The sequence below is a fragment of the Haemaphysalis longicornis genome, unplaced genomic scaffold (genome assembly GCF_048455015.1).
Source record: "Haemaphysalis longicornis isolate Haplotype H1 unplaced genomic scaffold, Haemaphysalis longicornis Haplotype H1 scaffold_6, whole genome shotgun sequence".
NCBI lineage: Eukaryota > Metazoa > Arthropoda > Arachnida > Ixodida > Ixodidae > Haemaphysalis > Haemaphysalis longicornis.
In genome coordinates this window covers 1,296,905-1,438,733 of record NW_027526407.1, presented here as the reverse complement: position 1 = coordinate 1,438,733, position 141,829 = coordinate 1,296,905, and the positions used below count along the sequence as shown (strand labels likewise).

Sequence of the window (141,829 nt, the reverse complement as noted above, 5' to 3'; positions counted from 1 at the left end):
TTCTTGTGACTCTGGGTGAAAATATGGGATTGCAGGAGAACATTCTCTCTGGTTTGGGCGCTTTTTTCCTGAGCTGCTCCCCTCAGGCAGGATGCCGTGCGGAGCCACTTTAAAATCATCACTACCTGGAAGTTCAAGGAACTTCCGAACAATAAAAGAAGATGACACCATCTGCTTTTAATTTGGGGCCTTTCCACCGCCATCTAATTTAACTACCTTTCTTTGCGTTGCGTCAAGCTCCGCGAAACGTAGACGGTGTTGCCAGGTTTAATTATCAATTTCCAGATGCGCAGAAACTTGCTAGTCACGCCCTTTATGTCTTGGGGCAATATTTTTTGTATCTCGGCTTCCACATGGAGGTTCTTGTTGGCGTGCAGCAGTAACTGCCATGACTGTTGACACCACGGAACGTGTTCGGTCTGGTGTTTTTTTATGTCTACACAAACCACTTCCGCAAGTGGGAATCTTGCTTGACTGCCTAAATGCGGGAATTTCACCAATGAGATATTGCTTTGAAATTTTGCGATCTGAAGTCTGTGTGCCTAATGCAGAAGCGCTCGTTGCGGTTTCGTGTAACCGTTCCGTATTAGTGCTGGGAGAACACGGCTACTATTGACGCTTTTGTTTGAGTGAGAATACAGCCCAAAAATTGTAGCTTATCATATTTGTTTAGAACACAGTCGGTTATCGATTAACGGCCACTCAATGTTTACTAGCGCCTTCAATGGTTTTACACATCCACCTTTACGGTGTTTTTACAAGATTTTACAGTTGTTATTTCAAGCGAGATATTTATTTGGTGTATCAAAGTGTTGTAACTGGTTCTCGAACTCTATGTATAAAACTACTTCTTTTTTTAAATAAATGTACAGCTCATATGCCTCAGACAATAACCTGCTATGGCGACGACAACGAACGTTCCTGAGGCACCAGCTTTTTCAGAGTTTCAAAAATTTAGCAACAAACATTCTTTTCAACAAAAGGACAGTAATGCACTCGAATAAATAACAGATTTTTCAAAAGATAGGGTAATCTACAGGAAATGACAACACGGGTATTAGGCGCCATGAAAGGCAAATTCAACCGACCAAACTAAGTTTTACGCAGCAAGAATACGAATAACACACCATTGTAATGTTTCAAATTCACCTAATTGGTCTAATAAACTTGGTTGCCACCTAGTGGGTTCATGACCAGTATAGTGATGTATTCAAGGTTTGTAAGCAAGTGCAGCCATTGATAGCACAACAAGGCAGTTAGTGTGCTCATTCGCAAATTTTTTGTTGAATCTCCAACGAGTTCACCTACTCCAGCCTTTCTTTAGGATCTACTGTCATCGAAATTATCTTATCTCCTGCTTTTATATGGACATAATACACTTGGTTACTCCGGCACCTGCTGAATGCGCCGTCTCAGCTGAGTGATGAGAGCACCTACTAATATTTTGTGGTTGAAATACTAAAAATAGAGCTAAGAGCTTTTGTAGGGTGTTTGAGCCACCATATCTTCTATACAGCCACTGGGTATTTGCAACATCAGCTGGATGCGTCGAGCATTATTCGTGACCACTGCTTTGTGATTACATAAAAAATTCTTTGCAGTAGAGTTTTATTTCAGCCAATTCGGGTGATGTCTGCCCCTTTCAGTAAAATCCGAAGTAATGGCACCAGGCAGCAATCAAAAAGTGTCTAGACCTTCATTAAAAACTAACGATTTGCGGTATGTAAGTACAACAGTTTGTTTGTTAGGTTAATTCAGATCATTGCAACAGCATAGCTGTTTTTGCTTAAGGTTTGTCCGGGGCCGTCCCTTAAAAATACCATGGAACAAGGTGCACGGAGAGGCTCTAGCGCGCAATAAAGCGGGCGTCACAAAAGAATGGAGAGAATCCAGTAGCTCCGCGGCATAAGAGTGCTGAACTCCACAACTCAAGAAGGGATATAGCTGGCCTCAACCGACGGGCCGCCGTCTACTCAGAATAATTGTCGCAGATTTCTCTGGTGGTACAAAGCTGGAGAAGCAGCGGAATGGAGGTTTGACCTAGCTTCGGTTCCCTGCAATCCACTGTCGTAACGAGTCGAACTGCCCTGTAATATCCCGGGCGCACAACTCAACACGGCCAAGCATGAGCTCCGCGAAAATGTAAGAAGACCTAGGAAAACATTGCATAACTTATCAAAACATGCAAAAGCCTACCGTAGCTCCCTGCTTCTCCCGCTGTGCAAAACTAGCGATACCTGCGCCATAGTTTGTGGCAAGCTTTATTAAATCCGAGAAAAAGCAGTTTAGTGTAATATTACTTCGACAAAAATATGTAACATTTACAACTTGAGGGCGAAATAAATTATGACGTGCAAATACCACTTTATAATATTATTGCAGCTTTAACACCCAAGTATTTTATAATTGTTTCTAAGTAATTGCGTTAGAGAGCTACAGCCGTTTTTTAATCACAGCCTTCACAAAACATACGTTTTGGAGGACAACGCTCTGCCGCAAAAATGTATTTAAGGACGCAAAAACATCCCGAATCTGTTGACATAACGAGGTGTCCGTATGGCTGCACTTATTGGTGTTCGCCAGCGAGAACGTTTTGGGCTTACTGTGGTATTTAAAGCCGGGGCTCCGTATGTTTCTGTGAAGTGTACTGAAGCCTTAGATATATTGCCGCAACTTTCCCGCACTAAGTTATCATTTTTGATTGCCTTATATGGGCTGCAGGATAGTCATTGTTATAAAGCCGAAGCCTGTGGCGCATGCAGATTTATTTTTAACAAGAATGATCATCGGTAGCGGACTGTCAGCGAGAAACCAAAGAAATAGGGACTTCTCAGGATAAATGCTTCACACTTCTAGCTTTTGTACGGTAAGGGCATTCGCTTTTCCGGAGACATTACTGAGGTCAACACAACATGCTCTGCAAAAGGTTCTCCCTGCCGAACATTTGTATTTAAATTGCAATACGGCACGTTAAAAATAGGAAATAGTTGTGTGCTCGATTTTTTGTCAGTTTATTAAATAATTTTTATCTTTATTCAAGCCATAAATTAGGTTTAAAATATACACGATTGGGCAAGGGGTAAGTGAACTGCGCAGAATGCATAAACAGCTTACTTTAAAATACTACTGTTGTACGGAAAAAATTCAAAGTTAGAGAGTTTATCTCTTTTTTTAATTGATTGCTTAAAAAAAAACCACGGAAACCGAGCCACTTCTTAGTCTTTATTGGGAAGCCTCATCTTCTCTGCAGCCATCATAGTATCCTTCCCATTCGCATGTTCCGTTTTTACATATTCCAATTGCACAGACTCGAAATTTCTCTGTTCCCAAGATGCGTTTTTCAAAGGTGCTGTTCTGAACAGAAAGAAGTACAAAGAAATCACGATGAGTTTTCCGAACTGAATAAAAGCTATGAAGAGAGTTGAAAAAAAGCCAATTCATTATTATCGAAATACAAAATGCAAACTACAAAAATATTTGTTCTACTACAAGAGGTTATCTTTGCCGAAAATACCGAGAAAGCTTTGGTTTTGAAGTATTGCTTTTTCCTACACTACATTATTGATTGCTATTCTATTATATCTAGCATAAAACTCTATTCAATTCGCCCAACAGCGCAGTTAAAATATATCAATTGCCGTCATTTGTAAGACAACATTTTCTATATTTAAAAATGAATAGGTAAAAATTGTGGCTGGAGTATGGGCGACAATAAGGTGAACACGCTGACTTTTACTAAGTTTTGATTTTCAACATATAATTTTTGGTTTACCTGCTCATATCGCTTCTTGTAAATAACGCTGTCGGAGAAATATGCTACTTGAAGTTTTATTTTATGAAGCAGCTTTCAAACTCTCTTTAAGAGTCAAGATATGGAGAAAAATAATATATCATACGGGCGTACAATGACCAAGGTAATGATCAACGCTGTGGTAGTTGGCACTGTCGCAATATCTGAATCAAAGTTAGGTGCTGTCAATATCTGTAGTGTGCATTTTGAATACCTAATTATGCACGTTAAGAAAACGTAATAATACAGCCCCTAGCGCGAAAGAATAAAAAATAGTGGCCTCTAGGAAACAAAAATACAATAAAAAATTTGAAAACAAGAGCTTTACTTCGGCGATTGCAGAATTTTGCTGCGCCAAGCCGAAATAAAATACATAAAATAAAATTTCGGAACTTTGACGATCATGCTGCGTTCCGAAACGGTGCTGCTGTGTTCTTCATACATCTTCTCGAAGCACCATAGTACAGATATTGTCACGAAGACAAGGACGATGCAATTGTGTTGAATGAGAAACACGTTTATTGGAGCGAACTTGTGCTCCCCTAACAACTCAAAAGAATACAGAGGCGGCGAAGCAGCGGTCAACAAAGTGACTTGCACAGGGGAGTGTCGTCGAATCGAATGGCCCGGCGTCCGCACTGCAGGCTTTTTATCTTTTGGCGCGCGTGGTTCTCGAAACGTCGATTCGCATCGAGAACCTAGTAGATCCAAGAAGATTATTCTGGGCTGTTCACGTTACATCGAAATGCTATCCCTATCACAACAGATAACACATGCGGCACAGAAAGAAAGAATGGAACACGCGCTTCCCTTGGCGCAGAGATAACACAGACCGGCGCAGGCGGGCGGTAAAAGCAAAACACAAATAAACAAACCCAATGTAAGGTTCGCGGCATTACCCCCCCCCCTCTAAGAGTGCATCGACCCCATGCTAACATATGCGACTGTCCGAACAAATGAAAATAAAAGTTCGTCATCGTCCGTAGAAAGGTTTTAAGCGAACCACGTGGACGACTTGAAGCCGCGTGCGTCGTCGTGATGTGCCGGAGTCACCATCGGGGATCACTTCGTAGGTAAGTTGGCCAACACGTCTTAGAATCTGGTAGGGTCCGAAATACCGTCGCAGGAGCTTCTCACTGAGTCCGCGTCTTCGTATGGGAGTCCAAACCCACACACGATCCCCTGGTTGGTACTCGGCGTCTCGGCGTCGGAGGTTGTAGCGGCCCGCATCCACCAGCTGCTGGTCCGTTATACGAACTCGAGCGAGCTGGCGGGCCTCCTCCGCACGTTGAAGATATCCGTGGACGTCGGCGTTGAGGTCGTCGTCTTCTACGTGCGGAAGCATGGCGTCGAGCATCGTAGTCGGCCTTCTACCGTAGACAAGCTCGAACGGCGTCAGCTGTGTCGTCTCCTGGATAGCCGTGTTGTACGCAAACGTGACATACGGGAGCACTTCATCCCAAGTCTTATGTTCAACGCCAACGTACATTGACAGCATATCCGCGATTGTCTTGTTCAGACGTTCTGTTAGTCCGTTCGTTTGGGGGTGCTAAGCCGTCGTTCTTCGGTGATCCGTGTTGCTGTAGCGTAATACTCCTTGCATCAGCTCCGCTGTAAATGCCGTTCCGCGGTCTGTGATTAGGACTTCCGGGGCTCCATGTCGCAGCACAACTTGGCTTATAAAGAACTTCGCCACTTCTTGTACAGTCCCCCTCGAAGAGCGGCGGTCTCTGCGTAGCGCGTCATGTAGTCTGTCGCTACGACAATCCACTTGTTCTGTGATCGTGACGTAGGGAACGGGCCTAAAAGGTCCATTCCAATCTGTTGAAATGGTCTCGATGGGACGGCCATCGGTTGCAGAAGTCCGGCGGGTCTTGTCGGTGGCGTTTTTCGTCGCTGGTAGTCACGGCAGCTCCGGACGTAGTGGGTGACGTCAGAGGTAAGGCCGGGCCAGTAGTACCTCGCCTTGATTTTTCCAATAGTGCGGGCTGTGCCCAGATGTCCGGAAGACGGGTTGTCGTGGCACGGTTCCAAAATTTCGTCACGAAGGTCCGCGGGGATGACGAGAAGGTAATTCACTCTTGTTCCGGGGCTGAAATTCTTCTTCACAAGGACGGAGTTTCTCAGGCTGAATGCTGGTAAGCTGCGTTTGAAGGTCCTAGGAACGGCAACGTTGCATCCCTCGAGGTACTCGATTATGACGCGTAAGTCGGGGTCGGCACGCTGCATGGCGGCTAGGTCGCTCTCCGTCACGATCCCGAAGAACGCGCTGTCTTCATCAGAGTCTTGTGGTGGTGGGTCGACGGGGGCGCGGGACAGGCAGTCGGCGTCGGAGTGTTTCCTGCCGGATTTATAAACGACTGTAACGTTGAACTCCTGCAGGCGCAAGCTCCACCGCCCAAGACGGCCAGAGGGGTCCTTCAAATTGGCGAGCCAACACAGCGCATGGTGGTCTGTTACAACCTTGAATGGCCTTCCATACACGTATGGGCGAAATTTTGAAATCGCCCATATAATAGCCAGGCACTCTTTCTCAGAGGCAGAATAGTTTTTCTCCTCCTTCCACAGACCGCGGCTAGCATAGGCAGCCGCTTTGCTTTTGGACAAGGACGGCACCCAAGCCTATATCACTGGCGTTCGTATGCATTTCCGTTTCGGCATTTCCGTCGAAATGAGCGAGCACGGGCGGGCTTTGCAGGCGTTTTTGGAGCTCGCCGATTGCTTTTTCTTTGTCGTTTTCCCAGCTGAAAGGGGTGCTATCTTTCGTCAAGCGCGTGAGTGGCTCTGCAATGCGTGCGAAGTTTGCGACGAAGCGCCGGTAGTATGCGCACAGCCCGAGAAATCTCCGCACGCCCTTCTTGTCCTTCGGCCTTGGGAAGTTCGCAATGGCTGAAGTTTATGCCGGGTCAGGAAGGACTCCCGCGGCGTTGACGACGTGGCCCAAGAACTTGAGTTCCCTGTATGCGAAACGGCACTTTTCAGGCTTCAGCGTCAACCCCGACGTACGAATGGCCTCGAGTACAGACTCCAACCTTGCAAGGTGTTCGTCGAACGTCCGGGCGAATACCACTACGTCGTCGAGGTATACGAGGCAGGTGTGCCACTTAAGGCCAGCTAGCGCAGTGTCCATGACTCTTTGAAACGTCGCTGGTGCTGTGCGCAGCCCAAACGGCATCACATTGAACTCGTATAGGCTGTCTGGGTTTATAAATGCAGTCTTCTCTCGGTCTCTCTCGTCCATTTCAATTTGCCAGTAGCCGGTCTTCAGGTCCATCGATGAGAAGTACTTCGCGTGGCAGAGGTGGTCGAGGGCGTCGTCGATTCGGGGGAGGGGGTACACGTCCTTTTTCGTGATTTTGTTCAGTCGCCGGTAGTCAACCCAAAACCTTAATGTGCCGTCTTTTTTCTTTACGAGTACGACGGGCGCAGCCCAGGGGCTTTTCGATGGCTGTATAATGTCATCGCTCAGCATGTCGTCGACTTGAGTCCAGATGGCATCCCGTTCGTGTGAAGAGACGCGTTACAAGGACTGTCGGGTAGGTCGGGCTCCATCTTCGGTTATTATTCGGTGCTTCGCTAGAGGGGTCTGACGTAGTTTTGCGCTCGACGAAAAACATTCGCTATAGCGACGCAGCAACGCCAATAATTTTTTCCGTTGTTCTTGCGGTAGCGCCGGATTCACGTCGAATGGCTGCGGGAGCTTGAATGTTTCTACGGGTGTACGTTCAAAGTCGGCGACCGCGATCACATCACTTGCTTCTTGCGTTTTTTCGAGGAACGCAATTGCAGCTCCCTTGTTTAAATGCTGGTACTCTTCGGTGAAATTAGTGACCAAAACGTGAGATTGGCGTTGCTTAAAGTGCGCAATGCCTCTTGCGACGGAGACAACGTGGTCGAGAAGCAACCTTCGATCACTCTCTACGATAGCGTCGATGTCAGAAGCAGCATCCTCACAGTAGACTGCGATCATCAAGCTTGCGCGGGGTGGCAGGGTGATGTGATCGTCGGCGATCCTGACAGCAGCACGGTGATCGGGGTTCGGCTGCGGCGTCGTGGAGTGATTGGGGAAAATGTTATCGACTTGGTCTGCAGATCAATTATTGCGCCGTTGTCCGTCAAAAAGTACATTCCGAGAATCACGTCGCCGGAGCAGTTAGGCAGATTGACAAACGCCGCAGGGTACGTTGTGCCGTCTATGGTGACGCGCGATGTACACGTTCCACTTGGCGTCACGAGGTGGCCTCCTGCTGTGCGTATGTGCGGACCGTCCCATTTGGTCATAACTTTCTTCAGTTTAGACACAAATGGTCCGCTCATTCCCGAATAGTCAGCTCCCGTGTCTACGAGGGCGACTACGTCAAAGCCGTCGATGGACACCTTGACGTCAGATGCAGTCGTCCTCGAGTTCTGGGTTCGTCGGGGCGTCGTATCTCTGCTTGTACGTGTTGATGGTCGGGCACTGTGCATCGTCGTTGTCGTCGTCTTCTCAACGGACGTCTCGGTCAGGTCGGGTACGCGTCGCGCCGTGTAGCTGTCGTCGTGTTCGGGAGTCTCGTCTGGGTTAGGTCGGGTCGTCGGGATGAGGGCATGTCGTGAATCACTGTCTTCAGCGCGTCCTTGCGTCGTTGGAGGGTTTCTAGTTTTTCGCCGTAAAGCCACTTCACCTCCAGAAGTTGCCGCCTTTAGTTTCCCCCGCGTGGGCTGGGGGACCTTCCACGGGCGAAGTCAGCGCTGCTACGGTGGTTCGGCGATTGGTAGGGGTAGGGCGACGGCGAACGGTTGAAACGCGCTGGGCCACGGCTGGTTTTAGATAGATACTCGTCAATCTCACGTGGTCGTTGGCCAGGGAGAGGGCGAGGTGCGTCGACGGAGAAACCACGCAGTCCGAGTCTCTTGTATGGGCAGCGACGGTAAATGTGGTCGGCTTCTCCGCAGTGGTAGCACAGAGGACGGTTATCGGGGGTTCGCCATACGTCCGTCTTCCTCGGCGTCTGGTTTCGGGCTACCGGGGGTCGGGCGGGTGACAGTGGGCGGCGGTACGGCGGGGCCTCTTGACGGCGTGTTGGAGCAGGGCGGGGTCGACGAACAGCCGCGGAGTATGTCATAGCTTGTTGCTCTCGGGGTACCTCGGATGGCGTAGAAGTTCCCAACGCTTGTTGCACTTCTTCTCTAATCACGTCGGTGAGGGAAGCGACTTGGGGCTGTGGCGGCGTTGGGAGAAGTTTCCGCAGCTCCTCTCTCACTATTGCGCGGATAGTCTCGCGTAGGCTGTCGGCCGGGATCCACGTGCTGCCAAAGTCATTGGCATTGGCCGCGCCAACAAAGTTGCGGTCATACTGCTTAGCACGCACTTCGAGGGCTTTCTCAATGGTGCTGGCTTCGGTCACGAATTCGGCGACGGTTTTCGGCGGATTTCGGACAAGTCCAGCAAACAGTTCCTTCTTCAATCCGCGCATTAAGAAGCGCAACTTCTTTTCTTCCGTCATTTCGGGGTCCGCACGGCGAAATAGCTGCTTCATCTCCTCAACGAAGATCACGACACCTTCGTTGGGGTGTTGCGTGCGCGTTTCCAACAAAAGGGCGGCTCTTTCTTTCCGCTCGACGGTAGTGAAGGTCTTAGTAAATTCGCTTTTGAACTGAGCCCAGTTTGTCAAGGAGCTCTCGTGGTTCTCGAACCAAGTGCGAGCCGAATCTTTCAAGTAAAAGAAAACGTGCCGGAACGTTTCTGCGTCGTCCCACCTGTTGAATTTCCGGACGCGCTCCAGTTTCTCCAACCATTCTTCTGGGTCTTCTGCGGGGGCTCCTCGGAACGATGGCGGTTCCCTGGGCTGCTGCAGGACGATTGGCGACGTTGTTTCTTGCACCATAGTGTTGGTTGCAGCGTTCCTTTTCTTGGGCCCTTCTGGCATCAAACCGAACTCGGGCGGTAAATCTTGCAGGCGGGGGCTGGCTCTTGTTGGACTGGCTTGGCGGCTTTTCGAGGTTGTAGTGGGCATGAAGGGTGCGTACCCCGCACCTCCACCAGATGTCACGAAGACAAGGACGATGCAGTTCTGTTGAATGAGAAACACGTTTACTGGAGCGAACTTGTGCTCCCCTAACAACTCAAAAGAATACAGAGGCGGCGAAGCAGCGGTCAACAAAGTGACTTGCACAGGCGAGTGTCGTCGAATCGAATGCCCCGGCGTCCGCACTGCAGGCTTTTTATCTTTTGGCGCGCGTGGTTCTCGAAACGTCGATTGGGATCGAGAACATAGTAGATCCAAGAAGATTATTCTGGGCTGTTCACGTTAGATCGGAATGCTATCCCTATCACAACAGATAACACATGCGGCACAGAAAGAAAGAATAGAACACGCGCTTCCCTTGGCGCAGAGATAACACAGACCGGCGCAGCCGGGCGGTAAAAGCAAAACACAAATAAACAAACCCAATGTATGGTTCGCGGCAATATTTAAAATGACTAACTGCAAGAGTTTTAAATAAGAAATCATGAAATGGCACAGGGAGCGAAAAGGATCGAAGAGAAGTCAAAACAAAAATTTGCTTTTGTGACGGTACAAGGTATATTACCCTTTAACCACGGGCCTTAAACCTTTTAATATTTGGAAGTGTTTTATTCATCTCAAAACTCTCCGGATAAGAAATTGTCCACATTCAAGCTATGACTCGGTAGAGGAAATATGGTAGTGAAATCGAAAAGACGATCTGGGAAACTACCGGGCAGCGAATTTTAACAATGCTACAAACACTTCTGAATTGCCGCACAAATCAACAGTTCTGCAACACGTGAGACGTTTGTAGAATACCGTTGCACGCATTATGCCGGAGCTGATTTCGAAAGAAATTGTTTCGGGCGAAACGGGTGCGAAGCCTGTGGTGGTGCGGCGAGAAAGCAAAGTATAGGCACCTTTTGTGTAAATTTTAATATTTTTGCTTTTCAACACTGCAAGTATTGTTTACGCCTTGTTGTACAACAAGCCACACTGCACTCTATAGAGACAGCCGAGAGCGAACCGCATTTCCTGGAAAATGACCCTTCAGTGCATGCTTGTATATTGATACAATACCAGTGATTCATTTACGCTTGTCACACAGTGCCTAGCGTGCCCAGCGGTACTTATGCTGCTATTGCATTTAATTTCGCTGCATATTACAACTTCGTAGTTGAAGGCACAGAATGTACCGGTGCCCTTTTCCCCCGATATTTGCAGCCTAATCACCGTGCTCCAACCTCGGCGACTAACATCGTGTCACTTTGAGCAATGTAAAACCAAATTGATTGCTGTTATAATAGCATGGGTTAACCAAGCTATATCTTTTTGGTGTTGGGATATTACATGTAGGTATGGTGCAAGGGCTATTAGTTGTAGAATATTAAGATACACCGTTTCCTTTTTGGAAAGGTATTTTTTTGGGGGGGAGGGGATGTTACCTGTATTCATGGTACCTAATTACTGTGCACCAGCCTCTGCAACTAACATCTTGTTTCTTTGAGCAAGATAAAAGCGAATTAAACAGCTGTTATCATACCATGGATTAAGAAGCTATCTTTTTTTTCGGAGGGGGGGGGGCGGATCTTACCTGTAGTCATAGTTCAAGGCATGTTAGTGATTGAATCCCAACGTACACTGCTTGGTAGTTTGAAACTTCTAATCCCAAGCGACTTTCTTGCCATGCTTTTTATATTGCACTTAAACCTCAACGAAAAGTGTGCCGTCGCTGTTGCTTTAGGGTTTACGATTCTTCAACCTGCATATAACCCACTGCACTCTCATGTAAATATCCAGTGGCACAACAAGAACCGGCAGAGAAGAAACTTCACACCGCCGTTAGCGCTTCCCGAATTTCTTCATTTTTCGGTAGCTCAATAAATAAGAAATCTTTTGCTACCATTTCAGTCAGTTTCTCACACTCCATTTGAGTCCCCTTGTCATAATAAAAAAACGCTGGTTTGTGTATTTTGTTGCTGAAGTCCTTATTTCGTAATGGTGGTGATGTTATCTTTTGACGAACACTTATTAGCACAGCGATCATGCACCGGTAATGATCGCGGTAGCTTGACACCAAAACACAGTATGAATACTAACAATAACCGGTTAAAGAATCTACTTGCTGCACAACCTTTTTTTGGAGCAACACCATAGATTTGAAGTAAAAAAATTGCTTTCGCACTAAAAGCTTAATATAGGCCATTCAACTGAATATATTTTATAGAATGAAACCATCATTTCGTAGAGCCTAATTTATGGCCTGTGCTAGTCTCAAAAGACGAATATTCGCATAAATGTTTAATAAAAGAAACTACAGCCTCACGGATTCACATTCTGCGTGCACCCACATTGTGCTGCAAATTTCTGACACTGCCACTAAAAAACTCACAAGAATTCTTTTGTCATAGCTGATTCTTCTTTATCTTGTGTTTAGTTACAATATCTCTCGAGGTGTATTCTTCATATCTTGTTTTAAATTTCAAGGCAGTCTTTGGTACACTTGGGTGTCTGTAGCAGCTAATCAGTACACAATTTAAACGGAGCCCTGGATATACATATCGATATTTGTAAGCAGTTCTATCACCGTAGCAGTGGCCTAGTGGTTAGGGCACCCGCCACGGCTGCGGGCGCTGGCTAGTTCGAACCCCAGCGCCGGACACCCACAAGTTGATCAGGGCACAAGCATCCTCCCGGCCTCTGCTGCCTAGCTTTCCTATGGGAGCATGCGCTTGGGAGACGTATTCGAAGTATGCCGTCCACATCACTTGGGGGGCTTAGGTAGGCGCTGTGATATTAATCCTTGTTGTAGTCAGTCCTAACGAAGCACTTTGGGAAAGCAGATGTAAATTTATGAGTTGAAAATCGATGCAAGGGTATATTTATGCTTTTCCTATTGTACTTTCAATAGGAGAGGTGTCATCATAATCACCAGTGTCAGTCTTCTTAGGCCCACTGCAGGGCAAAGGCCTCTCCCTTTGACTTCAAAACGCACCTTTGCTGCCTATTCCGAGTTCACTGTTGGTGTCCAAATTTCCCTATTTTGTCCCGGCGCTATGTTACCGGCCTTCCCCTTCCTCCAAAACCGTGTTCGGGTAGCCTCTCCGTTACCACAACTGTCCACCGGTTGTCGGTTTGTTTCACTACATGGCCAGCAAAAGTCAACTTCTTCTTTACTTACACTATGATACATGCTACTCGAGTTTGCTCCCTGATACAGGAAGGTATTTACTCATCCCTGTGTTACTCCTATAAATAATACTGCCGTCTTTCTTACGGTTGGGAATTAGTTCAATTGTTTTCGTAATAACGTTTCCAGAGCACACGTAGAAAACAACCTGAAGAAGTTACTATCAAAACGTACCAACTAATTGCGAAATTTAAGAACGCGAAACTGTCAAGTACAGTAGATAAGGTTAGGTAGTGGAGGTTTTTGAATTAGGAGAAGTAAAACAAGTGACATTCATGCATGTAACATGGAAGCGATGGATAATCCTACAAAAGGGCGGAAATTTGAAATCAACTAAGAGGAATCTACCTATGTGCCAAAAATAAAAATTCGTACTCACAGATGGCCAGGGTAAGATTACCCACAACATGGACGACATAATAAAAGTCACAGAAGGATTCTAACTATATGCAAGCGACGTTAACCCAGAGCAAGGACAGAGAATTCAGGAGTACCCGGTAAGTCCAAACTAGCCACTAAAGGAGTGACTAGGAAAGGCTCTCAATAGCATAAAAAGAGGACAAGCCGCTGGTGAGGGAGGCATAACTGTCGATCTTTTTAATAGGAAAATGGCTATTGTACTGCACAATCTTGATGCACTATTGTCGAATTCTTATAGACTCAGAAATTGCGCATAATTTGTGAAAACATCACTATTATACTGATTCCTAAAAAAAGGAGATACCAAGGACCGTGAGACTTACAAACCCATCAGCCTACTTTCAGTTGTTTACAAGGTGTTTAACAAAGTCGTCGGTAGCCTCATAGGTCATAGCCTAGACTCCCCATAACCTAGAGAACAGGCCAGGTTTAGAAAAGGTTACTCAGCCTTGGATTAGATCCTCGTTGTCCATCATGGGATTGAAAAATCACAGAATACACGAAACCTTTTTACCTGGCATTTATAGGCTGTGAGAAATTGTTTGACTCAGTACACACAGCTGCCGCGGTACACTAAATACTGCACACACTGCAGCAGTACACAACGAAGTCGCTGGGAATCGGTGATATTTACCCAGACTACCAGAAGACATATATAAGCAATGCAATAGCAGGAGAACACCACAGCAAAGCGTGAAATTTTTGATCCAAAACGAAGCAAGACAGAAAGATACCATCTTGCTGAAACTGTTGACAGCAGGTCTCTTTGGGATATTTAGAAGTCCTTTATAGAAAGACAAGGGTTTAAGGATAAACTGAATCGTTGAGCATGTTTGGTTTGCCGAGGACCAAGTCTTGCTACTTTAGACTGCAGGACACATTTAAAAAGTACTTGAGGAGTACAATCGGAGTACTTGAGGAGTACTTCAGAAGTACTTGAGGAGTACAAGTATTGAGAGATATGCGTGCTAAAAGCGCCCTCTCCAGCTTACAAAACCAGATGCTAGAAGAAAAGAAAACAACTACGTAGGACGAATGGTTAGTGCTGACCTAAATCATGCGGCAGTAATCTGGCGCAGAATAGGCATGGCCTGGAGAGCACTCGGCAAGCACTCGGAAATGACGCAAAATGAGGTAGCCTTATCAATACAAAAAAAAACTTAGAGCTGTAGCATATTGCCCGTGATGACTTAAAAGAAATATAACGAGAGATAAACTGATGGTATATTACCGTGAGGAAATAAAAGTAAGTTTTCTTTTCAGAAAAAACACAAGTTCTTGGGCAATATCTGTACTTAAACATCTGTGTGGCGGTTCAAAACCAGTTGGCACGTATTTATTCAGGCCAATTTGGTACGTCATTTAGTGCAAATGCATTGCTGGATGTTGCAAGGCGAGGAAGAAAACATCGCATACTAGGCAGATACAACCAATAAATATTAGTCAGGTGCTGAAATTACCCCCTGCAGTAATCGTGCTGCGTGAAAAGACCGAAATACCACGTGCGCATTTACGGAGCTCTCGCAAGTGCTAGGAGCAACGCTGCAGCTGCTGACCAACAGAATTGGAAGCGCTGGTGGCTGCGCTAGGTTAACATCGAAGCGATTGTTCGTTCTAACGGAAGCGTTGTGGCGCGACTTATAGGAAAGAGCAAGCCGAAGCTAAGCCACGATCAAAGAAGCGTTTCCTACACCACTGAAGAAACAGCTTCTAAGTCCGGGTTTGTTCCGAGAGGGCCGACGGGAAAACAAGCATCATCATCATCATGGTGAATATCATCGTCCTTATCATCATCACCCTACTCAGGTGCAGTGCAGGACGTCGGCCTCTCGCATTGACGACTAAACAGTCTTGTAGTGTGCTGCTAAAGTCCACACTTTTGTTGGAATTGGTATATTTGATTCTTAAGCCGGGTAATAGGCTATCCCTTCTACACCCGTCTAGCGGTGTCCAATCTGTTACCCTCCTTTCCACCAGTTTGCGGTTAGTCTCACTACATGGCCAGACCAAGTCAATTTCTTTTTCGTTATTTGAGGAATTTTATCTTCTACGCTAGTTTGTTCTCTGAACAAGGCAGCTCGCTTCCTGTCCCTGGGTGTTATTCCTAACAATAGTCGTTCCATGGTCTGATGAGCCAACCTAAGTTTACGTTCTAGTTGTTTAGTAAGGTGCCAAGTTACAACTCCATATGTAATAACCACAGTATGTCCTGGTTGCGGATTTTTCTTTTGAGTTACAAAGATACGTTAGTGTTAAACATTAGGAAGTGCTTGCCCAGTGCTGCACAACCCCTACCTATTATGCGCGGGATTTCGTTCGTGGTGGCGGGGAGCATTGCCAATCTGTCTTCGGTAGTTCTAATTTATTAGTTCCAGCGTTTTTTCCTAACCGGAAGGAGGCGTTATTGCTTCCTTTTTATTTGTTACTTTAGATTTATTCATATTTGTTACTTGCCTCGTCAGGTTCGGTACGCCGCCTGCCTCGAGAGGACTTGTACGCCATATACCTCTGCATGCCTGCTACGCCGCACGATTCCTCAGGTCCGGTACGCCGCATGCCTACCTTTAGGAGCACAAGTTGCGTCGACTTCAGGGGCCCTTTGTTTAGCCTCCGCCGTGGTTGCTTTGGACTGTTGTAACAATACGTGCAACACCAGTGATAAACTCCTAGGGGCTCGGCCTGTCACAGTGTCCTCTCGTTTCGAAGCGCTGAAGCGCTTCCTACTTCAATCAAAGCTGTATATCTGCCCGAGCCCCTAAGAGCTTATGATATAAGAGGATAAACGTGGGGCTCTGCATGATCTCCTGCGCAGTATCAGCAACGTATGCGTCATTAAGAGTTGCCTTAGGAAACTAACGAGCCACCTCAAATGCCGAAGGCTGCTTGAATGCATGGACGTTAAGATTAGAGCTGAATATAGCTGAAGATAGCTTAAATACACAAGCTAAATATCGTTATACATACTGAAATATAGCTGTTATTTCGGATCAAAACAGCTGCAGTTGATTTCATGAAAGGCTACTCAATGAAATCAACTGCCGTAGCACCGGGAAAATTTGAGCGGCTTGTGGAGAGGACAACCCCGCTGCGACCCGCCAATGCACGGCAGCCTCTGCTTTCTCTGTGGGAGTTCGCGCGCTCCTCAGCCGTCGACCACTGAATGTAACCTTTAAATTCTCCCCCCGCCTTCCTTTCTTCTCCTGCTGACCGACGCGTCCACCTTCTTTAAAAAGATTTCGTTATGTTATTATTTGCTACACGGTGGTGCGTTTTGATTGTAGTTATTCAAGCATTCTTTGCGCGCGTTCAGCATTCTCACTCAGTAAGACTATGTCGTCCGCAAACGTCAAAAGGCTCAAAGCTTCCCCCTTTTTCTTAATTATTTGTTTCATCAGTCAAACTTTTAGAGACCCCCTCCAAACACGGAGTTTTTCCAAGATGGTATGTCTCTGTCTGACTCCCTTTCGTATTGAAGACGTGTCATTTTGCTTGTGGAGGGTAAGCCAGCCCGTGCATTTCTAATGTAGGTGTTCAAGAGGTTCTGTAGGTTTTCTCTATTTCCTGGTGTTTTAGCGCTTTTAGCATGGCTTGGGTAAGTACCATCAAATTCTTTTATTAATATATTTTAGCCCTGTAAATGGGTTTTGTTTACTCTGTAGATTCTTCCATCACTTGGCTTACGACATGAATGTGATCTATGGTTGAGTATTCTTTCGTAAAACAAGCCTGCTCTAAAGGTGTAGAAATTTGGTGTGTCAACTTTGAGGTTAAATAAACGCCTTATAATAAGTAAAATACACTTTTGGTTTGTATTTTTGAGTGTTTTGGAGTTTAAGTACTTAAGAAGCAGATATATTTTGGCGTGCGTCTAGCTTATGCTCACTTTTTGATTCTTCAGGAATTCGGAAAATACTGCAGCAAGCTATTCTAGTACCACATTTCCTCCTTCAAAAGATTCACGGTTACCCGGTCGTCAGATGAAACTTTTGCTATTTTTATTGTTTAATAGCCTTTCCAAATTCTTATTTTGTTACGGGACATCGCAAGTAGAGCCTGTTCTCTAAGCAATCTCCCCTACTCTAACGTCGCTAGCATACAGCCTGGTGTAGTTTCGTTCTGCTATCTTTATTATCTTGACAAGTTGTGCGCATTGTTACCCTGGTCATGTCTGACTGCACACATCCTCTTTTTTTGGATGGTTATGTTTCTCTTAGTTGCTGTCAAGGTTGCCCCTATTTGCAGCGTTTCCTCAATCCCTGCCATGTTGTATGCACGAATTTTGTTTGTTTTCAAACGGTTCATCAGTTTTTAAAGCTCGCCTAATTCCATCCGATCGGGCGTACTTGACACATTTATGTTCGTACGTTTGGCGATTAGTGCCTGCTTTTTCTTAGGTTTCCAATTTGTTCCATACATTCTGTTTCTCCCACCGCTTCTTCTCATTCATTGACAGCTGTTAAGTATTTACTTAGCTTGCCTGCACTCACCTCGTTTTCGTCGTTCGGTCGCGCGAATTGATTTTGAAGCGTTACTTTAACTCACATCATGCGCTGTCTCTCAGTTTTCACGTTTTTTTCCTGTTTTTATAGTCTGCTTTTTGATTTTAAGCAACCATCCTATGATCGCGTCTCCTATTGTAGCTATTATCTCTACGACTGGCATGATGCCTGGATTGTTATTTTAAACTGTCAATTTTTTGTTGTACCTTCGTGACTAATTTAAGAGCATTTTTTATTCTTTTTATTTGTATAAAAATGTTTTTTATCAATATCCGGCGCTTATTATGTGCAAATCTGACACGTGAAGCACCTCGGATGTTTCAATTGTCTATTTCGAAGTTTCCCACTGATCTTCCTCACGCTTGTTTCTTACCAACCTCTGTAATTAAGTCTTCCCACGCCTTCGTCTTCATTGCTGGTGGTCGCTACATAATCAGGTACTATTTGTAAACTGTGTGCCTTATTTGGCTTAGTCACAACCACCGCGACTCTCTTGCTAATGCTACAAAATGCCTCCAAGTCCCCTGCTTTATTTCTGCGGATCTAAAACCCGACCCTTTGTTCTCTCTCCACTTGGGGTTCACTCTAGCAAGGAATATGCCGGCTAGTGAGGTCCACGAAGCCTTTTCCTACAATATTCCACTTTAGGACCGAGAGTTCCTCGAGTAGGGCAGCTAAGCTTGCCTCACTATACAATGTGCATACATTTAACGTTAAGTACAAGTTCCGAGGGTAGCCTGTCCGGACACCGAGATACTTAGCAACGACTGCTGTATCGCTGTTCTGATGACCACCGTGTACTTGTGCCCTACAGCTACTAGGGACTGAAGACCGAGAGATGAGTTCGTTAGACATGGGAGGCAGTGGCCAAGTACTACACTGAGATGACAAGATCATTTATGGTGAAGGAGTTTGTGGGAGTGCTAACAGCCTTCCTACATTGTTAATTTTTTATGTTGAGCCTCAGGTATCCGGGATGATGTTTTTTTTTCGGAGTCACAGAACTTCACATCTGCATGGGTTGGGCAGAGAGAGCCTGGAGAGAAAGAGCATTATCACGCTGACGACACTGCCGCGCACACCTGCAGTGATAATGAGCCAGCGTTTGTCGGTTTTGGTTTTTAGACAATACGGTGGCGCACTAGTGAGATATTCAGACTGCCTGCCGTAGGAAAGGTAAGCCACGGCCATACTCAAGTGCATTGCTACGCAAGAACACGTAGTTGAAGATTGGCTGACCAAAAAAGCTGGTGATGTTGTATTGGTGTCGATCGTGTGGTTTTAGTACCATTCGTGGCAGAAAAACGAATTATCCTGCGCTGTACAAATAACGGCAACCTTTTTGAAGTGAAATTGAAAACTTAGCCATCCTGTGCTTTCTTAAGTTCGCAAACATTTAAACCACACTTCTGTGTGAGGAGTACACATTCATATTCTGTATATGAGAACGAAATATAGTTCTGTAACTCTTGCTCTATAGGCCGCGGCAAATGGTTGTAACTCGTAAGGTAATGTCTAATGCTGCCAAAGGCCTTCCTTAGATTTTCAAAAAGCTGTAATCCCTGCCTATTGTTTGTTTTCGTTTTTTTATAGAAAACCGCGCTGGCTGGGCCAGTTAGGCTGGTGCTTACAGCTGGTTGTTTACATTGCGTTTGGACGAGCGCAGTTATTATACGCGTTTCTCGTGTTGCTATGTGCCCTTCCGACATAGCGGACGGGCTTTTGAGCCTTTAAACTCTTTGAAACATCGCTGAGTGATTTACGTGTTTATGCTGCGATTTCACACAGGCAGCTTCTCCGAATTGGGCTGCGCTGACTGTTTGTTTAAATTTCGGCTTTTGGCTGTAACTTTGCAAAAAATTCGCCTAGGGCGTTTGTTTAACCTGTTTATACTATCGGAACAGCCTTGCAACAACGCGAGTATAGCCGTTATGGGCCACCCGGTTGGGTAAGCCAACGGGGTTTTTTTACGTGTTTTTACACCAGTTGTGACAAAATGCAGCCCCCAACGCGCCAAAGAAAAGAGAACGTTTATATGTGTAAAACGTTTGGCGCTAGGAGGTTCACATTTAGCACAAATGTGCTCTAGAACTTTACGAGAAAAAGGCGCGAAAGGATTAGAACTTTCAAGGCACATTTTGTGCCGAAAATATAAAAATTCCCGCAGCCCCGTACAAAACTGTTCGCCATGATGGGAGGTTTCTCGAAGCTGCGTGGATTGTTTACATTTACGACATTGGCTTTACCTTTACCAAAAATTTACCTAGCGAGCTGATTAAACTTTACCAATCACCAGAACAGCACCACAATAACACGTGATGGCCTTTAGAGACCCGCCTGGCCACGCAAATTAGGTACGTTTGTCTTATTGGCTTTCACACCAGTTGCGACTCACCACAGCCACCCTAGAGCTCAAGAAAAGAAAACATTGATATCTGTAAACCCATTGGTTACAGGAGGCTTACACTTCGTAAAGGAGAAGAGAGAAAGTAGTACAGCTTACAAGGCAGATTTCTTGTTTAAAATATCAATATTCGCGCAGCCGCACGTAAGCACGTCCGCAATAACAGGAAGCATCTCGAAGCTCCTGTCATAGTAGAGGTGTTTATTCCCTTCCTTAATAGAATATTAAGAGAGATTAAGGGGCTCTGCTTTAAAAAAAATTCTAGAGGTGCTGGCTGCACCGGTGTTCCCTGTATTCCTGCGCCAGAAATTGAAGTGCGAGCAGCAGCATTTATTTTGTCATGCCTTACTGTGCCCGACATTTAAAAAAAATTAGCTTTCAATCTGCAAACCTTAATTACCACCTCCAGTGACGGCAGCATTTACGGCTACGGGTGCGTGTATCTTCGCCGTCTAAGGCACCACCCTTTTTGAAGGGGATCGCTATATAAGCTCGAAAAAAAAAATTCACTTCGGGAATCTGTAAATTCTGGGTCAGGTTTATGACGTGTCAAAGCGTATTGCTTCTCATCAGTCCCCACAATGCAGAATAGCTCATGTTTTGTTTATTTGAACCTCCAAACATCAAACCCCCAATTAACAGGCTTCTTTCATTAGTGCCAGTTTCCTTGGTTGTTGTAACCTTGTAACCTAAATAAAAGGGTTACAAAGAGCAAGTATAGTGAGAGCAAAAATTCTTTACATTTATAAACTGCTAATATTTTTATATAGAATGGCGTTGTCCTAAATGTTTGGAGCCTTTTTGTCGTGCAATCTGGAAGTGTAAATTGTGACCTTTCCGGTAATTTACGTCATCTTTACTGGTCTATATCTGAAAAAAATGCTTTTCTGGACACTGTACCCCACGGTGGGTTTCGATTATGGGATTGCAATGTCAAACGAATTACAGAGTGGGAATTTTCTTTATACCACTCAAATGTCCGTGTATCGAAGATTGCGCACCAGGCCGTGTATCCTGACAAAACTCACATCCATGTCAAAAAGCCTACTATTTCTATGGCAAGCATGTTTGAAGCTTGTTTATTATCCATCTTACAAATCTTTAATGCAGCTTGAATATAAAATTTACGGCGAGTACCTGCTAAATCTTATTGGCAAAGATACATCCGCTCAATAGTGGACACATACCTCTGTCCTCTCAAACTCTAGTAGATTTGTCATAATTCGTTCCCCGTGCCCAATAAGGCAGCTACTGCCGGTTAACTAAACTAAATTTACGGCCACTGCCATTAGGTAAAACAACCCCAAAAGATGGTTTCCTCCAGAAGAATAAATATCTGCAGCTTTCCACACGTGCCATATAGCTACCGTGTCGAGAACAGTGTGCCAGGGGATTTGCACATATGGATGTCTCTTTCTGTAAAAAGTTTGTAGAATGACCCTCTCTCCTCTACGGAGAATCAAGCGTGGTCCTCCCGCTAAACTGCTCGGGTCCCGGACCCCTCCCTCTTCACCTTATCTCCTGCCTTGTTTTGTTTTGCTCCATTTGCTTGTTTTGGTGCATCCTTTTCTTCTATTTCCAGTTTTATTTGGATGTGTGGTTAATATTTTAGCGCACACTTTATTATATCCTGAATCGACCTCCGCAAACCAACGAACGACTTCTGCATCACCATGGCAAATTTTGTGCGGTGGCTTTGAACCTCTTATAGACTTCTCTCGTTTTACCGCAACCCGAGCGAGATTTCTCCTTTATTTTAGTATAGTTATTTGGCATTTTCATTAGTTTGAAGGTAAAATATCCGTTTTAAAGTTTTCTTCCTTCCGCTTCTTAAGCACAAAACCTTTTACGGCTCGTCGACACTTCAGAACATTGATTTTGTTTGTGTCAGCTAATATTAGTGAAGTGTTTTATAACAAAAACTCAATCACTAGAGGCATTCTATTCGATTATTTTATAAAGACAAATGCTAACCAGTTCAGCGTCGAGCTTTGACGCATTTTAAAGAGAAAAGACGAGGCACTTTTCCCCACGGTGCCACATACCTGCTACGCACCATCGTGTGGCAAAGTGAGCTGCCAAAGAATGACTGCGAGTATTTGATATTTACTTTCCTGCTAGCTTCCTGCTGAGATAGTCGATGCATGGCTCCCGTTAGTCCCAAAATTTAAGTTTCTTGTTTGCACACACTATTGTTTTACTAAAAGTAAAAATTTGTAACACAAAGAGTGTCGGCAATATTTTAGTGTTTTCTTCATACTTCTGCCAACCTTTGGAGAAAAGCAATTATCAGGAGAAAAATTTCAACACAGCCGTGTGTTTAAAATACCTTAACTCTATCATACCTTTGATTGCGTTCGGTGAAAATGCATAGTCTAGATGATTTATATCTGATATGTTTTCACAATAAAGGAATCATATTACGTACTTTATGTTGCAACTGCTCCTTATTGCTTTTTATAATGGTTTGTGTAACGCAAAGAGTTTACCATTCATTTTTTGCTTGCGGAGCCAGCATGCAAAATATAGATATTCAAAGTAATGCAACGTCAATTAAGGTAGTAATTTTCAAAGAGTACTTACGACGCACAATCTACCGTTATGTAATGTTTTGTTGCAATTATCATGGCAGCCATCTGGAACCTGCAAACAGTATTATGGCGTTAATATTGCCAGTTTCAACTACGAAAATGAATATTACTATACATTACATGCAATTGCGATCGCATTTTCAGCAGATAGTATTGAATTGGAAATGATAAAAGTCGACTATGAGAGAGATACTTTGCATTTCGGTAGTACTGCTGAATGTGGTGTTTCCTTAATCTCAATTTCGTTCTCAAAATATTCGTTACAGTGAGCGAAACAGTGGTCTTTATGCAAACTATGTCACGCCTGAACACATTCGTAGGACTTCATTCTGAACGTTGCAGGAATACGTATGGTACATATTTTAGAGGTACTTGTGGTAAATATTCAAATGTAGGATCATGCCCCTGCATGCGTAGGTACATGCAGAAAATTATGTTTATACATATTTAAGTGTATACTCAGAAAGAGGGTGACATAGAAAGAGTTGTAAAACTGAAATTGTGGAAAGCTCAGCAAAGTTAATGAGCATTTCGGAGAAGAAAAGCAATATAGCCAACATGTTGTCCAACCTCTGAGGCTGCTAGCTTTCTACATGTGTGCTTTTGTTATATATATATTGCCGCGAATAATGTATGGGTTTGTTTATTTATTGTTTGATTGTACTGCTGGGCAACGCTCGGCAGTGTTATCTGCGTTCCAAACGAAGCGCGTCTCCCATTCTTTACTTTTATGCCTCACGGGCTTATCACATTCAAATAAGCAGACTGTTTCGCCCTAAAGTCACTAGCAGAGAATATTCTTCTGTGATCTACAATGTTCTGGATGTGAATTGACGGTTGCAGAAACACTTGCGCCGAAAGATAAAAGCCTGCACAGCAGACGCCGCAGCATTCGATCTCCGACGCTCGCTTGAGTACGTCACTTTGCTGACTGCTGCTTCGCCGCCCGTGTATAATATGAGTTGTTAGGGGAGCACAAGTTCGCTCGAATAAACGTGTTTTCCTTCAAGACAACTGCGTCGTCTCTGGTTTCGTGACATCTGGTGAAGGTGCGGGGTAGCACCCTTCATGACGACGTCTGGAAGCCGCCAGCCTAGTCCCACTAGAGCCAGCCTCTGACTGCAAGGTTTGCCGCCCGGGTTCGGCTTCCTGTCAGAAAAACCCATGACAACGACTGCTGCAACCACCACCATGGTGCAAGACCCAACGTCGCCAATCCTGCGGCAGGAGCCCCAGGAACCGCCAACATTCCGAGGAGCCCCCGCCGAAGACCCGGAGGAATGGTTGGAGAAGCTGGAGTGCGGGCGGATTTTCAACAGGTGGGACGATGAAGAAACCTTCCGGCATATTTTCTTTTACTCGGAGGATGCAGCTCAAACTTGGTTCGAGAACAACGAGAACGCCTTGACCGACTGGACGCAATTCAAAAGCGAGTTCCTTAAGACCTTCACGACCGTGGTGAAAAAAAAACGAGCGGCGCTTTTATGGGAAACTCGAACGCAGCACCCAAATGAAGGATTCCTAATCTTCGTTGAGGAAATGAAGCGACTATTTCGTCGCGCTGACGCGGATATGATGGAATAAAGGAAACCGAGGTTTCTGATGGGAGGAGTAAAGCAAGAACTTTTTGCTTGCCTTGTCTGCAACACCCCCAAATCGTATCCGAATTCGCGTCTGAGGCAGCCGCCATGGAGAAGACATTGGAAATTCGCACGCGGCAGTATAACCGTCCCATCAATGCGCTAGTTGCGGACACGATCGCTGCCGGGGCTCTTACCTCTGACACACTACGTGAGACAATCTGCGCTGTCGTCAGAGAAGAACTGCGGAACCTCTTCCCAACAGCGCCACAACCCCAAGTCACCTCTATGAGCGACGTGATCCGGGAAGAAATTCAACACGCTTTCGGGACTTTTCCGCCTTCCTACATCACCCTATAGAGATCGATGAATACGTGTCCAACACCAACCGAGGACCAGACCGCTTCAAAAGATCGCCGTCTCCCTACCCATACCAGTCGCGCAACCGCCGTAGCAATGCTGATTTTGCACGTGAAAGGTCCCCAAGCCCACGCGAGGGAAACTCAAATCAGCAACTTCGGGAGGTAAAGTTGCACAACGGCGGAAAAATGAAAACCCTCCAACGGTGCAGCAACTCGCTGAAGACCATGATTCATGACATGCCCCGACCCCGACGACCCAATCTAACCCTGAAGTGACTGCCGACCACGACGACAGCAAAACGGTGCGACGCACAGCCGACCTGACCGAACATTCCGATGACAATACAACGAAGACCACGACGCACATTGCCCGACCATTGCACGCAGAAGCCGAGATACGACGCCACGACGCACCCGGAACTCGCTGAAGGCAGCGTCCAATGTTCAGCGGTCCATTGACGTTTTTGAAGTAGTCGCCCTCATAGACACGGGAGTCGACTACTCAGTCATGAGTAGACCTTTTGCGTCTAAGCTGAAGAAAGTTATGGCCAGATGGGACGGTCCGCACAATTGCACAGCAGGAGGCCACCTCATGACGCCAAGTCGAACGTGCACATCGCGCGTCCCCATAGACGGCACAACGGACCCGGCGGCTTTCCTCATTTTGCCTTACTGCTCCCGCGACGTAACTCTCGAAATAGGCTTTTTGACTGACTTAGGCGTAATAATTGGTCTACAGACCAAGTCCATACCTTTCTCCTCCGGTCCCTCCGTGACGCCGGAACCTAACCCCGAACACCGTGCTGGTTTAAGGATTGCCGATGATACCGTCACACTGCTACCGCGCACAAGCTTGATGATCACCGTCTACTGTGAAGATGCTGTTTCGGACGTCGACGCTATCGTAGAGAGTGTCCAAAGGTTGCTCCTCGACCGCGGTGCCTCCGTTGCAAGAGGCATAGCGCACTTTACGCAACGCGAATCCCAAGTTTTGGTCACTAATTTCAGCTATGAATACCAGCTTTTAAACAGGGGCGCTGCAATTGCGTTCCTCGAAGAAACGCAAGAAGCAATTGATGTGATCGCCGTTGCCGACTGAACACGCACTGGAAGATACCTTCAAGCTTACGAATTCCTTCCACGTGAATCTGGTGTTACTTGAAAAAGAACGGAACAAATCATTGGATTTGCTGCATCGCTACAGAGAGTGTCGTCGAACTCAAAACTACGTCAGACACCTCTAGCGAAGCACCGAATAATAACCGAAGATGGAGCCCGACCTACCCGACAGTCACCGTACCGCGTCTCTTCACACGAGCGGGAAGACATCAGGACTCAGGTCGACGACATGCTCAGCGACGACATTATAGAGCCATCAAAAAGTCCCTGGGCTGCGCCGGTAGTACTCGCGAAGAAAAAAAACGGCACATTAGGGTTTTGTTTGACTACCGGCGACTGAACAAAATCACCAAAAAGGACATGTACCCCCTGCCCCGAATCGACTACGCCCTCGACCACCTCTGCCACGCGAAGTACTTCTCATCGATGGATCTTAAGACCGGCTACTCGAAAATTGAAGTGGACGAGAGAGACCGAGAGAAGACTGCATTTTTAACTCCAGACGGCCTATACCAGATTACGTTGATGCAGTTTAGACTGTGCACGGCGCCAGCAACGTTTCAACGAGTCATGGACATGGTGCTAGCTGGCCTGAAGTGGCACACTTGCTTCGTATACCTCGACGATGTTGCGGTATTCTCCAGGACTTTCGACAAACACCTTGCAAGGTTGCAGTCTGTACTCGAGGCCATATGTACGTTGGGGTTAACACTGAAGCCTGAAAAGTGCCGCTTCACGTACGAGGAACTCAAGTTTTTCGGCCATGTCATAAACGGCACGGGAGTCCGGCGTGATCCGGCAAAAACGTCCGCCAATACGAACTTCCCAAGACCGAAAGATAAGAAGGACGTGCGGAGATTTCTCTGACTATGTGTATACTACAGGCTCTTCGTCGCAAACTTCGCCCAGATTGCAGAGCCACTCACCCGCTTCACGAAAGATAACACCGCTTTCAGCTGAGAAAATGCCCAAGAAACAGCCTTCTGCGAGCTGCAACAATGCCTGCAATGCCTGACTGTGCTCGCGCATTTCGACGAAAACGCCGAAACGGAAATGCACATGGACGCCAGTGATATAGGCTTTGGTGCCGTCCTCGTACAAAAGCCAAGCGGGTGCTAGAAAGTAATCGCCTATGCCAGCCCTGGTCTGTCCAAGGAAGAAAGAAACTACTCAGCCTCTGATAAAGAGTGCCTCGCGATTATATGGGCCATTTCGAAACTTCGCCCATACGTGAATGGAACACCGTTCAAAGTTGTGACAGACCATCATGCACTCGGTTGGGTCGCCAATTTGAAGGACCCCTCTGGCCGTATTGGTAGGTGGAGCTTGCGCCTCCAAGAATTCGACGTTACAGTACTGTAAAATCCGGGAGGAAACACTCCGATGCCGACTGCCTGTCCCGTGCCCCCATCGACCAACCACCACAAGACTGCGATGGAGACAGCGCGTTCTACGGATTCCTGACTGGGAGCGAATTCCCCACCCACCAGCGTGCCGACCCCGATCTACGCGTCATGATCGACTACCTCCAAGAATGCAACATCGCCGTGCCCAGGGCCTTCAAACGCAGCTTACCTGCATTTAGCCTGAAAATCTCCGTCCTCGTGAAGAATTTCAGGCCCGGAACGAGAGCGAAGTATCTTCTTGTCATCCTGGCAGATCTTCGTTACGAAGTTTAGGAAGCATGCCACGACGACCCGTCTTTCGGACATCTTGGCACAGCTCGCACAATTGCTAAAATCAAGATGAAGTACTACTGCACCCTCCTTGCATCCGACGTCACCCACTACATCCGAAGCTGCCGTGACTGCCAGCGACGAAAAACGCCAGCGACGAGACCTGCAGGACTTCTGCAGCCGATCGGCGGCCCGTCTAGGCCCTTCCAACAGATTAGAACGGACCTTCTGGGCCCGTTACCTACATCCCGATCCGAGAACAAGTGGATTGTTGTAGCGACAGACTACATGCCGTGCTACGCAGAGACCACCGCACTTCCGAGGGCGACTGCACAAGAAGTCGCAAAGTTCTTCATAAGCCAAGTTGTGCTGCGACATGGAGCCCCGGAAGTCCTGATCATGGACCGTGGAAGGGCCTTTCCTGCGGAGCTAATAAAAGGGATATTACGCTACAGCAACACGTATCAACGAAGAATGACGGCGTACCCCCTCTTCCCCCAAACTAGCGAACTAACCGAACGCCTGAACAAGACATTCACGGATATGCTGTCAATTTACGTCGATCTTGAACATCAGACTTGGGACGAAGTGCTCCCGTATGTCACCTTTTCGTACAGCATGGCCATCCAGGAAACTCCGCAGATGACGCCGTTCGAGCTTGTCTACGGAAGACGGCCGACTGCGATTCTCGACGCCATGCGTCCGCACATAGACGACGACGAACTCAACGCCGACGTCCAAGGATACCTTCAGCGTGCGGAGGAAGCCCGCCAGCTGGCTCGAGTTCGTACAACGCACCAGCAGCTCGTGGATGCCGGGCGCTACAACCTCTGACACGGAGACGCCGAGTACCACACTGGGGATTGTGTGTGGGTTTGAACTTCCATCCGTCGAGGCGGACTAAGTGAGAATCTTCTGTGGCGATGTTTGGGACCCTACCAGATTCTACGATGTGTCGGCCAACTTACCTACGAGGTGATCCCCGATGGTGATTCGGGAACATCACGATGACGCACGCGACCCGAAGTCGTCAAAGTGGTTCCCTTGAAACCTTACTATGCAAGATGACAGACTTGTTTTTGTTGCTTGTTCGGGCATTCTTTTATTTTAGCATCGGGTCGATGCAGTCTTAGAGGGGAGGGTCACACCGCGAACCATGTATGGGTTTGTTTCTTTAATGTTTAATTTTACTGCCACGCAACGCCCCCTGTGTTATCTGCGTTCCAAACAAAGCGCGCCTTCCATTCTTTACTTTTATGCCACACGGGATACCACAATATTATAAGCAGACTGTTTCGCCCTAACGTCACTAGCCTAGAATTTTCTTCTGTGATCTACAATGTTCTGGATGTAAATCGACGGCTCCAGAAACACTTGCGCCGGAATATAAAGGCCTGCAGCCCAGATGCCGTAGCATTCGATCTTTGACGCTCACTTGAGTACGTCAATTTGCTGACTGCCGCTTTGCCGCCCGTGTATTGTGTGAGTTTGTTAGGGAGCACAAGTTCGCTCCAATAAACGAGTTTTCCTTTTCAAGTCAACTGCGTCGTCTCTGGCTTCGGGGCAATATATATATATATATATATATATAGTATGGAAATGAGGGGCTCGTTGAGGAATTACGGAAAGATAGGTCAGCAGTCTACAACGCCAAAGGAGGCATAGGGGTGTGGTTAGGCTCTTTTCTTTTTTAACTACGGTTAATGAAGTAAACATTTTTTTAGATATACAGAAGAAAGAAAGAAAAACACGCGCCCAGAGTGGGGACCGAACCCACGCCTTTCGTTTACATGTCGAATGCCTTACCAATTCGGCTATCTGGGCAACAGTGTTCTCCTTCACTTTCTGGGCTATTTATATTTACTAGAAGTGTATCTGACGCTTGAGGGTGGTGGCCAGCGCCACTCTGACTACACGGGGAGAAGGGGACCTTCTTTTCAACCCCCGTGGCGTGACTCGAACGTCTACAGCCTGTCATGACTGGGTTACTGGCGGGAAGCCCTCTTATGCTAGCTAGGCATCAAGGCTACCAGAACCGAGACCCTCGCTAGGCTTTCGCAGAATAATACAGTAAGGAAATGAGGGGCTCGTTGAGGAAATACGGAAAGATAGGTCAGCAGTCTACAACGCCAAAGGAGACATAGGGGTGTGGTTTGGCTGTTTTTTTTTCACTACGGTTAATGAAGTAAACTTTTTTTAAATGTACAGAAGAAAGAAAGAAAAACATGCGTCCAGAGTGGGGACCGAACACACGCCTTTCGATTACATGTCGAATGCCTTACCAATTCGGCTATCTGGGCAACTGTGTTCTTCACTTTCTGGGCTATTTATATTTACTAGAAGTGTATCTGACGCTTGAGGGTGGTGGCCAGCGCCACTCTGGCTGAGAGTTTGCCGTGAGATTGCCTAGGTAGCATAAGAGGGCTTCCCGCCAGTAACCCGCTCATGACAGGCTGTAGACGTTCGAGTCACGCCACGGGGGTTGAAAAGAAGGTCCCTTTCTCCCCGTGTAGTCAGAGTGGCGCTGGCTGAGAGTTTGCCGTGAGATTGCCTAGGTAGCATAAGAGGGCTTCCCGCCAGTAACCCGCTCATGACAGGCTGTAGACGTTCGAGTCACGCCACGGGGGTTGAAAAGAAGGTCCCTTTCTCCCCGTGTAGTCAGAGTGGCGCTGGCCGCCACCCTCAAGCGTCAGATACACTTCTAGTAAATGTAAATAGCCCAGAAAGTGAAGGAGAACACAGTCGCCCAGATAGCAGAATTGGTAAGGCATTCGACATGTAATCGAAAGGCGTGGGTTCGGTCCCCACTCTGGGCGCGTGTTTTTCTTTCTTTCTTCTGTACATTTAAAAAAAATGTTTACTTCATTAACCGTAGTGAAAAAAGAAAAGAGCCTAACCGCACCCCTATGCCTCCTTTGGCGTTGTAGACAGCTGACCTATCTTTCCGTATTTCCTCAATGAGCCCCTCATTTCCTTACTGTATTATTCTGCGAAAGCCTAACGAGGGTCTCGGTTCTGGCAGCCTTGATGCCTAGGTAGCATAAGAGGGCTTCCCGCCAGTAACCCGCTCATGACAGGCTGTAGACGTTGGAGTCACGCCACAGGGGTTTAAAAGAAGGTCCCCTTCTCCCCGTGTAGTCAGAGTGGCGCGGGCCACCACCCTCAAGCGTCAGATACACTTCTAGTAAATATAAATAGCCCAGAAAGTGAAGGAGAACACAGTCGCCCAGATAGCCGATTTCGTAAGGCATTCGACATGTAATCGAAAGGCGTGGGTTTGGTCTTCACTCTGGGCGCGTGTTTTTCTTTCTTTGTTCTGTATATTTAAAAAAATGTTTACTTCATTAACCGTAGTGAAAAAAGAAAAGAGCCTAACCACACCCCTATGCCTCCTTTGGCGTTGTAGACTGCTGACCTATCTTTCCGTATTTCCTAAACGAGCCCCTCATTTCCTTACTGTATTATTCTGCGAAAGCCTAGCGAGGGTCTCGGTTCGGGCAGCCTTGATGCCTAGGTAGCATAAGAGGCCTTCCCGCCAGTAACCCGCTCATTACAGGCTGTAGACGTTCGAGTCACGCTACGGGGGTTGAAGAGAAGGGCCCCTTCTCCCCGTGTAGTCAGAGTGGCGCTGGCCACCACCCTCAAGCGTCAGATACACTTCTAGTAAATATAAATAGCCCAGAAAGTGAAGGAGAACACAGTCGCCCAGATAGCCGAATTGGTAAGGCATTAGACATGTAATCGAAAGGCGTGGGTTCGGTCCCCACTCTGGGCGCGTGTTTTTCTTTCTTCTGTATATATAGAAAAAAATGTTTACTTCAATAACCGTAGTGAAAAAAGAAAAGAGCCTAACCACAACCCTATGCCTCTTTTGGCGTTGTAGACTGTTGACCTATCTTTCCGTATTTCCTCAATGAGCCCCTCATTTCCTTACTGTATTATTCTGCGAAAGCCTAGCGAGGGTCTCGGTTCTGGCAGCCTTGATGCCTAGGTAGCATAAGGGGGCTTCCCGCCAGTAACCCGCTCATGACAGGCTGTTGACGTTCGAGTCACGCCACGGGGGTTGAAAAGAAGGTCCCCTTCTCCCTGTGTAGTCAGAGTGGCGCTGGCCACCACCCTCAAGCGTCAGATACACTTCTAGTTAATATAAATAGCCCAGAAAGTGAAGGAGAACACAGTCGCCCAGATAGCCGAATTGGTAAGGCATTCGACATGTAATCGAAAGGCGTGGGTTTGGTCCCCACTCTGGGCGCGTGTTTTTCTTTCTTTCTTCTGTATATATAGAAAAAAATGTTTACTTCATTAACCGTAGTGAAAAAAGAAAAGAGCCTAACCACACCCCTATGCCTCCTTTGGCGTTGTAGACTGCTGACCTATCTTTCCGTATTTCCTCAACGAGCCCCTCATTTCCTTACTGTATTATTCTGCGAAAGCCTAGCGAGGGACTCGGTTCGGGCAGCCTTGATGCCTAGGTAGCATAAGAGGGCTTCCCGCCAGTAACCCGCTCATGACAGGCTGTAGACATTCGAGTCACGCCACGGGGGTTGAAAAGAAGGTCCCCTTTTCCCCGTGTAGTCAGAGTGGCGCTGGCCACCACCCTCAAGCGTCAGATACACTTCTAGTAAATATAAATATCCCAGAAAGTGAAGGAGAACACAGTCGCCCTGATAGCTGAATTGGTAAGGCATTCGACATGTAATCGAAAGGCGTGGTTTCGGTCCCCACTCTGGGCGCGTGTTTTTCTTTCTTTGTTCTGTATATTTAAAAAAAATGTTTACTTCATTAACCGTAGTGAAAAAAGAAAAGAGCCTAACCACACCCCTATGCCTCTTTTAGCGTTGTAGACTGCTGACCTATCTTTCCGTAATTCCTCAACGAGCCCCTCATTTCCTTACTGTATTATTGTGCGAAAGCCTAGCGAGGGTCTCGGTTCTGGCAGCCTTGATGCCTAGGTAGCAGAAGAGGGCTTTCCGCCAGTAACCCGCTCATGACAGGCTGTAGACGTTCGAGTCACGCCACGGGGGTTGAAAAGAAGGTCCCCTTCTCCCCGTGTAGTCAGAGTGGCGCTGGCCACCACCCTCAAGCGTCAGATACACTTCTAGTTAATATAAATAGCCCAGAAAGTGAAGGAGAACACAGTCGCCCAGATAGCCGAATTGGTAAGGCCTTTGACATGTAATCGAAAGGCGTGGGCTCGGTCCCCACTCTGGGCGCGTGTTTTTATTCTTTCTTCTGTATATTAAAAAAAATGTTTACTTCATTAACCGTGGTGAAAAAAGAAAAGAGCCTAACCACACCCCTATGCCTCCTTTGGCGTTGTAGACTGCTGACCTATCTTTCCGTATTTCCTCAACGAGAACCCTCATTTCCTTACTGTATTATTCTGCGAAAGCCTAGCGAGGGTCTCGGTTCGGGCAGCCTTGATGCCTAGGTAGCATAAGAGGGCTTCCCGCCAGTAACCCGCTCATGACAGGCTGTAGACGTTCGAGTCACGCCACGGGGGTTGAAAAGAAGGTCCCCTTCTCCCCGTGTAGTCAGAGTGGCGCTGGCCGCCACCCTCAAGCGTCAGATACACTTCTAGTAAATATTGTTACGAGGCAGAACCACGCAAATGCAGTGTATTGACGAAAATTGCAATGCTGAGCAATGCCAGCGAGAGAGTACAGAGACTGGTAGCTGTAAGCCCTTCGTCCTCTTCTAAAGTTCAACCCAAACGGCACATAGCCGTAGCTGCCCTCATCGTCTTCTTCCAACTGTTCCGTAACACAACCCCCCCGGCGGGAAGACGCCGCCACGGCGTCTGGGGACATAACGTTTAGGTGTTGGGGTGGTAAGGCTTGAGCCGGGCCACGTGAACAAGGTCCGTGTGAGGCTGGGCAGAGGTGGGTGGGTGCGGCGTGATTTCATACGTAACGTCGGTGACGCGGCGCAACACGCGATAAGGGCCGGTGTAAGGAGAAAGTAGTTTGGTAGAAAGTCCTACATGACGCTGGGGTGACCACAGTAGCACCAATGAACCTGGATGGAACTGAACATCGACGTGGTGGCGATCATAGAGGGACTTCTGGGATGCTTGTGACGAAGTGAGGCGTGTGCGAGCGATCTGACGAGCGAGATCAGCCTGTGCAATGGCGTCGCTGACGTACTGACTAGGAGGAGCTGAGGCAGGCGAGACAAGAGTATCCAAGGGTAAAGCCGGTTCCCTGCCGAAGAGCAAGTAGAAAGGGGAGTAACCAGCTGTGTCATGGCGGGAGGAATTGTAGGCGAAGGTTACAAATGGCAAGGCGGCATCCCAATCCCGGTGGTCTGAGGAAACATACATAGAAAGCATGTTGAGCAGCGTGCGGTTTAGGCGCTCCGTGAGGCCGTTCGTTTGAGGATGGTAAGCGGTAGTCATTTTATGCTTAGTGGAACAGGAATGAAGAATGTCGGCAATGACTTTAGAGAGGAAATTACGGCCCCGATCGGTCAAGAGCTGTCGAGGTGCTCCATGATGTAGGATGACGTCGTAAAGGAAGAAGTCAGCGACGTCAGTGGCGCAGCTTGTGGGTAGGGCCCGCGTTATGGCGTAGCGTGTTGCATAATCTGTTGCAACGGCAACCCACTTATTGCCAGAAGTGGATGCAGGAAAAGGCTCCAGAAGGTCGAGACCGACGCGGGCGAAGGGTTCGTGAGGGATAGGAAGGGGCTGAAGGAGTCCAGCAGGCAATTTGCAGGGAACCTTTCGCCATTGGCACTGGTCACAAGATTAACATACTTCTTGACCGAACGGTACAAGCCAGGCCAAAAGAAACGGCGGCGTGCGCGAGCGTATGTGCGCGTAACGCCAAGGTGACCAGAAAGTGGATGGTTATGAAGTTGTTCAAGGACGGTGGAACGCAAATGAGGAGGTATGACAAGCAACAGGTCTGGGCCATCGTTTTGAAAGTTCTGGTGGTATAAGACGCCTTCCTGCAGTACGTAATTCCTGGAGGTTCGATCAGGACAATTTGTACGGAGGCGATCGATTATTGATCGGAGGAAGGGGTCCCGGTATTGTTCCGCACCGATTTGCAGCAGTGCGGAGATGGAAAAAATACAGGCCTCTGTGTCATTCCAGGCTACGTCTGGAGTATCCACGGGATAACGCGATAAACAGTCGGCATCACGGTGCAACCGTCCCGATTTGTACACGACTGAAAACGAGTATTCTTGCAAACGCAAAGCCCAGCGGCCAAGGCGGCCCGTAGGATCTTTTAGTGATTGCAGCCAGCACAGGGCGTGATGATCCATTACCACAGAAAACGGACGGCCAAAGAGATATGGGTGGAACTTCGCCACTGCCCACACGAGAGCGAGACACTCGCGTTCGGTTATGGAATAGTTGCGCTCGGCGGCCGAAAGGAGGCGGCTGGCGTACGCGATCACGCGGACTTCGCCAGACTGGTGCTGCACTAAGACCGCTCCTATGCCGTGACCACTGGCGTCAGTGCGCAGTTCGGTTGGAGCGGAAATGTCAAAGTGGGCTAGAATAGGAGTGGTAGTAAGCCTATCAATAAGTGTGGAAAAAGCTTCAGCTTGTGCAGATTCCCACGTGAATGGAACGTCTTTCTTGAGGAGGTCGGTTAAAGGCCTGGCAATATGGGCGAAATTTTGTATGAAGCGGTGGAAGTATGAGCATAGGCCAAGAAAGCTTCTGACGTCTTTTGCGGTGTGCGGTTGGGGAAAGTTTTTGACTGCGTGTATTTTGGCGGGGTCGGGCTGCACGCCGCGAGCATCCACGACGTGACCGAGAATTTGAAGTTGATGTTGGGCGAATCGGCATTTGGATGAATTCAGTTGAAGACCTGCGCGACGGAAAACAGACAGGACCGTGGATAAACGTTCTAAATGCGTTTCAAAGGTCGGAGAGAAAACGATGACGTCGTCGAGGTAGCACAAGCAGGTGGTCCATTTAAGGCCGTGAAGGAGAGCGTCCATCATTCTTTCGAACGTGGCAGGCGCGTTACAGAGCCCGAAAGGCATTACCTTAAATTGGAAGAGACCATCCGGTGTAATAAAGGCGGTTTTTTCTCGGTCCATTTCATCCACGGCGATTTGCCAATAACCGGAACGTAGGTCAATGGAAGAAAAATAGTTTGCTCCGTGGAGGCAATCAAGGGCGTCGTCAATTCGGGGAAGAGGGTACACGTCCTTTTTCGTTATGTGGTTCAGGTGACGGTAATCGACGCAAAATCTCCACGTGTTGTCCTTCTTTTTAACTAGTACTACCGGTGACGCCCAAGGGCTGGAAGAGGGCTCGATGATGTCCTTAGCGAGCATTTTGTCGACTTCGTCTTGTATAATGCGACGTTCAGTTGCGGATACGCGGTATGGCCTGCGGTGGATCGGGCGGGCGTCACCCGTGTGAATACGGTGCTTGACCACACTTGTCTGGCCGAGAGGGCGAGTGCCAAAGTAAAAAATGTCGCTGTAAGAGAGCAGGAGGCGATAAAGGGCTGCAGTATTCTCGTGCGAGAGATCGGGTGAAAATCGTCGGGGAGCATTTTCAGGTCGCCTGGAATACGAAGTACGGATAGCATCGTAAGGGCGATTGCGGCAGTAGCGGGAGACGTGTCCGATACGATGGCAACAAAAGCAAATCGGACGGTCGTCAGGGGTCCGCCAGGCAGTGGGATTGCGGAAACGACGAGGTGCGGTATGATACATGGGTGCGGGGCTTTGCAGAACCGGGTAGACGTCCGGACGATTCATGGCGCAAACCGGGTGAAGGCCCAAGTTGTCAAGTTCTTGGCGGACGACAGCTTGAATAACAGAAATGGATGGGCTGTCACCGCTTGGTGTTGTGAGCGGGGCTGGCGACATGGCCTCAATTTCTCGACGAATTATTCTGGTGAGCGTCTCAGGTGGAGCGGGTGGGGCGACGTCGCGTGGGTGAAGCAGCACGTCGTCGCAGGACGAATCAGCGGCCGTATTCGGAAAGCGGACGAAGTTTTTGGCAATACGGCGGCTTTTGGCTTGCTCCAAGCGTCGGCACTCTGCAATGATGTCGTCCACGTTCGAGCTGTTCTTGAAAACTAGTAAATTGAAAGCGTCGTCCGCAATGCCTTTTAAGATGTGCCCAACCTTTTCTTCCTCAGGCATTGCCCGGTCAACCTTGACACACAGAGCAAGTACGTCGTGAATATATGCGCTGTACGATTCGGTTGAACTCTGGACACGAGACGCGAGGTCGTTCTTGGCGGCAAGCTGATGGTGAGGAGCGTTTCCAAACGCTGCCCGTAGCTTGTCCTTGAATACGTCCCAGCTGGTCAATGTCTCTTCGTTGGTGTCGTACCATGTCAGTGCTGTTCCTTTGAGGCAACACACAGCGTTGGCCAACATCACTGTGGGATCCCACCTGTTAAGTCGGCTGACCCGCTCGAACATATGGATCCACTCATCAGCGTCGACTCCATCATTGCCGGTAAACATTCCAGGTTCTCGAGGGTGAGACACGATGATGGGGGGAATGGCAGCGCCTGAAGGAGGGTCGGTGCTGTTAGGCATCCTGGATGGCGGAATTTGACGACCGCTGCGGAGTTCCGTGGTAAATGGAAAAAGCCCGCAACCTCCACCAAGATGTTACGAGGCAGAACCACGCAAATGCAGTGTATTGACGAAAATTGCAATGCTGAGCAATGCCAGCGAGAGAGTACAGAGACTGGTAGCTGTAAGCCCTTCGTCCTCTTCTAAAGTTCAACCCAAACGGCACATAGCCGTAGCTGCCCTCATCGTCTTCTTCCAACTGTTCCGTAACAATATAAATAGCCCAGAAAGTGAAGGAGAACACAGTCGCCCAGATAGCCGAATTGGTAAGGCATTCGACGTGTAATCGAAAGGCGTGGGTCCGGTCCCCACTCTGGGCGCGTGTTTTTCTTTCTTTCTTCTGTATATATAGAAAAAAATGTTTACTTCATTAACCGTAGTGAAAAAAGAAAAGAGCCTAACCACACCCCTACGCCTCTTTTGGCGTTGTAGACTGTTGACCTATCTTTCCGTATTTCCTCAACGAGCCCCTCATTTCCTTACAGTATCATTCTGCGAAAGCCTAGCGAGAGTCTCGGTTCTGGCAGCCTTGATGCCTAGGTAGCATTAGAGGGCTTCCCGCCAGTAACCCACTCATGACAGGCTGTAGACGTTCGAGTCACGCCACGGGGGTTGAAGAGAAGGTCCCCTTCTCCCCGTGTAGTCAGAGTGGCGCTGGCCACCACCCTCAAGCGTCAGATACACTTCTAGTAAATATAAATAGCCCAGAAAGTGAAGGAGAACACAGTCGCCCAGATAGCCGAATTGGTAAGGCATTCGACATGTAATCGAAAGGCGTGGGTTCGGTCCCCACTCTGGGCGCGTGTTTTTCTTTCTTTCTTCTGTATATATAGAAAAAAATGTTTACTTCAATAACCGTAGTGAAAAAAGAAAAGAGCCTAACCACACCCCTATGCCTCCTTTGGCGTTGTACACTGCTGACCTATCTTTCCGTATTTCCTCAACGAGAACCCTCATTTCGTTACTGTATTATTCTGCGAAAGCCTAGCGAGGGTCTCGGTTCGGGCAGCCTTGATGCCTAGGTAGCATTAGAGGGCTTCCCGCCAGTAACCCACTCATGACAGGCTGTAGACGTTCGAGTCACGCCACGGGGGTTGAAGAGAAGGTCCCCTTCTCCCCGTGTAGTCAGAGTGGCGCTGGCCACCACCCTCAAGCGTCAGATACACTTCTAGTAAATATAAATAGCCCAGAAAGTGAAGGAGAACACAGTCGCCCAGATAGCCGAATTGGTAAGGCATTCGACATGTAATCAAAAGGCGTGGGTTCGGTCCCCACTCTGGGCGCGTGTTTTTCTTTCTTTCTTCTGTACATTTAAAAAATGTTTACTTCATTACCCGTAGTGAAAAAAGAAAAGAGCCTAACCACACCCCTATGCCTCCTTTGGCGTTGTAGACTGCTGACCTATCTTTCCGCATTTCCTCAACGAGCCCCTCATTTCCTTACTGTATTATTCTGCAAAAGCCTAGCGAGGGTCTCGGTTCGGGCAGCCTTGATGCCTAGGTAGCATAAGAGGGGTTCCCGCCAGTAACCCGCTCATGACAGGCTGTAGACGTTCGAGTCACGCCACGGGGGTTGAAGAGAAGGTCCCCTTCTCCCCGTGTAGTCAGAGTGGCGCTGGCCACCACCCTCAAGTGTCAGATACACTTCTAGTAAATATAAATAGCCCAGAAAGTGAAGGAGAACACAGACGCCCAGATAGCCGAATTGGTAAGGCATTTGATATGTAATCGAAAGGCGTGGGTTCGGTTCCCACTCTGGGCGCGTGTTTTTCTTTCTTTGTTCTGTATATTTAAAGAAAATGTTTACTTCATTAACCGTAGTGAAAAAAGAAAAGAGCCTAACCACACCTTTATGCCTCCTTTGGCGTTGTAGACTGCTGACCTATCTTTCCGTATTTCCTCAACGAGCCCCTCATTACCTTACTGTATTATTCTGCGAAAGCCTAGCGAGGGTCTCGGTTCGGGCAGCCTTGATGCCTAGGTAGCATCAGAGGGCTTCCCGCCAGTAACCCGCTTATGACAGGCTGTAGACCTTCGAGTCACGCCACGGGGGTTGAAAAGAAGGTCCCCTTCTCCCGGTGTAGTCAGAGTGGCGCTGGCCACCACCCACCCTCAAGCGTCAGATACACTTCTAGTTAATATAAATAGCCCAGAAAGTGAAAGAGAACACAGTCGCCCAGATAGCCGAATTGGTAAGGCATTCGACATGTAATCGAAAGGCGTGGGCTCGGTCCCCACTCTGGGCGCGTGTTTTTATTCTTTCTTCTGTATATTTAAAAAAAATGTTTACTTCATTAACCGTAGTGAAAAAAGAAAAGAGCCTAACCACACCCCTTTGCCTCGTTTGGCCTTGTAGACTGCTGACCTATCTTTCCGTATTTCCTCAACGAGCCCCTCATTTCCTTACTGTATTATTCTGCGAAAGCCTAGCGAGGGTCTCGGTTCGGGCAGCCTTGATGCCTAGGTAGCATAAGAGGGCTTCCCGCCAGTAACCCGCTCATGACAGGCTGTAGACGTTCGAGTCACGCCACGGGGGTTGAAAAGAAGGTCCCCTTCTCCCCGTGTAGTCAGAGTGGCGCTGGCCGCCATTCTCAAGCATCAGATACACTTCTAGTAAATATAAATAGCCCAGAAAGTGAAGGAGAACACAGTCGCCCAGATAGCCGAATTGGTAAGGCATTCGACATGTAATCGAAAGGCGTGGGTTCGGTCCCCACTCTGGGCACGTGTTTTTCTTTCTTTCTTCTGTACATTAAAAAAAAATGTTTACTTCATTAACCGTAGTGAAAAAAGAAAAGAGCCTAACCACACCCCTATGCCTCCTTTGGCGTTGTAGACTGCTGACCTATCTTTCCGTATTTCCTCAACGAGCCCCTCATTTCCTTACTGTGTTATTCGGCGAAAGCCTAGCGAGGGTCTCGGTTCGGGCAGCCTTGATGCCTAGGTAGCATAAGAGGGCTTCCCGCCAGTTACCCGCTCATGACAGGCTGTAGACGTTCGAGTCACGCCACGGGGGTTCAAAAGAAGGTCCCCTTCTCCCCGTGTAGTCAGAGTGGCGCTGGTCGCCACCCTCAAGCGTCAGATACACTTCTAGTAAATATAAATAGCCCAGAAAGTGAAGGAGAACACAGTCGCCCAGATAGCCGAATTGGTAAGGCATTCGACATGTAATCGAAAGGCGTGGGTTCGGTTCCCACTCTGGGCGCATGTTTTTCTTTCTTTGTTCTGTATATTTAAAAAAAATGTTTACTTCATTAACCATAGTGATAAAACAAAAGAGCCTAACCACACCCCTATGCCTCCTTTGGCGTTGTAGACTGCTGACCTATCTTTCCCTATTTCCTCAACGAGCCCCTCATTTCCTTACTGTATTATTCTGCGAAAGCCTAGCGAGGGCCTCGGTGCGGGCAGCCTTGATGCCTAGGTAGCATAAGAGGGCTTCCCGCCAGTTACCCGCTCATGACAGGCTGTAGACGTTCGAGTCACGCCACGGGGGTTGAAAAGAAGGTCCCCTTCTCCCCGTGTAGTCAGAGTGGCGCTGGCCGCCACCCTCAAGCGTCAGATACACTTCTAGTTAATATAAATAGCCCAGAAAGTGAAGGAGAACACAGTCGCCCAGATAGCCGAATTGGTAAGGCATTCGACATGTAATCGAAAGGCGTGGGTTCGGTCCCCACTCTGGGCGCGTGTTTTTCTTTCTTTCTTCTGTATATATAGAAAAAAATGTTTACTTCAATAACCGTAGTGAAAAAAGAAAAGAGCCTAACCACACCCCTATGCCTCCTTTGGCGTTGTACACTGCTGACCTATCTTTCCGTATTTCCTCAACGAGAACCCTCATTTCCTTACTGTATTATTCTGCGAAAACCTAGCGAGGGTCTCGGTTCGGGCAGCCTTGATGCCTAGGTAGCATAAGAGGGCTTCCCGCCAGTAACCCACTCATGACAGGCTGTAGACGTTCGAGTCACGCCACGGGGTTTGAAGAGAAGGTTCCCTTCTCCCCGTGTAGTCAGAGTGGCGCTGGCCACCACCCTCAAGCGTCAGATACACTTCTAGTAAATATAAATAGCCCAGAAAGTGAAGGAGAACACAGTCGCCCAGATAGCCGAATTGGTAAGGCATTTGACATGTAATCGAAAGGCGTGGGTTCGGTCCCCACTCTGGGCGCGTGTTTTTCTTTCTTTCTTCTGTACATTTAAAAAAATGTTTACTTCATTACCCGTAGTGAAAAAAGAAAAGAGCCTAACCACACCCCTATGCCTCCTTTGGCGTTGTAGACTGCTGACCTATCTTTCCGCATTTCGTCAACGAGCCCCTCATTTCCTTACTGTATTATTCTGCAAAAGCCTAGCGAGGGTCTCGGTTCGGGCAGCCTTGATGCCTAGCTAGCATAAGAGGGCTTCCCGCCAGTTACCCGCTCATGACAGGCTGTAGACGTTCGAGTCACGCCACGGGGGTTGAAAAGAAGGTCCCCTCCTCCCCGTGTAGTCAGAGTGGCGCTGGCCGCCACCCTCAAGCGTCAGATACACTTCTAGTAAATATAAATAGCCCAGAAAGCAAAGGAGAACACAGTCGCCCAGATAGCCGAATTGGTAAGGCATTCGACATGTAATCGAAAGGCGTGGGTTCGGTTCCCACTCTGGGCGCGTGTTTTTCTTTCTTTGTTCTGTATATTTAAAAAAAAATGTTTACTTCATTAACCGTAGTGAAAAAAAAAAGAGCCTAACAACACCCCTATGCCTCCTTTGGCGTTGTAGACTGCTGACCTATCTTTCCGTATTTCCTCAACGAGCCCCTCATTTCCTTACTGTATTATTCTGCGAAAGCCTAGCGAGGGTCTCGGTTCGGGCAGCCTTGATGCCTAGGTAGCATAAGAGGGCTTCCCGCCAGTTACCCGCTCATGACAGGCTGTAGACGTTCGAGTCACGCCACGGGGGTTGAAAAGAAGGTCCCCTTCTCCCCGTGTAGTCAGAGTGGCACTGGCCGCCACCCTCAAGCGTCAGATACACTTCTACTAAATATAAATAGCCCAGAAAGTGAAGGAGAACACAGTCGCCCAGATAGCCGAATTGGTAAGGCATTCGACATGTAATCGAAAGGCGTGGGTTCGGTTCCCACTCTGGGCGCGTGTTTTTCTTTCTTTCTTCTGTACATTAAAAAAAAATGTTTACTTCATTACCCGCAGTGAAAAAAGAAAACAGCCTAACCACACCCCTATGCCTCCTTTGGCGTTGTAGACTGCTGACCTATCTTTCCGTATTTCCTCAACGAGCCCCTCATTTCCTTACTGTATTATTCTGCGAAAGCCTAGCGAGGGTCTCGGTTCTGGCAGCCTTGATGCCTAGGTAGCATAAGGGGGCTTCCCGCCAGTAACCCGCTCATGACAGGCTGTTGACGTTCGAGTCACGCCACGGGGGTTGAAAAGAAGGTCCCCTTCTCCCTGTGTAGTCAGAGTGGCGCTGGCCACCACCCTCAAGCGTCAGATACACTTCTAGTTAATATAAATAGCCCAGAAAGTGAAGGAGAACACAGTCGCCCAGATAGCCGAATTGGTAAGGCATTCGACATGTAATCGAAAGGCGTGGGTTTGGTCCCCACTCTGGACGCGTGTTTTTCTTTCTTTCTTCTGTATATATAGAAAAAAATGTTTACTTCATTAACCGTAGTGAAAAAAGAAAAGAGCCTAACCACACCCCTATGCCTCCTTTGGCGTTGTAGACTGCTGACCTATCTTTCCGTATTTCCTCAACGAGCCCCTCATTTCCTTACAGTATTATTCTGCGAAAGCCTAGCGAGGGTCTCGGTTCTGGCAGCCTTGATGCCTAGGTGGCATAAGAGGGCTTCCCGCCAGTAACCCGCTCATGACAGGCTGTTGACGTTCGAGTCACGCCACGGGGGTTGAAAAGAAGGTCCCCTTCTCCCTGTGTAGTCAGAGTGGTGCTGGCCACCACCCTCAAGCGTCAGATACACTTCTAGTTAATATAAATAGCCCAGAAAGTGAAGGAGAACACAGTCGCCCAGATAGCCGAATTGGTAAGGCATTCGACATGTAATCGAAAGGCGTGGGCTCGGTCCCCACTCTGGGCGCGTGTTTTTATTCTTTCTTCTGTATATTAAAAAAAAGTTTCCTTCATTAACCGTAGTGAAAAAAGAAAAGAGCCTAACCACACCCCTATGCCTCCTTTGGCGTTGTAGACTGCTGACCTATCTTTCCGTATTTCCTCAACGAGCCCCTCATTATCTTACTGTATTATTCTGCGAAAGCCTAGCGAGGGTCTCGGTTCGGGCAGCCTTGATGCCTAGGTAGCATAAGGGGGCTTCCCGCCAGTTACCCGCTCATGACAGGCTGTAGACGTTCGAGTCACGCCACGGGGGTTGAAAAGAAGGTCCCCTTCTCCCCGTGTAGTTAGAATGGCGCTGGCCGCCACCCTCAAGCGTCAGATATACTTCTAGTAAATATAAATAGCCCAGAAAGTGAAGGAGAACACAGTCGCCCAGATAGCCGAATTGGTAAGGCATTCGACATGTAATCGAAAGGCGTGGGTTCGGTTCCCACTCCGGGCGCGTGTTTTTCTTTCTTTCTTCTGTATATAAAAAAAATGTTTACTTCATTAACCGTAGTGAAAAAAGAAAAGAGCCTAACCACACCCCTATGCCTCCTTTGGCGTTGTAGACTGCTGACCTATCTTTCCGTATTTCCTCAACGAGCCCCTCATTATCTTACTGTATTATTCTGCGAAAGCCTAGCGAGGGTATCGGTTCTGGCACCCTTGATGCCTAGGTAGCATAAGGGGGCTTCCCGCCAGTAACCCGCTCATGACAGGCTGTTTACGTTCGAGTCACGCCACGGGGGTTGAAAAGAAGGTCCCCTTCTCCCTGTGTAGTCAGAGTGGTGCTGGCCACCACCCTCAAGCGTCAGATACACTTCTAGTTAATATAAATAGCCCAGAAAGTGAAGGAGAACACAGTCGCCCAGATAGCCGAATTGGTAAGGCATTCGACATGTAATCGAAAGGCGTGGGTTCGGTTCCCACTCTGGGCGCGTGTTTTTCTTTCGTTCTTCTGTACATTTAAAAAAAATGTTTACTTCATTACCCGTAGTGAAAAAAGAAAAGAGCCTAACCACACCCCTATGCCTCTTTTGGCGTTGTAGACTGTTGACCTATCTTTCCGTATTTCCTCAACGAGCCCCTCATTTCCTTACTGTATTATTCTGCGAAAGCCTAGCGAGGGTCTCGGTTCTGGCAGCCTTGATGCCTAGGTAGCGTAAGGGGGCTTCCCGCCAGTAACCCGCTCATGACAGGCTGTTGACGTTCGAGTCACGCCACGGGGGTTGAAAAGAAGGTCCCCTTCTCCCTGTGTAGTCAGAGTGGCGCTGGCCACCACCTTCAAGCGTCAGATACACTTCTAGTTAATATAAATAGCCCAGAAAGTGAAGGAGAACACAGTCGCCCAGATAGCCGAATTGGTAAGGCATTCGACATGTAATCGAAAGGCGTGGGTTCGGTCCCCACTCTGGGCGCGTGTTTTTCTTTCTTTCTTCTGTACATTTAAAAAAAATGTTTACTTCATTAACCGTAGTGAAAAAAGAAAAGAGCCTAACCACACCCCTATGCCTCCTTTGGCGTTGTAGACTGCTGACCTATCTTTCCGTATTTCCTCAACGAGCCCCTCATTTTCTTACAGTATCATTCTGCGAAAGCCTAGCGAGGGTCTCGGTTCTGGCAGCCTTGATGCCTAGGTAGCATAAGAGGGCTTCCCGCCAGTAACCCGCTCATGACAGGCTGTTGACGTTCGAGTCACGCTACGGGGGTTGAAGAGAAGGTCTTCTTCTCCCCGTGTAGTCAGAGTGGCGCTGGCCACCACCCTCAAGCGTCAGATACACTTCTAGTAAATATAAATAGCCCAGAAAGTGAAGGAGAACACAGTCGCCCAGATAGCCGAATTGGTAAGGCATTAGACATGTAATCGAAAGGCGTGGGTTGGGTCCCCACTCTGGGCGCGTGTTTTTCTTTCTTTCTTCTGTATATATAGAAAAAAAATGTTTACTTCAATAACCGTAGTGAAAAAAGAAAAGAGCCTAACCACACCCCTATGCCTCTTTTGGCGTTGTAGACTGTTGGCCTATCTTTCCGTATTTCCTCAACGAGCCCCTCATTTCCTTACTGTATTATTCTGCGAAAGCCTAGCGAGGGTATCGGTTCTGGCACCCTTGATGCCTAGGTAGCATAAGGGGGCTTCCCGCCAGTAACCCGCTCATGACAGGCTGTTTACGTTCGAGTCACGCCACGGGGGTTGAAAAGAAGGTCCCCTTCTCCCTGTGTAGTCAGAGTGGTGCTGGCCACCACCCTCAAGCGTCAGATACACTTCTAGTTAATATAAATAGCCCAGAAAGTGAAGGAGAACACAGTCGCCCAGATAGCCGAATTGGTAAGGCATTCGACATGTAATCGAAAGGCGTGGGTTCGGTTCCCACTCTGGGCGCGTGTTTTTCTTTCTTTCTTCTGTACATTTAAAAAAAATGTTTACTTCATTACCCGTAGTGAAAAAAGAAAAGAGCCTAACCACACCCCTATGCCTCTTTTGGCGTTGTAGACTGTTGACCTATCTTTCCGTATTTCCTCAACGAGCCCCTCATTTCCTTACTGTATTATTCTGCGAAAGCCTAGCGAGGGTCTCGGTTCTGGCAGCCTTGATGCCTAGGTAGCATAAGGGGGCTTCCCGCCAGTAACCCGCTCATGACAGGCTGTTGACGTTCGAGTCACGCCACGGGGGTTGAAAAGAAGGTCCCCTTATCCCTGTGTAGTCAGAGTGGCGCTGGCCACCACCTTCAAGCGTCAGATACACTTCTAGTTAATATAAATAGCCCAGAAAGTGAAGGAGAACACAGTCGCCCAGATAGCCGAATTGGTAAGGCATTCGACATGTAATCGAAAGGCGTGGGTTCGGTCCCCACTCTGGGCGCGTGTTTTTCTTTCTTTCTTCTGTACATTTAAAAAAATTTTTACTTCATTAACCGTAGTGAAAAAAGAAAAGAGCCTAACCACACCCCTATGCCTCCTTTGGCGTTGTAGACTGCTGACCTATCTTTCCGTATTTCCTCAACGAGCCCCTCATTTTCTTACAGTATCATTCTGCGAAAGCCTAGCGAGGGTCTCGGTTCTGGCAGCCTTGATGCCTAGGTAGCATAAGAGGGCTTCCCGCCAGTAACCCGCTCATGACAGGCTGTTGACGTTCGAGTCACGCCACGGGGGTTGAAAAGAAGGTCCCCTTCTCCCCATGTAGTCAGAGTGGTGCTGGCCGCCACCCTCAAGCGTCAGATACACTTCTAGTAAATATAAATAGCTCAGAAAGTGACGGAGAACACAGTCGCCCAGATAGCCGAATTGGTAAGTCATTCGACATGTAATCTAAAGGCGTGGGTTCGGTCCCCACTCTGGGCGCGTGTTTTTCTTTCTTTCTTCTGTACATTTAAAAAAAATGTTTACTTCATTAACCGTAGTGAAAAAAGAAAAGAGCCAAACCACACCCCTATGCCTCCTTTGGCGTTGTAGACTGCTGACCTATCTTTCCGTATTTCCTCAACGAGCCCCTCATTTCCTTACTGTATTATTCTGCGAAAGCCTAGCGAGGGACTCGGTTCGGGCAGCCTTGATGCCTAGGTAGCATAAGAGGGCTTCCCGCCAGTAACCCGCTCATGACAGGCTGTAGACGTTCGAGTCACGCCACGGGGGTTGAAAAGAAGGTCCCCTTTTCCCCGTGTAGTCAGAGTGGCGCTGGCCACCACCCTCAAGCGTCAGATACACTTCTAGTAAATATAAATATCCCAAAAAGTGAAGGAGAACACAGTTGCCCTGATAGCCGAATTGGTAAGGCATTCGACATGTAATCGAAAGGCGTGGTTTCGGTCCCCACTCTGGGCGCGTGTTTTTCTTTCTTTGTTCTGTATATTTAAAAAAAATGTTTACTTCATTAACCGTAGTGAAAAAAGAAAAGAGCCTAACCACACCCCTATGCCTCCTTTAGCGTTGTAGACTGCTGACCTATCTTTCCGTAATTCCTCAACGAGCCCCTCATTTCCTTACTGTATTATTGTGCGAAAGCCTAGCGAGGGTCTCGCTTCTGGCAGCCTTGATGCCTAGGTAGCATAAGAGGGCTTTCCGCCAGTAACCCGCTCATGACAGGCTGTAGACGTTCGAGTCACGCCACGGGGGTTGAAAAGAAGGTCCCCTTCTCCCCGTGTAGTCAGAGTGGCGCTGGCCACCACCCTCAAGCGTCAGATACACTTCTAGTTAATATAAATAGCCCAGAAAGTGAAGGAGAACACAGTCGCCCAGATAGCCGAATTGGTAAGGCATTCGACATGTAATCGAAAGGCGTGGGCTCGGTCCCCACTCTGGGCGCGTGTTTTTATTCTTTCTTCTGTATATTAAAAAAAATGTTTACTTCATTAACCGTGGTGAAAAAAGAAAAGAGCCTAACCACACCCCTATGCCTCCTTTGGCGTTGTAGACTGCTGACCTATCTTTCCGTATTTCCTCAACGAGAACCCTCATTTCCTTACTGTATTATTCTGCGAAAGCCTAGCGAGGGTCTCGGTTCGGGCAGCCTTGATGCCTAGGTAGCATAAGAGGGCTTCCCGCCAGTAACCCGCTCATGACAGGCTGTAGACGTTCGAGTCACGCCACGGGGGTTGAAAAGAAGGTCCCCTTCTCCCCGTGTAGTCAGAGTGGCGCTGGCCGCCACCCTCAAGCGTCAGATACACTTCTACTAAATATTGTTACGAGGCAGAACCACGCAAATGCAGTGTATTGACGAAAATTGCAATGCTGAGCAATGCCAGCGAGAGAGTACAGAGACTGGTAGCTGTAAGCCCTTCGTCCTCTTCTAAAGTTCAACCCAAACGGCACATAGCCGTAGCTGCCCTCATCGTCTTCTTCCAACTGTTCCGTAACACAACCCCCCGGCGGGAAGACGCCGCCACGGCGTCTGGGGACATAACGTTTAGGTGTTGGGGTGGTAAGGCTTGAGCCGGGCCACGTGAACAAGGTCCGTGTGAGGCTGGGCAGAGGTGGGTGGGTGCGGCGTGATTTCATACGTAAAGTCGGTGACGCGGCGCAACACGCGATAAGGGCCGGTGTAAGGAGAAAGTAGTTTGGTAGAAAGTCCTACATGACGCTGGGGTGACCACAGTAGCACCAATGAACCTGGATGGAACTGGACATCGACGTGGTGGCGATCATAGAGGGACTTCTGGGATGCTTGTGACGAAGTGAGGCGTGTGCGAGCGATCTGACGAGCGAGATCAGCCTGTGCAATCGCGTCGCTGACGTACTGACTAGGAGGAGCTGAGGCAGGCGAGACAAGGGTATCCAAGGGTAAAGCCGGTTCCCTGCCGAAGAGCAAGTAGAAAGGGGAGTAACCAGCTGTGTCATGGCGGGAGGAATTGTAGGCGAAGGTTACAAATGGCAAGGCGGCATCCCAATCCCGGTGGTCTGAGGAAACATACATAGAAAGCATGTTGAGCAGCGTGCGGTTTAGGCGCTCCGTGAGGCCGTTCGTTTGAGGATGGTAAGCGGTAGTCAATTTATGCTTAGTGGAACAGGAATGAAGAATGTCGGCAATGACTTTAGAGAGGAAATTACGGCTCCGATCGGTCAAGAGCTGTCGAGGTGCTCCATGATGTAGGATGACGTCGTAAAGGAAGAAGTCAGCGACGTCAGTGGCGCAGCTTGTGGGTAGGGCCCGCGTTATGGCGTAGCGTGTTGCATAATCTGTTGCAACGGAGACCCACTTATTGCCAGAAGTGGATGCAGGAAAAGGCCCCAGAAGGTCGAGACCGACGCGGGCGAAGGGTTCGTGAGGGATAGGAAGGGGCTGAAGGAGTCCAGCAGGCAATTTGCAGGGAACCTTTCGCCGTTGGCACTGGTCACAAGCTTAGCATACTTCTTGACCGAACGGTACAAGCCAGGCCAAAAGAAACGGCGGCGTGCGCGAGCGTATGTGCGCGTAACGCCAAGGTGACCAGAAAGTGGATGGTCATGAAGTTGTTCAAGGACAGTGGAACGCAAATGAGGAGGTATGACAAGCAACAGGTCTGGGCCATCGTTTTGAAAGTTCTGGTGGTATAAGACGCCTTCCTGCAGTACGTAATTCCTGGAGGTTCGATCAGGACAATTTGTACGGAGGCGATCGATTATTGATCGGAGGAAGGGGTCCCGGTATTGTTCCGCACCGATTTGCAGCAGTGCGGAGATGGAAAAAATACAGGCCTCTGTGTCATTCCAGGCTACGTCTGGAGTATCCACGGGATAACGCGATAAACAGTCGGCATCACGGTGCAACCGTCCCGATTTGTACACGACTGAAAACGAGTATTCTTGCAAACGCAAAGCCCAGCGGCCAAGGCGGCCCGTAGGATCTTTTAGTGATTGCAGCCAGCACAGGGCGTGATGATCCGTTACCACAGAAAACGGACGGCCAAAGAGATATGGGCGGAACTTCGCCACTGCCCACACGAGAGCGAGACACTCGCGTTCGGTTATGGAATAGTTGCGCTCGGCGGCCGAAAGGAGGCGGCTGGCGTACGCGATCACGCGGACTTCGCCAGACTGGTGCTGCACTAAGACCGCTCCTATGCCGTGACCACTGGCGTCAGTGCGCAGTTCGGTTGGAGCGGAAATGTCAAAGTGGGCTAGAATAGGAGTGGTAGTAAGCCTATCAATAAGTGTGGAAAAAGCTTCAGCTTGTGCAGATTCCCACGTGAATGGAACGTCTTTCTTGAGGAGGTCGGCTAAAGGCCTGGCAATATGGGCGAAATTTTGTATGAAGCGGCGGAAGTATGAGCATAGGCCAAAAAAGCTTCTGACGTCTTTTGCGGTGTGCGGTTGGGGAAAGTTTTTGACTGCGTGTATTTTGGCGGGGTCGGGCTGCACGCCGCGAGCATCCACGACGTGACCGAGAATTTGAAGTTGATATTGGGCGAATCGGCATTTGGATGAATTCAGTTGAAGACCTGCGCGACGGAAAACAGACAGGACCGTGGATAAACGTTCTAAATGCGTTTCAAAGGTCGGAGAGAAAACGATGACGTCGTCGAGGTAGCACAAGCAGGTGGTCCATTTAAGGCCGTGAAGGAGAGCGTCCATCATTCTTTCGAACGTGGCAGGCGCGTTACAGAGCCCGAAAGGCATTACCTTAAATTGGAAGAGACCATCCGGTGTAATAAAGGCGGTTTTTTCTCGGTCCATTTCATCCACGGCGATTTGCCAATAACCGGAACGTAGGTCGATGGAAGAAAAATAGTTTGCTCCGTGGAGGCAATCAAGGGCGTCGTCAATTCGGGGAAGAGGGTACACGTCCTTTTTCGTTATGTGGTTCAGGTGACGGTAATCGACGCAAAATCTCCACGTGTTGTCCTTCTTTTTAACTAGTACTACCGGTGACGCCCAAGGGCTGGAAGAGGGCTCGATGATGTCCTTAGCGAGCATTTTGTCGACTTCGTCTTGTATAATGCGACGTTCAGTTGCGGATACGCGGTATGGCCTGCGGTGGATCGGGCGGGCGTCACCCGTGTGAATACGGTGCTTGACCACACTTGTCTGGCCCAGAGGGCGAGTGCCAAAGTAAAAAATGTCGCTGTAAGAGAGCAGGAGGCGATAAAGGGCTGCAGTATTCTCGTGCGAGAGATCGGGTGAAAATCGTCGGGGAGCATTTTCAGGTCGCCTGGAATACGAAGTACGGATAGCATCGTAAGGGCGATTGCGGCAGTAGCGGGAGACGTGTCCGATACGATGGCAACAAAAGCAAATCGGACGGTCGTCAGGGGTCCGCCAGGCAGTGGGATTGCGGAAACGACGAGGTGCGGTATGATACATGGGTGCGAGGCTTTGCAGAACCGGGTAGACGTCCGGACGATTCATGGCGCAAACCGGGTGAAGGCCCAAGTTGTCAAGTTCTTGGCGGACGACAGCTTGAATAACAGAAATGGATGGGCTGTCACCGCTTGGTGTTGTGAGCGGGGCTGGCGACATGGCCTCAATTTCTCGACGAATTATTCTGGTGAGCGTCTCAGGTGGAGCGGGTGGGGCGACGTCGCGTGGGCGAAGCAGCACGTCGTCGCAGGACGAAGTAGCGGCCGTATTCGGAAAGCGGACGAAGTTTTTGGCAATACGGCGGCTTTTGGCTTGCTCCAAGCGTCGGCACTCTGCAATGATGTCGTCCACGTTCGAGCTGTTCTTGAAAACTAGTAAATTGAAAGCGTCGTCCGCAATGCCTTTTAAGATGTGCCCAACCTTTTCTTCCTCAGGCATTGCCCGGTCAACCTTGACACACAGAGCAAGTACGTCGTGAATATATGCGCTGTACGCTTCGGTTGAACTCTGGACACGAGCCGCGAGGTCGTTCTTGGCGGCAAGCTGATGGTGAGGAGCGTTTCCAAACGCTGCCCGTAGCTTGTCCTTGAATACGTCCCAGCTGGTCAATGTCTCTTCGTTGGTGTCGCACCATGTCAGTGCTGTTCCTTTGAGGCAACACACAGCGTTGGCCAACATCACTGTGGGATCCCACCTGTTAAGTCGGCTGACCCGCTCGAACATACGGATCCACTCATCAGCGTCGACTACATCATTGCCGGTAAACATTCCAGGTTCTCGAGGGTGAGACACGATGATGGGGGGAATGGCAGCGCCTGAAGGAGGGTCGGTGCTGTTAGGCATCCTGGATGGCGGAATTTGACGACCGCTGCGGAGTTCCGTGGTAAATGGAAAAAGCCCGCAACCTCCACCAAGATGTTACGAGGCAGAACCACGCAAATGCAGTGTATTGACGAAAATTGCAATGCTGAGCAATGCCAGCGAGAGAGTACAGAGACTGGTAGCTGTAAGCCCTTCGTCCTCTTCTAAAGTTCAACCCAAACGGCACATAGCCGTAGCTGCCCTCATCGTCTTCTTCCAACTGTTCCGTAACAATATAAATAGCCCAGAAAGTGAAGGAGAACACAGTCGCCCAGATAGCCGAATTGGTAAGGCATTCGACGTGTAATCGAAAGGCGTGGGTCCGGTCCCCACTCTGGGCGCGTGTTTTTCTTTCTTTCTTCTGTATATACAGAAAAAAATGTTTACTTCATTAACCGTAGTGAAAAAAGAAAAGAGCCTAACCACACCCCTATGCCTCTTTTGGCATTGTAGACTGTTGACCTATCTTTCCGTATTTCCTCAACGAGCCCCTCATTTCCTTACAGTATCATTCTGCGAAAGACTAGCGAGAGTCTCGGTTCTGGCAGCCTTGATGCCTAGGTAGCATAAGAGGGCTTCCCGCCAGTAACCCGCTCATGACAGGCTGTAGACGTTGGAGTCACGCCACGGGGGTTGAAGAGAAGGTCCCTTTCTCCCCGTGTAGTCAGAGTGGCGCTGGCCACTACCCTCAAGCGTCAGATACACTTCTAGTTAATATAAATAGCCCAGAAAGTGAAGGAGAACACAGTCGCCCAGATAGCCGAATTGGTAAGGCATTCGACATGTAATCGAAAGGCGTGGGTTCGGTCCCCACTCTGGGCGCGTGTTTTTCTTTCTTTCTTCTGTATATATAGAAAAAAATGTTTACTTCAATAACCGTAGTGAAAAAAGAAAAGAGCCTAACCACACCCCTATGCCTCCTTTGGCGTTGTACACTGCTGACCTATCTTTCTGTATTTCCTCAACGAGAACCCTCATTTTGTTACTGTATTATTCTGGGAAAGCCTAGCGAGGGTCTCGGTTCGGGCAGCCTTGATGCCTAGGTAGCATAAGAGGGCTTCCCGCCAGTAACCCACTCATGACAGGCTGTAGACGTTCGAGTCACGCCACGGGGGTTGAAGGGAAGGTCCCCTTCTCCCCGTGTAGTCAGAGTGGCGCTGGCCACCACCCTCAAGTGTCAGATACACTTCTAGTAAATATAAATAGCCCAGAAAGTGAAGGAGAACACAGACGCCCCGATAGCCGAATTGGTAAGGCATTCGATATGTAATCGAAAGGCGTGGGTTCGGTTCCCACTCTGGGCGCGTGTTTTTCTTTCTTTGTTCTGTATATTTAAAGAAAATGTTTACTTCATTAACCGTAGTGAAAAAAGAAAAGAGCCTAACCACACCCCTATGCCTCCTTTGGCGTTGTAGACTGCTGACCTATCTTTCCGTATTTCCTCAACGAGCCCCTCATTTCCTTACTGTATTATTCTGCGAAAGCCTAGCGAGGGTCTCGGTTCGGGCAGCCTTGATGCCTAGGTAGCATAAGAGGGCTTCCCGCCAGTAACCCGCTCATGACAGGCTGTAGACGTTCGAGTCACGCCACGGGGGTTGAAAAGAAGGTCCCCTTCTCCCCGTGTAGTCAGAGTGGCGCTGGCCGCCATTCTCAAGCATCAGATACACTTCTAGTAAATATAAATAGCCCAGAAAGTGAAGGAGAACACAGGTGCCCAGATAGCCGAATTGGTAAGGCATTTGACATGTAATCGAAAGGCGTGGGTTCGGTCCCCACTCTGGGCGCGTGTTTTTCTTTCTTTCTTCTGTATATTTAAAAAAAATGTTTACTTCATTACCCGTTGTGAAAAAAGAAAAGAGCCTAACCACACCCCTATGCCTCCTTTGGCGTTGTAGACTGCTGACCTATCTTTCCGCATTTCCTCAACGAGCCCCTCATTTCCTTACTGTATTATTCTGCAAAAGCCTAGCGAGGGTCTCGGTTCGGGCAGCCTTGTTGCCTAGGTAGCATAAGAGGGGTTCCCGCCAGTAACCCGCTCATGACAGGCTGTAGACGTTCGAGTCACGCCACGGGGGTTGAAGAGAAGGTCCCCTTCTCCCCGTGTAGTCAGAGTGGCGCTGCCCGCCACCCTCAAGCGTCAGATACACTTCTAGTAAATTTAAATAGCCCAGAAAGTGAAGGACAACACAGTCGCCCAGATAGCCGAATTGGTAAGGCATTCGACATGTAATCGAAAGGCGTGGGTTCTGTTCCCACTCTGGGCGCGTGTTTTTCTTTTTTTGTTCTGTATATTTAAAAAAAATGTTTACTTCATTAACCGTAGTGAAAAAAGAAAAGAGCCTAACCACACCCCTATGCCTCCTTTGGCGTTGTAGACTGCTGACCTATCTTTCCGTATTTCCTCAACGAGCCCCTCATTTCCTTACTGTATTATTCTGCGAAAGCCTAGCGAGGGTCTCGGTTCGGGCAGCCTTGATGCCTAGCTAGCATAAGAGGGTTTCCCGCCAGTTACCCGCTCATGACAGGCTGTAGACGTTCGAGTCACGCCACGGGGGTTGAAAAGAAGGTCCCCTTCTCCCCGTGTAGTCAGAGTGGCGCTGGCCGCCACCCTCAAGCGTCAGATACACTTCTAGTAAATATAAATAGCCCAGAAAGCAAAGGAGAACACAGTCGCCCAGATAGCCGAATTGGTAAGGCATTCGACATGTAATCGAAAGGCGTGGGTTCGGTTCCCACTCTGGGCGCGTGTTTTTCTTTCTTTGTTCTGTATATTTAAAAAAAATGTTTACTTCATTAACCGTAGTGAAAAAAGAAAAGAGCCTAACCACACCCCTATGCCTCCTTTGGCGTTGTAGACTGCTGACCTATCTTTCCGTATTTCCTCAACGAGCCCCTCATTTCCTTACTGTATTATTCTGCGAAAGCCTAGCGAGGGTCTCGGTTCGAGCAGCCTTGATGCCTAGGTAGCATAAGAGGGCTTCCCGCCAGTTACCCGCTCATGACAGGCTGTATACGTTCGAGTCACGCCACGGGGGTTGAAAAGAAGGTCCCCTTCTCCCCGTGTAGTCAGAGTGGCGCTGGTCACCACCCTCAAGCGTCAGATACACTTCTAGGTAATATAAATAGCCCAGAAAGTGAAGGAGAACACAGTCGCCCAGATAGCCGAATTGGTAAGGCATTCGACATGTAATCGAAAGGCGTGGGCTCGGTCCCCACTCTGAGCGCGTTTTTCTTTCTTTGTTCTGTATATTTAAAAAAAATGTTTACTTCATTAACCGTAGTGAAAAAAGAAAAGAGCCTAACCACACCCCTATGCCTCCTTTGGCGTTGTAGACTGCTGACCTATCTTTCCGTATTTCCTCAACGAGCCCCTCATTTCCTTACTGTATTATTCTGCGAAAGCCTAGCGAGGGTCTCGGTTCTGGCAGCCTTGATGCCTAGGTAGCATAAGGGGGCTTCCCGCCAGTAACCCGCTCATGACAGGCTGTTGACGTTCGAGACACGCCACGGGGGTTGAAAAGAAGGTCCCCTTCTCCCTGTGTAGTCAGAGTGGCGCTGGCCACCACCCTGAAGCGTCAGATACACTTCTAGTTAATATAAATAGCCCAGAAAGTGAAGGAGAACACAGTCGCCCAGATAGCCGAATTGGTAAGGCATTCGACATGTAATCGAAAGGCGTGGGTTCGGTTCCCACTCTGGGCGCGAATTTTTCTTTCTTTCTTCTGTATATAAAAAAAAATGTTTACTTCATTAACCGTAGTGAAAAAAGAAAAGAGCCTAACCACACCCCTATGCCTCCTTTGGCGTTGTAGACTGCTGACCTATCTTTCCGTATTTCCTCAACGAGCCCCTCATTATCTTACTGTATTATTCTGCGAAAGCCTAGCGAGGGTATCGGTTCTGGCACCCTTGATGCCTAGGTAGCATAAGGGGGCTTCCCGCCAGTAACCCGCTCATGACAGGCTGTTGACGTTCGAGTCACGCCACGGGGGTTGAAAAGAAGGTCCCCTTCTCCCTGTGTAGTCAGAGTGGCGCTGGCCACCACCCTCAAGCGTCAGATACACTTCTAGTTAATATAAATAGCCCAGAAAGTGAAGGAGAACACAGTCGCCCAGATAGCCGAATTGGTAAGGCATTCGACATGTAATCGAAAGGCGTGGGTTCGGTTCCCACTCTGGGCGCGTGTTTTTCTTTCTTTCTTCTGTACATTTAAAAAAAATGTTTACTTCATAACCCGTAGTGAAAAAAGAAAAGAGCCTAACCACACCCCTATACCTCCTTTGGCGTTGTAGACTGCTGACCTATCTTTCCGTATTTCTTCAACGAGCCCCTCATTTCCTTACAATATTATTCGGCGAAAGCCTAGCGAGGGTATCGGTTCTGGCAGCCTTGATGCCTAGGTAGCATAAGGGGGCTTCCCGCCAGTAACCCGCTCATGACAGGCTGTAGACGTTCGAGTCACGCAACGGGGGTTGAAAAGAAGGTTCCCTTCTCCCCGTGTAGTCAGAGTGGCGCTGGCCGCCACCACCCTCAAGCGTCAGATACACTTCTAGTTAATATAAATAGCCCAGAAAGTGAAGGAGAACACAGTCGCCCAGATAGCCGAATTGGTAAGGCATTCGACATGTAATCGAAAGGCGTGGGCTCGGTCCCCACTCTGGGCGCGTGTTTTTCTTTCTTTCTTCTGTACATTTAAAAAAAATGTTTACTTCATTAACCGCAGTGAAAAAAGAAAAGAGCCTAACCACACCCCTATGCCTCCTTTGGCGTTGTAGTCTGCAGACCTATCTCCGTATTTCCTCAACGAGCCCCTCATTGCCTTACGGTATTATTCTGCGAAAGCTTAGCGAGGGTCTCGGTTCTGGCAGCCTTGATGCCTAGGTAGCATAAGAGGGCTTTCCGCCAGTAACCCGTTCATGACAGGCTGTAGACGTTCGAGTCACGCAACGGGGGTTGAAAAGAAGCTCCCCTTCTCCCCGTGTAGTCAGAGTGGCGCTGGCCGCCATCCACAAGCGTCAGAAACACTTCTAGTAAATATAAATAGCCCAGAAAGTGAAGGAGAACACAGTCGCCCAGATAGCCGAATTCTTAAGGCATTCGACATGTAATCGAAAGGCGTGGGTTCGGTCCCCACTCTGGGCGCGTTTTTCTTTCTTTGTTCTGTATATTTAAAAAAATGTTTACTTCATTAACCGTAGTGAAAAAAGAAAAGAGCCTAACCACACCCCTATGCCTCCTTTGGTGTTGCAGACTGCTGACCTATCTTTCCGTATTTCCTCAACGAGCCCCTCATTTCCTTACTGTATTATTCTGCGAAAGCCTAGCGAGGGTCTCGGTTCGGGCAGCCTTGATGCCTAGGTAGCATAAGAGGGCTTCCCGCCAGTAACCCGCTCATGACAGGCTGTAGACGTTCGAGTCACGCCACGGGGGTTGAAAAGAAGGTCCCCTTCTCCCCGTGTAGTCAGAGTGGCGCTGGCCGCCATTCTCAAGCATCAGATACACTTCTAGTAAATATAAATAGCCCAGAAAGTGAAGGAGAACACAGTCGCCCAGATAGCCGAATTGGTAAGGCATTTGACATGTAATCGAAAGGCGTGGGTTCGGTCCCCACTCTGGGCGCGTGTTTTTCTTTCTTTCTTCTGTATATTTAAAAAAAATGTTTACTTCATTACCCGTTGTGAAAAAAGAAAAGAGCCTAACCACACCCCTATGCCTCCTTTGGCGTTGTAGACTGCTGACCTATCTTTCCGCATTTCCTCAACGAGCCCCTCATTTCCTTACTGTATTATTCTGCAAAAGCCTAGCGAGGGTCTCGGTTCGGGCAGCCTTGTTGCCTAGGTAGCATAAGAGGGGTTCCCGCCAGTAACCCGCTCATGACAGGCTGTAGACGTTCGAGTCACGCCACGGGGGTTGAAGAGAAGGTCCCCTTCTCCCCGTGTAGTCAGAGTGGCGCTGCCCGCCACCCTCAAGCGTCAGATACACTTCTAGTAAATTTAAATAGCCCAGAAAGTGAAGGACAACACAGTCGCCCAGATAGCCGAATTGGTAAGGCATTCGACATGTAATCGAAAGGCGTGGGTTCTGTTCCCACTCTGGGCGCGTGTTTTTCTTTTTTTGTTCTGTATATTTAAAAAAAATGTTTACTTCATTAACCGTAGTGAAAAAAGAAAAGAGCCTAACCACACCCCTATGCCTCCTTTGGCGTTGTAGACTGCTGACCTATCTTTCCGTATTTCCTCAACGAGCCCCTCATTTCCTTACTGTATTATTCTGCGAAAGCCTAGCGAGGGTCTCGGTTCGGGCAGCCTTGATGCCTAGCTAGCATAAGAGGGTTTCCCGCCAGTTACCCGCTCATGACAGGCTGTAGACGTTCGAGTCACGCCACGGGGGTTGAAAAGAAGGTCCCCTTCTCCCCGTGTAGTCAGAGTGGCGCTGGCCGCCACCCTCAAGCGTCAGATACACTTCTAGTAAATATAAATAGCCCAGAAAGCAAAGGAGAACACAGTCGCCCAGATAGCCGAATTGGTAAGGCATTCGACATGTAATCGAAAGGCGTGGGTTCGGTTCCCACTCTGGGCGCGTGTTTTTCTTTCTTTGTTCTGTATATTTAAAAAAAATGTTTACTTCATTAACCGTAGTGAAAAAAGAAAAGAGCCTAACCACACCCCTATGCCTCCTTTGGCGTTGTAGACTGCTGACCTATCTTTCCGTATTTCCTCAACGAGCCCCTCATTTCCTTACTGTATTATTCTGCGAAAGCCTAGCGAGGGTCTCGGTTCGAGCAGCCTTGATGCCTAGGTAGCATAAGAGGGCTTCCCGCCAGTTACCCGCTCATGACAGGCTGTATACGTTCGAGTCACGCCACGGGGGTTGAAAAGAAGGTCCCCTTCTCCCCGTGTAGTCAGAGTGGCGCTGGTCACCACCCTCAAGCGTCAGATACACTTCTAGGTAATATAAATAGCCCAGAAAGTGAAGGAGAACACAGTCGCCCAGATAGCCGAATTGGTAAGGCATTCGACATGTAATCGAAAGGCGTGGGCTCGGTCCCCACTCTGAGCGCGTTTTTCTTTCTTTGTTCTGTATATTTAAAAAAAATGTTTACTTCATTAACCGTAGTGAAAAAAGAAAAGAGCCTAACCACACCCCTATGCCTCCTTTGGCGTTGTAGACTGCTGACCTATCTTTCCGTATTTCCTCAACGAGCCCCTCATTTCCTTACTGTATTATTCTGCGAAAGCCTAGCGAGGGTCTCGGTTCTGGCAGCCTTGATGCCTAGGTAGCATAAGGGGGCTTCCCGCCAGTAACCCGCTCATGACAGGCTGTTGACGTTCGAGACACGCCACGGGGGTTGAAAAGAAGGTCCCCTTCTCCCTGTGTAGTCAGAGTGGCGCTGGCCACCACCCTGAAGCGTCAGATACACTTCTAGTTAATATAAATAGCCCAGAAAGTGAAGGAGAACACAGTCGCCCAGATAGCCGAATTGGTAAGGCATTCGACATGTAATCGAAAGGCGTGGGTTCGGTTCCCACTCTGGGCGCGAATTTTTCTTTCTTTCTTCTGTATATAAAAAAAAATGTTTACTTCATTAACCGTAGTGAAAAAAGAAAAGAGCCTAACCACACCCCTATGCCTCCTTTGGCGTTGTAGACTGCTGACCTATCTTTCCGTATTTCCTCAACGAGCCCCTCATTATCTTACTGTATTATTCTGCGAAAGCCTAGCGAGGGTATCGGTTCTGGCACCCTTGATGCCTAGGTAGCATAAGGGGGCTTCCCGCCAGTAACCCGCTCATGACAGGCTGTTGACGTTCGAGTCACGCCACGGGGGTTGAAAAGAAGGTCCCCTTCTCCCTGTGTAGTCAGAGTGGCGCTGGCCACCACCCTCAAGCGTCAGATACACTTCTAGTTAATATAAATAGCCCAGAAAGTGAAGGAGAACACAGTCGCCCAGATAGCCGAATTGGTAAGGCATTCGACATGTAATCGAAAGGCGTGGGTTCGGTTCCCACTCTGGGCGCGTGTTTTTCTTTCTTTCTTCTGTACATTTAAAAAAAATGTTTACTTCATAACCCGTAGTGAAAAAAGAAAAGAGCCTAACCACACCCCTATACCTCCTTTGGCGTTGTAGACTGCTGACCTATCTTTCCGTATTTCTTCAACGAGCCCCTCATTTCCTTACAATATTATTCGGCGAAAGCCTAGCGAGGGTATCGGTTCTGGCAGCCTTGATGCCTAGGTAGCATAAGGGGGCTTCCCGCCAGTAACCCGCTCATGACAGGCTGTAGACGTTCGAGTCACGCAACGGGGGTTGAAAAGAAGGTTCCCTTCTCCCCGTGTAGTCAGAGTGGCGCTGGCCGCCACCACCCTCAAGCGTCAGATACACTTCTAGTTAATATAAATAGCCCAGAAAGTGAAGGAGAACACAGTCGCCCAGATAGCCGAATTGGTAAGGCATTCGACATGTAATCGAAAGGCGTGGGCTCGGTCCCCACTCTGGGCGCGTGTTTTTCTTTCTTTCTTCTGTACATTTAAAAAAAATGTTTACTTCATTAACCGCAGTGAAAAAAGAAAAGAGCCTAACCACACCCCTATGCCTCCTTTGGCGTTGTAGTCTGCAGACCTATCTCCGTATTTCCTCAACGAGCCCCTCATTGCCTTACGGTATTATTCTGCGAAAGCTTAGCGAGGGTCTCGGTTCTGGCAGCCTTGATGCCTAGGTAGCATAAGAGGGCTTTCCGCCAGTAACCCGTTCATGACAGGCTGTAGACGTTCGAGTCACGCAACGGGGGTTGAAAAGAAGCTCCCCTTCTCCCCGTGTAGTCAGAGTGGCGCTGGCCGCCATCCACAAGCGTCAGAAACACTTCTAGTAAATATAAATAGCCCAGAAAGTGAAGGAGAACACAGTCGCCCAGATAGCCGAATTCTTAAGGCATTCGACATGTAATCGAAAGGCGTGGGTTCGGTCCCCACTCTGGGCGCGTTTTTCTTTCTTTGTTCTGTATATTTAAAAAAATGTTTACTTCATTAACCGTAGTGAAAAAAGAAAAGAGCCTAACCACACCCCTATGCCTCCTTTGGTGTTGCAGACTGCTGACCTATCTTTCCGTATTTCCTCAACGAGCCCCTCATTTCCTTACTGTATTATTCTGCGAAAGCTTAGCGAGGGTCTCGGTTCTGGCAGCCTTGATGCCTAGGTAGCATAAGAGGGCTTTCCGCCAGTAACCCGTTCATGACAGGCTGTAGACGTTCGAGTCACGCCACGGGGGTTGAAAAGAAGCTCCCCTTCTCCCCGTGTAGTCAGAGTGGCGCTGGCCGCCATCCACAAGCGTCAGAAACACTTCTAGTAAATATAAATAGCCCAGAAAGTGAAGGAGAACACAGTCGCCCAGATAGCCGAATTGGTAAGGCATTCGACATGTAATCGAAAGGCGTGGGTTCGGTTCCCACTCTGGGCGCGTGTTTTTCTTTCTTTGTTCTGTATATTTAAAAAAAATGTTTACTTCATTAACCGTAGTGAAAAAAGAAAAGAGCCTAACCACACCCCTATGCCTCCTTTGGCGTTGTAGACTGCTGACCTATCTTTCCGTATTTCCTCAACGAGCCCCTCATTATCTTACTGTATTATTCTGCGAAAGTCTAGCGAGGGTATCGGTTCTGGCACCCTTGATGCCTAGGTAGCATAAGGGGGCTTCCCGCCAGTAACCCGCTCATGACAGGCTGTTGACGTTCGAGTCACGCCACGGGGGTTGAAAAGAAGGTCCCCTTCTCCCTGTGTAGTCAGAGTGGCGCTGGCCACCACCCTCAAGCGTCAGATACACTTCTAGTTAATATAAATAGCCCAGAAAGTGAAGGAGAACACAGTCGCCCAGATAGCCGAATTGGTAAGGCATTCGACATGTAATCGAAAGGCGTGGGTTCGGTTCCCACTCTGGGCGCGTGTTTTTCTTTCTTTCTTCTGTACATTTAAAAAAAATGTTTACTTCATTACCCGTAGTGAAAAAGGAAAAGAGCCTAACCGCACCCCTATACCTCCTTTGGCGTTGTAGACTGCTGACCTATCTTTCCGTATTTCTTCAACGAGCCCCTCATTTCCTTACAGTATTATTCGGCGAAAGCCTAGCGAGGGTATCGGTTCTGGCAGCCTTGATGCCTAGGTAGCATAAGGGGGCTTCCCCGGGAGCCAGTAACCCGCTCATGACAGGCTGTTGACGTTCGAGTCACGCCACGGGGGTTGAAAAGAAGGTCCCCTTCTCCCTGTGTAGTCAGAGTGACGCTGGCCACCACCCTCAAGCGTCAGATACACTTCTAGTTAATATAAATAGCCCAGAAAGTGAAGGAGAACACAGTCGCCCAGATAGCCGAATTGGTAAGGCATTCGACATGTAATCGAAAGGCGTGGGCTCGGTCCCCACTCTGGGCGCGTGTTTTTATTCTTTCTTCTGTGTGTTAAAAAAATGTTTACTTCATTAACCGTAGTGAAAAAAGAAAAGAGCATAACCACACCCCTATGCCTCCTTTGGCGTTGTAGACTACTGACCTATCTTTCCGTATTTCCTCAACGAGCCCCTCATTTCCTTACTGTATTATTCTGCGAAAGCCTCGCGAGGGTCTCGGGTCGGGCAGCCTTGATGCCTAGGTAGCATAAGAGGGCTTTCCGCCAGTAACCCGTTCATGACAGGCTGTAGACGTTCGAGTCACGCCACGGGGGTTGAAAAGAAGCTCCCCTTCTCCCCGTGTAGTCAGAGTGGCGCTGGCCGCCATCCACAAGCGTCAGAAACACTTCTAGTAAATATAAATAGCCCAGAAAGTGAAGGAGAACACAGTCGCCCAGATAGCCGAATTCTTAAGGCATTCGACATGTAATCGAAAGGCGTGGGTTCGGTCCCCACTCTGGGCGCGTTTTTCTTTCTTTGTTCTGTATATTTAAAAAAATGTTTACTTCATTAACCGTAGTGAAAAAAGAAAAGAGCCTAACCACACCCCTATGCCTCCTTTGGTGTTGCAGACTGCTGACCTATCTTTCCGTATTTCCTCAACGAGCCCCTCATTTCCTTACTGTATTATTCTGCGAAAGCTTAGCGAGGGTCTCGGTATGGCAGCCTTGATGCCTAGGTAGCATAAGAGGGCTTTCCGCCAGTAACCCGCTCATGACAGGCTGTAGACGTTCGAGTCACGCCACGGGGGTTGAAAAGAAGGTCCCCTTTTCCCCGTGTAGTCAGAGTGGCGCTGGCCACCACCCTCAAGCGTCAGATACACTTCTAGTAAATATAAATATCCCAAAAAGTGAAGGAGAACACAGTTGCCCTGATAGCCGAATTGGTAAGGCATTCGACATGTAATCGAAAGGCGTGGTTTCGGTCCCCACTCTGGGCGCGTGTTTTTCTTTCTTTGTTCTGTATATTTAAAAAAAATGTTTACTTCATTAACCGTAGTGAAAAAAGAAAAGAGCCTAACCACACCCCTATGCCTCCTTTAGCGTTGTAGACTGCTGACCTATCTTTCCGTAATTCCTCAACGAGCCCCTCATTTCCTTACTGTATTATTGTGCGAAAGCCTAGCGAGGGTCTCGCTTCTGGCAGCCTTGATGCCTAGGTAGCATAAGAGGGCTTTCCGCCAGTAACCCGCTCATGACAGGCTGTAGACGTTCGAGTCACGCCACGGGGGTTGAAAAGAAGGTCCCCTTCTCCCCGTGTAGTCAGAGTGGCGCTGGCCACCACCCTCAAGCGTCAGATACACTTCTAGTTAATATAAATAGCCCAGAAAGTGAAGGAGAACACAGTCGCCCAGATAGCCGAATTGGTAAGGCATTCGACATGTAATCGAAAGGCGTGGGCTCGGTCCCCACTCTGGGCGCGTGTTTTTATTCTTTCTTCTGTATATTAAAAAAAATGTTTACTTCATTAACCGTGGTGAAAAAAGAAAAGAGCCTAACCACACCCCTATGCCTCCTTAGGCGTTGTAGACTGCTGACCTATCTTTCCGTATTTCCTCAACGAGAACCCTCATTTCCTTACTGTATTATTCTGCGAAAGCCTAGCGAGGGTCTCGGTTCGGGCAGCCTTGATGCCTAGGTAGCATAAGAGGGCTTCCCGCCAGTAACCCGCTCATGACAGGCTGTAGACGTTCGAGTCACGCCACGGGGGTTGAAAAGAAGGTCCCCTTCTCCCCGTGTAGTCAGAGTGGCGCTGGCCGCCACCCTCAAGCGTCAGATACACTTCTAGTAAATATTGTTACGAGGCAGAACCACGCAAATGCAGTGTATTGACGAAAATTGCAATGCTGAGCAATGCCAGCGAGAGAGTACAGAGACTGGTAGCTGTAAGCCCTTCGTCCTCTTCTAAAGTTCAACCCAAACGGCACATAGCCGTAGCTGCCCTCATCGTCTTCTTCCAACTGTTCCGTAACACAACCCCCCGGCGGGAAGACGCCGCCACGGCGTCTGGGGACATAACGTTTAGGTGTTGGGGTGGTAAGGCTTGAGCCGGGCCACGTGAACAAGGTCCGTGTGAGGCTGGGCAGAGGTGGGTGGGTGCGGCGTGATTTCATACGTAAAGTCGGTGACGCGGCGCAACACGCGATAAGGGCCGGTGTAAGGAGAAAGTAGTTTGGTAGAAAGTCCTACATGACGCTGGGGTGACCACAGTAGCACCAATGAACCTGGATGGAACTGGACATCGACGTGGTGGCGATCATAGAGGGACTTCTGGGATGCTTGTGACGAAGTGAGGCGTGTGCGAGCGATCTGACGAGCGAGATCAGCCTGTGCAATCGCGTCGCTGACGTACTGACTAGGAGGAGCTGAGGCAGGCGAGACAAGGGTATCCAAGGGTAAAGCCGGTTCCCTGCCGAAGAGCAAGTAGAAAGGGGAGTAACCAGCTGTGTCATGGCGGGAGGAATTGTAGGCGAAGGTTACAAATGGCAAGGCGGCATCCCAATCCCGGTGGTCTGAGGAAACATACATAGAAAGCATGTTGAGCAGCGTGCGGTTTAGGCGCTCCGTGAGGCCGTTCGTTTGAGGATGGTAAGCGGTAGTCAATTTATGCTTAGTGGAACAGGAATGAAGAATGTCGGCAATGACTTTAGAGAGGAAATTACGGCTCCGATCGGTCCAGAGCTGTCGAGGTGCTCCATGATGTAGGATGACGTCGTAAAGGAAGAAGTCAGCGACGTCAGTGGCGCAGCTTGTGGGTAGGGCCCGCGTTATGGCGTAGCGTGTTGCATAATCTGTTGCAACGGAGACCCACTTATTGCCAGAAGTGGATGCAGGAAAAGGCCCCAGAAGGTCGAGACCGACGCGGGCGAAGGGTTCGTGAGGGATAGGAAGGGGCTGAAGGAGTCCAGCAGGCAATTTGCAGGGAACCTTTCGCCGTTGGCACTGGTCACAAGCTTAACATACTTCTTGACCGAACGGTACAAGCCAGGCCAAAAGAAACGGCGGCGTGCGCGAGCGTATGTGCGCGTAACGCCAAGGTGACCAGAAAGTGGATGGTCATGAAGTTGTTCAAGGACAGTGGAACGCAAATGAGGAGGTATGACAAGCAACAGGTCTGGGCCATCGTTTTGAAAGTTCTGGTGGTATAAGACGCCTTCCTGCAGTACGTAATTCCTGGAGGTTCGATCAGGACAATTTGTACGGAGGCGATCGATTATTGATCGGAGGAAGGGGTCCCGGTATTGTTCCGCACCGATTTGCAGCAGTGCGGAGATGGAAAAAATACAGGCCTCTGTGTCATTCCAGGCTACGTCTGGAGTATCCACGGGATAACGCGATAAACAGTCGGCATCACGGTGCAACCGTCCCGATTTGTACACGACTGAAAACGAGTATTCTTGCAAACGCAAAGCCCAGCGGCCAAGGCGGCCCGTAGGATCTTTTAGTGATTGCAGCCAGCACAGGGCGTGATGATCCGTTACCACAGAAAACGGACGGCCAAAGAGATATGGGCGGAACTTCGCCACTGCCCACACGAGAGCGAGACACTCGCGTTCGGTTATGGAATAGTTGCGCTCGGCGGCCGAAAGGAGGCGGCTGGCGTACGCGATCACGCGGACTTCGCCAGACTGGTGCTGCACTAAGACCGCTCCTATGCCGTGACCACTGGCGTCAGTGCGCAGTTCGGTTGGAGCGGAAATGTCAAAGTGGGCTAGAATAGGAGTGGTAGTAAGCCTATCAATAAGTGTGGAAAAAGCTTCAGCTTGTGCAGATTCCCACGTGAATGGAACGTCTTTCTTGAGGAGGTCGGCTAAAGGCCTGGCAATATGGGCGAAATTTTGTATGAAGCGGCGGAAGTATGAGCATAGGCCAAAAAAGCTTCTGACGTCTTTTGCGGTGTGCGGTTGGGGAAAGTTTTTGACTGCGTGTATTTTGGCGGGGTCGGGCTGCACGCCGCGAGCATCCACGACGTGACCGAGAATTTGAAGTTGATATTGGGCGAATCGGCATTTGGATGAATTCAGTTGAAGACCTGCGCGACGGAAAACAGACAGGACCGTGGATAAACGTTCTAAATGCGTTTCAAAGGTCGGAGAGAAAACGATGACGTCGTCGAGGTAGCACAAGCAGGTGGTCCATTTAAGGCCGTGAAGGAGAGCGTCCATCATTCTTTCGAACGTGGCAGGCGCGTTACAGAGCCCGAAAGGCATTACCTTAAATTGGAAGAGACCATCCGGTGTAATAAAGGCGGTTTTTTCTCGGTCCATTTCATCCACGGCGATTTGCCAATAACCGGAACGTAGGTCGATGGAAGAAAAATAGTTTGCTCCGTGGAGGCAATCAAGGGCGTCGTCAATTCGGGGAAGAGGGTACACGTCCTTTTTCGTTATGTGGTTCAGGTGACGGTAATCGACGCAAAATCTCCACGTGTTGTCCTTCTTTTTAACTAGTACTACCGGTGACGCCCAAGGGCTGGAAGAGGGCTCGATGATGTCCTTAGCGAGCATTTTGTCGACTTCGTCTTGTATAATGCGACGTTCAGTTGCGGATACGCGGTATGGCCTGCGGTGGATCGGGCGGGCGTCACCCGTGTGAATACGGTGCTTGACCACACTTGTCTGGCCGAGAGGGCGAGTGCCAAAGTAAAAAATGTCGCTGTAAGAGAGCAGGAGGCGATAAAGGGCTGCAGTATTCTCGTGCGAGAGATCGGGTGAAAATCGTCGGGGAGCATTTTCAGGTCGCCTGGAATACGAAGTACGGATAGCATCGTAAGGGCGATTGCGGCAGTAGCGGGAGACGTGTCCGATACGATGGCAACAAAAGCAAATCGGACGGTCGTCAGGGGTCCGCCAGGCAGTGGGATTGCGGAAACGACGAGGTGCGGTATGATACATGGGTGCGAGGCTTTGCAGAACCGGGTAGACGTCCGGACGATTCATGGCGCAAACCGGGTGAAGGCCCAAGTTGTCAAGTTCTTGGCGGACGACAGCTTGAATAACAGAAATGGATGGGCTGTCACCGCTTGGTGTTGTGAGCGGGGCTGGCGACATGGCCTCAATTTCTCGACGAATTATTCTGGTGAGCGTCTCAGGTGGAGCGGGTGGGGCGACGTCGCGTGGGCGAAGCAGCACGTCGTCGCAGGACGAAGTAGCGGCCGTATTCGGAAAGCGGACGAAGTTTTTGGCAATACGGCGGCTTTTGGCTTGCTCCAAGCGTCGGCACTCTGCAATGATGTCGTCCACGTTCGAGCTGTTCTTGAAAACTAGTAAATTGAAAGCGTCGTCCGCAATGCCTTTTAAGATGTGCCCAACCTTTTCTTCCTCAGGCATTGCCCGGTCAACCTTGACACACAGAGCAAGTACGTCGTGAATATATGCGCTGTACGCTTCGGTTGAACTCTGGACACGAGCCGCGAGGTCGTTCTTGGCGGCAAGCTGATGGTGAGGAGCGTTTCCAAACGCTGCCCGTAGCTTGTCCTTGAATACGTCCCAGCTGGTCAATGTCTCTTCGTTGGTGTCGCACCATGTCAGTGCTGTTCCTTTGAGGCAACACACAGCGTTGGCCAACATCACTCTGGGATCCCACCTGTTAAGTCGGCTGACCCGCTCGAACATACGGATCCACTCATCAGCGTCGACTACATCATTGCCGGTAAACATTCCAGGTTCTCGAGGGTGAGACACGATGATGGGGGGAATGGCAGCGCCTGAAGGAGGGTCGGTGCTGTTAGGCATCCTGGATGGCGGAATTTGACGACCGCTGCGGAGTTCCGTGGTAAATGGAAAAAGCCCGCAACCTCCACCAAGATGTTACGAGGCAGAACCACGCAAATGCAGTGTATTGACGAAAATTGCAATGCTGAGCAATGCCAGCGAGAGAGTACAGAGACTGGTAGCTGTAAGCCCTTCGTCCTCTTCTAAAGTTCAACCCAAACGGCACATAGCCGTAGCTGCCCTCATCGTCTTCTTCCAACTGTTCCGTAACAATATAAATAGCCCAGAAAGTGAAGGAGAACACAGTCGCCCAGATAGCCGAATTGGTAAGGCATTCGACGTGTAATCGAAAGGCGTGGGTCCGGTCCCCACTCTGGGCGCGTGTTTTTCTTTCTTTCTTCTGTATATACAGAAAAAAATGTTTACTTCATTAACCGTAGTGAAAAAAGAAAAGAGCCTAACCACACCCCTATGCCTCTTTTGGCATTGTAGACTGTTGACCTATCTTTCCGTATTTCCTCAACGAGCCCCTCATTTCCTTACAGTATCATTCTGCGAAAGACTAGCGAGAGTCTCGGTTCTGGCAGCCTTGATGCCTAGGTAGCATAAGAGGGCTTCCCGCCAGTAACCCGCTCATGACAGGCTGTAGACGTTGGAGTCACGCCACGGGGGTTGAAGAGAAGGTCCCTTTCTCCCCGTGTAGTCAGAGTGGCGCTGGCCACTACCCTCAAGCGTCAGATACACTTCTAGTTAATATAAATAGCCCAGAAAGTGAAGGAGAACACAGTCGCCCAGATAGCCGAATTGGTAAGGCATTCGACATGTAATCGAAAGGCGTGGGTTCGGTCCCCACTCTGGGCGCGTGTTTTTCTTTCTTTCTTCTGTATATATAGAAAAAAATGTTTACTTCAATAACCGTAGTGAAAAAAGAAAAGAGCCTAACCACACCCCTATGCCTCCTTTGGCGTTGTACACTGCTGACCTATCTTTCTGTATTTCCTCAACGAGAACCCTCATTTTGTTACTGTATTATTCTGCGAAAGCCTAGCGAGGGTCTCGGTTCGGGCAGCCTTGATGCCTAGGTAGCATAAGAGGGCTTCCCGCCAGTAACCCACTCATGACAGGCTGTAGACGTTCGAGTCACGCCACGGGGGTTGAAGGGAAGGTCCCCTTCTCCCCGTGTAGTCAGAGTGGCGCTGGCCACCACCCTCAAGTGTCAGATACACTTCTAGTAAATATAAATAGCCCAGAAAGTGAAGGAGAACACAGACGCCCCGATAGCCGAATTGGTAAGCCATTCGATATGTAATCGAAAGGCGTGGGTTCGGTTCCCACTCTGGGCGCGTGTTTTTCTTTCTTTGTTCTGTATATTTAAAGAAAATGTTTACTTCATTAACCGTAGTGAAAAAAGAAAAGAGCCTAACCACACCCCTATGCCTCCTTTGGCGTTGTAGACTGCTGACCTATCTTTCCGTATTTCCTCAACGAGCCCCTCATTACCTTACTGTATTATTCTGCGAAAGCCTAGCGAGGGTCTCGGTTCGGGCAGCCTTGATGCCTAGGTAGCATCAGAGGGCTTCCCGCCAGTAACCCGCTTATGACAGGCTGTAGACCTTCGAGTCACGCCACGGGGGTTGAAAAGAAGGTCCCCTTCTCCCGGTGTAGTCAGAGTGGCGCTGGCCACCACCCACCCTCAAGCGTCAGATACACTTCTAGTTAATATAAATAGCCCAGAAAGTGAAAGAGAACACAGTCGCCCAGATAGCCGAATTGGTAAGGCATTCGACATGTAATCAAAAGGCGTGGGCTCGGTCCCCACTCTGGGCGCGTGTTTTTATTCTTTCTTCTGTATATTAAAAAAAATGTTTACTTCATTAACCGTAGTGAAAAAAGAAAAGAGCCTAACCACACCCCTATGCCTCGTTTGGCGTTGTAGACTGCTGACCTATCTTTCCGTATTTCCTCAACGAGCCCCTCATTTCCTTACTGTATTATTCTGCGAAAGCCTAGCGAGGGTCTCGGTTCGGGCAGCCTTGATGCCTAGGTAGCATAAGAGGGCTTCCCGCCAGTAACCCGCTCATGACAGGCTGTAGACGTTCGAGTCACGCCACGGGGGTTGAAAAGAAGGTCCCCTTCTCCCCGTGTAGTCAGAGTGGCGCTGGCCGCCATTCTCAAGCATCAGATACACTTCTAGTAAATATAAATAGCCCAGAAAGTGAAGGAGAACACAGTAGCCCAGATAGCCGAATTGGTAAGGCATTCGACATGTAATCGAAAGGCGTGGGTTCGGTCCCCACTCTGGGCGCGTGTTTTTCTTTCTTTCTTCTGTATATATAGAAAAAAATGTTTACTTCAATAACCGCAGTGAAAAAAGAAAAGAGCCTAACCACACCCCTATGCCTCCTTTGGCGTTGTACACTGCTGACCTATCTTTCCGTATTTCCTCAACGAGAACCCTCATTTCCTTACTGTATTATTCTGCGAAAGCCTAGCGAGGGTCTCGGTTCGGGCAGCCTTGATGCCTAGGTAGCATAAGAGGGCTTCCCGCCAGTAACCCACTCATGACAGGCGGTAGACGTTCGAGTCACGCCACGGGGGTTGAAGAGAAGGTCCCCTTCTCCCCGTGTAGTCAGAGTGGCGCTGGCCACCACCCTCAAGCGTCAGATACACTTCTAGTAAATATAAATAGCCCAGAAAGTGAAGGAGAACACAGTCGCCCAGATAGCCGAATTGGTAAGGCATTTGACATGTAATCGAAAGGCGTGGGTTCGGTCCCCACTCTGGGCGCGTGTTTTTCTTTCTTTCTTCTGTATATTTAAAAAAAATGTTTACTTCATTACCCGTTGTGAAAAAAGAAAAGAGCCTAACCACACCCCTATGCCTCCTTTGGCGTTGTAGACTGCTGACCTATCTTTCCGCATTTCCTCAACGAGCCCCTCATTTCCTTACTGTATTATTCTGCAAAAGCCTAGCGAGGGTCTCGGTTCGGGCAGCCTTGTTGCCTAGGTAGCATAAGAGGGGTTCCCGCCAGTAACCCGCTCATGACAGGCTGTAGACGTTCGAGTCACGCCACGGGGGTTGAAGAGAAGGTCCCCTTCTCCCCGTGTAGTCAGAGTGGCGCTGCCCGCCACCCTCAAGCGTCAGATACACTTCTAGTAAATTTAAATAGCCCAGAAAGTGAAGGACAACACAGTCGCCCAGATAGCCGAATTGGTAAGGCATTCGACATGTAATCGAAAGGCGTGGGTTCGGTTCCCACTCTGGGCGCGTGTTTTTCTTTTTTTGTTCTGTATATTTAAAAAAATGTTTACTTCATTAACCGTAGTGAAAAAAGAAAAGAGCCTAACCACACCCCTATGCCTCCTTTGGCGTTGTAGACTGCTGACCTATCTTTCCGTATTTCCTCAACGAGCCCCTCATTTCCTTACTGTATTATTCTGCGAAAGCCTAGCGAGGGTCTCGGTTCGGGCAGCCTTGATGCCTAGCTAGCATAAGAGGGTTTCCCGCCAGTTACCCGCTCATGACAGGCTGTAGACGTTCGAGTCACGCCACGGGGGTTGAAAAGAAGGTCCCCTTCTCCCCGTGTAGTCAGAGTGGCGCTGGCCGCCACCCTCAAGCGTCAGATACACTTCTAGTAAATATAAATAGCCCAGAAAGCAAAGGAGAACACAGTCGCCCAGATAGCCGAATTGGTAAGGCATTCGACATGTAATCGAAAGGCGTGGGTTCGGTTCCCACTCTGGGCGCGTGTTTTTCTTTCTTTGTTCTGTATATTTAAAAAAAATGTTTACTTCATTAACCGTAGTGAAAAAAGAAAAGAGCCTAACCACACCCCTATGCCTCCTTTGGCGTTGTAGACTGCTGACCTATCTTTCCGTATTTCCTCAACGAGCCCCTCATTTCCTTACTGTATTATTCTGCGAAAGCCTAGCGAGGGTCTCGGTTCGAGCAGCCTTGATGCCTAGGTAGCATAAGAGGGCTTCCCGCCAGTTACCCGCTCATGACAGGCTGTATACGTTCGAGTCACGCCACGGGGGTTGAAAAGAAGGTCCCCTTCTCCCCGTGTAGTCAGAGTGGCGCTGGTCACCACCCTCAAGCGTCAGATACACTTCTAGGTAATATAAATAGCCCAGAAAGTGAAGGAGAACACAGTCGCCCAGATAGCCGAATTGGTAAGGCATTCGACATGTAATCGAAAGGCGTGGGCTCGGTCCCCACTCTGAGCGCGTTTTTCTTTCTTTGTTCTGTATATTTAAAAAAAATGTTTACTTCATTAACCGTAGTGAAAAAAGAAAGAGCCTAACCACACCCCTATGCCTCCTTTGGCGTTGTAGACTGCTGACCTATCTTTCCGTATTTCCTCAACGAGCCCCTCATTTCCTTACTGTATTATTCTGCGAAAGCCTAGCGAGGGTCTCGGTTCTGGCAGCCTTGATGCCTAGGTAGCATAAGGGGGCTTCCCGCCAGTAACCCGCTCATGACAGGCTGTTGACTTTCGAGACACGCCACGGGGGTTGAAAAGAAGGTCCCCTTCTCCCTGTGTAGTCAGAGTGGCGCTGGCCACCACCCTCAAGCGTCAGATACACTTCTAGTTAATATAAATAGCCCAGAAAGTGAAGGAGAACACAGTCGCCCAGATAGCCGAATTGGTAAGGCATTCGACATGTAATCGAAAGGCGTGGGTTCGTTTCCCACTCTGGGCGCGAATTTTTCTTTCTTTCTTCTGTATATAAAAAAAAATGTTTACTTCATTAACCGTAGTGAAAAAAGAAAAGAGCCTAACCACACCCCTATGCCTCCTTTGGCGTTGTAGACTGCTGACCTATCTTTCCGTATTTCCTCAACGAGCCCCTCATTATCTTACTGTATTATTCTGCGAAAGCCTAGCGAGGGTATCGGTTCTGGCACCCTTGATGCCTAGGTAGCATAAGGGGGCTTCCCGCCAGTAACCCGCTCATGACAGGCTGTTGACGTTCGAGTCACGCCACGGGGGTTGAAAAGAAGGTCCCCTTCTCCCTGTGTAGTCAGAGTGGCGCTGGCCACCACCCTCAAGCGTCAGATACACTTCTAGTTAATATAAATAGCCCAGAAAGTGAAGGAGAACACAGTCGCCCAGATAGCCGAATTGGTAAGGCATTCGACATGTAATCGAAAGGCGTGGGTTCGGTTCCCACTCTGGGCGCGTGTTTTTCTTTCTTTCTTCTGTACATTTAAAAAAAATGTTTACTTCATAACCCGTAGTGAAAAAAGAAAAGAGCCTAACCACACCCCTATACCTCCTTTGGCGTTGTAGACTGCTGACCTATCTTTCCGTATTTCTTCAACGAGCCCCTCATTTCCTTACAATATTATTCGGCGAAAGCCTAGCGAGGGTATCGGTTCTGGCAGCCTTGATGCCTAGGTAGCATAAGGGGGCTTCCCGCCAGTAACCCGCTCATGACAGGCTGTAGACGTTCGAGTCACGCAACGGGGGTTGAAAAGAAGGTTCCCTTCTCCCCGTGTAGTCAGAGTGGCGCTGGCCGCCACCACCCTCAAGCGTCAGATACACTTCTAGTTAATATAAATAGCCCAGAAAGTGAAGGAGAACACAGTCGCCCAGATAGCCGAATTGGTAAGGCATTCGACATGTAATCGAAAGGCGTGGGCTCGGTCCCCACTCTGGGCGCGTGTTTTTCTTTCTTTCTTCTGTACATTTAAAAAAAATGTTTACTTCATTAACCGCAGTGAAAAAAGAAAAGAGCCTAACCACACCCCTATGCCTCCTTTGGCGTTGTAGTCTGCAGACCTATCTCCGTATTTCCTCAACGAGCCCCTCATTGCCTTACGGTATTATTCTGCGAAAGCTTAGCGAGGGTCTCGGTTCTGGCAGCCTTGATGCCTAGGTAGCATAAGAGGGCTTTCCGCCAGTAACCCGTTCATGACAGGCTGTAGACGTTCGAGTCACGCAACGGGGGTTGAAAAGAAGCTCCCCTTCTCCCCGTGTAGTCAGAGTGGCGCTGGCCGCCATCCACAAGCGTCAGAAACACTTCTAGTAAATATAAATAGCCCAGAAAGTGAAGGAGAACACAGTCGCCCAGATAGCCGAATTCTTAAGGCATTCGACATGTAATCGAAAGGCGTGGGTTCGGTCCCCACTCTGGGCGCGTTTTTCTTTCTTTGTTCTGTATATTTAAAAAAATGTTTACTTCATTAACCGTAGTGAAAAAAGAAAAGAGCCTAACCACACCCCTATGCCTCCTTTGGTGTTGCAGACTGCTGACCTATCTTTCCGTATTTCCTCAACGAGCCCCTCATTTCCTTACTGTATTATTCTGCGAAAGCTTAGCGAGGGTCTCGGTTCTGGCAGCCTTGATGCCTAGGTAGCATAAGAGGGCTTTCCGCCAGTAACCCGTTCATGACAGGCTGTAGACGTTCGAGTCACGCCACGGGGGTTGAAAAGAAGCTCCCCTTCTCCCCGTGTAGTCAGAGTGGCGCTGGCCGCCATCCACAAGCGTCAGAAACACTTCTAGTAAATATAAATAGCCCAGAAAGTGAAGGAGAACACAGTCGCCCAGATAGCCGAATTGGTAAGGCATTCGACATGTAATCGAAAGGCGTGGGTTCGGTTCCCACTCTGGGCGCGTGTTTTTCTTTCTTTGTTCTGTATATTTAAAAAAAATGTTTACTTCATTAACCGTAGTGAAAAAAGAAAAGAGCCTAACCACACCCCTATGCCTCCTTTGGCGTTGTAGACTGCTGACCTATCTTTCCGTATTTCCTCAACGAGCCCCTCATTATCTTACTGTATTATTCTGCGAAAGTCTAGCGAGGGTATCGGTTCTGGCACCCTTGATGCCTAGGTAGCATAAGGGGGCTTCCCGCCAGTAACCCGCTCATGACAGGCTGTTGACGTTCGAGTCACGCCACGGGGGTTGAAAAGAAGGTCCCCTTCTCCCTGTGTAGTCAGAGTGGCGCTGGCCACCACCCTCAAGCGTCAGATACACTTCTAGTTAATATAAATAGCCCAGAAAGTGAAGGAGAACACAGTACCCCAGATAGCCGAATTGGTAAGGCATTCGACATGTAATCGAAAGGCGTGGGTTCGGTTCCCACTCTGGGCGCGTGTTTTTCTTTCTTTCTTCTGTACATTTAAAAAAAATGTTTACTTCATTACCCGTAGTGAAAAAGGAAAAGAGCCTAACCGCACCCCTATACCTCCTTTGGCGTTGTAGACTGCTGACCTATCTTTCCGTATTTCTTCAACGAGCCCCTCATTTCCTTACAGTATTATTCGGCGAAAGCCTAGCGAGGGTATCGGTTCTGGCAGCCTTGATGCCTAGGTAGCATAAGGGGGCTTCCCGCCAGTAACCCGCTCATGACAGGCTGTTGACGTTCGAGTCACGCCACGGGGGTTGAAAAGAAGGTCCCCTTCTCCCTGTGTAGTCAGAGTGACGCTGGCCACCACCCTCAAGCGTCAGATACACTTCTAGTTAATATAAATAGCCCAGAAAGTGAAGGAGAACACAGTCGCCCAGATAGCCGAATTGGTAAGGCATTCGACATGTAATCGAAAGGCGTGGGCTCGGTCCCCACTCTGGGCGCGTGTTTTTATTCTTTCTTCTGTGTGTTAAAAAAATGTTTACTTCATTAACCGTAGTGAAAAAAGAAAAGAGCATAACCACACCCCTATGCCTCCTTTGGCGTTGTAGACTACTGACCTATCTTTCCGTATTTCCTCAACGAGCCCCTCATTTCCTTACTGTATTATTCTGCGAAAGCCTCGCGAGGGTCTCGGGTCGGGCAGCCTTGATGCCTAGGTAGCATAAGAGGGCTTCCCGCCAGTAACCCGCTCATGACAGGCTGTAGACGTTCGAGTCACGCCACGGGGGTTAAAAAGAAGGTTCCCTTCTCCCCGTGTAGTCAGAGTGGCGCTGGCCGCCACCACCCTCAAGCGTCAGATACACTCCTAGTAAATATAAATAGCCCAGAAAGTGAAGGAGAACACAGTCGCCCAGATAGCCGATTTGGTAAGGCATTCGACAAGTAATCGAAAGGCGTGGGTTCGGTCCCCACTCTGGGCGCGTGTTTTTCTTTCTTTGTTCTATATATTTAAAAAAATGTTTACTTCATTAACCGTAGTGAAAAAAGAAAAGAGCCTAACCACACCCCTATGCCTCCTTTGGCGTTGTAGACTGCAGACCTATCTCCGTATTTCCTCAACGAGCCCCTCATTGCCTTACTGTATTATTCTGCGAAAGCTTAGCGAGGGTCTCGGTTCTGGCAGCCTTGATGCCTAGGTAGCATAAGAGGGCTTTCCGCCAGTAACCCGTTCATGACAGGCTGTAGACGTTCGAGTCACGCCACGGGGGTTGAAAAGAAGCTCCCCTTCTCCCCGTGTAGTCAGAGTGGCGCTGGCCGCCATCCACAAGCGTCAGAAACACTTCTAGTAAATATAAATAGCCCAGAAAGTGAAGGAGAACACAGTCGCCCAGATAGCCGAATTCTTAAGGCATTCGACATGTAATCGAAAGGCGTGGGTTCGGTCCCCACTCTGGGCGCGTTTTTCTTTCTTTGTTCTGTATATTTAAAAAAATGTTTACTTCATTAACCGTAGTGAAAAAAGAAAAGAGCCTAACCACACCCCTATGCCTCCTTTGGTGTTGCAGACTGCTGACCTATCTTTCCGTATTTCCTCAACGAGCCCCTCATTTCCTTACTGTATTATTCTGCGAAAGCTTAGCGAGGGTCTCGGTATGGCAGCCTTGATGCCTAGGTAGCATAAGAGGGCTTTCCGCCAGTAACCCGTTCATGACAGGCTGTAGACGTTCGAGTCACGCCACGGGGGTTGAAAAGAAGCTCCCCTTCTCCCCGTGTAGTCAGAGTGGTGCTGGCCGCCATCCACAAGCGTCAGAAACACTTCTAGTAAATATAAATAGCCCAGAAAGTGAAGGAGAACACAGTCGCCCAGATAGCCGAATTGGTAAGGCATTCGACATGTAATCGAAAGGCGTGGGTTCGGTTCCCACTCTGGGCGCGTGTTTTTCTTTCTTTGTTCTGTATATTTAAAAAAAATGTTTACTTCATTAACCGTAGTGAAAAAAGAAAAGAGCCTAACCACACCCCTATGCCTCCTTTGGCGTTGTAGACTGCTGACCTATCTTTCCGTATTTCCTCAACGAGCCCCTCATTTCCTTTCTGTATTATTCTGCGAAAGCCTAGCGAGGGTCTCAGTTCGGGCAGCCTTGATGCCTAGGTAGCATAAGAGGGCTTCCCGCCAGTTACCCGCTCATGACAGGCTGTAGACGTTCGAGTCACGCCACGGGGGTTGAAAAGAAGGTCCCCTTCTCCCCGTGTAGTCAGAGTGGCGCTGGTCACCACCCTCAAGCGTCAGATACACTTCTAGGTAATATATATAGCCCAGAAAGTGAAGGAGAACACAGTCGCCCAGATAGCCGAATTGGTAAGGCATTCGACATGTAATCGAAAGGCGTGGGCTCGGTCCCCACTCTGAGCGCGTTTTTCTTTCTTTGTTCTGTATATTTAAAAAAAATGTTTACTTCATTAACCGTAGTGAAAAAAGAAAAGAGCCTAACCACACCCCTATGCCTCCTTTGGCGTTGTAGACTGCTGACCTATCTTTCCGTATTTCCTCAACGAGCCCCTCATTTCCTTACTGTATTATTCTGCGAAAGCCTAGCGAGGGTCTCCGTTCGGGCAGCCTTGATGCCTAGGTAGCATAAGAGGGCTTCCCGCCAGTTACCCGCTCATGACAGGCTGTAGACGTTCGAGTCACGCCACGGGGGTTGAAAAGAAGGTTCCCTTCTCCCCGTGTAGTCAGAGTGGCGCTGGCCACCACCCTCAAGCGTCAGATACACTTCTAGTTAATATAAATAGCCCAGAAAGTGAAGGAGAACACAGTCGCCCAGATAGCCGAATTGGTAAGGCATTCGACATGTAATCGAAAGGCGTGGGTTCGGTTCCCACTCTGGGCGCGTGTTTTTCTTTCTTTCTTCTGTACATTTAAAAAAAATGTTTACTTCATAACCCGTAGTGAAAAAAGAAAAGAGCCTAACCACACCCCTATACCTCCTTTGGCGTTGTAGACTGCTGACCTATCTTTCCGTATTTCTTCAACGAGCCCCTCATTTCCTTACAATATTATTCGGCGAAAGCCTAGCGAGGGTATCGGTTCTGGCAGCCTTGATGCCTAGGTAGCATAAGGGGGCTTCCCGCCAGTAACCCGCTCATGACAGGCTGTAGACGTTCGAGTCACGCAACGGGGGTTGAAAAGAAGGTTCCCTTCTCCCCGTGTAGTCAGAGTGGCGCTGGCCGCCACCACCCTCAAGCGTCAGATACACTTCTAGTTAATATAAATAGCCCAGAAAGTGAAGGAGAACACAGTCGCCCAGATAGCCGAATTGGTAAGGCATTCGACATGTAATCGAAAGGCGTGGGCTCGGTCCCCACTCTGGGCGCGTGTTTTTCTTTCTTTCTTCTGTACATTTAAAAAAAATGTTTACTTCATTAACCGCAGTGAAAAAAGAAAAGAGCCTAACCACACCCCTATGCCTCCTTTGGCGTTGTAGTCTGCAGACCTATCTCCGTATTTCCTCAACGAGCCCCTCATTGCCTTACGGTATTATTCTGCGAAAGCTTAGCGAGGGTCTCGGTTCTGGCAGCCTTGATGCCTAGGTAGCATAAGAGGGCTTTCCGCCAGTAACCCGTTCATGACAGGCTGTAGACGTTCGAGTCACGCAACGGGGGTTGAAAAGAAGCTCCCCTTCTCCCCGTGTAGTCAGAGTGGCGCTGGCCGCCATCCACAAGCGTCAGAAACACTTCTAGTAAATATAAATAGCCCAGAAAGTGAAGGAGAACACAGTCGCCCAGATAGCCGAATTCTTAAGGCATTCGACATGTAATCGAAAGGCGTGGGTTCGGTCCCCACTCTGGGCGCGTTTTTCTTTCTTTGTTCTGTATATTTAAAAAAATGTTTACTTCATTAACCGTAGTGAAAAAAGAAAAGAGCCTAACCACACCCCTATGCCTCCTTTGGTGTTGCAGACTGCTGACCTATCTTTCCGTATTTCCTCAACGAGCCCCTCATTTCCTTACTGTATTATTCTGCGAAAGCTTAGCGAGGGTCTCGGTTCTGGCAGCCTTGATGCCTAGGTAGCATAAGAGGGCTTTCCGCCAGTAACCCGTTCATGACAGGCTGTAGACGTTCGAGTCACGCCACGGGGGTTGAAAAGAAGCTCCCCTTCTCCCCGTGTAGTCAGAGTGGCGCTGGCCGCCATCCACAAGCGTCAGAAACACTTCTAGTAAATATAAATAGCCCAGAAAGTGAAGGAGAACACAGTCGCCCAGATAGCCGAATTGGTAAGGCATTCGACATGTAATCGAAAGGCGTGGGTTCGGTTCCCACTTTGGGCGCGTATTTTTCTTTCTTCTGTATATATAGAAAAAAATGTTTACTTCATTAACCGTAGTGAAAAAAGAAAAGAGCCTAACCACACGCATATGCCTCCTTTGGCGTTGTAGACTGTTGACCTATCTTTCCGTATTTCCTCAACGAGCCCCTCATTTCCTTACAGTATCATTCTGCGAAAGCCTTGCGAGGGTCTCGGTTCTGGCAGCCTTGATGCCTAGGTAGCATAAGAGGGCTTCCCACCAGTAACCCGTCCATGACAGGCTGTAGACGTTCGAGTCACGCCACGGGGGTTGAAAAGAAGGTCCCCTTCTCCCCGTGTAGTCAGATTGGCGCTGGCCACCACCCTCAAGCGTCAGATACACTTCTAGTTAATATAAATAGCCCTGAAAGTGAAGGAGAACACAGTCGCCCAGATAGCCGACTTGGTAAGGCATTCGACATGTAATCGAAAGGCGTGGGCTCGGTCCCCACTCTGGGCGCGTGTTTTTATTCTTTCTTCTGTATATTGAAAAAAATGTTTACTTCATTAACCGTAGTGAAAAAAGAAAAGAGCCTAACCACACCCCTATGCCTCCTTTGGCGTTGTAGACTGCGGACCTATCTTTCCGTATTTCCTCAACGAGCCCCTCATTATCTTACTGTATTATTCTGCGAAAGCCTAGCGAGGGTCTCGGTTCGGGCAGCCTTGATGCCTAGGTAGCATAAGGGGCTTCCCGCCAGTTACCCGCTCATGACAGGCTGTAGACGTTCGAGTCACGCCACGGGGGTTGAAAAGAAGGTCCCTTTCTCCCCGTGTAGTTAGAATGGCGCTGGCCGCCACCCTCAAGCGTCAGATACACTTCTAGTAAATATAAATAGCCCAGGAAGTGAAGCAGAACACAGTCGCCCAGATAGCCGAGTTGGTAAGGCATTCGACATGTAATCGAAAGGCGTGGGTTCGGTTCCCACTCTGGGCGCGTGTTTTTCTTTCTTTCTTCTGTATATTAAAAAAATGTTTACTTCATTAACCGTAGTGAAAAAAGAAAAGAGCCTAACCACACCCCTATGCCTCCTTTGGCGTTGTAGACTGCTGACCTATCTTTCCGTATTTCCTCAACGAGCCCCTCATTTCCTTACTGTATTATTCTGCGAAAGCCTAGCGAGGGTCTCGGTTCGGACAGCCTTGATGCCTAGGTAGCATAAGAGGGCTTCCCGCCAGTAACCCGCTCATGACAGGCTGTAGACGTTCGAGTCACGCCACGGGGGTTGAAAAGAAGGTCCCCTTTTCCCCGTGTAGTCAGAGTGGCGCTGGCCACCACCCTCAAGCGTCAGATACACTTCTAGTAAATATAAATATCCCAGAAAGTGAAGGAGAACACAGTCGCCCTGATAGCCGAATTGGTAAGGCATTCGACATGTAATCGAAAGGCGTGGTTTCGGTCCCCACTCTGGGCGCGTGTTTTTCTTTCTTTTTTCTGTATATTTAAAAAAATGTTTACTTCATTAACCGTAGTGAAAAAAGAAAAGAGCCGAACCACACCCCTATGCCTCCTTTAGCGTTGTAGACTGCTGACCTATCTTTCCGTAATTCCTCAATGAGCCCCTCATTTCCTTACTGTATTATTGTGCGAAAGCCTAGCGAGGGTCTCGGTTCTGGCAGCCTTGATGCCTAGGTAGCATAAGAGGGCTTTTCGCCAGTAACCCGCTCATGACAGGCTGTAGACGTTCGAGTCACGCCACGGGGGTTGAAAAGAAGGTCCCCTTCTCCCCGTGTAGTCAGAGTGGCGCTGGCCACCACCCTCAAGCGTCAGATACACTTCTAGTTAATATAAATAGCCCAGAAAGTGAAGGAGAACACAGTCGCCCAGATAGCCGAATTGGTAAGGCATTCGACATGTAATCGAAAGGCGTGGGCTCGGTCCCCACTCTGGGCGCGTGTTTTTATTCTTTCTTCTGTATATTAAAAAAAATGTTTACTTCATTAACCGTAGTGAAAAAAGAAAAGAGCCTAACCACACCCCTATGCCTCCTTTGGCGTTGTAGACTGCTGACCTATCTTTCCGTATTTCCTCAACGAGCCCCTCATTATCTTACTGTATTATTCTGCGAAAGCCTAGCGAGGGTATCGGTTCTGGCACCCTTGATGCCTAGGTAGCATAAGGGGGCTTCCCGCCAGTAACCCGCTCATGACAGGCTGTTGACGTTCGAGTCACGCCACGGGGGTTGAAAAGAAGGTCCCCTTCTCCCTGTGTAGTCAGAGTGGCGCTGGCCACCACCCTCAAGCGTCAGATACACTTCTAGTTAATATAAATAGCCCAGAAAGTGAAGGAGAACACAGTCGCCCAGATAGCCGAATTGGTAAGGCATTCGACATGTAATCGAAAGGCGTGGGTTCGGTTCCCACTCTGGGCGCGTGTTTTTCTTTCTTTCTTCTGTACATTTAAAAAAAATGTTTACTTCATTACCCGTAGTGAAAAAAGAAAAGAGCCGAACCACACCCCTATGCCTCCTTTAGCGTTGTAGACTGCTGACCTATCTTTCCGTAATTCCTCAACGAGCCCCTCATTTCCTTACTGTAATATTGTGCGAAAGCCTAGCGAGGGTCTCGATTCTGGCAGCCTTGATGCCTAGGTAGCATAAGAGGGCTTTCCGCCAGTAACCCGCTCATGACAGGCTGTAGACGTTCGAGTCACGCCACGGGGGTTGAAAAGAAGGTCCCCTTCTCCCCGTGTAGTCAGAGTGGCGCTGGCCACCACCCTCAAGCGTCAGATACACTTCTAGTTAATATAAATAGCCCAGAAAGTGAAGGAGAACACAGTCGCCCAGATAGCCGAATTGGTAAGGCATTCGACATGTAATCGAAAGGCGTGGGCTCGGTCCCCACTCTGGGCGCGTGTTTTTCTTTTTTTCTTCTGTACATTTAAAAAAAATGTTTACTTCATTAACCACAGTGAAAAAAGAAAAGAGCCTAACCACACTCCTATGCCTCCTTTGGTGTTGTAGACTGCTGACCTATCTTTCTGTATTTCCTCAACGAGCCCCTTATTTCCTTACTGTATTATTCTGCGAAAGCCTAGCGAGGGTCTCGGTTCTGGCAGCCTCGATGCCTAGGTAGCATAAGAGGGCTTCCCGCCCGTAACCCGCTCATGACAGGCTGTTGACGTTCGAGTCACGCCACGGGGGTTGAAAAGAAGGTCCCCTTCTCCCTGTGTAGTCAGAGTGGCGCTGGCCACCACCCTCAAGCGTCAGATACACTTCTAGTTAATATAAATAGCCCAGAAAGTGAAGGATAACACAGTCGCCCAGATAGCCGAATTGGTAAGGCATTCGACATGTAATCGAAAGGCGTGGGCTCGGTCCCCACTCTGGGCGCGTGTTTTTCTTTTTTTCTTCTGTACATTTAAAAAAAATGTTTACTTCATTAACCGCAGTGAAAAAAGAAAAGAGCCTAACCACACCCCTATGCCTCCTTTGGCGTTGTAGACTGCTGACCTATCTCTGTATTTCCTCAACGAGCCCCTCATTGCCTTACTGTATTATTCTGCGAAAGCTTAGCGAGGGTCTCGGTTCTGGCAGCCTTGATGCCTAGGTAGCATAAGAGGGCTTTCCGCCAGTAACCCGTTCATGACAGGCTGTAGACGTTCGAGTCACGCCACGGGGGTTGAAAAGAAGCTCCCCTTCTCCCCGTGTAGTCAGAGTGGCGCTGGCCGCCATCCACAAGCGTCAGAAACACTTCTAGTAAATATAAATAGCCCAGAAAGTGAAGGAGAACACAGTCGCCCAGATAGCCGAATTCCTAAGGCATTCGACATGTAATCGAAAGGCGTGGGTTCGGTCCCCACTCTGGGCGCGTTTTTCTTTGTTCTGTATATTTAAAAAAATGTTTACTTCATTAACCGTAGTGAAAAAAGAAAAGAGCCTAACCACACCCCTATGCCTCCTTTGGTGTTGCAGACTGCTGACCTATCTTTCCGTATTTCCTCAACGAGCCCCTCATTTCCTTACTGTATTATTCTGCGAAAGCTTAGCGAGGGTCTCGGTTCTGGCAGCCTTGATGCCTAGGTAGCATAAGAGGGCTTTCCGCCAGTAACCCGTTCATGACAGGCTGTAGACGTTCGAGTCACGCCACGGGGGTTGAAAAGAAGCTCCCCTTCTCCCCGTGTAGTCAGAGTGGCGCTGGCCGCCATCCACAAGCGTCAGAAACACTTCTATAAATATAAATAGCCCAGAAAGTGAAGGAGAACACAGTCGCCCAGATAGCCGAATTCTTAAGGCATTCGACATGTAATCGAAAGGCGTGGGTTCGGTCCCCACTCTGGGCGCGTTTTTCTTTCTTTGTTCTGTACATTTAAAAAAAATGTTTACTTCATTAACCGTAGTGAAAAAAGAAAAGAGCCTAACCACACCCCTATGCCTCCTTCGGTGTTGTAGACTGCTGACCTATCTTTCCGTATTTCCTCAACGAGCCCCTCATTTCCTTACTGTATTATTCTGCGAAAGCCTAGCGAGGGTCTCGGTTCTGGCAGCCTTGATGCCTAGGTAGCATAAAAAGGCTTCCCGCCAGTAACCCGCTCATGAGAGGCTGTTGACGTTCGAGTCACGCCACGGGGGTTGAAAAGAAGGTCCCCTTCTCCCTGTGTAGTCAGAGTGGCGCTGGCCACCACCCTCAAGTGTCAGATACACTTCTAGTAAATATATATAGCCCAGAAAGTTAAGGAGAACACAGTCGCCCAGATAACCGAATTGGTAAGGCATTCGACATGTAATCGAAAGGCGTGGGTTCGGTCCCCACTCTGGGCGCGTGTTTTTCTTTCTTTCTTCTGTACATTTAAAAAAATGTTTACTTCATTACCCGTAGTGAAAAAAGAAAAGAGCCTAACCACACCCCTATGCCTCCTTTGGCGTTGTAGACTGCTGACCTATCTTTCCGTATTTCCTCAACGAGCCCCTCATTTCCTTACTGTATTATTCTGCGAAAGCCTAGCGAGGGTCTCGGTTCGGGCAGCCTTGATGCCTAGGTAGCATAAGAGGGCTTCTCGCCAGTAACCCGCTCATGACAGGCTGTAGACGTTCGAGTCACGCCACGGGGGTTGAAAAGAAGGTCCCCTTTTCCCCGTGTAGTCAGAGTGGCGCTGGCCACCACCCTCAAGCGTCAGATACACTTCTAGTAAATATAAATATCCCAGAAAGTGAAGGAAAACACAGTCACCCTGATAGCCGAATTGGTAAGGCATTCGACATGTAATCGAAAGGCATGGTTTCGGTCCCCACTCTGGGCGCGTGTTTTTCTTTCTTTGTTCTGTATATTTAAAAAAAATGTTTACTTCATTAACCGTAGTGAAAAAAGAAAAGAGCCTAACCACACCCCTATGCCTCCTTTGGCGTTGTAGACTGCTGACCTATCTTTCCGTAATTCCTCAACGAGCCCCTCTTTTCCTTACTGTATTATTGTGCGAAAGTCTAGCGAGGGTCTCGGTTCTGGCAGCCTTGATGCCTAGGTAGCATAAGAGGGCTTCCCGCCAGTAACCCGCTCATGACAGGCTGTTGACGTTCGAGCCACGCCACGGGGGTTGAAAAGAAGGTCCCCGTCTCCCTGTGTAGTCAGAGTGGCGCTGGCCACCACCCTCAAGCGTCAGATACACTTCTAGTTAATATAAATAGCCCAGAAAGTGAAGGAGAACACAGTCGCCCAGATAGCCGAATTGGTAAGGCATTCGACATGTAATCGAAAGGCGTGGGTTCGGTCCCCACTCTGGGCGCGTGTTTTTCTTTCTTTCTTCTGTATATATAGAAAAAAATGTTTACTTCATTAACCGTAGTGAAAAAAGAAAAGAGCCTAACCACACCCCTATGCCTCTTTTGGCGTTGTAGACTGTTGACCTATCTTTCCGTATTTCCTCAACGAGCCCCTCATTTCCTTACAGTATCATTCTGCGAAAGCCTAGCGAGGGTCTCGGTTCGGGCAGCCTTGATGCCTAGGTAGCATAAGATGGCTTCCCGCCAGTAACCCGCTCATGACAGGCTGTAGACGTTCGAGTCACGCCACGGGGGTTGAAAAGAAGGTCCCTTTCTCCCCGTGTAGTCAGAGTGGCGCTGGCCGCCACCCTCAAGCGTCAGATACACTTCTAGTAAATATAAATAGCCCAGAAAGTGAAGGAGAACACAATCGCCCAGATAGACGAATTGGTAAGGAATTCGACATGTAATCGAAAGGCGTGGGCTCGGTCCCCACTCTGGGCGCGTGTTTTTCTTTCTTTCTTCTGTATATATAGAAAAAAATGTTTACTTCAATAACCGTAGTGAAAAAAGAAAAGAGCCTAACCACACCCCTATGCCTCCTTTGGCGTTGTACACTGCTGACCTATCTTTCCGATTTTCCTCAACGAGCCCCTCATTTCCTTACTGTATTATTCTGCGAAAGCCTAGCGAGGGTCTCGGGTCGGGCAGCCTTGATGCCTAGGTAGCATAAGAGGGCTTCCCGCCAGTTACCCGCGCATGACAGGCTGTAGAAGTTCGAGTCACGCCACGGGGGTTGAAAAGAAGGTCCCCTTCTCCCCGTATAGTCAGAGTGGCGCTGGCTGCCACCCTCAAGTGTCAGATACACTTCTAGAAAATATAAATAGCCCAGAAAGTGAAGGAGAACACAGTCGCCCAGATAGCCGAATTGGTAAGGCATTCGACATGTAATCGAAAGGCGTGGATTCGGTTCCCACTCTGGGCGCGTGTTTTTTTTCTTTCTTCTGTACATTTAAAAAAAAATGTTTACTTCATTACCCGTAGTGAAAAAAGAAAAGAGCCTAACCACACCCCTATGCCTCCTTTGGCGTTGTAGAATGCTGACATATCTTTCCGTATTTCCTCAACGAGCCCCTCATTTCCTTACAGTATTATTCGGCTAAAGCCTAGCGAGGGTATCGGTTCTGGCAGCCTTGATGCCTAGGTAGCATAAGGGGGCTTCCCGCCAGTAACCCGCTCATGACAGGCTGGTGACGTTCGAGTCACGCCACGGGGGTTGAAAAGAAGGTCCCCTTCTCCCTGTGTAGTCAGAGTGGCGCTGGCCACCACCCTCAAGCGTCAGATACACTTCTAGTTAATATAAATAGCCCAGAAAGTGAAGGAGAACACAGTCGCCCAGATAGCCGAATTAAAGGCATTCGACATGTAATCGAAAGGCGTGGGCTCGGTCCCCACTCTGGGCGCGTGTTTTTATTCTTTCTTCTGTATATTAAAAAAATGTTTACTTCGTTAACCGTAGTGAAAAAAGAAAAGAGCCTAACCACACCCCTATGCCTCCTTTGGCGTTGTAGACTGCTGACCTATCTTTCCGTATTTCCTCAACGAGCCCCTCATTTCCTTACTGTACTATTCTGCGAAAGCCTCGCGAGGGTCTCGGTTCGGGCAGCCTTGATGCCTAGGTAGCATAAGAGGGCTTCCCACCAGTTACCCGCTCATGACAGGCTGTAGACGTTCGAGTCACGTCACGGGGGTTGAAAAGAAGGTCCCCTTCTCCCCGTGTAGTCAGAGTGGCGCTGGCCGCCACCACCCTCAAGCGTCAGATACACTTCTAGTAAATATAAATAGCCCAGAAAGTGAAGGAGAACACAGTGCCCAGATAGCCGAATTGGTAAGGCATTCGACATGTAATCGAAAGGCGTGGGCTCGGTCCCCACTCTGGGCGCGTGTTTTTATTCTTTCTTCTTTATATTTAAAAAAAATGTTTACTTCATTAACAGTAGTGAAAAAAGAAAAGAGCCCAACCACACCCCTATGCCTTGTTTGGCGTTGTAGACTGCTGACCTATCTTTCCGTATTTCCTCAACGAGCCCCTCATTTCCTTACTGTATTATTCTGCGAAAGCCTAGCGAGGGTCTCGGTTCGGGCAGCCTTGATGCCTAGGTAGCATAAGAGGGCTTCCCGCCAGTAACCCGCTCATGACAGGCTGTAGACGTTCGAGTCACGCCACGGGGGTTGAAAAGAAGGTCCCTTTCTCCCCGTGTAGTCAGAGTGGCGCTGGCCGCCACCCTCAAGCGTCAGATACACTTCTAGTAAATATAAATAGCCCAGAAAGTGAAGGAGAACACAGTCGCCCAGATAGCCGAATTGGTAAGGCATTCGACATGTAATCGAAAGGCGTGGGTTCGGTCCCCACTCTGGGCGCGTGTTTTTCTTTCTTTCTTCTGTATATATAGAACAAAATGTTTACTTCAATAACCGTAGTGAAAAAAGAAAAGAGCCTAACCACACCCCTATGCCTCCTTTGGCGTTGTACACTGCTGACCTATCTTTCCGATTTTCCTCAACGAGCCACTTATTTCCTTACAGTATTATTCTGCGAAAGCCTATCGAGGGTCTCGGTTCTGGCAGCCTTGATGCCTACGTAGCGTAAGAGGGCTTCCCGCCAGTAACCCGCTCATGACAGGCTGTTGACGTTCGAGCCACGCCACGGGGGTTGAAAAGAAGGTCCCCGTCTCCCTGTGTAGTCAGAGTGGCGCTGGCCACCACCCTCAAGCGTCAGATACACTTCTAGTTAATATAAATAGCCCAGAAAGTGAAGGAGAACACAGTCGCCCAGATAGTCGAATTGGTAAGGCATTCGACATGTAATCGAAAGGCGTGGGTTCGGTCCCCACTCTGGGCGCGTGTTTTTCTTTCTTTCTTCTGTATATATAGAAAAAAATGTTTACTTCATTAACCGTAGTGAAAAAAGAAAAGAGCCTAACCACACCCCTATGCCTCTTTTGGCGTTGTAGACTGTTGACCTATCTTTCCGTATTTTCTCAACGAGCCCCTCATTTCCTTACAGTATCATTCTGTGAAAGCCTAGCGAGGGTCTCGGTTCTGGCAGCCTTGATGCCTAGGTAGCATAAGAGGGCTTCCCGCCAGTAACCCGCTCATGACAGGCTGTAGACGTTGGAGTCACGCCACGGGGGTTGAAAAGAAGGTCCCCTTCTCCCCGTGTAGTCTGAGTGGCGCTGGCCACCACCCTCAAGCGTCAGATACACTTCTAGTAAATATAAATAGCCCAGAAAGTGAAGGAGAACACAGTCGCCCAGATAGTCGAATTGGTAAGGCATTCGACATATAATCGAAAGGCGTGGGTTCGGGCCCCACTCTAGGCGCGTGTTTTTTTTTCTTTCTTCATTACATTTAAAAAAATGTTTACTTCATTACCCGTAGTGAAAAAAGAAAAGAGCCTAACCACACCCCTATGCCTCCTTTGGCGTTGTAGACTGCTGACCTATCTTTCCGCATTTCCTCAACGAGCCCCTCATTTCCTTACTGTATTATTCTGCGAAAGCCTAGCGAGGGTCTCGGTTCTGGCAGCCTTGATGCCTAGGTAGCATAAGAGGGCTTCCCGCCAGTAACCCGCTCATGACAGGCTGTAGACGTTCGAGTCACGCCACGGGGGTTGAAAAGAAGGTCCCCTTCTCCCCGTGTAGTCAGAGTGGCGCTGGCCACAACCCTCAAGCGTCAGATACACTTCTAGTTAATATAAATAGCCCAGAAAGTGAAGGAGAACACAGGCGCCCCGATAGCCGAATTGGTAAGGCATTCGACATGTAATCGAAAGGCGTGGGCTCGGTCCCCACTCTGAGCGCGTTTTTCTTTGTTTGTTCTGTATATTTAAAAAAATGTTTACTTCATTAACCATAGTGACAAAAGAAAAGAGCCTAACCACACGCCTATGCCTCCTTTGGCGTTGTAGACTGTTGACCTATCTTTCCGTATTTCCTCAACGAGCCCCTCATTTCCTTACAGTATCATTCTGCGAAAGTCTAGCGAGGGTCTCGGTTCTGGCAGCCTTGATGCCTGGGTAGCATAAGAGGGCTTCCCGCCAGTAACCCGCTCATGACAGGCTGTTGACGTTCGAGTCACGCCACGGGGGTTGAAAAGAAGGTCCCCTTCTCCCCATGTAGTCAGAGTGGCGCTGGCCGCCACCCTCAGCGTCAGATACACTTCTAGTAAATATAAATAGCCCAGAAAGTGAAGGGGAACACAGCCGCCCAGATAGCCGAATTGGTAAGGCATTCGACATGTAATCGAAAGGCGTGGGTTCGGTCCCCACTCTGGGCGCGTGTTTTTCTTTCTTTCTTCTGTACATTTAAAAAAAATGTTTACTTCATTAACCGTAGTGAAAAAAGAAATGAGCCTAACCACACCCCTATGCCTCCATTGGCATTGTAGACTGCTGACCTATCTTTCCGTATTTCCTCAACGAGCCCCTCATTTCCTTACTGTATTATTCTGCGAAAGCCTAGCGAGGGTCTCGGTTCGGGCAGCCTTGATGCCTAGGTAGCATAAGAGGGCTTCCTGCCAGTAACCCGCTCATGACAGGCTGTAGACGTTCGAGTCACGCCACGTGGGTTGAAAAGAAGGTCCCCTTTTCCCCGTGTAGTCAGAGTGGTGCTGGCCACCACCCTCAAGCGTCAGATACACTTCCAGTAAATATACATATCCCAGAAAGTGAAGGACAACACAGGCGCCCTGATAGCCGTATTGGTAAGGCATTCGACATGTAATCGAAAGGCGTGGTTTCGATCCCCACTCTGGGCGCGTGTTTTTCTTTCTTTGTTCTGTATATTTAAAAAAATGTTTACTTCATTAACCGTAGTGAAAAAAGAAAAGAGCCTAACCACTCCCCTATGCCTCCTTTGGCGTTGTAGACTGCTGACCTATCTTTCCGTATTTCCTCAACGAGCCCCTCATTTCCTTACTGTATTATTCTGCGAAAGCGTAGCGAGGGTCTCGGTTCGGGCAGCCTTGATGCCTAGGTAGCATAAGAGGGCTTCCCGCCAGTAACCCGCTCATGACAGGCTGTAGACGTTCGAGTCACGCCACGGGGGTTGAAAAGAAGGTCCCCTTCTCCCCGTGAAGTCAGAGTGGCGCTGGCCGCCACCCTCAAGCGTCAGATACACTTCTAGTAAATATAAATAGCCCAGAAAGTGAAGGAGAACACAGGTGCCCAGATAGCCGAATTGGTAAGGCATTAGACATGTAATCGAAAGGCGTGGGCCTGGTCCCCATTCTGGGCGCGTGTTTTTCTTTCTTTCTTCTGTACATTTAAAAAAAATGTTTAATTCATTAACCGTAGTGAAAAAAGAAAAGAGCCTAACCACACCCCTATGCCTCCTTTGGCGTTGTAGACTGCTGACCTATCTTTCCGTATTTCCTCAACGAGCCCCTCATTTCCTTACAGTATTATTCTGCGAAAGCCTAGCGAAGGTCTCGGTTCTGGCAGCCTTGATGCCAAGGTGGCATAAGAGGGCTTCCCGCCAGTAACCCGCTCATGACAGGCTGTTGATGTTCGAGTCACGCCACGGGGGTTGAAAAGAAGGTCCCCTTCTCCCTGTGTAGTCAGAGTGGCGCTGGCCACCACCCTCAAGCGTCAGATACACTTCTATTTAATATAAATAGCCCAGAAAGTAAAGGAGAACACAGTCGCCCAGATAGCCGAATTGGTAAGGCATTCGACATGTAATCGAACGGCGTGGGTTCGGTTCCCACTCTGGGCGCGTGTTCTTCTTTCTTTCTTCTGTACATTTAAAAAAAATGTTTACTTCATTACCCGTAATGAAAAAAGAAAAGAGCCTAACCACACCCCTATGCCTTCTTTGGCGTTGTAGACTGCTGACCTATCTTTCCGTATTTCCTCAACGAGCCCCTCATTTCCTTACAGTATCATTCTGCGAAAGCCTAGCGAGGGTCTCGGTTCTGGCAGCCTTGATGCCTAGGTAGCATAAGAGTGCTTCCCGCCAGTAACCCGCTCATGACAGGCTGTTGACGTTCGAGTCACGCCACGAGGTTGAAAAGAAGGTCCCCTTCTCCCCGTGTAGTCAAAGTGGCGCTGGCCGCCACCCTCCAGCGTCAGATACACTTCTAGTAAATATAAATAGCCCAGAAAGTGAAGGAGAACACAGTCGCCCAGATAGCCGAATTGGTAAGGCATTCGACATGTAATCGAAAGGCGTGGGTTCGGTTCCCACTCTGGGCGCATGTTCTTCTTTCTTTCTTCTGTACATTTAAAAAAAATGTTTACTTCATTACCCGTAGTGAAAAAAGAAAAGAGCCTAACCACACCCCTATGCCTTCTTTGGCGTTGTAGACTGCTGACCTATCTTTCCGTATTTCCTCAACGAGCCCCTCATTTCCTTACCGTATTATTCGGCGAAAGCCTTTCGAGGGTATCGGTTCTGGCAGCCTTGATGCCTAGGTAGCATAAGGGGGCTTCCCGCCAGTAACCCGCTCATGACAGGCTGTTGACGTTCGAGTCACGGCACGGGGGTTGAAAAGAAGGTCCCCTTCTCCCTGTGTAGTCAGAGTGGCGCTGGCCACCACCCTCAAGCGTCAGATACACTTCTAGTTAATATAAATAGCCCAGAAAGTGAAGGAGAACACAGTCGCCCAGATAGCCGAATTGGTAAGGCATTCGACATGTAATCGAAAGGCGTGGGCTCGGTCCCCACTCTGGGCGCGTGCTTTTATTCTTTCTTCTGTATATTAAAAAAATGTTTATTTCATTAACCGTAGTGAAAAAAGAAAAGAGCTTAACCACACCCCTATGCCTCCTTTGGCGTTGTAGACTGCTGACCTATCTTTCCGTATTTCCTCAACGAGCCCCTCATTTCCTTACTGTATTATTCTGCGAAAGCCTAGCGAGGGTCTCGGTTCGGGCAGCCTTGATGCCTAGGTAGCATAAGAGGGCTTCCCACCAGTTACCCGCTCATGACAGGCTGTAGACGTTCGAGTCACGCCACGGGGGTTAAAAAGAAGGTCCCCTTCTCCCCATGTAGTCAGAGTGGCGCTGGCCGCCACCACCCTCAAGCGTCAGATACACTTCTAGTAAATATAAATAGCCCAGAAAGTGAAGGAGAACACAGTCGCCCAGATAGCCGAATTGGTAAGGCATTCGACATGTAATCGAAAGGCGTGGGCTCGGTCCCCACTCTGGGCGCGTGTTTTTATTCTTTCTTCTGTATACTTAAAAAAAATGTTTCCTTCCTTAACCGTAGTGAAAAAAGAAAAGAGCCTAACCACACCCCTATGCCTCGTTTGGCGTTGTAGACTGCTGACCTATCTTTCCGTATTTCCTCAACGAGCCCCTCATTTCCTAACTGTATTATTCTGCGAAAGCCTAGCGAGGGTCTCGGTTCGGGCAGCCTTGATGCCTAGGTAGCATAAGAGGGCTTCCCGCCAGTAACCCGCTCATGACAGGCTGTAGACGTTCGAGTCACGCCACGGGGGTTGAAAAGAAGGTCCCCTTCTCCCCGTGTAGTCACAGTGGCGCTGGCCACCACCCTCAAGTGTCAGATACACTTCTAGTAAATATAAATAGCCCAGAAAGTAAAAGAGAACACAGTCGCCCAGATAGCCGAATTCGTAAGGCATTCGACATGTAATCGAAAGGCGTGGGTTCGGTCCCCACTCTGGGCGCGTGTTTTTCTTTCTTTGTTCTGTATATTTAAAAAAATGTTTACTTCATTAACCGTAGTGAAAAAAGAAAAGAGCCTAACCACACACCAATGCCTCTTTTGGCGTTGTAGACTGCTGACCTATCTTTCCGTATTTTCTCAACGAGCCCCTCATTTCCTTACTGTATTATTGTGCGAAAGCCTAGCAAGGGTCTCGGTTCTGTCAGCCTTGATGCCTAGGTAGCATAAGAGGGCTTCCCGCCAGTAACCCGCTCATGACATGCTGTAGACGCTCGAGTCACGCCACGGGGGTTGAAAAGAAGGTGCCCTTCTCCCCGTGTAGTCAGAGTCGCTCTGGCCACCACCCTCAAGCGTCAGATACACTTCTAGTTAATATAAATAGCCCAGAAAGTGAAGGAGAACACAGTCGCCCAGATAGCCGAATTGGTAAGGCATTCGACATGTAATCGAAAGGCGTGGGCTCGGTCCCCACTCTGGGCGCGTGCTTTTATTCTTTCTTCTGTATATTAAAAAAATGTTTATTTCATTAACCGTAGTGAAAAAAGAAAAGAGCCTAACCACACCCCTATGCCTCCTTTGGCGTTGTAGACTGCTGACCTATCTTTCCGTATTTCCTCAACGAGCCCCTCATTTCCTTACTGTATTATTCTGCGAAAGCCTAGCGAGGGTCTCGGTTCGGGCAGCCTTGATGCCTAGGTAGCATAAGAGGGCTTCCCGCCAGTAACCCGCTCATGCCAGGCTGTAGACGTTCGAGTCACGCCATGGGGGTTGAAAAAGGTCCCCTTCTCCCCGTGTAGTCACAGTGGCGCTGGCCACCACCTTCAAGTGTCAGATACACTTCTAGTAAATATAAATAGCCCAGAAAGTGAAAGAGAACACAGTCGCCCAGATAGCCGAATTGGTAAGGCATTCGACATGTAATCGAAAGGCGTGGGCTCGGTCCCCACTCTGGGCGCGTGTTTTTATTCTTTCTTCTGTATACTTAAAAAAAATGTTTCCTTCCTTAACCGTAGTGAAAAAAGAAAAGAGCCTAACCACATCCCTATGCCTCCTTTGGCGTTGTAGACTGCTGACCTATCTTTCCGTATTTCCTCAACGAGCCGCTCATTTCCTTACTGTATTATTCTGCGAAAGCCTAGCGAGGGTCTCGGTTCTGGCAGCCTTGATGCCTAGGTAGCATAAGAGGGCTTTCCGCCAGTAACCCGTTCATGACAGGCTGTAGACGTTCCAGTCACGCCACGGGGGTTGAAAAGAAGCTCCCCTTCTCCCCGTGTAGTCAGAGTGGCGCTGGCCGCCATCCACAAGCGTCAGAAACACTTCTAGTAAATATAAATAGCCCAGAAAGTGAAGGAGAACACAGTCGCCCAGATAGCCGAATTCTTAAGGCATTCGACATGTAATCGAGAGGCGTGGGTTCGGTCACCACTCTGGGCGCGTCTTTCTTTCTTTCTTCTGTACATTTAAAAAAATGTTTACTTCATTAACCGTAGTGAAAAAAGAAAAGAGCCTAACCACACCCCTATACCTCCTTTGGCGTTGTAGACTGCTGACCTATCTTTCCGTATTTCCTCAACGAGCCCCTCATTTCCTTACTGTATTATTCTGCGAAAGCCTAGCGAGGGTCTCGGTTCGGGCAGCCTTGATGCCTAGGTAGCATAAGAGGGCTTCCCGCCAGTAACCCGCTTATGCCAGGCTGTAGACGTTCGAGTCACGCCATGGGGGTTGAAAAGAAGGTACCCTTCTCCCCGTGTAGTCACAGTGGCGCTGGCCACCACCCTCAAGTGTCAGATACACTTCTAGTAAATATAAATAGCCCAGAAAGTAAAAGAGAACACAGTCGCCCAGATAGCCGAATTCGTAAGGCATTCGACATGTAATCGAAAGGCGTAGGTTCGGTCCCCACTCTGGGCGCGTGTTTTTCTTTCTTTGTTCTGTATATTTAAAAAAATGTTTACTTCATTAACCGTAGTGAAAAAAAGAAAAGAGCCTAACCACACACCTATGCCTCTTTTGGCGTTGTAGACTGCTGACCTATCTTTCCGTATTTCCTCAACGAGCCCCTCATTTCCTTACTGTATTATTGTGCGAAAGCCTAGCAAGGGTCTCGGTTCTGTCAGCCTTGATGCCTAGGTAGCATAAGAGGGCTTCCCGCCAGTAACCCGCTCATGACATGCTGTAGACGTTCGAGTCACGCCACGGGGGTTGAAAAGAAGGTGCCCTTCTCCCCGTGTAGTCAGAGTCGCGCTGGCCACCACCCTCAAGAGTCAGATACACTTCTAGTTAATATAAATAGCCCAGAAAGTGAAGGAGAACACAGTCGCCCAGATAGCCGAATTGGTAAGGCATTCGACATGTAATCGAAAGGCGTGGGCTCGGTCCCCACTCTGGGCGCGTGTTTTTATTCTTTCTTCTGTATATTTAAAAAAAAATGTTTACTTCATTACCCGAGGTGAAAAAAGAAAAGAGCCTAACCACACCCCTATGCCTCCTTTGGCGTTGTAGACTGCTGACCTATCTTTTCGTATTTCCTCAACAAGCCCCTCATTTCCTTACTGTATTATTCTGCGAAAGCCTAGCGAGGGTCTCGGTTCGGGCAGCCTTGATGCCTAGGTAGCATAAGAGGGCTTCCCGCCAGTAACCCGCTCATGACAGTCTGTAGACGTTCGAGTCACGCCACGGGGGTTGAAAAGAAGGTCCCCTTCTCCCCGTGTAGTCAGAGTGGCGCTGGTCGCCACCCTCAAGCGTCAGATACACTTCTAGTAAATATAAATAGCCCAGAAAGTGAAGGAGAACACAGTCACCCAGATAGCCGAATTGGTAAGGCATTCGACATGTAATCGAAAGGCGTGGGCTCGGTCCCCACTCTGGGCGCGTGTTTTTCTTTCTTTGTTCTGTATATTTAAAAAAAATGTTTACTTCATTAACTGTAGTGAAAAAAGAAAAGAGCCTAACCACACCCCTATGCCTCCTTTGGCGTTGTAGACTGCTGACCTATCTTTCCGTATTTCCTCAACGAGCCCCTCATTTCCTTACTGTATTGATCTCATCCTTACTGTAGATGAAGACGACACGGCTTTTCTGGGAGCAATCGACGCCCCAACATTGTGTAAACAACAGAGGCAAGACACCGAGCTGCAACCACTTGTGGACTTTTTGGTAGGCCGCTCTACACGGAAGCCCAAGCTCTTCGCACGCGGCCTAAAGTTCTTTTGTTTACGGAACAATATCCTTTATAAACGCAACTTTGGTCCAAATGGCAGAGCCTACCTCTTAGTAGTCCCTGCGTGTCTTCGCCGCGACATACTACAGGCCTGTCATGACGAGCCGACTGCGGGTCACCTTGGTTACGCGCGTACAACTTCCCGAATCAAGCAGAACTACTACTGGCCGAAGCTTCCTGCGACAGTGAAACACTATATTCGCACCTGCCGCGAATGTCAGCGACGGAAAGCACCTCCTGGACACCCAGCTGGTTTACTGCAACCTGTACAAATACCGAAAACACCTTTCCAACAGATCGGCATGGACTTTTTGGGCCCCTTCCCAACCTCCTCTACGGGAAATAAGTGGATAATCGTCGCGACCGATTACCTTACCCGATACTCCGAAACAAAAGCTCTTCAGCGTTGCACTGCGCTCGACGTGGCTCAATTCTACATGGACAACATTGTTCCGCGCCATGGAGCACCAGAAATTTTGATCAAGGACAGGGGAACCGCATTCAACTCGGCGTTGGTACGCGCCATCATGGATCTCACCGGTACTTCACACCGAAAATCTAGGGCCTACCACCCACAGATGAACGGCCTGACCGAACGCTTGAACAAAACCATTGCAGACATGCTAAGCATGTACGTCGACTTGGAACACAAAAATTGGGACGCAATTCTCGCACACGTGACGTTTGCCTACAACACGGCCCGGCAAGAAACCACGCGCATGACGCCATTCGCTCTCCTGTACGGACGCGAGGAAACAACGATGCTGGATGCCATGCTCCCACACGACGACGGAAATGCCGACGAGACTGCGCAAGCGATCGCGCAGCGCGCCGAAGAGGCGCGGCAGCGCGCTCGGTATCGCATCAGAAAACAGCAGGTGCAGGATTCCTCTCTTTACAACGCTCGTCACAGGCACGCTTCCTTCGAGCCTGGCGACTATGTATGGGTGTGGACCCCCATCCGACGTCGAGGGCTAAGCGAAAAACTTCTGAAACGCTATTTTGGACCCTACAGAGTTCTGAAACAACTGAGTGACGTCACGTACGCAGTGATTCCGGAAGATGATGTTCCATCCCGGCGTCGCCAACGCCAGTCGGAAGTGGTCCACATCGTCCGCATGAAGCCTTACTTCGCCAGAACGTGACACGCCCATACTGGATCGCTGTTTCACCACAACTTCATGCGAGCATCGGGACGATGCTTCCCCTGGGGGGGAGGTAAATGTCACGTGTTGTATAAGAAAGGGCACACGCATTGGTCGACGACGAGGAAGAAGAAACGGAATCTTCGTCTTCGGATCGCGCGCTGGGCCCGGTCCCTCGGTTCTCGAGCTTTAGGTTAGACCCTTGGCTGTAGCCGTTTGGTGTTTTGTGCCTCATTAAAAACCCCTACTACCCGGAGATATATATATATATATATATATATATATATATTTACGAATCAGAAAATGGGAAATGAGGGGCTCGGTGAAACAAGACAGAAAAAAAAGTTTGGCAGTCAATAAAGCCTCGGAAAGCTAAGGGGAGGTACGCGTTGCGGCATAGAAAAAGTTGCATTTTTTGAGTCAGAAAGAAAGTGGTGAAAATTGATTGCCGGGTGGGATCCGATCGCACGACCTCCAGAATACCGGCCTGCTGAGATAACCACTACGCTACCGGCGGGGTTGCTTCCGCACCACTATTCTCGGCCATTAATGTTAAGGTATTTTGGTTACCTGAACTTGGCGATTGTAGCCAGCGCCACGCGGACTACATTCTTTCTTACTCAAAAAATTCTTCATCTTTTCTATGACCCACCCACACTACCTCCCTTTGCTTTCCGGGGTTTTCTTGACTGGCAACACTTATGTTCTGGAATATATATATATATATATATATATATATATATATATATACATATATATATATATATATATATATATACATATATATATACACACACACATAAACGTGTGAGTATATATCAGTTTATTTGTTCAGGTGCGTACTCGCCAATTTGAAGCCGCCTTCATTCTCTGAAGTTAGCTTGTTTGTTCTATATTACCGCGATCGTGCACCTTCGTTTTCGCGTTCTGCCTTCTCCCTGCCGCTTGTTATGGAATGAATCCCATATGGTGTACAGGAATGGTGTACACACCGAGGTAATATTTTCTGTGGTGGTACTTACAACAACCTAGCTAATGCATGGGTATACCATTTACAATTTCCGCCGAACAATAAAATTATAAATACATAACTTGTAAACAATTTGAAATTATGCAACAGCATTTTAGTTTCTACTTCGATGAAATGATAAAACTGTATTGTTGAAATCAATGTTATTAGGAACAACGCACTGTGGTGTCCATTTAGTGTTCTTACCTGACTGCCATTCTGGGTGGTCCAGTGCATCCCGCGGCAGTTGTCCCGGTTATCGTCCCGATTATAAAACATGAGTTTTCAATTTCAAAGGTTCCGCAAAGGTTCTGCAAAGCAAGTGTCTCTGGTACGAATTCAAACATTTGCAGCTTACTCTTAGTTCTCGTTAGAAAAACCTACTCGAGCGGCTTGACAGTCCTCAAAATCTGTGCAGTTTGAAGAACACGTGCTGTCTAGGTGAAACTACCTTCATTACGAAAGCGTGTTTTTACCCTATAAGTTCAGATCTGTTGAATGCAAGCTTTTTGAAGTTTTTGCCACGTCAGTGATGCTGCTGGGTTGGGTGGTGCAATAAAGTGGCATACAAGATCGCTCTAAAAAGGAGGTACAAATATCAAGAAAAGGCTCCCTGGGATGCAACTAGCCTTTCTCTAAGAGGTTAGAGGCATCCGAGGGGTGCTAGAAAGAACCTGTTGTTCAACGAGAGTTCTTTGTCTCACAGGAAGCAGAAACGTGTTGATAAAAACGATGCTGACGATAAAAATATAGAATAAAAGAATTTTTTATTTTGTTACGTGCAGTACTGTGGGACATTCTTCATTCAGCTAAAGCAGGGTAATTCAAGCTATTTTTATGTTTATTGTTTAAATGTTTTTTCTGTTCACAAAAAAGTGTCCGCGTCTATCAAGACCAGGTGCGAAACCAAGCCCGTCTTTTTAAAGCCGAACCCACTGACACGATAGTGGAAATTCTCGCTATCCAGAAAGGTACTGCGCATGTTAGCGCCTCACAAACATAAATTTATCCTTAACGAACGAGTGTTCTTGTGAAGTAAAATAAGTAGGATTTATGTTTCTGCTTCAACAGTTGTCACTATTCAAATAAATAAACTTTCTCCTAACAATCATGCATAGGAGGAAAAGTTTAAATTGTTGTTTGAGTTGTGTCACTTATTTGCCAAGAGAGAGAGAAAGAGAGATAGAACAAACTTTGATTTTCTGCAGGACCTAAGTCCAGGCCTAATTAGAGCGTTCACTTCACTGGGTCAACGTAGTACTGCACAATTCTCGTGCGCATCTGGTGCAAATGTCAATAAAATGCTTCTCGGCAGCACGGATGTTTACTGTCGGCGGGGGAGAAAGCCACCCAGAGAGTGACTGAGGCGAAGGGTACGGCAAGAGACCATGGGGTGCAGTCTTCATTATAATGAGGGATTGGATAGGTAGGAAGAACAGGTGGGACAAGAAGAATGGCCAGGGCGCCCATAGATAGGGGGAAGAATGGGAGGGGAGTGAAGAGGTATGAGACTGCCAAGCACGGCAGGCAGCCTTAGGAGCTAGGTGGGAAACGGGGGGTTACAGGGTGCTGGGTAGTCGTTGGGCGTATACGTGATAACGGCGGGAAGTGCCATGCTGAGGACGAACCGTCAGCGGGTTCTGAGGGTTCGACGGGACATGGACGGTCGGGGGAAATGTACACGAGCGAGCGAATATGCTAGAAGGTTTCTGCACATTCCAGCTTGTCCTGAAATCCAAACCAGTGTAAAACGTGACCCACAATTCAAAGCAAGTATTGAAGAGACGAAGTCAGTAGAATGTGGGTGGGTGTCATTGTGAGAGAAGTCACGAAGGGCCGATTGACAGATGACGAAAATATATAATGGCGTGATGGCAGAAAGAGTGAGAGTAGCGTGCTCTATTGCAAGGGCAGTGGCGTTCGCTTCGACGGAGGTCGAATCTGGTTGGAAGAGAAAGGTAATTATGGCAGTGTCTAAACAAGGGAGTTGCAGAAATGAAGCTGTGTGAGTGGTGTTTGAGGGGATATCGCTGGCTTCATTAAAGCAAACTATGGCAAAGTGGGAGACTAGAAAATCAATTTGTTTTGGGAGGGCCGAATTCGCAGTGCACGAATAGCAGGGTATCGATTAGGATTCATATTGTACGGGCAAAGACTCGACCCGTAAACGAGCGAAAGTGGCCAAGCCGGGAGTTATAATTTTATGGAGGTTTTGTCGAAGTGGTGTAGTTAAGTGTGTTAAGATTAGCATGACCTTCGGCAGAAGTGTTCAGGAATTGGAGTTTGACCTGGTGATGGTGAGCGATGTGTTCTTGAAGAGTATTGCATTCCCAGAATTACGAAAGTGTGGCGCTAGGGTCGTAGGAGGGTTTTCGACGTAATTCTATTAACGTCTGTTGTGTACCATCTTCTACAACTTTGAAAACTGGGATTAATTTATTTTACATAAAACATAAAAAAGTGAAATCTGCACTTTGTGACACGCGAACGTTGCCAACGGTTGGCTCACGCCAACTATTTGCTACGACGTGGATAGGTTCAGGTGTTTCGGAGTTTACCAAATTTCTTCTATCCATAAAATTATCTTTCAGCCTCTGTACTCTGCGACTCTCGATCGCGGCTTCCGACGTCCGGCAATTGTCGCGCAACCGCAAATTTTCGCGGTAAGCTTTGTATTTTTTACTTCTAGGTCATATTCTTAATTTGAATGGTTTTTGATCAAGCGAGCAAACCTCTAGGTGCACATTTGTGCAGGGCTACTATTTATTTGTGACAACATGGTTATTCTGAACGTGTGCCTACATCACGACACACGTGCTTCTTCGGTTTTTACCTTAATCTGAAAAGCAAACGCAATGGCCATAATTTCACCTGCGCTTTTGTGGAAAACACAACAACGCCTTGGCCATTGCACCACTGTGATGGGTGTAGTAAATTTGAGGTTTAAATATTAAACCCCTGGTTGAACTTATTTTCAACCCCAAAATTTAGAACAATATTTGCGCGTAGATTTTGCATGAACATACCGTTTCCTGCGAAAGAAAGAGCACTTTGTGTTTGCGAATGCCCTGTGCGTGTTAACTTCTGTATAGAAAATCAACGCTTGTTCTGAAAATATTATTAGTCAATATTACCGCTAACCTTAAATTAGTATTATTTGTACGTGGTGTTCCGAGGAAGCCAGATTACGGGTCATCGTAGCATGGTTCCAGAATTTTCTCCACAATGTCTGCGGTGATGCCGGAAGATCTTTTGTTCTTCTTACGCGATCAGTTTCTTTTGACGCGGGCGGAAGTTTCGATACGGAATGCAGCAAGTTTTGCTTCAAGCCAGTTATCGACCGCAACTCGGTGTCGCGGAATGGTAGGTAGCTCGGGTGGGCTATGTTACCATTCCGCCATACGTAGGGTTTTTAGCGGACTCCTGTAGTGGTGAGACAGCGGGAAGATGAGAAAGTTATTTGGCGCCAGATAGATCCCTCTGGAATGTGTAGGCCATCCTGACCTCGAAACTCTGCATGTGCAGAATTCATGGGCTCAGGACGTGGTGAGCTGTTTTGGAATTTTTTTTTGTTACGCATTAAAAATCATCTGCTCTACGACACCATATTCTGAGAGAATCTTTTACCCCTCGTACAGGTGATTGGGGAAATGCTCCTTGGCATATAGGGTTTATATTTACGAGGCAACTACTTCACATTTGTGGAACAAATACACTTCTAGAGATGTTGGACTAACATTGTGAAGTTCCGAATTTTCTGTCAGCCACCCCACAGGGCATATATGCTCTACAGACTTCGTGTAACCCGGCTCCACCTGCACTGGGCGCATATCTAAGTCCCTCAAGCAGTTTCAAAATCTCTAAAAAGGGGTAAAACAACTTTAAGATTTCTTTTTAGGCAATACAAAAATGCTAAAGGACATCCACTTCTATGTAAGAAGTCCGTAAGTAGGAGAAAGAAGCTTTTATTGTGTGCGTTTTTACACACAGAAAATTTTTTAACCATGCAAGGCTAACCGGCGTTTTCTTTGGCTTGTATATTGTAATATGGGAATCATACCTGAATAAATCGTATAGAATTTTAGCGATCCCTAAATTACCAATTTTATTGAGTGCGTCAGTCGGTTGTGCCATCTTCCTGAGTTTGAAGTTAACACACCGCTACATAAAATCAACAATAAAATATGTTATGGAACACATATTTCACTTCCAGCAGCGGAGAAAATGCCTGGTAAAAAATGGGGCGTGTGAACTCCCTTCCTTGAGGTAGTAGTAGTATGCTTGTGTGTATTGGCGCAAGTGTACTCATGACCAAGGAGCGCCAGACTCTACTAGATAGTATTTCAATGTAAGGTTCAGACATAAAATGTGTATGAGATGAGAATGGTATGTCCGAAAAAATGTATGTACGTGTGTAGAGTCCTTGTAGAATAAAACATGAGAATGCTTTAATGATGTCTAAAAGAAGATTGTGATTAAGACGTGACATCACCTGGAGCCTCAAAAAGTGATGAGCTTGCGAGGATACTTGTGCAGTCAAAAGATTCACCAGTACATCCCTCAAGTATGAGATGGTGTCAATTCATGCCCTGTACGATATCAGTATCAAGAAGCTGATATCAGCAATGTAGACTAGAACAGATTTGTCAGTGCACGTTAGCAAGTGAACACTGGGGGCCCAACACCATACACAATCATGCAGTTCGCTCCTCTTTCGCACAGGTATCCCTTGTTGCCTGGTTTTTTTTTTTCACAACCACCTGTGCAGGCGTGCCGTCCATCGGACAAGCAGTATGCGCACGACCTGTGTACTTGCCATCTGAGACACCCGTTACCCGGACAGGGGCGGATCGGCTGGGCTGGTTTGCCAGCCCGCAACCTTTAGAGCAACCTGCTCCGCTGAGCTGGCAAGCTACTACATCGGAGGCACCACCGGCGATGTTATTTAAACAGCCGCCGCTCGCTGACGCAATGAGGCCCGACACCACAACAAACGTGGACTCACGCTCTTGTTTGGCAGAGTTATCCCTCGTCACGTGGTTCCCTCTCACGTTGGCTTCGGCGGGGGACGGCACGGCCCATATAACTGCCATCTGAGATTCCCGTCACCCGAACAAAGGAGAATAAGGTCGCCGGGTTTGCTTGTCCGGTACGTTTGGAGCAACCTGCTCCGTCCAGATGGTAAACTACTACATCGGAGGCGCCGCCGGCGATGTCATTTACACACCTGCTGCCATGGGGCCCGCCACCACGACAAACATAAACTCACGCTCCTGTTTTGCACAGGTTGGGCACCGTTCTGATGTTTTATGTTTTAAAAGCTCTAACTGGAGCGCGTTAGTGGTGTCCTGCCCCACCGAATATTTCTGTGAACTGTCACCTAGAAGTTTTGTTAGGTTTTTGTTACTTGTGAACAGCGCCGTCTTTCTTCGCCTACTCCTGCTACTTTCTGGTGACTTCGGAATGAACCCTGAACCGATCAACAGCTGTGACTCATGTGCCAGAACCGACTTGTCTGTTCTTAAAACGGCACGACGCATCCAGCAAAACCAAAAGCAAGAATTCTAAAACTTTCGCGAATGGCAGGGCGTTGTGAACTTACAGCTTAAAACACTAGAAACTGGATTGGCCACTTAGTGTATGCAGAATCATCTGCCTGTTCCAGTCTACCATCGTCACAAGTTGAGAAAATGAACACCAATTTATAAACATGACATGAGAAATGGTCTCGCTAAAAGCAGCCGCAGACGATCCTGAAAACCGTTTACCACAAAATCTCCTGTTTTATGCATACCAGATGCTCAGTCCGATACGGGGATATAATACGATGAAGCAGTGCTGTCACTTTGTTCAGAACAGCTTGGTGTTACAATTGACAAGTCGAAAGTTAAAAGGGCAAAGAGAATAGTTCGCTTTCAAGCATAGCAAAGTCGCCCTATCGTGGTAAAAATCAATCTCTTCAAGGAGAAGCAATCAATTCTTGCCTCCGGAAATAAACTAAAGAACTCCGGTTTCACTTTACGCGGAGACTTTTTCAGCATCTGAGCTCATAGCGCAAAAAAAGGCTTCTTAGTTTGCTCAGGAAAGCAAATCACCCATAAATTCATATGGGATCAGCTGTTACTTGGGAAAAACTGCTACGTGGATGATTTGTTGTGTGATACAATTGTCATGCATAAAAGCTGGCTATATGGCAGCCCCCATCGTAAAACGCCTGTCCAGCTACAGAAAGCCCCTAAAACCTAAAGAAAGGAAAGTGTGTAGGGACACTTGCCGGCTAAGGGAGCTTAACGTCCCAGTAATTAACTGCCGCAGCACAAAGAATAAACGAGATGCTCTCTTTACTCTGTCAATCACGGCGCAGGCCGATATTTTTGTTCGCACAGAATCGTTTTTAGATGATAACATTGGTAATGCTGAAGTCTTTCTGTACGGTTTATTTACGGTGGTAGTGGTGTATTTGTTCTCGTAGACAAATTCATCCCTAGCGTACCAGTAAATCTGCGCGATGATAGCTGTGAAAGCCGGTGCTGTAAAAGCATCCTACATAATGGCGAACTTCTTACAATAGAGTCTTTTTTATCTCAGCCCCAGTTCAAATTCGCTGGAGCCATTCCGGTCCTGATCAAAGGCATTGAAAAGTCGAAATATTATTCTCTTTTTTGGTAAGCGGCTTTATCATGCCTCGCGTTCAGGGGGTAAACATATCTCTGCTTTTATCTGCACAGTCTTCTCTTTCCAAGAAATTCAGCAACATGTTAGACATGCATGGTCTTTACAGTTTTGTTGATTTTCCAACGGAAGAACCACTGAAAGTAGCTCTGTATTAGACATGTTTTTTAAATGCCGAAGCATTTATCCAATCCACAACTGAAACCTCTGGTGTCATTGACCATAGCGGAAATTTCGCTGTAGTTTTAGGCAACCGTCGGCAAAAAAAATATATTTAAACGGCGCTTAGTGTGCGGTTTTGTGAACTGAGAATATAGTAGAATCAGTAATACTTTAGATGAGCGGTACGATGATTTTGTTGAAGCCTAATGACTTTTGCCGTGGAGGAACTATGTAAGTGGTTCAGAACGAGATTCTTATCACCTATCGATGAATACATTCCACCAGAAGTTTTGTCAGGTGCACAACGAAAAAAACGCTCGTTCATGCGTGAGATTAAGCTTTTATTCAACACGAAGACTCGTATCTTAAGACATACGTTAGCAACAGGATCGAAGAAATCCGCAAAAGCCTAAAAAATAGTAACGAAGGTATTTTATAATGAGGTGTTCCAAAAATAATTGCTATTCTTCCTTAAGCAAAAAAACCAAAACCAGTTTTAAAGAACTATAGAATTTTTCTAAACAAAGCGCGAAGCATTAAGAAAATATTCCCAAGTTGACTACCGATCAAGGCTTTGGAAAAACGTACGTCGATTAGGCCAATCACTTTAACAAATAATTTCAATCACTTTTCCTACCCCCCTAGTGGGTGCACGAACTGCCGAAGGTTCGCAGTGCCATCTGCGATTCAGTGCCGTCTGCGCAGTGCCATCTGCAAATAGAGATGTGACATATAGAGAAGTTTTAAAACTCCTTGAACAATTGAAACCTCATTGTGCCCATGAACCTGACGTCTTAACCTGTCAACTTTTGAAAAAACTGTGCATCCATGGCGTCCAAAGATCTTGTGATGTACACAGTTTCTCTGTATTCACGTCAGTTGCCCTTACTGTTGAAATCTGCTAAAGGTAATACCTATTCATAAACAGACCCTGTTGCCAGGAGCCCAATTAGAGACTCATAACGTTGACGACCGTTTGTTGCGAAATTTTTTAGCACTATATAATCAAAGATATTTTATCGTTTGCAGGTAAAAAGTTTGTTTATGAACTGCCAGCAATGTTACCGAGCTGGGCATTCATGCAGATTTCACTTAGTAGAATTCTGTCGTTGACATTTTGTATTGTGTAGTTTGTGTGTATTTTAAACTTTCGAAAAGCATTTGATGTTGTGTCTCATTCTCACTTGCTACATATCTGATCTTGGTCTACCTGACACTGTGATTGGGTGGGTGCGCCCGTATCTTTTGAATCGGTCACAAAAAGTTCTCAATGATGGTTTCAAATGTGAATCCGTCCGTGACGCCTCAGGCGTCCCATCGGGGTTCCTTACTTGGAGCCCTGCTTTTTTTTTATGATACAGGTGTAAACGTTTTATGTAAACTACAGTTATACCCCAATGACTGCATACTATACAGGGACATTTACAATCAGAATGACGCTGTACAATTACAGTGAACCAAAACAGTATTGCAACTGGTGTGATACATAAAATATAAAACTGAACGTCTCAAAATAAAACTGCTTGCGTTTCAGGCGGAAACAGTAAAATACAGTACCTAACTTTTTAAAGTCTGGAAGCATTGCATTTTGAGATGATGTAAGTGCCTGGGCCTCACATCCTCATCAACCCTGACCTGTACCAAACACACTGAAAATGTAGCAGTGAAGGGTGGCCGTGTACTTAATTTCATTAAAATAAATTTCAAAAAGGCACCACAGGACGTAAAGGAGACTTCGAACAGAACTAATGGATGGCCCATACTAGAATAGGCTGCTTCTGCGTGGTATCGGGACACCAAGATAGTCATAATAACAAGATTAATTGATTGATTGTAGGGTTTAATGCACCGACGTAACACAGTCGATGAAGCGCGCGGTAGTGTAGGGCTCCGGAATAATTTTGATACTCTGAGAAGCTTTAACGTTTGCCGAAACCTCGTACACACGGGCGTTTTATCTTCGCCTCCATCAGAAATGCGGCCGCAGCTGCCGGGAACCGAACCCGCATCCATGTTCCCTGCAGCACAACACCTCAGTCCCTGATCCACGAGTGGCAGGTCTTATAATAAACTACAATCTGTTCAATACCGTGGTGCCCACTTTACAACTTGTTCGATCGACAAAACTACCACGGTTTCTAAAATAAATAAAGGCACTGTCTTGGTATTTCTTACAAACTCGCCGCACAGAATGTCGCCTACGATTCTTCAACTAGACGGCTAACAAAAAAAACGGTATTAAGCGTCAGATTTATTTAAAGCCACTTGCTTGAGTATCAAAAAGGAGACACAACCGCAAGAACATAAGAGAAATCGATTGCACAACTGGGGTTTTAAATCACCTCTTTTTAGCGTAAGCTACACTAGCCTAGGTTGAGCAGTTTCAGTAGACCTTGATGGTGCGTGCGGCGGAAGCTTAAAGAACATTTGAGTAGATTGGATTAGATTTGATTTAAATAAATTGGATTGGATTAGATTCGATTAGAAATTAAATCCAGTTGGACAACCTGTGTGTATAGATTGGGTGTACACATTCGCCATTTTCCGCATTCCAGAGGAGTGACGTGAGAGCCGGAGCAGACGGGCTGGCGCCGGCGCGTGCACAGCTGTACGCCTCTGTTGCACAGTAGCCAAATCTGACGCGGTGCCAGAGCCGCTTGATAACCGTTTCGCTTGCTCTGGAGAGCCGTTTTCCGCATGCTTGAGGAGCAGCGACAAGACTAGACTGCACTGGACCTGCTGGACTGTATTGAATTGGACTAGACTGGACTGGACTGGATTGGATTGGATTGCATTTAGAATAGCGTTAGCAGCAGTAAGCATAATGATCAGCTAATCTTAGACAACCAGGACACCTAGGAATAACCAGCTGAAACTTAGCTGACGGTACCTATATCCTGGCATAGCCCAGCTAAGCCACTGGTAATTTTTTTCCACGCACAATCGGCGATTGGAAGAAGCTTCCGGAAAGTTGTTTGCGTATATGGTATTAGATTTGACACAGCTGTAAAGCGTTATCTGCATGGTGACATTGACTGTGGTGTTTCTTGAATTTGTGTGATCTTGTTCTTGCAAATTTTTTTTTCGTTGTTGCTGCTGCATGTTCGAGCCCATTTCTATGCTTGATGACATTTTATATTAGGTCCATTTTTCATATTTCACCTTTCGACTTGTTCTTTTTTTTTCTTTTGTTCTTTTGCCCTCTGCTCCGCTGTCGTTTGGTGCTGCACAGTGCTCTTTGGTGCAAGGTTTTAGATAATGCCTCTGTGCGTTCTTATTTTTGTATACTTGTGTCAGGTTCGAGTTTAAAAATTTCATTTCCAGATTGAACACATTTTGTATGTCTCTTTTAACAATACCCTTTGGACGAATGGAGTAAGCAGGATAAATAAGTAAAAAATTTGTTCATCTCCTGGGAAAAGTCAAGGGTGTAGTTGAATGTTGTATGTGTAGAATTTAGAACATTGTCGTTTTCTCGAAGCATTGCAGGATGTGCAGTGAAATAATACGTGGAGCAAGAAAAGCTGTTCCCCACACTTGCCACAAAATGACGGCAGTGTGCCATTCAAAATAGATGCGTGTGTGCCATGAGTGTAGCCTATTCGAAATACGCAAAGTGACACTTTTGAGAACCTTTATGGTTTATCAGTGACGTATTTAACTATGTGTGGTTTTTTTGTGGGTAGGTGGTAATGTGATTCTTTGTGCCGTTCCTGCCGCCATCGTTATGGGAGTCTACGTCGTATGAGAAAATATCATGTTTAAATATAGCACCAGACGCTAATCCCAAATTGCTGACCAAGAGCTGCCGCCGCAGCATAATGGTAAGCAAATTCATTTCAAAAAATGCTGTGTGCCTCGGCACCCAGCGTACCACTATCGCACTATCCGAAGCCTAGGCCGACGTTCTGTTTTTATGTGTTTGCTTAAGACAAAACACTTTCTATTTGCAATTCTGGAATCATAGTGTTGGCAGGAGCACAACATATCATTAACCAAATATTAGCCCCGCTTCAGTAATTTCAAAATTTCGTTTCCTTTATATGTCGAAACTGTGAGCACTAGATTCCTCCAGGTGAAATTTTCTGATGGCTTCCCATTCCCAACACATTAGTTTTACCTGCACACGAAAAACCGATGGTTGGTGAGAGACAGAGCAATGTTCGTAGGGTGTTTCCCTTTAAAGTGATTTACTGGTAAGGGCAATGTGAGTACAGGCAATACCGGTCCAGAAGAGTTAAGAGCAAAAACTTTAACAAATGAACCTTCATGACGAACGTAAGTAAATGTTCTGCACCCCGCCGTGTTTTGCTGAACCAACTGCTCAGATGGACAGTAAACAAAACAGAATAATTTCGGTAGCGATGTGTATCTTTTTAAAGTTATCAGATTTTTTTTTATAAAGGCCTGCTTTTTGTGTAGAGTGACAATAAAACAACCAATTCTTTATATCCAAATATTTTATTTTTCAGGACGAAAACAAGAAAATACGTCGAAAAAGTGCACAGACGGTTCGAAGATTTCAGTTTCCGATGTCACTGACCGCAGATGTGAAAATAGGTGCAAAATATGTAGCCACAATTTTTGAATTATATTTCTGCTATAAAAATACTGTGTGCTTCACCCAAAAGAAATACCAGCCTATCAAGTCATCTTAAATATTTGAAACCATCGACGTCATTTCTTGCGCAAATGTGGAGACAAAACCGTTCGTATGCCGTATATTGGCCTGAAAGTTGGTGCAAATATGACCTCCTAAACGAGAAACAACACCAAAATGTGAAACGTACGTGGCTATTGGAGGCATTATTATAAAAAGGAAATGAAATGTTTATTTCTCTAACGGGTTGTGCTGTTCGGCTGCGTATAATTATAACCAGATTTTGTCTTCCACTAGACATTTATGTCACTCATTGTGCCGCTTGAATAACGGCCTTTTTCTTCCTTGCAAACATCCTTTGTGTACGTGCTGCGTGCTTTAAACAAAACGAAGGATGAAAAATGTTTCGGCTCATATAAAAATAGTTACGCTTTTCACAGAATTGCTGGAAATATGTTAGGCAACAAATATTTTCTATTGTTTTTCGCAAAAATTAAATGTCAACAAATGTACCTCTTTTTGAACAGCGCTCTCTGTCTTTCTAAACACCATTGGTATATTGGCTGCGTGTGCGAAACCAAAACAAACGATTGAAGCTTCATCTCTCTAAAAAAACCTTTTCTAACGTATTTCGAACTTTGTGTGAACAAGGTCAAGCGAGAGTAAAGTTTTATATATCAGGCTATTTTACAAGTTATTGGGATATGACCTAAAACTAGGGAACGTAATGTAGTTTTTGTGTACTTATTAAGACATAAGAACAATAGAGTATATTTACAATGGGTAAACTGCTATCATCAACCTCCATAAGGAGAGCAGTAAAATACTTATAAAGAAGGGTGTCAGGCAAGGAGACACAATCTTTCCAATGTTTTTCAGGGCATGTTTACAAGCACCATTCTGAACATTGCATTGGGAACTGGTGGGAGTAAGGGTTAAGGAAAATACCTCACCAACCTAACTTTCCTGGTGGCGTTGTCTCGCTAAGTAGCTCGGGGCACGTTATTGCAAAACATGCTTACCGCGCTGGACAAAAAAGAGTAGAAGCCTGGGCCTTAAAATCATCATCATCATCATCACCAGCCTGTCTACGCCCACTGCAGGGCAAAGGCCTCTCCCATTATTCTCCAATTACCTCGGTCCTGTGCCAACTGTGACCAATTTATCCCCGCAAACTTCTTGATCTCATCTGCCCATCTAACTTTCTGCCGCCCCCTGCAGCGCTTGCCTTCTCTAGGGATCCACTCTGTTACCCTTAATGACCAGCGGTTATCTTGCCTTCGCAGTACATGCCCTGCCCAAGTCCATTTTTTCTTCTTAATTTCTACTAATATGTCTTTAACACCAGTTTGCTCCCTGACCCACTCCGCTGTCTTCTTGTCCCTTAATGTTACACCTATCATTTTCCGCTCCATTGCCCGCTGAGTCGTTCTCAATTTAAGTTGAACCCTCTTAGTGAGCCTCCAAGTTTCTGCCCCGTAGGTGAGTACCGGTAAGATGCAGCTGTCATACACTTTCTTCTTCAACGACAATGGTAGGCTGCTATTCATTATCTGATAATGTCTGCCATATGCACCCCACCCCATTCTGATCCTTCTAATTATCTCTGCCTCATGGTTGGGATCTGGGGTCACAACTTGGCCTAAGTATATATATTCGCTTACCACTTCCACTGCCTCGCCATCTATCTCAAACTGCTGTGCTGTCCCGAGGTTATTGATCATTACTTTAGTTTTCTGCATATTAATTTTCAGGCCCACGGTTCTACTCTGTTCGCCCAGTGCGGAAAGCATGCTTTGCAATTCGTCCCCCGAGTTACTTAGCAAGGCAACGTCATCAGCAAATCTGAGGTTACTGAGGTATTCTCCATTAACCCTTACTCCCACCTGTTCCCAATCCAACGTTCTGAATACTTCTTGTAAGCATGCTGTGAATAACATTGGAGAGATTGTGTCTCCTTGTCTGACACCCTTCCTTATAGGTATTTTACTGCTCTCCTTATGGAGGATGATAGTAGCTGTAGACCCATTATAGATATCCTCTAGTATTCTTACATAATGCTCATCTACCCCCTGGTTCCGTAATGCCTGAATGACTGCTAGGGTTTCGACCGAGTCAAATGCTTTCTCATAATCAATGAAGGCTATATATAGGGGTTGAGTATACTCAGCGCACTTCTCTATCACCTGATTGATCGTGTGGATATGGTCCATTGTTGAATAACCTTTACGGAACCCTCCTTGTTCTTTAGGTTGACTGAAATCTAAGGTTGCAGAGATTCGGTTAGCGATTACCTTGGTAAATACCTTGTAGACGACTGACAGTAAGCTGATCGGCCTGTAGTTTTTCAAGTCCTTCATGTCGCCTTTCTTATGGATTAGGGTGATGTTCGCGTTCTTCCAAGATTCCGGTACCATTGCGGTCATTAGGCATTGCGTATACAGGTTTGCCAGTTTTTCAAGTACAATTTCTCCGCCATCCTTCAAGAGGTCTGCTGTTATCTGATCCTCACCAGGTGCTTTGCCCCCTTTCATTTCTTTCAAAGCCTTCCTTACTTCTTCGGTCGTTACTGGTGGGATGTCTGTCTCCTCTGAACTACTGTCTCGTTCGGCATTATCCTGTATGTCCCGGCTACTGTACAGATCCCTATAGAACTCCTCGGCCACTGTGACTATTTTATCCCTATTTGTGATGACATTGCCTTGCTTATCCTTAAGTGCATACATCTGATTTTTCCCCACGCCAAGACGTCTCTTTACTGCTTTCAGGCTACCTCCGTTCTTTACAGCGTATTCGATCCTCTCCATATTATACTTCCGTATGTCAGCTGTCTTGCGCTTATTGATTAACTTCGTGAGCTCTGCTAGTTCTATTCTGTCAGCTACGGTAGAGATTCTCATGGTTTGCCGTTTCCTGATTATATCTTTCGTCTCCTGTGAAAGTTTACCAGTATCCTGTCTAGCCATAGTGCCCCCGACTTCTACTGCACACTCCGTGAGAATGCGTGTAAGGTTGTCGCTGGCTTCCTGTGTCGTAAGCTCGGCTTCCTCGTTAAGGGCGGAATATCGGTTCTGCAGCGCGATCCTGAATTCTTCTACTTTACGTCTTACTGTTTGCTCATTTATCGGCTTCTTTCGTACTAGCTTGTTGCGGTCCCTCCTCAACTCTAGCCTAATTCGAGATCTTACCATACGGTGGTCACTACACCTTACCCTTCCGAGCACTTCCACATCCTGCACGACGCCAGGGTTATCGCATAATATGAAGTCTATTTCATTTTTGTGCTCCCCATTCGGGCTCCTCCAGGTCCACTTCCGATTCTCCCGTTTACAGAAGAAGGTATTCATTATGCGTAGGTTATTCCGTTCTGCAAACTCAACTAGTAGGTCCCCCCTGCTATTTCTACAGCCCAGACCATAGTTCCCAACTGCCTTGTCTCCAGCCTGATTCTTGCCTACTTTAGCATTGAAGTCCCCCATAACTACAGTATACTGCGTTTTTACTTTAGCCATTGCCGATTCCACATCTTCATAGAAGCGTTCCACTACTTGGTCGTCGTGGCTGGATGTGGGCGCGTAGCCCTGCACCACCTTGAGCTTGTACCTCTTATTGAGCCTAATTACAAGAGCAGCTACCCTTTCGTTAATGCTGTAGTATTCGTCTATGTTGCCAGCTATACTTTTATTGACTAGAAATCCCACTCCCAGTTCTCTTCTGTCCTCTAGACCTGGCTGAACCTGGCAACGTTTAACGTGCGAACCTTATCTAGCGAAGCAAGTCTCGAGGTGTTGTTCGAGGAATTAGAGGGCATTAAATGGGATGTAATAGGGCTTAGCGAGGTTAGGAGGGCAGGCGAAGCCTTCACGGTGCTGAAAAATGGACATGTCTTATGTTACCGTGGGCCTTAAAATATTGTGCAGTAAACTAAAGTAACAATGAATAACATCAGGAAAGCACAGTGATCTGAGATAGGTGGCATGGCAGTAAGCGCATATATCTACTTAAGCCAAGTTGTGACCCCGAATCATAAGCAGGAGGCAGAGATACTTAGAAGGTTAAAAATGGGGTGGATTGCATTTTTCAGGCATTCTGAGATAATGAAAAGCAGCCTACCATTGCCCTTCAAGAAGCAAGTGTATGACACCGGCACCTTACCGTTACTCACCTACGGGGAAGAAACTTGGAGGCTGAGTAAGAGGGTTACACTTCCGTTGAGGACGACTCTGCAAGCAATGTAGCGGAAGAAGATAGGTGTAAAATTAAGGCGGCAAGAAGATAGCGGTGCGGTCAGGGAACAAACGCTTGCTAAGGACATATTTTTGGACCCCTAGAAGAAATGGACGTGGAGAGAGCATGTAATGCGAAGGCAATACATTCGTTCGTGATTAAGGGTAACAGAGTGGATCCCTAAAGAGGGCAAGCGTGGCACGGATAGGCAGAAAGTGAGATGGGCCGATGAAATAAAGAAGTTCGCGAGAACAATTTGGTCGCAGTTTGTAGAAGACCGGGATAATTCGAAATTACCGGGAGGCATATGATGATGATCATCATGATAATAATGAATGAGACGTACATTAAAAACCATGACGATGGAACATCCCTCGTACTTAACTTGAGGTTATGAAATGTTGGCACTAAATGTGGGACGTTTATGTTTCTGTATGCTTCCTGATTGACGGAGCTTGTGTATTCTTTAAACCAACGGCTGCGTCTTGTTCTTTCTATGCTTGCCGATTTCGCCTGAACAAGCATTATTCAGTTGGTTGAGTGCACCCACTGATCTATATCGACACTGCGACATGCCTGGTTTCTCCACGGTCTGTAGGCAATCAACATGATAATCCCTTGGAGCCGTACAGTTCTTTTGATCCAGCTCACCGCTCCCTAGGCCTAGCAGCCCATTCGGCGTACAACTACCGGGTTCGCCGCTTTGTTGCTGTCTCATATGTCGGAAAGGCTCGGAGTAGCTCGCTTCACTCATCTGATGGCGACGCTCACTGCTACAGACGCTGCAACGGATATGGCACTATACGACTTACCACAAATGGAGGTAACGCCACCACTCTCGCTACCTCCGGCTGACGCGTCCAGTCTACCGAAGCACATGTCGGACTAAACAGCACCCGCAGTTCCAACCGTTGACACAACTGCGTCAGCAGCCAAGCGGATGTGTACAGGAGCCACTAACGTGTCCCTCCCACGGTTGGGTGAACGAGGTACATGCCCAGTTGCCCCTCGACTCATTGGAGCGACCGGGGGTTAAGGGTAGGAACCCTTAAACACCGGCTTAAATGACGGCTAAGAGTAGGAACCCCTCGACGTACAAGGGTGCGATCAAGCCTCGGGAGCTCTTCAACATTTTCTCGCTTCCAACGAAGACAATTCGGCGGACGCTGTCAGCTGCCTAGGAACGTGTAGACTTACCGGCTACGCTTACCACAATCGGATCAACTCAATATTAGTACAGGTGTCGTCTCTGCAGGCTGTGCAGCGAATGTGCCCCCTGCATTGTATTCCTCTTACGCCTGAAAAGAAACTGTCAATACAAGCGTAGACCCTATCAGGCTCTAACATCAGGCGCTATGTCGTTTCGGTGTGCACCCAGGAAAGACTGCAGAAGACGACCGGTCTGGAATCAAGTGCGGCACAGACCTGGTGTTCCTTGTTCAGTACAGGGGCTCCAGCCGTGCGTGCGCTGTTACTCTACGAGGCCTGCTGGAGCCACCCTACCATTTCCTGTATAACGGGTGCGTACTTCGCCCTTGTTCATACAAAGCCAGAGTGGTGTACGGTTATCGATGCTTTCTGCACCAGAACCAAGGGCGACCCTGCATCGAAACCACCCGCTACGCTTTCAGCTTCATCGCCACAGACCGAGGTTTGGTGGGGTCTGTGCTGTACAGATAGGACTATGCAATCACGAACCATAAATTTCCCACTAAATGCAAAGCCATTCGCGCTAAGGGACGCGCGTTGCGAAGCTAGTCGGGTCTCAGCGAAATTCGTGCGTCCAACCGGTTTAGTTGCTTGGAGGAGAGGCTCCAAGAAGCAATAGAGGTAGACAGTATGGAGCCTCCAGATAGCTTCTAGTTCATCGCTACAACATTGTCCCGGCCTACGTACCTGGACGCGCACCGGCGCTCCCGCTGCCAGCGGAGAAAGCAAAGTTAAAGTGTAAAGGAACCTCCTTGTATAAACGAGGTGATTGAGGTAGACTATCAGTTGGCGCTCCTACAAGCTAACATAGCATAGCTCACCCAGAGCCGGGCTCGGGTAATTCGTCGCCCGCAACGTCAGCGGCCTCCACAAGAACAAGGTCATTCGAACCAGACCAGTTTCTCGTACTCCAGCCTGACGCCGTCAGGACCAGTGTTCTCCACCGTTAAGAAGTAGGAACTCCTACACTTCGTGGTGCAGTAGCTGCAGCAATTGATGTCGTTGTTAGCAGGCCTACTTCCTTATGCCTGTACCACAATACTTATTGCAATGTTACTGTCGGGAACGCGACGTAGAGGCGAACCAAGATACGCCTGAACATTATGCCATGCACCCAAAAACTGGGACCCCATTTATTTCCATGCTCGTGGGGTTTCGTGGCTGCTTGCACACTTTCGGCTCCTTGCCCGCCCTCATCCCTTGTCGCTCAACCCCACCGTCAACGCTGTTGCAGCACCCGGCTGCGGCGCCAGCACTAGCCCGCTCTTCCTAATATGGAGTATGGAGGAAGATTCCTTGCGAAAAATTGCACAGAAAAATGCAAAGTCTTTGCGTTGAGAGATCTGTGGGTATTGGTGTGAACGGGAGGGAGAGTGGTGGTGTTCAGGGTGGAATTGTGGATATTGGAAGGGAAAGCAGGTAGGGCTGCTCCGGTGAACGCGCGCTTGAGGCGACCGATGGAAACGATGATGTCGGGGCAAATGCCGCGAACTGTAAACGTCTTGTCAGGGCGTGAAATGACGAGATTCGTGCCGGTGTAGGTTGAAGTGACCGGTGGGCACTGTCCACGCGGATGAAAACGTATTGGCTGTTTGAAAGATTTGGATAATGCAAACTGTACTTAGTTGAAACCGATCATGGTGATTTGGGCTGAATAGAGCAGAAAAACGAGGTAAACCGTTTACGTAGGATGGGTAAAGAGGGGAAAGGTTACCTTGCGGCAGCACAGAAATCAGTAAGTGTGCCGCTAAGCGCAAAGATGTGCAATAAACTTTTTGATAGGCGGCACAACCATGATCTTCTTTGATGACAGTGTGCAATCCTAGCAGCACAAGAGGAAGGTGAGCTGTCTGCTGCTCAGGTGATTCGGGAGCCATCAGTGAGCACTTTACATGACGATAAAACCTCTCGAATATGTCATTGACTTGAGGATGGTAGGCCATTGTTTTCATGTGAGTTACACCAAGTAGGCATGCCAATCTGTAAAAGAGCGTGGACTCATATTGGCTGCCACGGTTATCTCCGTAGGCACGCAAAATGTGTGATCCTCGTGGACATTAACGTGGAAGCAACAATCTCAGCCCTAATATCGTCGATTGGAGCCGCCTCTTGCCAGCGAGTAAAACAAAGTCTATGTGAATTGTAGAGAACCTAGAACTTGGAAAAGGAAAAGTGGCCAGAGGTAACGTGGTATGCCAAGAGACCTTGCATTGCTGGCAGGCGAGTCAGGAACAAGGCCATGTGTGTACGCGTATGTCTGTATTCATCACAGCCCAGACGTATTTCTTGGCAGGAAAATGCCAAAAGGTAAGCTGCCGGATATTAGATACGTCCAATAAAGTTGAAAGCAATGCGCCTGAGAGAAGTAGGATCGTACAGCCGCCTGCAGCCTGAAACAGGGTCACTGTTTAAACGATTCTCATTCCCGAATCAGGGCAGATAATGTTTTGGAAATGCAGAGAGAAACTGATTGAAGAGCGCAGAGTTCGGAGATCCTCATCATCATGTTGGGCTTGACCCAACTCATGAGTACTGCAATCGGAATATTGTCTGGGGAGAAACGGCTAAGGGCGTCGTCTTGAATTCTGTAACTGCCTTTGCATGCTGAATCTCTGTCGTAAACTCTCCAAGATACGCCAAACGTCGCGTCTCTCGGGGACAATATGCAGTCTTGGATGCCTTGAAGGCAATAAAATGAGGCTATAAAGACGCCGAGTCACAGAAAACAGCATATATTTAGCACACGTCAGCACCTGACGGGCCAGCAGCAGCTATGCCTGGCCGAACGCTCGGAGTTTCTTTGGAGATTCAGTCATGCAGACGAAAAGCCTGGATCCCGATAATAAATCGAGGCAATGCTGTACTGTGGCTTTGGTTACTCCCGCTATCAATGTTTGCGACTGCAATTAGAATATACTGCTGGGTAACACGTGGTCAACATTAGATAACAACTTTATTTTCGTAGCGGGTGCCCAGTAATCAGTCACATCGCATAGGTTATGTTGGTGTTACGAATAGACATCTCCACTGCATACACGTACTAAAATTTCACTGCAAAAAACGTGACAGTCATTTCTTTTTTGTGCACACGAGTACTTCACAAGTTTTTGATTTTCACGACGCATCACATATATGGAGTACCCAAAGAGGGAAGGAGAAGACAGTTTGTTCACTCAGTTAATACAGCTACATCAAGAGCAATCACCTTTTATTCAAATGCGCAAACAAATGATGCCAGGTTTTTGCAATGCATCAAATATTACTATGTGATATGGTGATGTGTAGTTGATAGGACTGTTTCACCATCCCCAATTCATGATTGCTTTCGTTTTCGAAAAAAAAACAGGGGAAACTAAACAACTTTTCCTGGGTTATTTTCAGTGTTGATTCTGGTTGACATCGCTCCCTCAACCTTCTTCGTAAACAGTGGGCCATTGCCCATTCACACGAACTCGTATTTCTCTGCTTGCCGACATGCTGGAAGGCCCAGAAGAGCTCTTTTTCGCATGCCAACGTTTCATTTACAAAGATTTCTCCCTTCGTCAGTGCCTTTTTATAACCTTATTTCGCGCTACCTCTCATCTCGTAAGCGAACAGCATCACGCGAAATCTTGTGTTGTTTTACCCTGAGCCTGTGTATCTCTTTGAACAATCGCTTTTCCGGCAGCCTTATCTGCAGTTTAGAGCTAACGTTGAGAATAACCTAACGTAAATCCTCTTCTGTTACATGGAAAAAATCGTGTATCTCAAATCTTTCACTCCTAGAACATGGACTAACATTGTTAACCGTAACCAAAAGTTCGATATACTGAGAGGCAAGCACTTCTAATAATTTTTCAACTGCCTGCGTTGTTGTGGATATCTTATCCACTTCCTTTTCTCGGCTTTCTACCCGGAGGTATCGCAATTAAAGTGCACATCTTAGAAGTATTGTTACTCAAGTCGCAAGCACGACTACCGTTGGCACGCTAAGCTTTCTGTTCACCGCCTTTTTTGATACAGAAGCGCCTTTAACTTTCCGTTTGTATATATGTTAAATTACCAACCCATCAAAACGGTTCAAGCCACACTGGTTAGAATATTTTTCGGAATGTCTCAACAATTTCTCCCATGAAAGCGCGCTTTCCAGAAGCTACACAGAAGATGGTGCGTGTCCTTCCGAGACCTTGTCCGAGAGATTTTCGACAAGAAAACATTTTCATATGCGCGACACTGCAACCGCAACGAGCAAGAAACCGAAAAGAGAGCAGCCTTGAAGCCCTCATGTCCAGCGCTGAAGATCTGTGGGTCTCCCAGTTGGAGCCCCGTGCATCGGAGGTGTTGTGTTGGGGCGTCTCTAAGATCTGGGCAAGTACACAGCACGTGTTCAACGTCTGATTCTGACGCATAAAGCACACAGAAGGGGCACGTGCCCGCAAACGGTATTTGTAAAACGCGGGCCAAGCGTCGCTAACTGTCGGGGATAAGGCCACTGCACTCCAAAGCATCCTCAAAACGAGTTCCACCCAACCAGGGAGCCGCTCGGGGAGATCAGTTCTGTGCGGTGGAAGTAGAGCTCGCATTGCGCGATGGCGGGCTCCTTTTCCGCCTGGAGTTCTTGTATGGTGGATACTGGAAGAAGTGGTAGTGGACGTGGGAGGTCTCTTGTCCCGGCGCAAACCACCACTGCATGGGCAGGAAGCATATCTCGCCGAATCTACAAAACGTGGACAGGCCATCGATACGTGTCCTATAAAACACGCCACGCCACGCAAATCCCCAATCGCTTCCGTTGATAAAGTATAAGTGTTCAGCTTGTCCTCACTAGTGAATGTCGGTGCAAGCACCTGCAGACCACCCAAAGTGGCCTTAAGTTTTTCTACCAGGCTTGGCAGTGCTTGGAGTGTCTCGTCTGCGCCGCTTTGGTTTAATGCAGGGTAACAGAGACACGTCAATACCGTGGTGATGAAGCAGTCGTATACCCTGACTTCCACAAAAGCATGGAAAACCAGCAGTTTCATCGCATGCGCCCATTGAAGGACATGAAAAACGTCTTCTGGGGGCTGGTGAAGGTCGGAGGTGCGGACATAGGAATTGTCAGAGGGTTTTGCATTGTGCCTGAAACCAAGACCCACTAAAAACGTCCTGGCGGAACGAATATCCCTGCCAGTGGCCAAAACCCTTTCGTGTTTATTGGCGAAAGATGCGGGCATGCTCACCTCGTATGGACACCAGCACACTCGTCCCTGCCGGGGAATGAAGTGGCTCACGAGGGAGCCCGAGATTTCTGTAACATGGCTGACCACGACAGAGACATCGGGCCTACGTTTAAGAGGAGCAGAGGCAGGCTGGTCGCTTACGGTGAGATTACGCACCACGACAGGTTGAGCCTCCTCAAGTGCCCTGAACCAGACTCTTCCCTCTACAGATGGCAGTCGGTTGCTTGGAGACGACTACAGTCAAACACCTTCCCAACCCGTCTCCTCTGCAACCATTATAGGCCAGATATATATTCCGATAGATGCAAGTAGTGTGCAGACAAAGCCACCCTACAACACATCATATGGTCAAGCCCACAGAAACCTTCTTCACCTAATCGAGCAATGAACATCAAGAATCAAGAGTAATCGGAGGACGCCTTGCTGAGCTATTACCCAAACGCACAAAAACTACTGGTCCAGCTGACGGAAGATGCCACGAGGGCCCATGAGCTCATGGCCGCCATCTAACGGGGAAGGCCAGGTAAGGTCCTCCCTGTACCCCATCCCTTAGACTAGTTTGGGCTGAAATAAAGTTCCTGCTTTTTCTCTGTCTCTTCTCGGGCCCTCTAGCTCAACGGTGAGGGGCTGATACTGGAGCCATGCAGGTGTCTTTGAGGGCTCCCTCTCAGCGGCATCCACGAGGACACTGAAGCAGACCGGTGAGGCCTGAAATGGTCACTGCGAGGGAAGCGTTGAGCGTAGACGGGAAGGTATCCCGGTTCACCGCTTTGCACCGGCTACGAAGGCGACCCGTTGACTACGGAATACGGCTGATGAAAATTGGGTGGTGGTCGCTTCCCCAGTACTCTGGTTCACGTTGCCAAGAGACCATTTACATACCCTTCCACCACGACAAGTCAAGTGAATAGGGTGGCTTTGTAGGTGAGTACACCGTGGTGTGGGTCTAGTAATGTCATTCAGAAATGTAAAGCTGGCATCTTTCAAGTGCTCGAAGACCGCTCGACTACGCTCACTTGAAAACGGGTATCCCAAGTCACAGTACGAAGCATTGAAGTCCATCGCCAAAATAATGGGAGGTACAGGGTTAGTTCCGCGTAGTTGGGCAAGCCAAACGAGCCGCACGCTTCGTGCACAACCAGTGTAAGGGCGCACGTAGCACGACACCATAATAACTGCACAATGCGGAAGCTAAACTTTTAACGGCACAACTTCCTGTTAGTCTGTACTCAACGAGTTTAGAGAGAGAGGGTGTTGAGGAAACCAAGATAGAACATAAATGGCCGCCTTGCCCAGAGGAGTAGAACTGGAGCTGCTCAGTCGATCTGTAATGGATGACTGAGAGCATGTGCCATAAATTCAGGCAGCCGGTGGGAGCAAAAAATCCACTTATAGAGCTTTCCCAGACGGAGCCTTTCACGCATCTCGGCAAGTTTTGTAGAGAGACTCCAGCAGGCTTTCTATACAATACATTGTTGTGGCTGAAGCAAAGTAGTGGACTGGTTAGCAAAGTTTAGCGGGTAGTACGAAACCCAGTGTCTGTCGCTTGCCCGCATCTATGCCCACACAATCGAGGCCCTAGATTACGCGCCCACTCTTGAAAGATCCAACTGGATGTCCTTCTGTGACGCTCTTAGTGGAAGGCCGAGTACAACTTGAATTAGTCAACTAATTCGTTCAATGTCGGGACACGCACAAAGATCAACAAACAACACATCGTTGCGACTGCACCCTGGTCTTAACTTGGCTGATTTAGCTGGCAAACGTCATGCTTCTTTCCTTCCTTTTACTTCTTTCCCTCCTTGTTTACCCGCTATCACTTCGCTGACTCAAGAACAGATTGATGCCGAAATAACAGTGGTTGAACTGAGTGCAACACTCACCTGTTGCAAACGACAAACAACACCAGGTCCTGACAAGTTTGCATACTCAGACTAAGGAATCTTCCGGGCTTCACTTGGAACATTCTTCTACATTTTATCAATGTATCCTGGCGAAAAGTATCTGCCAGCCCGAGTGGAAGACTGCTAACAACCACCGTAAGCCCAAATGAGGATAATTAGTTGGTTTGAACAGTCTACGCCTATGTTCACTTACGTCATGAGGTGGAAAACTAAAAGATCCTATGGTGCCGCATTGTCTTACTTCGCGTCTCCAACATAGTGCCGCGAACAATGTATGGGTTTGTTTATTTCTTGTTTTTATTTACTGCCCTGCCATGTCCGGGTGTGGTATCTGTGTCCCAAGCGAAGCGCGTCTTCCATTCTTTATTTTTACCGCGCACGGGCTATCCCATTCAGATAAGCAGACTGTTTCGCCCTAATGTCACTAGGCTAGAATTATATTCTTTGATATACAATGTTCTGGATGCAAACCGACGGTTCCAAAAACACTGGTGCTGAAAGATAAAAGCCTGCAGGGCAGACACCACGGCATTCGAATCTCCGAGGCTCGCTTGGGCACGTCACTTTGCTGACTAGTGTTTCGCCACATGTGTATTCTTCGATTTGTTAGGGGAGCACAAGTTCGCTTCATAAACTTCTTTTCCTTGAAGTCAACTGCGTCAATTTTGGTTTCGTGAACCTTCCGGGCTCCGCACGAGAAATTGTACGTTTTATCTATATGGCATGACGAAAAGGCCCTATAACCTTGTGCAAGACTGCTTACATCCGCGCCATGCTCAAATGAGGATAATTACTTGCTTTCAACAGTGTTCACCCATTTTCAATTTCGTCCTGTGTTGGAAGATAGATGGAGGTTATGGTGCTGCCTTGTCTCACTTCGGTTCTCGAACATAGCCGATTTTTTTAATGGACTATGACTGGGTTCCGCTCTAGCAGGTCAAAACAGGTTACTTTGGTGAAAATTCAAGAACAGGTGTATGCATATTCGAGTGCAGCTCATGTATGCGCAGTCGTGTGTCTAGACTTCCAAACTGTATTTCATGCAGTTTCTTACCCTGACAGTTTAGAGTAAACGCGGATACTTACTCCAAGCTCTGACTGAACGACTACATTCATATTATCTGATCCCACGACGTCACTCTCAGGTGTTACAGGACTGCCGCCAAACCCCCAAGACTCGTGCGAGGGACGTGACTGGGGATATGTCATTTCTTTAGTCTACGACCCTTGCTTCACCGGCATAATTCTGTTCCTAATCTCTCCTTCGGACTTTACGCCGATGATATAACACTGTCCTTTTACCTGGCAGCCCAGTTGAATTCTCCGAAACACTTCAGGCTAAAATTATTCCGGTTCACTCTTTTGGGCCAAGCGTAGGTCTCGCACTATCTCCGCAGAAGTCTGAGTACCTCGGCATCAGTGACGAGCATTTGCGGGCAAAAGCTAGCGACCAACGTTCTCAAGTAGAATTAGGGAAGGCGTCACAGTACCTCAATTGTTGTAAAGTTGAAATTATCCAACTTACTCACAGATTCAGCCGGCTGACAAATCGGTAAGGCCTAAGAAAAACGATATCACGTGCCTTGTGATCTCTTTATTATGTATCTGCATTGTGTGCGCCCTGTCAAACGTAGAATTAACATAGTTCGAGCCATAGCAGTTTTAGTGTCTCCTCAGGCCAGCCACACTTCTGGCTCTAGGGGCACCTAGTTATACCCTCTTCGCCAAGTTGCAGGCTGCTCAGCCGTTCCTGACACTGTCATATCAAGTTAGTCTTCCTTTAGTGGCACAACACACTGGTATACAGCTTACTTGGCATGGTCGTCTTCTATCTTCACTTCATTCCGAACTATCATACTTACATATTATTACAACTACACCCTCCCTTGGTATCTCCTCCTTCGCCTAAGAGTTCCTACCATACAAATCAACTTATCTGCAAAATCGCATCTGGAACGTGGTCAAGCTCTAATAGGAACTCTTCACTACCGCTATAGTGATCGCGCCTCATAGACGTACACAGATGCTTCCTTTTCCTCCAAGGACGCACGTCGAGTCACAGTAGCTGTCCCTCCCCATCACCCACCCTTTCAGAAAAGATACTTGGGCGTTTCTTCCGCCATGTTTCCTGAGGCTCAAGCAATCACGGACGCAATCTTATCCTTCGCCACTCCACCTAACCACGTGATTCTCAGGGTCCGTTAGGACGCTTTTGCTTGTTCTACGACTAGCTGCTTTCCATTATTATGATGCGTGCACTCCACACGAATCTGGCAAAACACACTGGTAGGATCTACGTGCTGCACTGGTTTCTACGTCAGGGAAGCGTTCCACGCAACATGTTCGGCTCACCCGTGCTCAGTAACAACCAGGGGACTCGGAGATGACTCAGACAATGCCTTTCCACCCACTCACGGAGGCGCGAATAGGTCGTCTACATCGACGCTAGATTGTGCAACAGTTACAAAGCGATAGGCAGACTCTTCTGTGTGCCTCTCACATGCTAGCCTTCGGCAGATGCTTTACTTATCCAGTAAGTGTAGACGGACAGCGTTCCAACCCAACACATAGCACACGATTAGAAGGCCATCTCTGCCCAGCACGGGGCTCAAAGTGCTCTGTTTTTTATCAAAGCACCGCATGTTCTTTGGAACTGTTCTGCGTCGCAACCCGCATTCGTCTTCCACAAATCTTAATTTATTGTCCCCACCTCCCTTTTCTCTCTAAGACTCTCTCGCCCCGGGGGAGGGAACGGACCGAGCGGCCTGGTGCGAGCATTGGTGGCTTTGGTTGGTCAGGTTTTCCTGTCTGCATAGATGTTTTTTTTATTTTTAAGCCCGGACTTTTGCGCGTTTTTCTTTTTGTTTCTGTGTCAATTAGGTCTATCATCAACAACCACAACAAATTGGAGAAGTTTCTTGTGGGTCTGAGTAGATGTGGCCGGCTTCAAGGGAAGGTGAGCTGTAGACGAGGCATGCGGATGAAACTTCGACAAAAAATATGGTGGAAAGAATGGGTCTTGAGTCGATTTAAACTAGTTCCGCTAACAACGATATAATTGTGACCTTCGCGTGTTGAGTTTCTTATGAGACCATCCAGTATATCCAGCTGTTCTCCTATGACCCTAAGGTTACCCTCCGCAGAATACAAGGGCGTCTCAGAAACAGCTTTCCAGCGGCGGCCCAAACGACGAACGGGGTCTAGATACATTGGCTCCGAAGTGGGCTCCGTAGCTTCGTCGTCCTCCATCGCTACCTCATCCTCTTCCATGAAACAGTCCAAACGGTGTCACGTTGAGGTTTGTTATTGGTGAGAACGAGTACGCCATGCACGGGACTTGGCGTACTCGTTCTCACCAAGAATAAACCTCAACGTGATACCGTTTGGACTGTTTGACGCCTTGTCTTGCTCTTGGTGGGGCAGCCTGAATCTGTGATCTCATGGTCTAGAGAGCGACAGAGACCGCGCAAACCTTTTGCTGTTTATGAAAAGTAGTTTCGTGCTAAGTGGAATCCGGTGTTGGGCATGTACACGAAGAGCTCATGTAGCCATGGCGAAAGCAACGGTACCAGTGTACTGCCCCTGCTTGTAAAAAACGCGACAGAAAGACACAACCATTGAAAAAGAAGGTGGTTTCGGCTTCCAGCATGCACAAAACGGAACGATGCATTTGCGTCCGCATCCCATACACTGCACGGGGAGCACTTCATGTGTGACACACGTGTTGTGTCCACGAAGGTAGTCCGCACCCGCAACGACATAATGGTTCATATCTGTTCCTGATACTAGGTGTGCTTCCAGAAATAGCTAGGCGCTGCAAGGAGCACAACTTAGCCACTGCAATTAGAGACGTCATACACACTGATACGGTGTTCCTAGCTAGGTGACAAGGAGAATACAGTAAATCCTGTGCTTCTGAGGCAGTCATCAAGCAATTAGAAAATTTCTGCAAAGTCTTAGCAGGAAGACTTGCGCTGTTAAAATGTTGCAGAGGCTTAATTGCGAGATTTTACCGTTCTTGTGTCAAGGAGCTCCACAAGGTAGGGGCCGCAGGAGCTTTCGAAAGCTGGTGTGGAAGATGAGAGCTGGATTAGAAGACGAGCTCCAAGTGTAGCGGGTATCACAAGCCCGCATTTCATCGCGGACAACAGTCCGTCCCTTCGTAACACCAGTATGTCAATCGTGTGCGGAAAGCCTCGTCGACGGGTCGGTGATTACCTCCTTCAGTGACGACCCTCGATGGTTCCAGCAGCATTGTCACCAGCAGTTGACGCACCTTACAGCTGTGTTGTTTCAGTCGGTGTTATCTTGTACTGATTGACTGCCATGGCAGCACTGTGGCTTGGTGGAAAGCAGCTCAGATGTTTGTGGGCTAAGCCTACCGGCCAAGGGTAGGGTCCCAGCTTGCAAACGAACCCGCCGAATCATCTCTGAGCTTGCAGCTGGGTCGCACCAGGGCCAAGAATATTGCAGTGACTTAAGAAACGAGCGGGAGTCACGCAGCAAAGGCCTGGATCACGTGCACACGAAAACAACCACTAGCCGGATAATTTCAACAAGCAGCTTCATAATCATCGTCGTGCGCCTACACATTTACCCTTTCTCAAACTCATTCGAATATACAAGCACATGTGCGGTGACATGTTTAACGGCAAAAGAGTACAGTAGACTGAATCATAGAACCGCGCCTAGGATATTATATGAAATAATTCTTAACAACCACGAAGAAAGAACACTCTCACCTCTGTTTGACTCCTGATTGGACTGCGAAGGTGACGAATTGTTGAGCTCTGCTTATATCTTCCAGGCGAAGACGTCACACCACCTTGTGCTCGAACGGGCTGCTAACGTTCTTGTTGAAACGCTGCTGATATCTTTACATATCGTGTTCATGGCTAATCAGACGTTGCTTGACACCCACTTAGAACCCTGTTCGAAGACACGCTCACACCGACGAGAAAAATATTCACAGTGTAGGACACTCAGGGAAATGTGTAAATCTTTTTAACTTTAAACTATCAGACAAACAAACCGAAGTGCTTTTTGACCCCTTTCAAACTCACCGGATTTGGCTTCAGGAACGACAACAAACATACAGAAAATTTAGTTGCCTTCCGACCATAAACAGAGATAAGCCGTACAGCTTTGCGAAGTCCGAAGAGTGTACCAAACATATTTGATTTTTGTTATCTCCGAAAGAATTTACGTCTCATTTTATTTGGCCAATACAACTTTTAGCCTGCAGCAATATTGTTGCTATAAACACGGTGATGTCCGTTTAAGTATGATATCGTAAGCATCTTATTGTCTATGTAAAAAGTCACCCTAAACTGATCAAAAATATGATGACCACATATCGGCTGACCGAGGCCGTGAAACGCCCACCTTTCACCAGCAAACGGACGTGTGCTCCGTTAACCCCGTGTGTACACAAAACCGGAGACTGCTGATGTTTCCGTTCTTACACGTAAAAGAGTCTTAGTCTTAGTCTTAGTCTTGGTTAAAAAAGAATCCTAGCCTTAGTGTCTTTACGAAATCTCGTAGAGAGCTACAGAACCACGGGCAAAGACGTGTCGTGAGAGGCCTTTGAAGCAGAAAACAAAAGTATTCAACTTAGTAATTTATTGTAATCCCGCGATGAACCCCTACCTGCTCCTACCAATGCACCAGCTCGCTTTTGTAGTCGAGGGTGCCAGCAACTTTATTTTGTTTGGCTGGCAAACTGGTTTCAAGGTACGCCGGCCACTGCCGGCCATTACTGCTTAATCCTACCAGCATCCCTGCGGTCACGGCATAATCCTAGTCTTCGCCTAAAGCATTATCAAACCTTACGTAATTTATCTTGATTTGGTGAGTCGCAAATACGGCTCGTTCCTACCGGGAGGTATTGCACAGCAGACTCACTGAAACCCAACTCTAACACAACTAATCCCATTCATTCGTCCTGAATGAAGAGATGGGGCAAACGTGATCTGCCGCAGTGCCGCAAAAGCCTCATGCGAAGAAAAGCGTTGCAGGCGCACCCTGAACGTTTGAACAGAACAATGGGGTCAGTTTTCTCGCTTGACCGACTCAGCAGCCCCGCATTGTTACTTAAGAGCTGGGCATCTTTTATAAGCAATCAACCCCTATAAATGGCTTATAAATTTGTGATCGAGGGAGGCCGGTGAATTCTCTACCCTACTGTAGCCTTGAGTACAAGCAGCAGTCAACCGGTATGTGTGTCCGCCAATCCGTTGCCATGACCCGGCGTTCCAGAGGCAGCCGACTGGTCTTTCAGAACGCAACGCCAAGCCCAGCAGTAACCAACCCTTATAAATGTACCCGGACGTATCTCCAATGGCATAACCATGGCACCACCACTTATCCTGCAGACTTCTTGGGCAATCATGAGTCAACCGCAGCGACAAAAATCGCTGGCGGAAAACATTATTAGGCTTTGCTCTCCACCGCCGCCGACGCAACTTCAAAACGTGTGAGCTTCCACTTGTGTGAGCTTCCACACGTGTGAGCTTCCACACCCCTCCGAAAAGTCCAACTGACTCTAGGACGCTTTGCTGTTCAAGTTGATTGCGATCACGCGCTCAGCCCCATTACATTATTTGTTTATTTTACACTCATTTTAAGTTTTTACAAAGCGTCCGCTTTCTTTATAGGTTCCCATTCCTAATTGTTTTCAAAACGCTCCCGCAAAAGCTCAGAAACTGCCATTACTTCACAATATATGATCATCATCCGCTTCCTCATTTACACTAAAGGATAAAAAACTCTCCCGAAAATCTTACGCTTCGTTAAGACTGTGCCAGATGAGTCCGCGCTTTTCGCCGAATATCTGTAGTTATCTCCAAGTAATTTCTTGGCGAAGCCACTTTGCATTTATGGTGCATCGGCATCCACGCCAGTAAATGGTTGTTCACCTGTGGTTCAGAATACCCATCACGTGGCCCGCTAAAGCCTATTTTGTTTGGTTAATTTGACCTGCAATGCCTTGCACATGAGCCTCTTCTCCTATGAACGCAGTTGTTTTGTTTCTACTTTCCATATACGTTAGATCAGTCTATTTTTTCGTTTAAGTCATGTTTTGAGGCTTCAAGATAATGACCACACACTTTTCAAGAAGAACGGTTTGCTAATATGGATATTTTTTGTTCTAGAGCAACCCCCTTCATCACATTCTGGGGGCACTTCCACGTTTATGGTTGCTATCAGGACATATGACCTACAAATGATAGACCTAATCACTTAGGGATTCCAGGAGTTTTAACACTAACCAAAAGTCAGGTTTCTTCGCATGCAATTCGTGCGCAGATTCAACTTTTTTGTTTTTTTTTTATCCCTCTACCAAAATATCCGATGACCGCTGGCCAAACAAACTTCAATTTTCAGATGGACTACACAAAACAAAACAATGCGTTCTACAAAGCTTCCAAGGTTCAGACGTCGATAATAGACTGGCTCAGCGATGGCGTTAATAGCGATAATAGACGCAGCGATGGCGTAGAGGTAGAAGACCCGCCTCACGTGCAGAAGGACCGTGGTTCAAATCCCGGTGCCGGACAATTCCCACCGGATTAAAAAAAAATCCGCGTAATAATAGAATTGCACAAAGGGGCTTGGGGTGCGGCCTGACCCCGGCGACCATTGCCAGTAATGCCCTCCCTCACCAGAGCAGGATTGGCCACCCTGGTGTAGTAACGGCCACAACCTAACATTGAATACGCCAACTAACCCTCGGCCCTCCGTCCCCAGCGGCTGCGAAGCAACTGACCACGGCTGCGGTCAGACCTGTGACGCAGCAGAGGGTGCTAATAATCCCTGGATCCGGACAAGCCGCCAATGGAATCTGAACCTGGCAACGTTTAACGCGCGAACCTTATCTAGCGAAGCAAGACTCGAGGTGTTGTTCGAGGAATTAGAGGGCATTAAATGGGATGTAATACGGCTTAGAGAAGTTAGGAGGGCGGGCGAAGCCTTTACGGTGCTGAAAAATGGACACGTCCAATGTTACCGTGGTCTAGAGGACAGAAAAGAACTGGGAGTGGGATTTATAGTCAATAAAAGCATAGCTGGCAACATAGACGAATACTATAGCATTGACAAAAGGGCAGCAGGTCTTGTAATTAGGCTCAATAAGAGGTACAAGCTCAGGGTGGTGCAGGGTTACGCGCCCACATCCAGCCACGACGACCAAGCAGTGGAAGGCTTCTATGAAGATGTGGAATCGGCAATTGCTAAACTGAAAACGCAGTATACTGTAGTTATGGGGGACTTCAATGCTAAAGTAGGCAAGAATCATTCTGGAGACAAGGCAGTTGGGAACTATGGTCTGGGCTGTAGAAATAGCAGGGGGGACCTACTAGTTGAGCTTGCAGAACGGAATAACTTAAGCATAATGAATACCTTCTTCTGTAAACGGGACAGTCGGAAGTGGACCTGGAGGAGCCCGAATGGGGAGCACAAAAATTAAATAGACCTCATATTATGCGATAACCCTGGCGTCGTGCAGGATGTGGAAGTGCTCGGAAGGGTAAGGTGCAGTGACCACCGTATGGTAAGATCTCGAATTAGGCTAGAGTTGAGAAGGGACCGCAACAAGCTAGTATGAAAGAAGCCGATAAATGAGCCAACAGTAAGACGTAAAGTAGAAGAATTCAGGATCGCGCTGCAGAACCGATATTCCACCCTTAACGAGGAAGCCGAGCCTACGACACAGGAAGCCAGCGACAACCTTACACGCATTCTCACGAAGTGTGCAGTAGAAGTCGGGAGCGCTATGGCTAGACAGGATACCGGTAAACTTTCACAGGAGACCAAAGATATAATCAGGAAACGGCAAACCATGAGAATCTCTACCGTAGCTGACAGAATAGAACTAGCAGAGCTCACGAAGTTAATCAATAAGCGCAAGACAGCTGACATACGGAAGTATAATTTGGAGAGGATCGAATACGCTGTAAAGAAAGGAGGTAGCCTGAAAGCAGTAAAGAGGCGTCTTGGCGTGGGGAAAAATCAGATGTATGCACTTAAGGATAAGCAAGGCAATGCCATCACAAATAAGAATAAAATAGTCACAGTGGCCGAGGAGTTCTATAGGGATCTGTACAGTAGCCGGGACATACAGGATAATGCCGAACGAGACAGTAGTTCAGAGGAGATAGACATCCCACCAGTAACGACCGAAGAAGTAAGGAAGGCTTTGAAAGAAATGAAAGGGGGCAAAACACCTGGTGGGGATCAGATAACAGCAGACCTCTTGAAGGATGGCGGAGAAATTGTACTTGAAAAACTGGCAAACCTGTATACGCAATGCCTAATGACCGCAATGGTACCGGAATCTTGGAAGAATGCGAACATCATCCTAATCCATAAGAAAGGCGACATGAAGGACTTGAAAAATTACAGGCCGATCAGCTTACTGTCAGTCGTCTACAAGGTATTTACCAAGGTAATCGCTAACCGAATCTCTGCAACCTTAGATCTCAGTCAACCTAAAGAACAAGCAGGGTTCCGCAAAGGTTATTCAACAATGGACCATATTCACACGATAAATCAGGTGATAGAGAAGTGCACTGAGTATACTCAACCCCTATATATAACCTTCATAGATTATGAGAAAGCATTTGACTCGGTCGAAACCCTAGCAGTCATCCAGGCATTACGGAACGAGGGGGTAGATGAGCATTATGTAAGAATACTAGAGGATATCTATGATGGGTTTACAGCTACCATCATCCTCCATAGGGAGAGCAGTAAAATACCTATAAGGAAGGGTGTCACACAAGAAGACACAATCTCTTCAATGTTATTCACAGCATGCTTACAAGAAGTATTCAGAACGTTGGATTGGGAACAGGTGGGAGTAAGGGTTAATGGAGAATACCTTAGTAATCTCAGATTTGCTGATGACATTGCCTTGCTAAGTAACTCGTGGGACGAATTGCAAAGTGTGCTTTCCGCACTGGGAGAACAGAGTAGAACCGTGGGCCTGAAAATAATATGCAGAAAACTAAAGTAATGATCAATAACCTCGGCACAGCACAGCAGTTTGAGATAGATGGCGAGGCAGTGGAAGTGGTAAGCGAATATATATACTTAGGCTAAGTTGTGACCCCGGATCCCAACCATGAGGTAGAGATAATTAGAAGGATCAGAATGGGGTGGGGTGTATATGGCAGACATTCTCAGATAATGAATAGCAGCCTACCATTGTCGTTGAAGAAGAAAGTGTATGACAGCCGCATCTTACCGGTACTCACCTACGGGGCAGAAACTTGGAGGCTCACTAAGAGGGTTCAACTTAAATTGAGAACGACTCAGCGGGCAATGGAGCAGAAAATGATAGATGTAATATTAAGAGACAAGAAGAGAGCGGAGTGGGTCAGGGAGCAAACTGGTGTTAAAGACATATTAGTAGAAATTAAGAAGAAGAAATGGACGTGGGCAGGGCATGTAATGCGAAGGCAAGATAACCACTGGTCATTAAGGGTAACGGAGTGGATCCCTAGAGAAGGCAAGCGCTGCAGGGGGCGGCAGAAAGTTAGATGGGCAGATGAGATCACGAAGTTGGCGGGGATAAATCGGTCACAGTTGGCACAGGACCGAGGTAATTGGAGAATAATGGGAGAGGCCTTTACCCTGCCGTGGGCGTAGACAGGCTGGTGATGATGATGATGATGATGATGAATAGACTGGCACCCCTGTTTATCTCAACAACAGATTTACTAACACACAGATACATACATACGCATACGGAAGACGTGTAGAAAAAACGTGCAGGCTTCGCCACTTCATTCCGTAGGAGTAATTTCTCGTACGGTCAGGGTAAACTTTACAATCACTGTAGTCCCCAAAAATGGCCGTGCACAAGGACGACAGGGCACTTCTCCCAAACATACCGGCACGTCCCATGCCACATCATCACCAGCCTATTAACGCCCACTGCAGGGCAAAGGCTTCTCCCATTATTCTCCAATTGCCCCGGTTCTGTGCCAACAGTGACCAATTTGTCCCTGCAAGCTTCTTGATCTCAACCACCCATCTAACTTTCTGCCGCTCCCTGCAACGCTTGCCTTCTCTAGGGATAAACTCTGTTACACTTAATAGTCAACAGTTATCTTGCCTGCGGATTACAAGCCCTGCCCACGTCCATTTCTTCTTTCTAAATTCTACTAGTATATCTTTAACACGCGTTTGTTCCCTGACCCACTCCGATCTCTTCTTGTCCCTTAATGTTACATCTAACATTTTCTGGTCTATTGCCCTTTGAGTCGTTCTCAATTTAGGTTGAACCCTCTTATTGAGCCTCCCAGTTTCTGTCCCGTAGCTGAGTACCGGTAAGATGCAGCTGTCATACACTTTCTTCTTCAGGGACAATGGTAGGCTGGTATTCATTATCTGAGAATGTCTGCCGTATGCACCCCACCCCATTCTTATCCTTATAATTATCTCTGCCTTATGGTTGGGATCCGGGGTCACAACTTGGACTAAGTAGATATATTCTTTTACCGCTTTACCTACCTCGCCCCTATCCCAATCTGTTTTGCTGTCCCGAGGTTATTGATCATTACTTTAGTTTTCTGCATATTAATTTTCGGCCCACGGTTCTAGTCTGTTCGTCTAGTGCGGAAAGCATGCTTCGCAATTCGTCCCCCAATGGCACACAAATGCACATGGTGAGTTTTACACCCATGGTTGCTAAATATGGTAACTTCCTCTGGCAGGACTAGCCGCCAGACGCTCCTCCGCGGCCACTCATGATTGACACTGGTTTTATACCCCTCGCAAGTGTAAGAGCAGCTTCGCTTGCGTGCATTTCTGCTTCAAGCATCTTCACCCGAAATGCAGAACTTGCACACTTTAAAGTTATTAGGGGCTCGCGGAACCCAGATATAAAAACACTACCGCCAGCATCCCTTTCGCCCCATTCTATTGGTAATTGCTCACTCCAACCAGCAAATATACACACACACATATATATATCAATATAATAAATATATATATATATATATATATATATATATATATATATATATATTTAAATATATATATATATATTTATATATATATATATATTTTATATATATATATATATATATATATATATATATATATATAGATATATATATGTATATATATATATATATATATATATATATATATATATATATATATATATATATATATACAAAATTGAGTGGTCTTGGCGAAAAACATCTCAAAGACAGGCCGTGGCCTCAAGCGTTACAGTATTTTTATGTTTTCAATGCCACCACTGAATGGTATTTCTAAAAGTACTTTTGTCTCCATGGCTGCTAACTCTATGCACACACGGAGACGAAAGCCGCCTATATCCAAAAAATGGAAAGCGTTTTTGGTGCCCTACGCGAACAGCCGACCAAGCTCAGGGTAACTGGCGCCTTTTTTGATGGAGACCATCCAAACAAAACGGTTTATAATCAGACATAAGTTACGCAGATGAAATCTTATGTTTTCTTTGCTACATACTTCTCCCTATAAATAAATACAGACAGTCAAGTAAAAGAAATAAAGGTAGCCAAATTACAGATCCTCGTAAAGTCCTAAGTAATGGAAATCAGTTTTGTAGTGTGGTGAAAGTTTATCTTTCTATTAACCTAAAAGAATTTATTTCGAGAAGAATCTCACTTTATCATACCCGGGAGCCTGAAATGCGGATTGTTGAAAAGAGGTAGTTTCTTGGTGTCACAAAGAAAGCCATCACAAAAAAAAAACGAAAACCTCGGTGGCTGGCAATTGTACGGAAGGTATCGGAACCATGGCATTTTGAACCAGCAAAGTTGTTTGTAAGTACTATTTGTTTCATTCTCGTATCCTTTGTACAATGTCAATGTATTATGTCTCCGATTCCTTCCTCGGTAGTCCAGAAGAGCCGTTGTCATAAAGGCATTGCACAAATACCTCTCCATTGATAAATAATACAGGGTTTCTCAACGAATTATTCCTTAGCTCTTGAATTGGATTTTCAAAGGGTGATGCTGGTGCAGCAGTAGAATGTTTTTTTCTTGGATAATTAGCGGCACGCCGGACCACACAAGCTACTGGCTAGATTTCAGTAGATAGTGATGTACAGCAAGCAAAGCATTCGGCCCAATAAAATTGTTATGAGGGAGAAATATGGGAAGCCCCACGGCATTTTAATAAAACAGGTTCTCTACTTATCTATAGTAGCATTTTCGCAGGCAGTTGAGATTGTTTTTGTTCCTCATCACGTCTCCTGTTTATCGAAACACTTGTGTCTGCGGCCAAAAATCACAAGGAATACAAGACACAATGACCCTCTTGCAAAAATATCACAGTCAAATTTGTTGCAATCCAGGTGTGTCACGATAAAAGCTTCCCGTGTTTTAATTCGCACCATTGCGAGCGATGCTCCATTTTTGCACCTGCAAAGCAGTTAAGCTATAATAAGCAGCCATTAAAAGGCTTTTATGGGTTCTACATCTGAAAAGTAAAAATGGTGTTTCAACAACGATAAAGATGTTTCTTTCTAGTGCCACATTTTTTAGGAAAACGGAAATCGTACTGTGTTGTAAAATCAACTACTGGCTTCATTTATAAAACATCGTTACGTTTACGTTTGTTTTAAAGGTTTACGTTTAAAGGTTCACGTTCAAAGGTTTAAAAATATTCACGGTGATTCTATAGCGGAGCCCGATATATATATTCTATAGAAATCATAATTTTATTAGCTCTAGTGCGTAGTGAGAACGGTATTTGCTCTTCTAACGAACTGCGCTAACTCGTCATAGAAACGATTAAACGTAGAGGCAAAGGACCATGACCCGGGTAGAGAAAAATAATGCCAGATTTTAGAATAAACCTGGAAAGTAAAAATCATTGGAAATAAAACATGAAGTGTATAAGGTATAGGGCTGAATGTTTCAGGTCCCCCTTCACAAAAAGTCTTGTTTTTTGGAGGTAACATGGTCATTGTTGACGCACAAAATGAGAGCCTAACGCCAGCAACCTAACCTAAGAGAGCCTAACGCCAGTACCGGCTTAAGAAGACCTTTTAAATAGCCCGGAATACTGTGTCAAAAAACACAGAAGCTATCTCCGAAACCCAAAAAACACGCATGTAGAAGATGGTTGGGGTAAATAAGTTCGTGGAGCTGAATAAATATATAAACCGGAGAAAAAGTTGTGCCCTTAAGGCCTTCGGCATTGCAATGGTTGAGAGATGCTTCAAGGATGGGAATCCCAAAATCAGTAGTAACAAAGCAGTCAGTGGCACAGAATGTTTGCATGCACTACACTAATCAAAAAACACTACACAAAGCATTTATAATGCTACACATGCAGCGGAAGTATTCTATATGAGCCATAGCGAAGTTACTAAGTCAAATACATTATCAAAGCATAACCTAAACGACATAATGTGCCAAATGGTGCTGATTTGCGGTAGGAGATGAGCGAAAAGAGTTTGTTTTGTGATAGATATTTCAAAAACCGCTTTAAAGGAAACATGTAATTGTCATCGTAAATCTGGTGGCTTTAGTGGACAGTGTGTCTGCACGGTTCTGCAAACTGATTGTGTAGTGTTGTGTTTAGGGCAACTTATATTTGAAACGTCACCTTCGAATAGGTGCTCTTCGCACCTTCTACACATGGTTGTGGAAGGTGAAAGGATGAAGGTTGGGTGGGCGCTATGTCTATGGCATATCTGTTATGTACAAGAGAACGAGTCAAAGTTATGATGTATGAGAAAGTTGGCGAATCTACAAAGTTTTGTTTCTATTATTATTCTATTATTTGTTATTTTTCCTTGTGGACTTCCGTATTGCAGCAATGTTTTGCAAAGTTGGCAGTGCTTGGGTTCTTTGAGGTACCTGAAGGGAACTATGTTATTGTACTCGTGTTTTTAAATGCAGAAACGAAGCCGATTTCAATCGCAACGTCATTCTGAATAATTCCTGCAGCCTGGGACACGGTACGCGACTGCTTCAAGATGCATCGCTTATGCTGACATATTGGGTTTGTAAACTACAATAAACGACCATGCCGCCAAACCCAGGTTTGGTTGATTCGAAAAATTGCCTTGTTAGAATCATACTGAAACCACTCATGACAAATACTTTGCTCAAATGAGCTGCATAGGTCAAAAGGAATGGCGATGGGTACCACTACACATGTTTGCGCAACAGTACTGATGTCGTATCGCCAGCTCTACGATTCGCTGAGGGCGACAAAAGAAATTAGAGGCCAATTGGGCAGAGATAATTAGTTTGCAGAATGAGCCATTTCCGCTTCAGTGTAAGGTGTATTTATGTCGAAGCAGTAATAATGGCGGGACAAACAATCAAATTTAAGAAGACACGTATAGCAGAGCAGTACTTATGCGCACTGCTGTTGTTGGCTGGCGCAATGTGCTTGTTTTAACTCTACAACAGTCCGCTGCTTTGGAGTTGTCTTACACGAGAGTGGTATTTTGGCATTGTAGTTGTCTCACATGACCCTGTTTTTGTAGCATATGCCGTGCTTCACGAAACGATTACTTTCTACCATAACAAAAACAATACAGATGCAAATATGGTCAAAAACAAAGCACGGCTGGAAATTCCTCGCGGCGGAGTATGGGAGAGCTATCTGGGAGAACCAACGGTAAGCAAGGCTGCTGGGACGAAAGACAAACTGGAAGTTCGTTTAAACTGCCATTGTGACTTCATGGCAGACGTCCCGAAGACACACGATTTGGCATGATAAGGAAAATTTTACACTAAATCGATTACTTTATCAGTAAATACGGCATTGGCCGGACAAGCTCTGGGATCATATAAACCACGAACTCTTTGTAGTGAAACAAACGTGTGTTTTTTCTGCATTGCGCTTAAAAAAATTATAAAATATTTTTTTTAAATATAACCCGAGAGAAGTGCCCAGGAAACAAGTGATAAGGCAAAAATATAAATTTCATGCTCGAAAATATGTCTCCAATTAGGAACAATGCGTAGTCCGGTTTCTTAAATAGATTTCTCTTCAAGATAATGGTCTCACAGACCATATGATGAGGCCTGAAACAGAACACGACAGTGTAATGCAGTTTCCATGCTTCGTTTCAAAGCTAATGCAAACTAATATTTCTCAGACAAATAAATGTCCTGAGCAATCGAACTACTCGCAACCATATCAACCATAACTCGCAAGCGCTGCACTGAACGCTGGGCGCGTTCAGTGCAGCGCTTGCTTCGGTTGACTCCTTTGATGCTTCCGATGAAGTGTGATGGAAGCAACAGTCCCGTCAGTGATTGGGCTGACGCAAGCACGCGTTAGCATCAGCCCAAACACTAATAACAACGTGACGTCCACTCAAGACAAAGCTGCGAATCGAAGGGCACGTGACGCTGAACGCAAACGCTTGAAGCGAGCAGTGGACCTTGAACTTCGTCAGCGCGAAGCAGCCTCGAAGCGTCAACGTCGAGCAGCAGATCCTGAGCTTCGGCAACGTCAAGCGGCGTCGGTTCGAGAACGTCGAGTGGCGGTACCAGCACTTCGACAATTTCTCCAAAACCCAACTACTAACACAACGGAACGCAACGGAACCCCCCGATGCTCCGCATGCTACTAAGGGTACCCCTAGGGAAGATGGGGTAATTTTCTTTGATGTGACTGTTTTGTGACATCACATGATGACTTATCTTAGGTTTTCTGAATTGTGGCTCCCTTCAATGATTACCGCCGAGAGAATACGGCGTCCTTAGGCCCTAAAAAATGAGATATTATTTCAAAATTGTCGCAATAAGAAGCCTTACACTGGGTGTTTTTTGTTGTGGCACGTTTTATTTAGCATGTGTTGCAAATATAGGTTTTCTATTTATTTATGAGTTTCTCGTTGATCTTCTATACTTCTTTTAGTAGGTGATACAATGTTAGCGCCGATAATAGTAAAGGGTGGAGAGGTGCTTTGCTAATCGCGTAAGTTGTGGGCACAGCTAGCGACCGTACGTGCCAAGCAAGCGACTATCTATGGTGATAAAATGAACATCAATGCACAGTCGTGGAAATTGATTGAATCCCTCATGTTTTCTTTTGTGGTGCAGTAGTATCATCATCCTCTTTCCCACAATGTAGTGGCCGTGGCTCTGTACTGCCTCTTCAGGCAAGCCCTCGTATCTGGCTGTTTCATTTATACTTTCCCGTATGCATCGGTGACGCACTTCCAATTGATGGTTGATGGACTCGGCTGATGGCGGACGACTAGCAGGCACAGAAAAACCGCGCAATGAGCCTAATAACGCTATCTCCTTAATCTATATTGTTAAGATTGCGGTACCACTATGATATACGTAGAGTGGCACTTTGATATGCTTGTGTTGTTCGATTACAGATTTTAAATGGTAGATTAAGTAAAAAATTCAACCTGAGGTTTTGTGTTTGATCTTTCACGTCTTAACAATATTTTCTTTTACTTTCTCTCATGCTGATTTGACGATTCCAGTTACGTAAAACGAATCGCACTGCACTCTTCTGTATGATTTATAGTGTTTTAACCAGCTCTTTGATGTATAGATGGCAGCAAACCCAAGCGCATTCCAAAATGTAGCGCATATGAGTGAACTACGCTTTTTCTTTCAAAAGAAGTACTGAGACAAAATTGTCGGGTTATGTTTTCTTCGCTGCAATAGGTGCACGACAGCCCTTCTTTACTTCTTTCAGCCTGTGGTAAAGAAGAAGAGCCTTCTTTTCTACAGAATGATGGCACGGGAATTCCTAAACAAATTTTTCAGATATCGTTATTTCGAAGCTCCACTTGACAAATACGCATTGGTATTCAGAAACCGTATCTAAGCGGTCCTTTTCAGATAGATATTGATTTTTGGAAGCATGATTGTTTCACTCACTTGTTGTGGCCACTGACAGAATCAAACGAGTTGACAATTTATAAATTTCTACATCATCAGGTGTAGAGGAATCCCTGCATCACCCGGGCAGCAGGCGAAAACGAATCGCGCGGCAAGCAATGCAGGCTCACCGGTGGGTGGCACCAGGCCACGGCGAGTGTAACACGCTCTCTAAAGCTCTATGTTTTGCCAAGACACGCAAGCCACATGTATAAAAAAAGAACTCGCACCTCCACTACAAGATGTGACGTTGCAGTGCAGGAGCTGTTTACGACATAAGAATAAAATGTATTGGCAATTATATACAAGAAGGCGCTGGTAGCTCCGACAACTACATAATTCGAGGCACAGCGCGCACCAAAACAGCACTGAGCCTGGCCTGGTATGCAAAGTGACACCAAGCGGTGCGTCAAGTCCTGTAATGTTTGCAACGGACATTCCCGAAAGGCAGAGAAGGCAAAGCCCCTCTTGGATTAATGCCTAAGATTGCCACACCGTTCCACAGAGTAGCCATAGATATTGACGGACCAATAACACCAGCTTCGTCGCACAGAAATAAATATGTACTGACCTTGGTGGACATGGCCACGCGTTATCCAGAGGCGGTGGCACTCAAGACTGTGGACACGATTCAAGTTGCCGAGGCACTGCTGGAGATGTTTTCAAGGTATGGTATACCAAGGCAGATTTGGAACGACCGGGGATCAAGCTTCACATCTGACCTAGTGAGGGAAATAAACAGGCTAATGTCGATCCAGCAATTGCTGACAACGCCTTACCACCCTATGGCCAACGAGTTGGTAGAGAAGTTTAACGGCACGTAGAAGAACATGATTAAGAAGATGTGCCAAGAGAACCCCAAGCACTGGGACCGTTATCTCCCCGCCCTTCTTTTCGCCTACCGTGAAGTACCACAAACCTCTCTGGAATTCTCTCCTTTTGAGATGCTGTATGGAAGAACGGTGAGAGGACCCTTAGCCATCCCGAAGGAACTCTGGAATAATGAGGGATTAGAGACTGAGGTGAAAACGGCGTATACCTATGTGTTGGAGGAAGAAACGTGCCGCATCGCTCACCAAAGTCTAGACCAAGCAAGGCAGAGGCACAAAAAGGCCTACGATCGCAGAGCAGTAGCTCGACAGTTGAACCCCTGTAAAAAAGCCTTGGTGTTGCTTCCCAGCGATAGCAATAAATTACTCATGCAGTGGAAAGGGCAATTCGTGATTACATGCAAGAGAAATTAATGGGACTACGAGTTGTTAGTAAACGGACAGAAGAAACTCTTCCACGTCAACATGTTGAAGAAGTACGAGAAGAGGCGTCCCCTAACAAGGAACAGTCAAAGTACAGCTTGCAGGGTTCTTGCTGAAGATCGGGATCATGAAGTACTGTCATATTCAGCAAGGAAAACTATGGGAGTAGAAAAAGTCGAAATGTGGCCTTCCTTGAGGAAAAGTGAAGCACTAGAACTTAGAACTCTGCTCCAGAAATACGCTCACCAGTTTTCGGATGTGCCCGGAAGGACTACCATGCAAAAATGAAAGCTACAATTAACATCGTACAAGCCTGTGCACGTAAAGCAATATCCATTACCACTAGCAGTCCAAGCGGATATTGATAGAGAGGTAGAATAAATGTTGACCCAAGAGATAATTGAACGGTCTGATTCTGCATATAATGCCCCTCTGGTTGCAGTGAAGAAACCAAATGGGTCGACGAGAGTG

General features: G+C 47.5%; 26 non-coding genes across 26 annotated transcripts; all 26 read left to right on the top strand.

The window, feature by feature from the left end:
- The first annotated feature begins 39,840 nt into the window (after nt 1-39,840).
- On the top strand, nt 39,841-39,912 carry Trnat-ugu (transfer RNA threonine (anticodon UGU)). Its single transcript has one exon. It is a non-coding gene; the product is annotated as a tRNA-Thr (tRNA).
- Nucleotides 39,913-40,320: 408 nt separating this feature from the next.
- On the top strand, nt 40,321-40,392 carry Trnat-ugu (transfer RNA threonine (anticodon UGU)). The gene has a single exon. It is a non-coding gene; the product is annotated as a tRNA-Thr (tRNA).
- Nucleotides 40,393-41,761: 1,369 nt separating this feature from the next.
- Trnat-ugu (transfer RNA threonine (anticodon UGU)) lies at nt 41,762-41,833 on the top strand. Its single transcript has one exon. It is a non-coding gene; the product is annotated as a tRNA-Thr (tRNA).
- Nucleotides 41,834-42,241: 408 nt separating this feature from the next.
- Nucleotides 42,242-42,313, top strand: Trnat-ugu (transfer RNA threonine (anticodon UGU)). Its single transcript has one exon. It is a non-coding gene; the product is annotated as a tRNA-Thr (tRNA).
- Nucleotides 42,314-44,157: 1,844 nt separating this feature from the next.
- Nucleotides 44,158-44,229, top strand: Trnat-ugu (transfer RNA threonine (anticodon UGU)). The gene has a single exon. It is a non-coding gene; the product is annotated as a tRNA-Thr (tRNA).
- A 1,370-nt stretch (nt 44,230-45,599) lies between these two features.
- Nucleotides 45,600-45,671, top strand: Trnat-ugu (transfer RNA threonine (anticodon UGU)). Its single transcript has one exon. It is a non-coding gene; the product is annotated as a tRNA-Thr (tRNA).
- Nucleotides 45,672-54,594: 8,923 nt separating this feature from the next.
- On the top strand, nt 54,595-54,666 carry Trnat-ugu (transfer RNA threonine (anticodon UGU)). Its single transcript has one exon. It is a non-coding gene; the product is annotated as a tRNA-Thr (tRNA).
- An 886-nt stretch (nt 54,667-55,552) lies between these two features.
- On the top strand, nt 55,553-55,624 carry Trnat-ugu (transfer RNA threonine (anticodon UGU)). Its single transcript has one exon. It is a non-coding gene; the product is annotated as a tRNA-Thr (tRNA).
- A 407-nt stretch (nt 55,625-56,031) lies between these two features.
- On the top strand, nt 56,032-56,103 carry Trnat-ugu (transfer RNA threonine (anticodon UGU)). The gene has a single exon. It is a non-coding gene; the product is annotated as a tRNA-Thr (tRNA).
- Nucleotides 56,104-58,429: 2,326 nt separating this feature from the next.
- Nucleotides 58,430-58,501, top strand: Trnat-ugu (transfer RNA threonine (anticodon UGU)). Its single transcript has one exon. It is a non-coding gene; the product is annotated as a tRNA-Thr (tRNA).
- An 886-nt stretch (nt 58,502-59,387) lies between these two features.
- On the top strand, nt 59,388-59,459 carry Trnat-ugu (transfer RNA threonine (anticodon UGU)). Its single transcript has one exon. It is a non-coding gene; the product is annotated as a tRNA-Thr (tRNA).
- A 407-nt stretch (nt 59,460-59,866) lies between these two features.
- On the top strand, nt 59,867-59,938 carry Trnat-ugu (transfer RNA threonine (anticodon UGU)). Its single transcript has one exon. It is a non-coding gene; the product is annotated as a tRNA-Thr (tRNA).
- Nucleotides 59,939-61,304: 1,366 nt separating this feature from the next.
- Nucleotides 61,305-61,376, top strand: Trnat-ugu (transfer RNA threonine (anticodon UGU)). The gene has a single exon. It is a non-coding gene; the product is annotated as a tRNA-Thr (tRNA).
- A 408-nt stretch (nt 61,377-61,784) lies between these two features.
- Trnat-ugu (transfer RNA threonine (anticodon UGU)) lies at nt 61,785-61,856 on the top strand. Its single transcript has one exon. It is a non-coding gene; the product is annotated as a tRNA-Thr (tRNA).
- A 9,406-nt stretch (nt 61,857-71,262) lies between these two features.
- On the top strand, nt 71,263-71,334 carry Trnat-ugu (transfer RNA threonine (anticodon UGU)). The gene has a single exon. It is a non-coding gene; the product is annotated as a tRNA-Thr (tRNA).
- A 407-nt stretch (nt 71,335-71,741) lies between these two features.
- Trnat-ugu (transfer RNA threonine (anticodon UGU)) lies at nt 71,742-71,813 on the top strand. The gene has a single exon. It is a non-coding gene; the product is annotated as a tRNA-Thr (tRNA).
- An 885-nt stretch (nt 71,814-72,698) lies between these two features.
- Nucleotides 72,699-72,770, top strand: Trnat-ugu (transfer RNA threonine (anticodon UGU)). Its single transcript has one exon. It is a non-coding gene; the product is annotated as a tRNA-Thr (tRNA).
- A 407-nt stretch (nt 72,771-73,177) lies between these two features.
- Nucleotides 73,178-73,249, top strand: Trnat-ugu (transfer RNA threonine (anticodon UGU)). Its single transcript has one exon. It is a non-coding gene; the product is annotated as a tRNA-Thr (tRNA).
- Nucleotides 73,250-74,615: 1,366 nt separating this feature from the next.
- On the top strand, nt 74,616-74,687 carry Trnat-ugu (transfer RNA threonine (anticodon UGU)). The gene has a single exon. It is a non-coding gene; the product is annotated as a tRNA-Thr (tRNA).
- Nucleotides 74,688-76,055: 1,368 nt separating this feature from the next.
- Trnat-agu (transfer RNA threonine (anticodon AGU)) lies at nt 76,056-76,127 on the top strand. Its single transcript has one exon. It is a non-coding gene; the product is annotated as a tRNA-Thr (tRNA).
- Nucleotides 76,128-77,008: 881 nt separating this feature from the next.
- On the top strand, nt 77,009-77,080 carry Trnat-ugu (transfer RNA threonine (anticodon UGU)). Its single transcript has one exon. It is a non-coding gene; the product is annotated as a tRNA-Thr (tRNA).
- Nucleotides 77,081-77,966: 886 nt separating this feature from the next.
- Trnat-ugu (transfer RNA threonine (anticodon UGU)) lies at nt 77,967-78,038 on the top strand. The gene has a single exon. It is a non-coding gene; the product is annotated as a tRNA-Thr (tRNA).
- Nucleotides 78,039-80,358: 2,320 nt separating this feature from the next.
- Nucleotides 80,359-80,430, top strand: Trnat-ugu (transfer RNA threonine (anticodon UGU)). The gene has a single exon. It is a non-coding gene; the product is annotated as a tRNA-Thr (tRNA).
- A 1,363-nt stretch (nt 80,431-81,793) lies between these two features.
- Nucleotides 81,794-81,865, top strand: Trnat-ugu (transfer RNA threonine (anticodon UGU)). The gene has a single exon. It is a non-coding gene; the product is annotated as a tRNA-Thr (tRNA).
- Nucleotides 81,866-88,500: 6,635 nt separating this feature from the next.
- Nucleotides 88,501-88,572, top strand: Trnai-uau (transfer RNA isoleucine (anticodon UAU)). The gene has a single exon. It is a non-coding gene; the product is annotated as a tRNA-Ile (tRNA).
- A 2,801-nt stretch (nt 88,573-91,373) lies between these two features.
- Nucleotides 91,374-91,445, top strand: Trnat-ugu (transfer RNA threonine (anticodon UGU)). Its single transcript has one exon. It is a non-coding gene; the product is annotated as a tRNA-Thr (tRNA).
- The last annotated feature ends 50,384 nt before the right edge of the window (nt 91,446-141,829 follow it).